Genomic DNA, 114,072 nt, shown 5'->3' with positions numbered 1-114,072 from the left:
GACACCCAACCCTCGGAGCCATCCAGGCCCCCCTCTTTTAATCATTTTTAAGTATACAATTCAGTGGCATTAATTACATTCACGATGTCATGCAACCATCACCACTATCTGTTTCCACAACTTTTTCATCACCACAAACAGAAACTCTCCAGCCCAGTCGTGGGTATTGGACATGATCGGCATTCAGCTCAGGTCTGTGTTCGGTAACCAGAAGCCACTCCTGAGGGAAGAAGAGCCCTGGGCCAAAGGCTGTCATGACTGGGATCAGGGGCCAGGCTATGAGGGGCAGGGTGGGCCGAGGCAGCCTTCTTCATGGACTTAGTCCGTACAGCAGCTGCAGGGGTGAGGGGGCAGTTCAGGCCCTGGGACAGAGTGTCCTCTGTAAATAAAGCTCCCAGGGTCCCTCCAAGCACAAACATCCAGCCCTGCTCTCAGGGTCACTGTCTGTTGAGCTGAGCCCAGCCACCACAGGGCTGGAAGAAAGCTTTCAACCACATTCCCAGCGCTGGACTTGGCTCAAGATCCCTGGAGAATAGATCACAATCCCTTTTAAAATTTAAATAATTATGTTTACTAGATTGGTTTTTTAAACTATAATTACAGGAAATTTGGAAAATACAATAAAGAAGGAAGAAAACACCACCCACAATTATGATCATCATTTATTCAGGGATTGCTGTATTTCAGGCATTATTCCATTTTATCTTAAATACAACCCTGAAGTATAAACTAACTTTATGCCCATTTTACAGTTGAGGCAACTGAGACCCTGGGAGAGAATTTAAGTACATTTGTCCCAGGTTACACAACTGAGATGATGCATCCTGGATGATACGTAGTCTGGAGCTGGGATTCAAAGTTTGCCTTGGGCCCCTTTCATCAATATATTAGGTTGATAGTATGAAGTTGACTTACCAAAATAGTAATGTCATGCAGTTCAACCTAGTATTATTCTTTTAATAGCTCTACCACCAGGTTTTTTTTTTTTAAGATTTATTTATTTATTTTTGAAAGAGAGCACATGTGCAAGCAGGAGGAGGGGCAGAGGGAGGAGAGAGAAAGAATCCTTAAGCAGACTCCCCCATGAGTGCGGAGCCTGATGCGGGGCTCGATCCCAGGACCCTGAGATCATGAGCTGAGCCGAAATCAAGAGTCAGCACTTAACCCCCTGAGCCACCTAAGTGCCCCTCTACTACCGGTCTTTATTAACTTTTTCCTAAATTTTCTTCTGGCCATTTTTATATATATTTTATATCACTGGGATCATATTTTACAATTTTATATCCTTTTTTCTTTTACTTTCTTTACATAATGCCTCTTATTGTATTGTTATAGGCGCTTCATAACATCATTTTAATAGCTACATGATAGTCCATGAGATATGTATATTTCCTTGTTGTCGGACATAGATTGTGACTGATTTTTTGCTGTTATACATAATGCTGTAATGAGTATCTTTGTGCCCAAAGTCGTTCCCCTCTTTAACGCTAGTATTTTCAAGTGCCTGCACCTCCTATAATTGCTCACTGGTTTCCTGGTCTCCCTTACTCACCTAAGCTTCATGAGGGGCAAGGTCAGGTCAGTTGTATCCTCTGTTGTATCCAAGTATCTGTCTGCTGCGTAGCAGGGATTTGAAAAATATTTGCAAGATAAACAAAGAAATGAATATGGGTAAAAAAATAATAAACAATAAAGCGAGAGGACTTGGGATCACGAAAGTGTTTTCCTTTTGAAGGGAAATAACAGGCAGGCATGTGAAACAGCGGAAAATCAAGTGGCCAGGCAAAAGAATCTGATCGAGTTTACCTATTTCTTTGTATATTCAATATTACTTTGTCTTTGATAGAAAGCAGCTAAGAGCCCAGAGGGACTGCCCACTGCAATGCTACCAAAGTGTTTGCTCCTTCACTCATTAAATATTTATGGGGGATACACTATGTGTCAGACACTGTTACGGGTACTAGGGATATATAGCTATAAACAAAGCAAAAGGGTCCTGCTTTTGTGCAGCTTACCTTCAAGTGGGAAAGACAGCAAATGAACAGAGAAACAAATATACCTATATACAATATAGTACCAGAGTGATAAATGCTGTAAAGAAACACAGAGTAAGGGGATAGAGAGGGATAGAAGATGCTATTTGGACAGAGAGGTCAAGGAGACGCTCTCTGAGGAGGTGATATTGAAGCAAAGATCTGAAGGAAGGGGTTGAGCCAATGAGGCACCTATCTGAAAAGAAGAGTGTCCTAGGAAAATGGGCCAGCAAGTGCAAAGGCCCTGGGGTGGTAACATGCTTGGGGGGTGCTTTGTCCATCTCCTTTGAGCACAGAGCTGTCCAACTCCATGCTGTTGTGCCTTGCTCAAGCTGCTTCCTCTCCTACTGCAGCCCCCTCCTCCTCTACCCCACCCTCTTGCCCAGCCCCCACTGTTCTAGCAAACTCCTGCCTCTATGCCCAAATTCAAATCTTACTTCTTACTTCTTACAGTTTGCCCTATCTCCTTTACCTATTTTCTCACAATGTTCATAATCATCACATGGTACTATGATTTTTTAAATCTATTTTGTCCCAGTTACCAGTGATTTTGTTAAAAGCAGATTGTCCTATCCGTCTTTATATTCTTGGTGACTAGCAAGTGCTGGGCTGAAAAAATGTTGATCTATTTATGTGAAATGTCCAGGACAGGCAAACCCATAAAGACAGGAAGCAGATTCCTGGTTGCCAGAGGCTGAAGGGGGGAGGGGAGGGCCAGAGAGTGACTGCTAAATGGGTACAAGGTTTCCTTTTAGGGTGTTGGAAATGTTCTGGAACTAGATAGTGGTGATGGTTGCACAACACTGTGAATGTACTAAATACCACTGAATCGTACACTTTAAAATGGTTAAAATGGGCCGCCTGGGTGGCTCAGTCAGTTGAGCATCTGACTATTGATCTCAACTCAGGTCTCAATCGCAGGGGAATAAAATGGTTAAAATGGTGATTTTTTTGTTGTTGTTATGTAAACTTTGCCACACATACCCCTAAAAAATGTTGGTTGAATTGGGTGGAGTTGAGAGCCCCTTTATTACAGCTAATCTGGCGTGTGGGGTTTGCATTCTGAATAAAATATAAGGAGTTGAAGCATCCAGTTGTGACATCTGAAGAACCAGAAAATAAGTCCCGAAGTAACACATGATAATTAGGTGTTTACATTTTATAACATTACCTGGAGCACTGTGTGACAAGTTAGCCACAGTTTACTCACAGCTACAATTGAAGGGATTAGGGTGACATCTGTTGGAAATGTGGTTTGAACGTTGGCGTGCTAACACTGTTTTAAAATTGGGCTCAAGGGCGCCTGGGTGGCTCAGTCGGTTAAGCGACTGCCTTCGGCTCAGGTCATGATCCTGGACTCCCAGGATCGAGTCCCGCATCAGGCTCCCTGCTCAGCAGGGAGTCTGCTTCTCCCTCTGACCTTCTTCCCTCTCATGCTTTCTCTCTACCATTCTCTCTCTCTCTCTCCATAAATAAATAAAAATTTTTTTTAAGATTTTATTTATTTATTTGAGAGAGAGAGAGAGAGAGCATGAGAGGGGGGAGGGTCAGAGGGAGAAGCAGACTCCCTGCCGAGCAGGGAGCCCGATGCGGGACTCGATCCCGGGACTCCAGGATCATGACCTGAGCCGAAGGCAGTCGCTTAACCAACTGAGCCACCCAGGCGCCCCTAAATAAAAATCTTTAAAAAAAAAATAAATAAAAATAAAAAAATAAAATTGGGCTCAAAAATCTAAAACTTCAATTTCCTTTAGTTATACCTAAATTAACCACATAGAGGAGTATTTTATTTTTTAAAGTTTATTTTTTTAAAGAAATCTCTACATCACACGTGAGGCTTGAACTCACCATTCTGAGATCAAGAGTCAGCAGTCTCTTCTGACTGAGCCAGTCAGGCGCCCCAAGGATTATTTTGGAAAACACGTAGGTATTATCCTCTTGAGGAAAAAAAATAGCTTCCATTGTATAACATTTTCTATTTTCCCAATGATTTATATAATTTCATTTTTTTAAATATTTTATTTATCTATTTGACAGAGAGGATGACAGTGAGAGAGGGAACACAAGCAGGGGGAGTGGGAGAGGGAGAAGCAGGCTTCCCGCTGAGCGGGGAGCCCGATGCGGGGCTCGATCCCAAGACCCTAAAATCATGACCTGAGCCGAAGGCAGACGCTTAATGACTGAGCCATCCAGGCGCCCCTAATTTCATTTTCACAACAACCTTGTAAGAGTGGTAGTTTGAACTTTATTTTGCAAAAGAGAAAACTGTTCTTACAGAAGTAAACTGAGGGCTGCCTATTTGTGGGAATCCTGGCTGTTTGAGGAGGTGATTGACTTTGACGAAAAATAAAGTAGATGATATCACTAAATAAACATTTAAACCTTATAGGATGCGGGGCGCCTGGGTGGCTCAGTTGGTTAAGCGACTGCCTTCGGCTGGGGTCATGATCCTGGAGTCCTGGGATCGAGTCCCGCATCGGGTTCCCTGCTCAGCGGGGAGTCTGCTTCTCCCTCTGACCCTCCCCCCTCTCATGCTCTCTCTCTCTCTCACATTCTCTCTCTCAAATAAATAAATAAAATCTTTTAAAAAAATCTTATATGATGCATATCTAATTCAAATGACTTGGAGAATTACTCTTCTTCTAAAGATTTTATTTATTTATTTGAGAGAGAAAACGGTGGGGGGAGGGGCAGAGAGGGAGGGAGAAGCAGGCTCCCTGCATGAATCACTAATTTTTAATGTCTTTTCCCAAACAAAATGAACTTTTTAGATGTAATGTATGTGACATTCATTAATTTTTTTTTCAACAAACACTTAATGAACCCTCAGAGTGCCAGGCAATGTGCTGGGTATTACAGGGGATATGATTATGGCCTATTTCCTCATGCGCTCTAGAGGGACTTTGGAGAGGTGCCTTGTCCTAGTTCATGCTTTTAGTATGGTGGGAATGGAACACAGGGTTAAAACACAGGATTGACTGATTCCAGAGTCTGAGCATAACCACTGGGCTCCTCTATCTCTAGGAGGGATGTTGAGACCTGAAGGATGGATTTTTGATATAATCTGGTTGGTTAGCTTCCAGATCCCGTTGGGTAAAGGTATAGGGAGTCAAATAAGGGGGAAAAGACATGTAGTCAAAAGCCAAACCAAAACAAAATGCCCTATAGTTCAAGACAGTATGTATTTTGAGAGAGAGAAGTCAAGTGCTTGGCAAAAAGGAAGATGCTCTGGTTTGGCAGACAGGGAGGCTTCACAGGGCAGGGGGCACACTTGTTGGTCCTTGTGAGGTGAGAATTCAGACCATTTTTTTGCAGAGGGGGGTGGGAATCTTAGGAACTGGCAGGCACAAAGGTACAGAGGTGAGACAGCGTGAGACGTGTGTGGGGAACTTCATGTCGCCCTGTTTTTCTCCTGAGTGGGTGTATTAAGCAGGAAGTTATCAGCTTCAAGTAACAGAATACTGATCTACAAGTGGCTGAAACAATTAGGTCAGTCTTTCTCTCACTGAACCAAAAGTCTGCAGATGGATGGTTTTAGGGATGATCCAGCAGCTGAACAATGTCGTCGAGGCCTAGGAGGTCCCCCTCTTTCTGTTCTTCACGCTCTTGGCAGCATTGCCCGTCCTGCAGCAGGAGACTGCTCCTCTCAGCCCATCAGAGCCTCAGGAAGAAAGGGGAGGGGGCCGCTTCTCTGCCCACTCTTTATCACGATATAAAATCTTTCCCTGATATGCCCCCAAACTGAATCACACCCACTCTTAATCTTAATCCTTAGCAAGGGAAATGGGATTACCATAACAGGTTCACCTTCCCTGAAGACACAGCCACTCGCCTTCAGTTAGGGACCTATCAGGAGAGGAGCGCTGTGGGTGGGGGGTGCTACAGCAGGTGCCTGGTGGAGAGCAGAGACAGGGCTAGAAGATGTAGGTGAGGCCCCACCTCAGGGCGGGAATTGGGAGATTTGGTCAGGCCTGGGGCTGTTGGCCAGGACAGGTAGGATGTGTATGAAGGGCAGGGAAGGGGTTAGGTTGATAGGCAGCTGGGAAATTGATGGGGGGAGGGGGGAGTATTTCAAGAGCCCGAGTGAGAGACATGAGACCCTCATTGGGGTAGCCACAGCAAGGGAGAGTTAAAAAAAGACATTTTGCAGTAAAGGTTGATAGAACTTCTTGTGTTTTTATTTTTTTATTTTTATTATTTTTTAAGATTTTATCTATTTATTTGACAGAGAGAGACACAGCGAGAGAGGGAACACAAGCAGGAGGAGTGGGAGAGGGAGAGGCAGGCTTCCCGCTGAGCAGGGAGCCCGATGCGGGGCTCGATCCCAGGACCCCGGGATCAGGACCTGAGCCGAAGACAGACGCTTAACAACTGAGCCACCCAGGCGCCCCTAACTTCTTGTTTTTAGGGTGGCTCAGTTGGTTGGGCGACTGCCTTCGGCTCAGGTCGTGATCCTGGAGTCCCAGGATCGAGTCCCGCATCGGGCTCCCTGCTCAGTGGGGAGTCTGCTTCTCCCTCTGACCCTCTCCCCTCTCATGCTCTCTCTCTATCTCATTCTCTCTCTCAAATAAATAAATAAAATCTTTAAAAAAAAAAAAGAATGTATGCATTGCCATGCAGTAGTGAGTCATGAAATTAATATTGACTTCGTGGTTCCAACTAACCCAGCTTTCAAAAAAAAGAAAATCTCTTAACTCCTCAAAATCCTTTCTGTCTTGGGCGCCTGGGTGGCTCAGTTGGTTAAGCAACTGCCTTCGGCTCAGGTCGTGATCCTGGAGTCCCGGGATCGAGTCCCACATTGGGCTCCCTGCTCGGCGAGGAGCCTGCTTTTCCCTCTGGCCCTCACCCCTCTCACGTACTCTCTCTCTCATTCTCACTCTCTCAAATAAATAAATAAATCTTTAAAAAAAAAATCCTTTATGTCTTTAATCTCTTTAACTTGACTTTGTCCTGTTTCCTTTTAAATCTTTCTAAACATTGCCTCTTCGTCCTTTTGGGAATCTGAATTCTCTACTCAACCCCAGTACGGGTGCTCCCAGAGTCTTCTCCTTGACTTGGTGTGGTTTTCTCACACTATCCTCTCCCTGGCTCATCCCATGCACTCTCATGGGATACAACGCCATCTCTCTACGCTGACAGCCTCCAAATCTATACCCCAGCTCAGTCCTCTCCCTTGGCTTCAGACTTACATATCTAACATCTCCACCTGATGTCCTGCAGGTTTAAAAATGGATCAGTGGGGTTTTTTTAATGAAATAAAATAGAAAATATCAAGATGCCTTATATGTAATAATGCAAGTATTTTTTAACGAAGCTTTTGTTTCACACCATACATCTATGCGTCCTGTGTCATGGCCAAAAATGTTTTAAAAACATAGAAACCAGGGGTGCCGGGGTGGCTCAGTCGGTTAAGCATCTGCCTTCAGCTCAGGTCATGATCCCAGGACCCTGGGATCGAGCCCCACATCGGGCTCCCTGCTCAGCTGCTTCTCCCTCTCCCTCTGCCCTTCCCCCTGCTCTTTCTCTCTCTTTCTCAAATGAATAGATAAAATCTTAAAACACACACACACACACATACAGAAACCAGGTAACGGGCTAGACATAATGATGAAAGGAGTGGGAGGAGCCAGGGATTTCTGCAATACAGACAAGGAAATGAGAAGGACCTGGTGTCTGGGGAAAGTTACAACTTTCATTTTGAACAGAGTCTGGTTTCCAGTAAATCATGCACCTACCGTAGCTGCCTCTTTCCTTACCATTTCCAGCTTCAGATCAAAGGATATTGAATGAATGCTCTGAGAAATGCGGGAGTTTCCCCTGAAGGTCATCAGTAATTAGCTATCAGGAAGAGGGAATGCTTTCAAGGGGGAACTAACATTTACTGAACCCTTAGTATGTGCCTGGCTCTCAGCATCCAGTTTTTAATGAGAAATCCTCTTAGCAGCTGTGTGAGGTAAGTACCATTATCTTCACTTTACAAATGAGGAAGCTGAGGTTCAGAGAGGATGAGACTGTCTAAGGTTGTGCAGTTAGCGAGTGATTTGTTGCATCTGGTGCCAGGGAACGTCATCATCTCTGAAAGCGTCAATCACCAGGGCTCCTTATGGCTCCATGTCTTAGTTTTCTAGGGCTCCTGTAACGAATTACTCTGAACTGGGCGGCTTAAAACAATAGAAATTTATTTTTCCACTGTTCTGGAGGCTAGAAGCATGAAATCACGATGTAAGCAGGGCTGGTTCCTTCTGAAGGTGAATCTGTTTCATGCCTCCCTCCTAGATCGTGATGACCCCCTGGTGATCCTTGCCTTCCTTGGCTGGTAGATGCATCACTCCCACCTCTGCCTCCATTCTCACATGGCGTTCGTATGGTCCTCTTCTTTTAAGGGCACCAGTCATATTGAGTTAGTCACCTGCCCCTACTCCAGGATGACGTCTTTTTAACTAATTACCTCTGCAATAACCCTATATCTGAATAAGATCACATTCTGAGGAACTGATGGCTAGGACTTCAACATCTTTTTTTTTTTTAAGATTTTATTTATTTATTTATTTATTTATTTATTTATTTATTTATTTATTTGACACAGAGAGAAAGAGCACAAGCAGGGGGGTAGGGACAAGTAGACTCCCCACGGAGCGGGTAGCCTGATGCTGGGCTCGATTCCAGGACCCTGGGATCATGACCTGAGCCGAAGACAGACGCCTAACCAACTGAGCCAGCCAGGTGCCCCATCCCATGAGTAATTCTTATGAACACTCAGGACTCCATACATCTCCACTGCCTCCTGGACAATATCTACAAAGACACTGCCACCTCATAAAAACACAGGCCCACCACCTTTCCCTTCAAAAGCCACCTCCCTCCTGACTTCCTTATTTTTCCACAAAACTAGCTAAAATCTCCCCACCTTCCAGAAAGAATCCTTTCCACTCTCCTTGCATCTTCCAGGTTCAATTCCTTACGGTTGCCTATCCCTTGGAAAGATACACTAGTTTCCTGACTCTCCTTGCTTCCCTGGCTCTTCACCTCCAATCCAGCCTCACACTTTTTTTTAATAAAAGTTTTTATTTATTTATTTATTTATTTATTTATTTGAGAGAGAGAGAGCCCAAGAGGGGGTAGGGTCAGAGGGAGAAGCAGACCCCCCGCTGAGCAGGGAGCCCGATGTGGGACTCGATCCCTGCACTCCGGGATCATGACCTGAGCCGAAGGCAGTCGCTTAACCAACTGAGCCACCCAGGCACCCCCAGCCTCACACTTTTATATATGGACAATTTTCTAGTAACAAACCTCTGGTCTGACCCTATTCAACTAACCTCATTATGCATTCGGGGCCCAACCAAATGTTGTGCCAGCCTCATCTCCTCCCCACCCCCCGCCACCCCCGACCCCTATCCCTTCCAAATGGAATGCTGCTCCGACTTTCCAGGCTCAGTGGCAAAGCCACCTCCTCCTACTTCGCCCTCCCCTGAACCCCTGCCTCTCCCGGTTACCTCATTCGCCTAGTAATAGGGTTATTTGTGTACCCGTCTATGCTCCCCACCAGACTCCGCTCCTTGCCCCCCAGGCAGGGCCACAACAGGACCTTATCAGTCCATGGGCCTGGAATAAACCCAGGGAGGCTCCCTGAAGGAGGAGCCTTGCACCTACAGTCCACCCAGGGGCTCGGGATCCGGGGACACCGCCTGGGCGGAAGTCCGCCCGGAGGCCGGCAGCGCAGGAGTGGCTCACGCACTGCTTAGCGGGACACACCTCCGGCCGGCCCCGGAACGCCACTCGGCCGGAACCTTTCCGCCGCCAGGCGGGGCACTTTGAGGCGAAGCACGTCCGGGCCGGAAGTGGAGGAAGATTGGACTGTGGGAACCAAGTCCTTTGCGTGGGACAATGAGCGCCTGTAGTCTCCTCGTGGCGGGAGGTAGGGTACCTGGAATACTGGGTTAATTTCCCACTTGTCCTTAGCCTCTGGTCCTGGAGTACTTTCTCCCGCAGGTCCCATGTCTAGCTGTCCGTCTTGGAGTCCCAGCTGAGCTGACGGGGCGCCTCGGAGCGACTGTGCTTCCCGGGCGAGGGGTCCGCGAGCGGCCCCTTCCCCGACAGTGTGGCGGGCGGAGGGTTGAGATGCTAACAGCCGTTTGCTCACCTCTGGCTGTGGTATTTTCCTGTGGCTGCAGTGTCCGAGTGACTTCCCATTGGTTTTGCAGAATTGTTTCTTACGTGGTGTTTTGTTTTTCTGCTTGCGGAAACAGTCATAGTAGAAATCTGGAAAAGTGTACCGGTGAAAATAAAAACCGCCCCTTACATCTACCACTCAGCCAAAACATGTCTTATAAATGTATACAATTTAATTTTATTTGGTTCCACCGCGTAAGACACAGCGAGAGAGGGAACACAAGCAGGGGCAGAGGGAGAGGGAGAAGCAGGCTCCCAGCTGAGCAGGGCTCGATTCCAGGACCCTGGGATCATGACCTTGAGCCGAAGGCAACGCTTAACCATTTGAGCCACCCAGGCGCCCCTAGTGAAAATATTCTTAACAAGAGCTATTAATTACAGAAAGATCCCTCTAAAGTTAAAAATGTCAAAAACATTAAGCAGTTGAAATCATTGTTTTAAATACATGTTTTCTTATGGGCATAAAATATCTAGGTAGTAAAACTTAGGACTTATCCACAAAAAATAGAAGACATCTCTTGTGAGTATGGTATACTAGTTCTAAGATTATGGGAAAGTCTCTGTCCTTTTGCGAAGGCTCTGGTCCAGCCACAACTAATACTAAAAAGAAGTAGGACATTCCAGCTTACATTTTGCTAAATTTTCCTTTTAGGAAGGTGGCGATGTTTCCCTGTTCCATTAAGGTCATCCTTGTTCCAGGTGCTACATAATTCCTGCTGTCGGAAAAAATCCACTGCACCTAAGAAGATTATTCCCAATACTGCTATTTGTGATGAAAATACAAAGGAGCCTGGAAACGCACTTGACAAGCTCTTCTCTTCAGAGCAGCAGGCTTCCATCTTGCATGTGTTGAATACGGCGTCTAATAAAGAACTTGAAACCTTCAGATTGCTTCGTGGAAGAAAATCTGTCAATATTATAGAGCACAGAGAGAAGTTTGGGCCATTTCAGAATTTGGAGAGTTTAATGAATGTGCCCTTGTTCCAGTACAAAACTACCATTCAAATTTGTAACTCCATCCTTTGTCCAGAGACTGGAGGGAAAAAAAGAAAGTTCCAGGACAACCGGCTCTTGAGAAAGCTCATCAAACCGGAAATAGAAAGAGGGAGACTGAAGGTATACTGTTTTTCTTAATGTCCGTTATACTACTCCCTACATATTGAGAACCCACTTTGCAAAGCACTATTTTGGGCAGCAGGACAGCTTATAGTTTAGCTGGTATGTGATCAGCACGGAAGAGTGAGATGGAGAGAGAGGAAGTGGGTAGGGAACCGTGGGCTGTACCTGTGGCGCAAAAGTTGACCAAAACCTGGATCTCAGAGAGGGAGAATGAGGCTCGTTGGAGGAGGCGGGCTTTCTAGGAAGAAAGAACAGTTGTAGAGAAATAGGTCTGTGCGAGGTTTATATAAGAGGAATTGAGGAGCTATCTGACCGTGTTTTGAGGGGTTATATTGAGAGTAATGAGAAATTAAGATGCAGAGAGGGTTATGGCCTCTCTGCATCTTAGGGAGTGACTTCAGAACGTTATGTTGGTCTTTTCAGTAGGATTTAAAGTTATTTTCTGTCCCTCCCCTTTACCCCCTTTTAAAAGGCATTCTATAAGCAAATCCTTTTCAGTGTTGTCTTAAAAAACAAATATTAGAATTACTTGGCACATCAAACGTTAAACCTTGGAGTAGGCGCTTAGGTCCTTTGTAGCAATACATGATAAAATATTCTCATTGAGTACCAATAGTAAGCACACTTTCTGGACCAGTAGTTCTCAGTTTTGGGAGAATTATGGATACTTTCTGAAAACCTGATGACAGCTAAGGACCCTCTTTTCAAGAAAAACAACCAAAAAAAAAAGCGCATTTACATAGAATATTGCATACACTTTCAGAGGACTTGTAAGTTTCATGAAGTCCATTCAGGGACTATGGACAGAACTCCTGCAGTTGATCTGGAAAATATTTGAACCAAAGTTTTCAAGGTTTGGATTTCCCTTCAGAGTTTTGGCTACAAATACTATTTATACTCTTATAGTGGAATTGCAATCTTATTTAGAGGGATAGGTTCTAAAGTCATTTTGTATGGGATGAGAAAAATTGTACTGACTTCCAAATACAGTATTATTTTTTTTTCCTCAAAAGAAAAAAAAATCATTTTGTATGGAGAAAATCATGCAGTAGTCCTTGAAAAAAATCTGTTGCCCAGGAAGTACTGTGTGCAACCTGGCTCAGTAATTCTTATGTACACTAAAGCTTGAGAATCGTTGAGCTTAAGAATCAAAAGGAGGTCTGTATTTGGGGCGCCTGGGTGGCTCAGTCATTAAGCGTCTGCCTTCGGTTCAGGTCATGATCCCAGGGTCCTGGGATCAAGTCCCACATCGGGCTCCTTGCTCAGTGAAGAGCCTGCTTCTCCCTTTCCCTCTGCTGCTCCCCCTGCTTGTGTTCTCTCTCTCTCTCTGACAAATAAATAAAAATCTTAAAAAAAAAAAGTGCTTTCTCTATAACCTGACTGCTACTGGTTATCTTTTAATAATTATTCCTGAGGGGGGCGCCTGGGTGGCTCAGTCAGTTGTGACTGCCTTCGGCTGTCATGATCCCAGAGTCCTGGGATCAGGCCCCACATCAGGCTCCTTGCTCAGCGGGGAGCCTGCTTCTTCCTCTCCCTCTGCCCCCCACTCATGCTATTTCAAATAAATAAATAATCTTTAGGGCGCCTGGGTGGCTCAGTTGGTTGAGCAACTGCCTTCGGCTCAGGTCATGATCCTGGAGTCCCGGGACTGAGTCCCGCGTCGGGCTCCCTGCTCAGCAGGGAGTCTGCTTCGCCTTCTGACCGTCTTCCCTCTCGTGCTCTCTATCTCTCATTCTCTCTCAATAAATAAAATCTTAAAAAAAAATAAGTAATCTTTAAAAAAATAATTACGGGGCACCTGGGTGGCTCAGTCGTTAAGCGTCTGCCTTTGGCTCAGGTCGTGATCCCAGGGTCCTGGGATTGAGCCCTGCATTGGGCTCCCTGCTCAGTGGGAAGCCTGCTTCTCCCTCTCCCACTCCCCCTGCTTGTGTTCCTGCTCTCGCTGTGTCTCTCCCTGTCAAATAAATAAATAAAATCTAAAAAATAAAAATAAAAATTATTCCTGCATTTCTTTAACAATTCTCAGTTCATAAAATGGAAGTGTATTTCTTTGTTTTATTTTTATTATTTTTTAAAGATTTTATTTATATGAGAGAGAGCGAGCATGAGAGGGGGGAGGGTCAGAGGGAGAAGCAGACTCCCCGCTGAGCAGGGAGCCCGATGCAGGACTCGATCCCAGGACTCCAGGATCATGACCTGAGCCAAAGGCAGTCGCTTAACCAACTCAGCCACCCAGGTGCCCCTATTTCTTTGTTTTAAAGATTTATTTATTTTTGAGAGAAAGAGCTCGGGGTAGGGGCAGAAGGAGAGAAAGTTTTAAGTAGACTCCACAGTGAGCTCCACAGGGAGCCCAACATGGGGCTTGATCTCATGACTCCGAGATCACGACGTGAGCTGAAACCAGGATGCTCAACCAACTGAACCACCCAGGCACCCCAGTATATTTCTATCACATAAACTGATTTGGCATTCTGAGTTTATAGCTTAAATTTTGTATCTGTTAAAATGTTTATACTTGTAATTAAACCAGCCTTTTTGTTGTAGGCAGTTAATAGTATCGTATCCATCGTTTTTGGAACTCGAAGAATTGCCTGGGCTCACATGGATCGTAAATTGGCGGTGCTGGACTGGCAGCAGAATGAGTGTTGCCAGTTGATGAAAGGAACATACTTATCATCTGTCTATTTACAAGAGGTAAAGCAACTGCACCTCCAAATTCCTACCTGCTAGAACTCCTTGTGTTGTTTAATCTTCTAGTCCTAAAGGGAATGTAATACAATACTACAGATGGATTTTCTTTGGGTGCTTATTACTCACACATTCCTTTTTTTTTTTTTTTTAAGATTTTATTTATTTGAGAGAGAATGAGAGAGAACATGAGAGGGGGGAGGGTCAGAGGGAGAAGCAGACTCCCCGCTGAGCAGGGAGCCCGATGTGGGACTCGATCTCGGGACTCCAGGATCATGACCTGCGCCGAAGACAGGACACGAGAGAGCACAAGCAGAGGGAGTGGCAGCAGAGGGAGAAGCAGCTCCCCTCCGAGCAGCGAGCCCAATGTGGGGCTTGATCCCAGGCCCCTGGGTTCATGACTGAGCTGAAGGCAGGTGCTTAACTGACTGAGCCACCCAGGTGCCCCTACTCACCCATTCCTATCATGTTTTCCATCACCTATGATTTTTAAAAATTGAATCTTTCTTCACTTATTTATTTTTTAAAAGATTTATTTTGAGAGAGTGAGAATGAGAGAGAGAGAGTACATGAGATGGGGGAGGGTTAGAGGGAGAAGCAGGCTCCTCGCCGAGCAGGGAGCCCGATGCGGGACTCAGTCCCGGGACTCCAGGATCATGACCTGAGCCGAAGGCAGTTGCTTAACCAACTGAGCCACCCAGGCACCCTGAATCTTTCTTCATTTAGTTCATGAAATACCTTAACGTATCAAAGGCAGATACTGAGAAAATTGGTGGTAAAGGACATTATTCTAAATGTTACAGAACTTCATCACTATATTTATAAAGCTTATTTTTCATTTTTTTGTAGAAGTTTTTATTTATTTATTTATTCATTTGAGAGAGAAAGCATGAGCAGTGGGGGAGAGGCAGAGAGGGAAGCAGGCTCCCCGCTGAGAAGGGAGTCCGATACGGGGCTCGAGCCCAGGACCCTGGGATCAAGACTTGAGCTGAAGGCAGATGCTCAACCATCTGAGCTATCCCAGTGCCCCTTATTTATTTGAGAGAGAGCGAGTGAACATAGGGGGAGAGGGAGAGAATCCTCAAGCAGACTCCCTGCTGAGCACAGAGCCGGACATGGGGCTTGATTCCAGGATCCTGAGATCATGACATGAGCTGAAGTCAAGAGTCAGGCATTTAACTGATTGAGCCACCCCCAGGTACCCCTAAGCTTATTTTTCAAAATGCTTCACTTACTGTCTCATTTGAGTCTTCAAAACCTTGTGAGATGGGTAATAATTACCATCCTGATTACACATACAAAAACTGGTATAATCAAGCATCTGACAGGATTAGTCAGTTGCAGATTGTAGGCTAGGTATTCTTTTTTTTTTTAAAGTAGCCATTGTGGAGCCCAACACAGGGCTTGAACTCAAAACTGAGGTCAAGACTTGAGCTGAGATGGAGTTAGGCACTCAACCAACTGAGCTATAGGCGCCCCTGACTGTAGGCTGGGTGTTCTAACCCTTATGCTCTACCCTAGATATTTTTAAAAGGTTAACGAACGTTTTAAGTTGTCTAATCTTAAAGTCAGTATAGATTTTAGAGATTATGAAGCCCATTTTCGAGATGAAGAAACTAGTACTTGGGGGGACTAAATGATCTGCCTTAGCTCAGCTTATTCCTGATAGAACCATGAGCAGAACTTGGCTCCTGACTCCTCTGTAAAATGCTGATTTTTCAGTTACTTCAAAACTGTCAGTAGCAGTATAAGGTAAGTTATATATTTTAAAAAAATAAAAATGGGAGAGGGGACCCAAACAAAACTTAATGAATTATTTTTGTTCACTTATTTTTTCTTTCTGTTTTTTAAAGATTTCTTCAGTCATTTCAAAGATGCCTAAAGCTGACTTCTATGTTCTGGAAAAAATTGGGCTTTCGATTCAGAACTCATCTCGGTTTCCTGTAGTGTTACATTTTCATATCATGGAAGCCATGCTGTATGCCTTATTAAACACCACCTTTGCCCAGGATGGCCAGCATCGGGTGCTGAGCATGAATCGAAATGGAGTGGGGAAGCACTTTGAACTGATGATTGGGGACACGCGGACTAGTGGAAAAGAACTGGTGAAGCAGTTCCTCTCAGAGTCTGTTCTGAAGGAAGAGCCTCGGGTAGTCTTCCCCACAGAGAAGGTCGTCCATTACAGACAGATGTTTTCATCTACTGAACAACAGAGAGCAGAAGAGTTATATGATTCATTATTACAAGCTGTTGCCTTCTATGAATTAGCAGTTTTTGACACTGAACCTTAAAATGCTTAGGTTAATATAAAGAGCTCTAAGGTTATATTAATTTATATTTATTAGCCCTAAAGCTGTAAAGCCAACTGTTTTTAACATCCATGTTTATGGAGAAGAAAACATGTTTGTATTTAAAGTCAGACTTTCCGCTGTTGAATCGTTCACACAGTAATAAGCGAAATCAATAAATATCTTAGGAGATTCTGTGCCTTTTGGGTTTAAGTGTTAAACAGTAAGATGCCCCCTAAACAGCCAAAACAAGAAACAAAGTTAGCTTCCCTGAAAAGCAAATTCCATCCTATACTAATGATTTGCATCCTTCTAATAGAGAGTAATGATTTTTCTCGGTGGTACTCATCATGGGAATAATGCTAAATATAACTGAAAACACAACTTATGAAACCCTCTTAATTCTGTAAGTAGCATGTGGTTTGATGTATTGCTCCCAAAAGGGGACTATCATCAACTTAGTCTATCAGCCCAGAACAAAGAAGCTTTCATTTCTTTTTTCACTTTGAAATATTTTACTTGGACAGATCATCTTTTTTAAAAAAGATTTATTTGAGAGAGAGAATAAGTATGCGGGGGGGGAGGGACAGAGGGAGAGGGGAGAATCCCGAGCAGACTCCACTGTGAGTACAGAGTCCGATGCAGGGCTTCACCCCAGGACCCTGAGATCATGACCTGAGAGCCAAAACCAAGAGTCAGGCCCTTAACCGACTACACCACCCTGATGCCCCTAGACAGACCATCTTTTGAGAAAAGTAGCACATAATTTTTTCACATCTCACATTTTCCAGTATTACATTTGCATTAGTTCAGGCCCTCATCATATCTTACCAGTGCTGAACCCAAAACTTTGATGTCAAAGCATTACGTCTTTCCTTTAGAGTGAAATATGCTTGTTGGAAAAACATTCAAATATGTAAAATAAGTAGAAGTCCTCTCTTCCAGAACCTCCCAACTCCCTAGGGAATCTGGGATGCAGGCTAGACTTACTGCCATTCACTTGTAAATCTCTACATTTACATATATGATTGTACACAAACATCTCCACCTTCCATATGTTGTAGGTATCCCAAACTATCCATCTCAAATAATCTTTCCTTCAAATCACCTCCTTTGTCATTGTTCTATACTTTGGTAAATAGCTTCACCAACCATCCAGTTGTTCATGCCAGATATGTGCATTATACCTCCCACATATTTCTGGAAATAGCTTTCAGTGAAAACGTGTTCATTTTAGACATTTATAGGATAAGATGCTAAGTACTGAGAAGGCCATCAGAATTTGCTTACTTTATGTCAAAAGTGAATCTAAATCTTACAGGAATTTATCACCTTTAAGAATTCATAATTTTGGGGTGCCTGGGTGGTGCACTCAGTTAAACATCTGACTCTTGGTTTCAGCTCATGATCTTGTGATCTCAGGGTCGTGAGATTGAGCCCCACTTTGGGCTCTGCACTCTGGCTCAGGGTGGAGTCTAGGTCCTTGAGATTCTCTCTCCCTCTCCTTGCCCTTCCTGCTTGTGCTCGCTCTCTCTCTCTCTAAAATAAATCTTTGGGGCACCTGGGTGGCTCAGGTGGTTAAGCGTCTGCCTTTGGCTCAAGTCATGATCCTGGGATGGAGTCCCACTTGGGCTCCCTACTCAGCTGGGAGCCTGCTTCTCCCTCTCCCTCTGCTGATGCCCCTGCTCATGTTCTCTTTCTGTCAAATAAATCTTAAAAAAAAAAAAAAATTATTTCCCCCCCCAATAATGCTAAGCCTAAAAGAAAATCTGAAATATGTCCCTATTAGGGAAGAAAATATCCCCATTGTTTCTTGATTTTTGATCTTACTAAATAAAATCCTAAAGTTATTTTTTTATTTTAAAGATTTTATTTATTTATTTGAGAGATACAGCGAGAGAGGGAGAAGCGGGCCTCCGCTGAGCAGGGGAGCCCGATGCGGGGCTCGATCCCAGGACCCTGGGATCATGACCCGAGCTGAAGGCAGACGCTTGACAACTGAGCCACCCAGGCACCCCAATTCTAAAGTTATTTTACTTTGATTATTACCAGAATTTTCTAATAAGACCAAATTAACAGGTAAGTGCTCTACAAATAGTGAACGCTAGGTATGCAATAGAAGAAAATCCATATACTTAAAAAAAAAAAAAAACCCACAGAACTTCAGATCTATTCTTTTGTACAAGGATGAAACCTGTAAGATAGAGCCTATATCCAAACCTATAAAATATCCATATTTACCCAGATGGTTACATCTGGACCACCTATTTTAAACATTGCATTAAGTCTTTTAGCTTTAACCTTTAATTAAGTCAATATACTATCAACGAAAAAGCAGACTGAACAAATAAGAGGTAAAAACATATCTTCATACATATTTGTAAAGAGGTATACATCAATATTTTCCATCTCTACAAAATTAGGATCCTTACCTTTGAGGTAAATATATAATTCACCAGATAATGTAACTGAATTCTAGGCTAATACATAATATAAACACTTGAAATAGGAAACTATTTTCAGATATTCCTGATTATATGGTTGCAAAAATGATTTTAAGTGAAATGTAGGATTTTAAAATCTTGTAATTAAAAATACATACTTTCTCCAAAAACAACCTTAAGTGGAAATGACTATGATGTAGGAAGTCCATAGTAGAATCCTCTGTTACAATTTTAATGAATAGCAGTTTGTCCAAAATAGATATATTAACATCATTAATATCTTTATGAAATAAAACATCGCTGATATAAAAATACAAGAAAAATGTACAAGGCAAATGATGTGAGTTGGCAAAATATACAAGCAGTCACATATGAATGGTTGCTAAAAAAGATTTATGAAAAAGAATTCATAATTTTGTTTTCACTTTGTCAACATTTCAATGATTCAATGGCAATATACGCTGGAGGAATACACTAAAAATAAATTTATCGGGAAGATGGTACTTTTTGTAAAATGAAATATAATTTCTTCCCTAGGAAGTTCTTCTGTATTACATAATTTTGTATTGTGTTAACTAGATTACCACCTAGATGATTCATAAATACAACTTGACAGAGTACGGATGGTTGGGTTGGAGAGAGGTGGATTAAAGGTAACAGGAAAGAGAAAAATTATGGATTAATTTAACAGTGAAACATCTTTAGAAATATAGTGAATTCTACCTTCTAGAAACAGCTTGCTCACATGCAATAATACAACAAAGCTAAGTCAAATAATACAAAAAAATTCAGAAAAAAAAATACCACATCATAAATACAGTAACTCAATTTTTTTCATTTTAAATATTTGCACACTATTAAAAAAATACAAAGTCTCTTTTAAATGTACATTAAGAGAAAAAAATTCTTCCATGAAAATCAGTATAAAAATGTATCTTGAGGAACACATAATAATCTGTACAAGGCATTGTTAATGTGAAATATTAAGGGAAGCCAGCTGCCAAAGTGTTCACAGTCTCTTTCGAAATGTTAAGATGAATACCTTCAAGATAGTGTAGGAACCTGTCAAAATTACAAGGAAAAATTCAGTTTAACCATCAGATGAGGATATTTATTAATCTTGAAATAGCTATCTACAATGTTATAGAGGCTTTACCTTCTTTTACTTTTTCCTTGTTCTTTTAGCTTCTCAGTCCTACAAATGTTCCGAAGAGTTGGCAAGTACTCAATTATACTAGCTTGTTTGTTCCCCAGGTTCAGAAGGGCTCGGCTAGAAAATACACTTTTAATGACTGCTATCCTCTTCCAGGCACTGCTGTAAATGAAAAGTAATGCATTACTTTTGATTTTTACTGCCCAAGAAAAATGCAACAATCCCCAACACAACCAGCTTCTGGTTTCTGCTTCTCCTTGCTTCTGGTCTAGACTAGATTAACTGGATTCCAGGTTGACTTCCTGTATTACTTTCAACACATCACTCCCATCTAGAAAAAATCTTTAATGGCTACCCGCTATCTGCCCCAGCAAACCCAAACCCCATTCCCTGTCATTCAAGTCTCCTAATCTCTCTCATTTTTCTTCCCAGCAATCAGGCTGGTCTCCCTGGTCTTATTAGAAGCTACATTATTAATATTGAGGGTTTACCATGATCAATAAAGCCCAGCATTTCAAATTTAGTAAAAAGAAACTAATCATTTCTTTTATCATTTATTACTGAAAAATCAAAAGTAAAAGGAAGACTTACTCTAAATTAGTTGCTGACTGACTAAAGTATATATTGCTGCGCTTCTGTGAAACATAAAGAGTAAGCTCTTTCGTTGGATCTCTTCCCAATTTCTTGCAAGAATTCAAGGTTTCCAGTGCCTTTGAAATAGTAGACGAACATTTAGTAAAGCTGAGAGCTTCTACAGCTGCCTTTAATTCTCCAGAGCTCTGAGAAGTCCATCCATCACTGGCCTCCAGACTAAACTCATCACAAAGTCCGCTTTTCACATTTGTCCAACTGAAGTCATTTTGACCAAATTCCTTTTGTTCTCCTACGTCAGTTAAAAGTGCATCTAAGAAGGACATGTTATCCATGAACTCAGTGAGAGAATTTAAACAGTGAGAAACAAGGGCAGAACATTTCTTTTCTGCTGGTGTTTTAGGAGGACAAGGAATAGATTCCATGTTAGACTCTAAACATTTGTTCAGTTTCTTTGTCTCTGGATTCCTTTCTTTGTCTCTGGCTTTGCTTTCTTCTGAATTTGAGGAGGAAGATGCAGGGGAAAGGCTAAGAAATTCATTAGAGAAGTCCAATTCAGTGTCAAATAAGTCACTATCATCTAGAGTTACCATCTTTTTCTTTTGTTTCTTTTTTTGTGGCTTTTTCAATGGCTTCTCTCCTTCAGAATGTTTCCTAGCAAGACATTTCATATTTTTTGTTGCTGCACCGGTGTCCACACTTACTGATGCACCACAAAAGTTTTCTGTTTCTGGAATGATCCTAACAGGTAGTGGTAGAATGAACTCAAGATTACTATATAAGAAATCTACATTCTGCATTCGGAATTCTGTAAGAAGCTGGATGAACTGATGCCATTCTTCCTTTGTTCTGACTTTGTGCTGAAAAACAATTTTGAGTGAAGTGTTAGAACACAGTCTGAACACTTTTCTACCTATATGAATACAGTGCCATCCTTAGTCTATCTGAAAAGTAATGAGTCACTACCCTCTCATAATTTTATTAATCTGTACTCCCTAAATTCATCAAAATGGTTCTGAGTCTGAAAAATAAACTTAGACTATTAATATTTGAAGAATTAAATTTTCTAATAGTTTATACCCCAATTCAATAGTGAGAAGCTCATTTGTTTAAAAACTACTTTTCTGAAATTGTCTTTTTGATCTGAAATCTTTCTAAATTCTAGTCTAAATCCTATAATATATGTTTATTTGTTTGCACCATTTGTCAAAGTAGTACAGTATGCTAAAATCAGAAATCTAAAGCCTATAAAAATTACAGGCAAATTTAAGTTAACCTTAAGATTCAAAAGATGGGAGTGTTAGGAATTGAAAAGGAATATGTATTTGATATCCCACACTAGATACTGAAAATACCTTTAGAAATGAAAATAAATCTTCAGATGGGGAAAAAATGTTCTTAAGGCCAAACAAGGTCTCAACACAGCCAGTGTCACATTTGGGAAGGTCTATAGGACTCCTTTTAGTATTTTTAGGTTTATTTTTGGAATCAGGGCCATCTTCAGAGCAAACAAGTTGAATGTTTCTGCTATTTCCTCCTACAAAATTAATAAAAGAAAATCTTAGCCATCTATATTTTTAATAAACTGTAGCAAACAATTATTTAAAATCTAAGATCCTTTGGCATCTTTTGGACCTATACTCCCATTTTGTTCTTCTCCACATATGTATTTAACTCATAAAAATTACAATACAAACATTATTTTTAGCATACAGGGGGTAAGAGGGTTGGTGGTGGGCTTATAAAACAATCCAAAAGAAAAAAGTGCAAAGGACTATGAACAGACAAGTCACAGAAGAAAAGCAAATATCTAATAAACTCATAAAAAGATGTGCGATTTCACTAGTGATCATGGAAATGAAAATTAAAAGAAGATACCATTCGCTTTTCACCTTTTAAATTGGCAAAAGTAAAACAACTGGTAACCTAGTTTTCTCAGAGGCATACATTTAAAAAGCCATCATACACTATTCATGGGAACATAAATCAGAACAATCATCTTTGGGAAAGAAGCCTGACAATACCTATCGGAATGTAATGTATTCTCTAGCCTTTGGCCAGCAACAATACTAGAATTCTTTCCAGCAGCAGTACTCACAGATATGCTCAATGATATGTGTATTGATATTCAATGCATAGTTTAATGACAAAATGAAGAAAACCTCAATTTCCTCTAATAAGTAATGGTTAATTATGTTACATTCATTCCCTATTATGGAATAGCATGCAGCTGTGAAAAATAGAGGGCTAGAATTGCACGTACTAACAATACATTCTCAAGTAAAAAAGAGCAAATTGATTAACAATATATATAGTATTGGTTAATTTTGCTAAATAAGTAGGTAGCAATATTTGTATATGCATAGATAAAGCTCTCACAGTGGCTAACTTTAAGAAGTGCTGAAAATCTTTTACTTTTTATTTTATATACTTCTGCAGTGTTTGAATTTCCAATGAATACGTATCTGTGTTTTTTAAGAAAGAAAGAAAATGCATATAAAATCTTCAAGAAAAGAAATAATGCTATACTTATTATCTTTTAAAGTTTCTGGTGTAGCATTTTATATCCAATAGTATGGCAATAGTTACTAATTTGTTTTTTATAAAAGGCTATTTTCCATGTCATATTTATCATATTTACTTCTAAGAAACAGTTAAAGATATAAGCTCACAATGAATTAAATATATATGTTTGCTACTTTGAAAAAGAAAAATATATTAAAATTTTGAATGATCAAAGAAAAAAAAACTTGACAGGGGATTAATATTACAGAACTTCACCTTGGTTTTATTTAAATATTTGTGTATTTCCCAGAGCAGGATCTGTAACTACAGAACTGTGACTATGGAGCATGAAAACCACAAACTATGAACTTCTTCAGGGAAGGAACCATGTCTTATTCATGTAAACACAGGACCTGGCATGGAGAAAGTCCTCAATAAATGTCTGTGACTTCAATTAGGTAACAATGACTGAAGATCAATAAGAAATAAAACATTTCTGAAATGATAAAGCTCTTATGAAAAATAGAATTATAGACTATTGAAGAAGCTAAAAGAGAACTTACAGTCATATAAAAATAATTTATATATATATGGAAAAATCACCAGTGTTTTTTAATAGGTAAAAAAAGGAAGCTAGTTGCTAAATAATATCATCCTATTTGTTTATAAGAAACTATGATTACAGGGCAACTGTGTGGCTCAGTCAGTTAAGCATCCGACTCTTGATGGTTAGAGTCGAGCCCCGTGTCGGGCTCCAGGCTCAGCACAGAGTCTGCTTGAGATTCTCTCTCCCTCTCCCTCTGCCCCTCCCGCTTGTACACATGCTCATTCTCTAAAATAAATAAAATCTTAAAAAATAAAAAAGAAACTATGCTAATAAATTTATAAGTAACAATTTGTTCTGTGTGCAGTTTAACTCTATTTACCCACATTTAATATTTATAAAATTTTCACCAACACAGTTGACATATGTATGTTTATACATATGTTTATGCTCAAAATTTTTAAAATCTTTCAGACATTTTGGTATAGCATGTACTTTAACAAAGGGTCCCACTGTAGAAATTTCTTTTATAACAGATCAACTTACGACAAAGGGATAATGGCCTTTCTTCTAAAAATCCACCTCCACTTCTAATCCAGAATTGTAAGTAAAGGATACTTTTTCTGATATCACAAGTATTTGCAGTTAACAATGTTACAAAGTCTTTCACATCAGTTCTAAAGTTCTCAGCCAAGCAGATCATCTGTAGGTAGCTGGCAACATTTAGCTGAGAAAAAGAGAAAGAGAGAAAGAAAAAAGAAACATGGTGAATTGCAGAGTTAACAGAAATACATCAGTAGTACACATCTAAAAGTAGGACAAATTTCACTAAAATTCACACTATCTTAGCTCTTGAGAATGAAACTGATCTAGAAAAATATAATAAAGGAATATACTTCCAAATTAAAAATATTTTACATATATTTATTTTAGTAACTGTATACAATCTAAAACAGCAATGAAACTTTTATGGGAGATTTTCCATGAACCCTGAAGGCAATTTTATTAAACCTTGAGACATTCCCTTAAGATTAAATAATGGTATAACTTGATGGGATACTTCACAGCCGTTAAAACTATAAATATGAATACTATAATACTGATAGTTTTTAAATATCAAGAGCTAGAAAATTGTATCAATGCATGCACAAATGCATAAATGTAAACAAACAAGAAACATTAGGGAAAAAAATGAAAAACAAAAAAAACCCATGTGATTTTTTTTTTTTAAAGACTATTTATTTGAGAGAAAGAGAGTAGAGCACACACGAGCAGGGGGGAGGGGTAGGGAGAGAGAGGGAGAAGCAGACTCTCCGCTGAGCAGGGAGCGCATTGAGGGACTTGATCCTAGGGTCGTGGGATCATGACCTGAGCCAAAGGCAGACACTTAACCGACTGAACCACCCAGGCGATCCCAGATTTTTCATTTTATTTAGTGTTCCATCAATATTGCTATAATATTTTTTGTAAAACAACAAAACATATATTATTCTCTTCCCACTGTTTATGGAAAGCTTTTTACCTTGAAAAGCTAAAACAAATAAAATTGTATTTGCATCTTGCAGATTTTACAAGACCACTAGCATTTTTACCTTAAACAAGACAATTAAAAAAAAGATTTCTCCTATTAAATCTTTGACCTCTGGGGTGCCTGGGTGGCTAAGATGGTTGAGCGTCTGCCTTCGGCCCAGTCATGATCTCAGGGTCCTGGGATCGAGCCCCGCATCAGGCTACCTGCTTGGCAGGGAGCCTGCTTCTCCCTCTCCCTCTACTGTTCCCCCTGCTTGTGCTCTCTTGATCTCTCTGTCAAATAAATAAATAAAATCTTTAAAAAAATAAAAAATAAATCTTTGACCTCATTCTATGCACATACATTACTCCTGCATACTTCTGGGACTTCTGCTTCCCATGAACTAAGAATTCTGCTTTCAATAATGAAGTACCTACTATCAGACAAATCTTGCCATCAGTAATAACGATAAACTCAATAAATCAGCTAAAATATAAAAAACAAACTATTTGATAAGAATAAACTATAAAAAAAAAAAACACTATTTGAAGGCATAAGAGAGTAACCAAAAGCAGAAGATAACTGAAGGGAAAATCAACACTTAGAAGAAAATGGCCCTGGGTGAATTCCCACCTGCCCCCCACCTCTAAATTGATTTCTGACTTAGGACAGGATGCCGCAGTGGTGGCTAAACTCAGACAGAAACTCAAAGTGTTACTGGCTTGAACAAGAGGACAGAGTTTGGGATGCTGGCAATAGCTGGAAAGTGAGAGGGGAAGTCTATGAAAGTAGGGAAAAAAATTCTTTTTTTTTTTTAGGATTTTATTTATTCATTTGAAAGAGAGAGAGTGAGGAGACAGAGAGCAAGCAGAAGCAGGGGGAATGGCAGGCAGGGGAGAAGCAGGCTCCTTGTTGAGCAGAGAGCCCAACATGGGACTCGATCCCAGGACCCTGAGATCATGACCCGAGCTGAAGGCATCTAGCTCCCCAACCGACTGAGCCACCCAGGCGTCCAGGAAACAAATTCTAGCTAAAGAAGAATGCAAACCCCTGGTTGATGCCTGAACTTCACATGTGTGGGTCTGTCTCAAAGCTGCCCAGCTAAAACTAAAAGAACTGAACAGAAACTTTAGCTGCTACATACTACAGGAGGATATTTATTCAGAGGAACAGAACCAAATCCAGAGTATCTACAACATAATAGCAAAGTACAGGATAAAACTCTAAAACTACTACACACACAAAGAAACAGAAAAAAATCACATGAAAATGGGAGACAAATCATAAGAGACTTTTTTTTTTTTTTAACCATAAGAGACTCAATCTCAGGAAACAAACTGAGGGTTGCTGGAGTGGTGGGGGTGGGAGGGATGGGGTGGATGGGTGATAGACACTGGGGAGGGTGTGTGCTATGGTGAGTGCTGTGTATTGTGTAAGACTGATATATCACAGACTTGTACCCCTGAAAAATAATACGTTATATGTTAATTAAAAAAAAGTGACGAAGATATTCGAATTAGCAGAATTTTTTTTTTAAGATTTTATTTATTTATTTGACAGAGAGAGAGAGACAGCGAGAGAGGGAATATAAGCAGGGGGAGTGGGAGAGGGAGAAGCAGGCCTCCCGCGGAGCAGGGAGCCCGATGCAGGGCTCAATCCCAGGACCCTGAGATCATGGCCTGAGCCGAAGGCAGACGCTTAACAACTGAGTCACGCAGGTGACCCAGAATTAGCAGAATTTTAAAACAGCTAGTAAAACTATGCTTAAAGAACACATGCTCATAATGAACAAATAAGAAAGCCCAGCAGAAAAACAGAAGCCATAAAAAGCAAACAGAAATTATAAAACTAAAAACCATAATATCAGAATAAAAATTTTACTAGATGGGCCTCATAGAAGAATGGAGGTGGCAGAAAAAAAGTGGCAGTAAATTTGATGATTAATCAATACAAATGATCAAATCAAAAGTATAAACAGAAAAGTTAGGGGGGAGGAGAACAGCATGCCTCAGCGACATGGGAAACAATGTAAAATGTCTAACATACTTATAAATTCCCAAAAGGTAAAGAGAAAATGGGCATAAAATAAATTTGAAAAAATAAGTTTAAAAGTGTCCCTCATTGGAGGAATGACATATATTTATGTAGATATCCAACAACCAGAAGCAGGACAGATGTGAAGAAAAATAACACCTAGGCATACCACAGGCAATTACTGAAAACTAAAGTTAGGGACGCCTTGGTGGCTCAGCTGGTTAGCGCCTGCCTTCGGCTCACGTCATGATCCCAGGGTCCTGGGATTGAGCCCTGCATCGGGCTCCCTGCTCAGTGGGATGACCGCTTCTTCCTCTACCCCTCCCCCCCACTTGTGCTCTGTCTCTCATGCTATCTCAAATAAATAAAATCTTTTAAAAAAAATGAAAGAAAAGAAAACTAAAGTTAAAGAGAATATCTTGAAGGTATCGGGAAAATAATGACATACTACACAGAAGGCAAAAAAAGAAAAGGTGACTTATAATCAGAAATACCAGGGCCCAAAAGAAAATGGAATGACATCTTTAAAGTACTGATACAGGGGCGCCTGGCTGGTTCAGTTGGTAGAGCATGCGACTTTTGATCTCTGGGTGGTGAGTTCAAACCCCATGCTGGGTGTGGAGCCTACTTACAAAAAGAAGTACTGATGGAAAAACTGAGAACCCAGATTTCTATGCTAAGGGAAAAGACTCTTTGAGAATGAAGTAAAAATAAAGACACTTTCTTTTTTTTTTTTTTTAAAGATTTTATTTATTTATTTGAGAGAGAGAGAATGAGAGATAGAAAGCACAAGAGGGAAGAGGGTCAGAGGGAGAAGCAGACTCCCCGCTGAGCAGGGAGCCCAATGTGGGACTCGATCCCGGGACTCCAGGATCATGACCTGAGCCGAAGGCAGTCGCTTAACCAACTGAGCCACCCAGGCGCCCCAAAATAAAGACATTTTCAAGTAAACGAAACCTAATATAATCCACTGCCAGCAAACTAGCTCTATAAAAATTGTTAATGAAATTCTTCAGGCTGAAGAGAAACAAAATCAAAGAAAAAGTCACATCTTCAGGAAGGAATGAAGTATATTAGAAATTATAAGTATATAGGTAAACATAAAAGTCAACTTTTTATTTTCCTAATTTCTTTCAAAGATACATGGCTGGCTAAAGCAAAAAAGCAGAGCATTATATTGGGGAGTTTATAATGTGTAAATGTAAAACATTTGAAAACTAAAGCATACAAGAGAGAGGGATGGTAAATGGACTGATATCTTCGCAAGGTTCTTAGATTCTCTATAAATTAGTATAATACTAACACTAAATACACTATGAAAAACTGGGGCGCCTGGATGGCTCAGTTGGTTGGGCTTCTACCTTTGGCTTGGGTCATGATTTTGGGGGCTTGGGATCGAGGGCTCCCTGCTCAGCAGGGAGTCTGCTTCTACCTCTGCCTCCCACCCCCCGCACTTGTGTGCACTCTCTCTCTCTCTCTCTCAAATAAAATCTTAAAAAAATATACACTATGAAAAACTAAGAATGCGTATTATTTCTAAAGAAACTACTAAAATCTATGTCCTAATCCATTTCAAACGGCCTGGAAACCACCCACTAACATCCTTCATAAACGCAGACACGAAAGTCCATAACAGTATATGAGCAAATCAAATCCAGAACTACAAAAAGACATAACACATCATGACCATATTATCTTAAGAATGCAAGACTGAGGGGCGCCTGGGTGGCTCAGTCGTTAAATGCTGCCTTTGGCTCAGGCCATGATCCCAGGGTTCTGGGATCGAGCCCCGCATCGGGCTCCCTGCTCGGCAGGAAGCCTGCTTCTCCCTCTCCCACTCACCCTGCTTGTGTTCCCTCTCTCGCTGTGTTTCTATTATCTGTTAAATAAATAAATAAAATCTTAAAAAAAAAAAAGAATGCAAGACTGATCTGATATTAAAAAAACAACTAACATCATTCGCCATATTAATAGAATTAAAAGGATAAACCATATGATTGCCTCAAAAGATTGAAAGTATCTGACAAAACTTAACACTATTCACAATAAAAACACAGCTGATGAAGAGCATCTGTGAAAATATATGGCTAATATCACACTTAATGGTAAAAGAATGCCTACTTTAGCCCCAAATTCAGAAACAAGGCAGAGATATTCACTCTTAACTCCCATTCAACAGTGTACGGAAGATACACTGGCACTATCACAAGATACCACCTTTTATAGAACTGTGACATGATTTATGAACAAAATGAAAACTTACAAGCGAAGGAGTACTGAAATTAATTTCTTCAAAGCAGCCATCAAACATTAAACTAAATGTTGGATCTATAGGAAAAAAAGCATTTTAAAAAACCATTAAGACCACTAAATTAATTTTTCCAGTTACTTTTTCTATGAAAATATTCTATATTTCATTGGTAATGAAAATATCATTTAAATTATAAATCACTAAGGAACTGAATTTCTGTCTTGACCTAAAGTAACTTTTGATCTTTTAATTAAACTATCATGTAACCTTGACTAATATGATTTATTTCAATATTTTTAGAGTATAATCATTAACAGTCAAATGAGCTGTTAATTGTGAGTCTAGTATAAATACTTTTTCCTATAGAAATCCATAGCAGAGATATGCTACTGAATATGTGCAATGAAAAATATTAGAAAACAATGTTATAATTCAGTGTTTATAATAAACAAAACAAAACAAAACTACGTGACTCTTAAAATTGAACACCGAATGCAAATTATTAGGAAGGTGGACCAATTCCAGGGTCCATCGGTGGAGTGTGTGACTCTTGATCTCAGGGTTGTGGGTTCAAGCCCACATTGGGTGTACAGATTACTTAAAAATAAAATCTTAAGAAAAAAAAAAGGAAGGTGGACCAATTCCATTAGGCTGGCTATGGCTTACTTTAACTAAAATATGCAATAATCCACATGGAAGTGTTCTCAGGCGATAAGGAATGGCTAAGTTCAATATTAAGGCCCTCCAGAAAGGTTGAGCTCCATAAAAAATTCTGACAAGTAATATTTGGTGATCTAATTATAAGTATGAGGAAGAGGCAAAGAGAAGGCTCTGTTACCACCCCTACCAAAACCCCTTTCCTGGATAGTTCATAAATCTCTTTCCCTGCATTCTAGGCTGTTGTAAGCACCCTAAGTATCTAATACTCAACACAATGATTCAAAGTAGTATCCAATATCCACACCACAGCTATTCGCAGGGTAATATAGTAATTTTATAATTACTCAAGGTTGTGAATCGATAGCAAATTTAAATAATTCTTCATTTAAAAATGATCTAGGAGCCTCCAAATTTTAGAAAAAAAGACTTAATTTACTAGCAGACTTTTAAAGGAACGTTTCTAACTAAAATGAGAAGCTTTCTCAAAATATTTTAACCAAAAGTAATTACTTGTAATATCACTGTTACTTACCACTAGTAGTAAGGATCACAGGTCTTTTAGTTGTTGCCATGAATGTTTTGATTGCATTCAAAAACCCAGCATCTTCTTCAAAAATAACATCAACCTAAGAGCCATTTATGAGAATAATACTGTATTGAGTAACAAAACATTTACTGGATAGGTTCTGTATATATACTAGATACACTATATGTCTGTTAGAGACAAAATTTATGAATTTATGAAAAAAAATTTTTTAAAGATTTTATTTATTTGACAGAGCGAGACACCGAGAGAGGGAACACAAGCAGGGAGAGTGGGAAAGGGAGAAGCAGGTTTCCCGCTGAGCAGGGAGCCCGATGCAGGGCTCGATCCCAGGACCCTGGGATCATGACCTGAGCTGAAGGCAGACGCTTAAACGACTGAGCCACCCAGGCGCCCCAATCTTTTTACTTTTAATAGTGTGAAACATTTTAGGCTTTCAGTGTGGGCTGAATTCATACTTTTCATAAATTTCATAAATTCCGGGGTACTTGGGTGGCTCAGTTGTTAAGCATCTGCCTTCAGCTCAGGTCATGATCCAAAGGTCCTGGGATCGAGCCCCGCATCAGGCTCCCTGCTCAGTGGGGAGTTTGCCTCTCCCTCTCCATCTGCCTTTCCCCGAGCTCATGCTCCCTCTCGCACACTCTCTCCCAAAAAGTCCATTTGAGATTCTCTCTCTCCCTCTGCCCCTCCCCCCACTCATGCATATACATACACACATGCTCTTTCTCTAAATAAAATCTTTTAAAAATTTTTAAAAAACTCAGATACAAGTATTCTTTTTTTTTTTCAAGATTTTATTTATTCATTCATGAGAGACAGAGGGGGAGAGAGAGAGAGAGAGAGAAGCAGAGGAAGAAGCAGGCTCCCAAGGAGCAGGAAGCCTGATGCGGGACTCAATCCCAGGACCCTGGGATCATGACCTGAGCCGAAGGCAGACGCTTAACCATCTGAGCCACCCAGGCGCCCCAGATACAAGTATTCCTGACTTTCTTGGCTATTTTATTTTATTTTATTTTTTTAAAGATTTTATTTATTTACTTGAGAGAATGAGAGAGAGAGAGCACATGAGAGGGGGGAGGGTCAGAGGGAGAAAGAGACTCCCTGCTGAGCAGGGAGCCCGAGGCAGGACTTCGATCCCGGGACTCCAGGATCATGACCTGAGCTGAAGACAGTCGCTTAACCTACTGAGCCACCCAGGCGCCCTCTTGGCTATTTTAGAATACTTTATAGTAACACATACAGAAACCTTTTGAATAAGTTCTTATTATGAGATAACATGAACATACGCCCATAAGCCTACCTCCTCAAAAAGAATGAGAGATGTTGCATTTTTCCTGTTGGGTTCCTCAGCTCCAAATTCTTTGACATTTGACTTAGTTGTGTTTGTAGATTTAGTCTGAATAATTGGTTTTTGTTCACAAGAGTTTTTTATTCCTGCATAAATAAAATATTAGTATTTTAGATAAAATCAACTTTTAATAGAACACTGGATGTTTCTGCAGGATAAACTCAAATGGAAACCCTCTATCAAAACTAAACAAGAGGTGGGGGAAAAAACTGAAACAAAATATCAAAACTCCTCTATGTAGGACCTTAAGTGTAGTTGAGGTTTAATAAAGGGCAATAGAAACTGAGGAAATATGATCATATTTTTATGTATCAGGGTCATTAGTATTAAAAACTGTCACATATATTTTGTCCGTTTAATGTCTTACCTTTATTATTTTCCGGAAGTACTACTTCTTCATTATTTTTTGGCTTGGAAGACACTTTAAAATAATTTGCCAAAGTTTTAGGTGGAAGTGTTCGCTTTGGTACGCTAGTTTGTGGTGACGGTGGAGGAAGTTTCCTTGGTGATGTAACAACTTTCTTAGGGGAGCTTAATTTTTCTGCCAAAAACAAATTTACTTAACGATAAGTATTCTAAAAGTTAAATGGATGGTAAGATTGAGTTCTCCACAGTCTACATTTCTACTCTTACCAGTTAAAAATTGATATAGAAATTTTCTTTCATTCTTACATTCAAATACTGTGTACAAATAGTACTGTATTATTACAGTTATTCATTCTATCATCAGAGAAGGTAAAACCAGTCATTTGAAAAAGATATTCTTTTCCAATGAAACATACATCCTTGAGGCAAAGAATGTTCAGAATCCCTCCATTCACTTTCTCTCCATCTGCTTGAGTTCAGAAGAGATTGGAGGAAAAGTGATAATGGTACATACTGAGCACATTATGGAATACTGTTATCCAACTTCAGTTTAGCCCTGTAGTAAATGGAAACTGCAAGCAGAAAATACGTTTTTCTAGAGATGCTGTGGAGGATAGATACAAAGTTTAAAAACAAATGGTTGATCTCTACCCTCCAGAAGTCCTATGGGCCAAGCATTTATTCCAGAGCATGTCCTTTTCTCCCCTGTAAGTGCTCTGATCCAGTCCTCAGATGTCTAAATTATTTTTTTATACCCCATTTTGACAGATCTTATCATATCCTTTGCATATTATGGGTGTTTGAAAACTTACTGAAAACTTTCAATTTGCCATTTGCAACGACATGGACAGAGCTAGAATGTATTATGCTAAGTGAAGTAAGTCAGAGAAACACAGATACCATATGATCTCACTCGTGGAATTTAAGAAACAAAACAGATGAACTATATGAGAAGGGGGAAAAGAAAAAAAGGGGAAGGAAAAAAGCCATAGGAGACTCTTAACGATAGCAAACTGAGGGTTGATGGAGGGATGTGGGTGGGGAATGGGCTAGATGGGTGATGGGGAGTAAGGAGGACACCTGAGATGAGCACGGGGTGTTGTATGTAAGTAATGAATCACTGAATTCTACTCCAGAAACCAATATTGCACTGTTATGTTAACTACCTAAAATTTAAGTGAAAAAAAAAAAAAAAGAAAATTTTGAGTTGGAAAAATTATCCTAGACATGACTATTACCTCATAAAAATAGGGACTTTTTAACACAAGGTAAAAAGCACAAAATCTTAAAAAATATTTCTTTATATTGAATAGATTTCAATTTATAAAAAACTCAACATTTTGTCCTTATTTTTCTAATTTTGACATAGTACAAGGATTGCTTGATCATGGATTGGCATCAGCCCAAAGACTGGTTTTAGAAAATATGTGCCAATTTTTACTTTTGATACTTAGTTAAGTACTTGGCTAAATTTTATTGATATATTCTTTTTAAAGGATTTTCAACAAAAGCAATCAGCTCCATGGAGAGAGAGCTACCTTCTAGGTCTGAGACATCGTAACAAGCCAGAAAGCAAAAACAAGTATCAAAGATCACTGTGGCTACATCAAAAGGACACAAGCCAATTTTAGTCGGGTTCCCACTAGTCAAAGAGCAGACGATATGAGCACAAAAAGAAAAAAGGGTTCTGCTTCTGGCCAAGACATACATTGGATTTACCCATATATCTGAAATAACACCAAAAAACTAAACATAATAGATGAAACAATGCTTTCAAGACTTCGGACACCATGCAAAAAAGAAGAGTGATAGAGAGACAAGAAACAAACAAGGTGAACCCCAGAAATTGCCTAGCTTCCTGCCTTGTGAGAGAATGTCTAGGCCACAGTGAGGAAGGGGAAGCCAGTCCAGAGGTTTCCTGAGCTGCGGAGACTGAAGAGGAGCCTGGAGATGCCAAGGCAGATAGCATTCATGGGGCAGAATAGTGAAGAGAAGAGAGCTCCATGGAGTGCTCCAGAAATCTACAGACGGTCCCTCTCAAGTCTTCAACTGAGTAGTGATCAGTAAAAGATTAGGAAAAATAATCCCTGAGGCTCACAGAGAGCTGGGAATACTTCCTCTTCCACTAGACAGAACAGCAGACTTCAGAATTCATGGGGCATTGGATAGAGTACTCAGAAGGATTTTGCCTAAGTAACAGGGCAAAATTAGTCCTAAACTAGATGCTTCTATGGCCTCGCCTAATACAAGCATAAAAGATCCAAAACAATCAAACTTACAGAAAAAATTGGGCATGGTAACACAGAAGATATAAAAAGGACCCAAGTCCAGCTTCTAGAAATGAAAACTACAATGTGTGAAATACAAAATACATGGATGGCACAGACAGCATACTGCGTATTGCAGAAAATAAGATTTGTGAATTTGAGTAGTTAGAAACTATCCAAGATGAAACACAGAGAGGAACAAGAAGATTGCAAACCTGAACAATCATCAAGCTGAGACAACTTAGCATTATCCACAACAGAATGTGGTATGGAAACAACCTGAGTGCCCATTCATGAATAGATCCAGGTGTGGTATCTATACACAATGGAATACTACTCAGCCCTAAGAAAGGACATCCTGCCATTTGTAACAGCAAGGATTGACCCGGAGCGCATTAGACTAAGTGAGGTAAGTCAGAGAAAAGCAAGTACTGCATAACCTTACTTATACGTGGAATCTAAAAGAGCCAAACTCATAAAAACAGAGAGTAGAATGGTAGTTACCAGAGGATGAGGTCGGGGGGTAGGACAGATGTTGTTTAAGGGTACAGACTTGCAATGAGAAATAAATCCTGGAGACCTAATACATACTATAGTAAATACAGACAATATTCTCTTGTAATCACCAAACTTCCTGAGACTATACCTTAATTATTCCAACCACTACAAATAAATAATTATGTAATGTGATAGAGGTGCTAATATAAACACAATTGCAAACATATTACAATACATAAATCTATAAAATTAACATTTATAAATATATACAATGTTAAGGTCAAATATATTTTAGTTAAGAGGAAAAAAAACTGGGGCGCCTGGGGGGCTTAGTCATTAAGCGTCTGCCTTCAGCTCAGGTCATGATCCCAGGGTCCTGGGCTTGAGCCCCGTATTGGGCTCCCTGCTCAGTGGGAGGCCTGCCTCTCCCTCTCCCACTCCCCCTGCTTGTGTTCCCTCTCTCACTGTCTCTCTGTGTCAAATAAATAAATAAAATCTTAAAAAAAGAGAGAGAAAAAAACTGCTTGGAATTTTCCAAATTTGATGAAAATATAAACCCATCTGTACAAGAAGCTCAACAAACCCAACCACATGAAACATGAAGAAAACTACACCAACGCACATCAAAGTCACAGTTGCTCACAACTAATGACAAAGAGAAAATTTTAAAAGCAGCAAAGAATAATGAACACAAGGGACTAAACACATATATACACAAATCCATGAGTTCATCATAATACTAAAAAAAAAGTAAACTACCCCAAAACTCATTGGACAACCTCGGAGATTACTAGGGCACCATTACTCTATGAACTGAAAAATAAATAGAAAGAATGAAGCATTTCTCGTGCCTTTCCTGTACAAACTATATGTCAAAGTATCCAGACACTTGATGAGGAGAACTGCTTGTGAGAATTTTAACTAATAAATTCAGAAAGGCTAAGTGAATTACAAAATCCCCATTTTTTTTTAACCCTTAATGAAATAATCTACTAGATAAAGATCATTCATGGCTACGAAATACTGTTAGTTCAAAGAGTGATGGGGGAACTTTATAATGGATGGATCAGCCTGGAAACAACTGAACTCACCAATCCATGTTAATATCATAAACGTATCTTCGGCTCTGACACCATACAAAGTACACAGCCTTGCCTATGCATGTATGACAGCCCCGAAACAGAACCTGAATCTAACTGCCCGTTTACAAGTAAATAGGGAAGAGGAATATATTAACTGATACCATAAAGATACAATCAGCCAAATCCAAAATGTGAGAAATTTTATGAAAAATGACCCAAACAAATGGGTCAACAAATAAATGATATGAAAAGGATGAGGGAATTATTAGGGAGACTGAAAGAAATTCAAGACATTAATCAAATGTAAGATGTAAACCTTGTTTGGATCCGAATTTGCACAAAGCATTTGAAACAACAGAAAGCCAAAAGAGGAGTATGTATTAGATGAAATTAAGGTTAATTTCATTAGGCATAATTATGATACTGTGGTTATGCTTGTTAAAAAGTCCGATTATCCAGGGTCGCCTGGGTGGCTCAGTCTTGGTTAAGCATCTGCCTTTGGCTCAGGTCATGATCCCAGGGTCCTGGGATCGAGCCCCGCATCGGGGTCCCCGCTCAGCTGAGGAGTCTGCTTCTCCCTCTCCCTCTCCTCGTGTGCTCTCTCACTCACTCTCTCTCAAATAAATAAATCTTTTTTTTTTTTTTAAGATTTTATTTATTTATTTGACAGAGAGACACAGCGAGAGAGGGAACACAAGCAGGGGGAGTGGGAGAGGGAGAAGCAGGCTTCCCGCTGAGCAGGGAGCCCGATGCGGGGCTCGATCCCAGGACCCTGGGATCATACCTGAGCCGAAGGCAGACGCTTAACGACTGAGCCACCCAGGTGCCCGATAAATAAAATCTTTAAAAAAAACTAAAAAAGTCCTTATCAAGAGTGCCCGGCTAGCTCAGTCAGAGGAGTGTGTGACTTCTGATCATGGGGTTGTGAATTTGAGCCCCATGTTCAGTGTAGCGATTACTTAAAAATAAAATCTTAATACACGAATAAGTAAATAAATAAAGTCCTTATCAGTTAGAGATACCTATGAAGTACATATGGGTAAAATTATATGATGGTCTTGAGATTTGTTTTAAAACTGTACAGGAAAAAATTAAAAAGGCGTGTGTGTGTATAGGAAAAGATAAAAAAATGAATGGCAAAATGCTGATTATTATAATTCTTTTTGTAGATTTTTTTTCAATGATGTTATGACCTAAGGAAAATAATTTACTTACTTGGTGACTTGCCTAGGTTGTAACTATTAAAAAAACAAGGTTTTTGAGAGTTTACACCTTGCTTGTCCACTTGATGGGACTGAGTAGCTTCCTTCAGTTGAGATAGAATTTGTCTACCACTGCGCTGAGAAGACGCATTGACTTCAAATATCTAAAAGAAGAATATATGAAAGCAAGGCAGAACAGTTGGTTTTCCTTTAATTCAAGTGTAACTACTACATTAACATTCTCCCACTGTAGCTCTTACTAACCTTGAATCCAAGCTCCTGAGCACAAGCATACACTGCCGCCGTTTTTCCCACTCCTGTTGGCCCTGTTATAAGAACAGTATTGCAAAGGCGAGTCTCTTCTTCATCGTCTGAACTGCCTTTAAAATCTATGCTGTCCGACAGACCTGAAAAATTATTCAAATGCACATTACCATTTGCTAATTGCTCAGGCAGCAATTCTACCTCACGAAACCCAATGATCAAACCTTACAAACCTCTTGCAAGTAAATGCTGGAAATTTAATTTACAGAAACTAGAAAATCAAATATAAAATACCAGTTAAGAAATTTTATATAGGGGCGCCTGGGTGGCTCAGTCGTTAAGCGTCTGCCTTCGGCTCAGATCATGATCCCAGGGTCCTGGGATCAAGTCCCGCATCGGGCTCCCTGCTCGGCGGGAAGCCTGCTTCTCCCTCTCCCACTCCCCCTGCTTGTGTTCCCTCTCTCACTGTGTCTCTCTCTGTCAAATAAATAAATAAAGTATTTAAAATAAAAAAAAAAGAAATTTTATATAACTATTTAGCTAATCTAACTCAAAACGTCCAGTGAAATGGAGAAAATAACTCAAAATACCTTCCTGCTTCTCATCTTTTTTTCCCTTCAAGTTTTGTCTTTCTTCCAATTCAGCTCTCCTCTTCCAGTCTTTCAACCAACTGCCATAAGAAAATGTATGTTAATGAAAATAATTCACAGAATAGAGATATATCACTTTGAATCAACTAAATAGTAAACTGTATTTACATGGGCATGAATATTTTTAAATGAAGTAACTTTTACCAAAACACACAAGAGCAACGTTATTCACTGCAACACTATTCATATTAGCTTCCAAATGGAAAAACCTAAAAGTACCTCAGTAGGAGAAAAGATACACACAGTACAGTGACCTAAGAAACCAGTACGGAGCAACTACAAAGAACTGAGGAGGGGCGCCTGCGTGGCTCAGTCATTAAGCGACTGCCTTCAGCTCAGGTCATGATCCCAGGGTCCTGGGATCGAGCCCCGCATCGGGCTCCCTGCTCAGCGGGAAGCCTGCTTCTCCCTCTCCCACTCCCCCTGCTTGTGTTCCCTCTCTCGCTGTGTCTCTCTCTCTGTCAATTAAATAAAATCTTAAAAAAAAGAACCAAGGAGACCCCATGATGAAAGATGTCTAATACACAGTGCTAAGTGTAAGTAGAAAGATGAAGTCCTAGTTTGGAGCTAGACTGCCCAAGCTGGAGTTCTAGCTCCCCGGCTTTAGAGCTGTGTGACTCTGGACAAATAATTCAACCTCTTAGGCCCATTCCTCATCTGTAAGATAAGGACAAGAGTATATTATAGTTTTGAGGATTAAATGAGCTAAGAACAATGCAAATACTTAGAACAGTGCTAGGCTCAAAGTGTTAACTATTATCATGGGTCCCTATTTCTTTGTGAAATCCTTTGGACCAGATGAGTTTAGAATTCAAAAATTTTCAGATATTAGAAAAGTAATTTGGTACATATACCACATATAACACAACACCTCTAATGGGGTCTGTGGCGTTACATCCACAATCACTTAATATTTCTATTTTTAAAAAATGTATATACTCCTAAGTGGGACCCATAAATTTGTAATATATAATAAAGTTAATAACTTTCGGTTTTCAGAACTTCTTGGATGTGGGAATCATAGACAAGGGATTATGGACCTGAATTAGTAGTAATATGATCCTATTTGTTAGGCAGAAGGGAGCTAATATATGTATAAAATTTTTTCTGTAAGGTTTTACAAGAAACCTTTAATAGTTGTTACCTCTGGAAAGTAGAAATGGGAGAAAAGAGGGATATTTACTTTTCACATTTTTCTTTTTTTAAGATTTTACCATGTATTACTTTATAATTTCTAGATTTTTAGTATAAATAAAACAAAGCAGTAAAACTAGATCCATAAACAATTTCTCAATTTTTTTTACAAGTTTTACCAACCTATGTAACTTTTTTATAGCTAGCTCATTGCCTATGAGTTCACTGGAGTTCTGAGGTTGATACTTTTCTGTCCAAAGCATGTCTTCAGTTCCAGAATCTAAAGCAAAAAATTTATATTAAAACATTTGTCCGTGACATAAGAATATATTCTGAGACATCTATAGTATTGTTCCATGTAAACAATGAGTATTTATACAAGTATTTATATCTACAAAATGCCAAAGGGTCAATTTCAAAACTTTACTTTTAAAATTCTTTTTAATTTTTAGTATTTTTAATTGAGAGAGGGAGCCGGGGGAGAGAGAGCATGAGTCGGGGGAGGGGCAGAGGAACAAGCAGACTCCCTGCTGACTGAGGAGCCCAACCCTGGACTTGATCCCAGGACCCTGACTGAGATCATGACCTGAGCTGAAGTCAGACGCTTAACTGCCTGAGCCACCCAGGTGGCCCACATTTAGTATTTTTCATATCAAAAACCTTTCCCCTTAAAAGCTAACCACCACTACAGTGCCTGGGTGACTTAGGTAAGCGTCCAATTCTTGATCTCAGTTCAGGTGTTGATCTCAGGGTTTGAGTTCAAGCCTTGTTGGGCTCCACGCTGGGCATGGAGCCTACTTTAAAAAGGGGGGGAGGGGTGCCTGGGTGGCTCAGTCGTTAAGCGTCTGCCTTCGGCTTGGGTCATGATCTCGGGGCCCTGGTATTGGGCCCCACGTTGGGCTCCCTGCTCTGCAGGAAGCCTGCGTCTGCCTCTCCCATTCCTCCTGCTTGTGTTCCCTCTCTCGCTGTGTCTCTCTCTGTCAAATAAATAAATAAAATCTAAGGGGAAAATAAATTAATTAATTAAAAAAGGGGGGCGCCTGGGTGGCTCAGGTGGTTAAGGAACCAACTCTTGATTTTGGCTCAGGTCATGATATCAGGGTCATGAATTCAGGGTAGCAAGATCAAGCCCCATGTCTGGCTCCACACTTAGGAGTCTGCTCCTCTCCCTCTCCTTCTGTCACCCCCCCACCCCCGCACCCCGGCATGCTTTCTCTCTCAAATAAATAAATAAATCTTAAAAATAAATAAATAAATAAAAGGCTAACCACCATAAAGTCTCATGACAGTAAGGTTTAAAAATACACATTTAGGGACGCCTGGTGGCTCAGTCGGTGTCTCCCTTCAGCTCAGGTAATGATCCCAGGGTCTTGGGATCGAGCCCGGCAGCAGGCTCCCTGCTCAGCGGGGAGCCTGCTTCTCTCTCTGCCTGCTGCTCCCCCTGCTCGTGCTCTCGAGCACACGCACTCTCTCTCTGTGACAAATAAGTAGATAAATAAATAAATATCTTAAAAAAAAAGTACACATTTAGAGGTGCTTGGCTGGCTCAATTGGTACAGCATGCGACTCTTGATCTTGGGGTCGTGAGTTCAAACTCCACACTGGGGTAGAGATTACTTAAAAAAAATTTAAGTATATTAAAAAATAAATAAAAGTACACATTTAAAATTTTAATAATCACTAAAAAAATGAAATATGAAAAATGATTTATACTATAACAAATAATCTAAAGAGCAAAGGCAGCATAATTTTAGTGCAACTTCCTTTGATCCCCTGAAATAAAACATTAAACTGTCCTATTAAGTCAGCCTGGGTAAACGGACATATGCTACACTCCCATTTGAGAAGGCTGAATGTTGTAAAGATGCCAGTTCACTCCAAATTAATCTATACATTAATGCAAAATCAAAACCCCAATGGGATTTGTGGTAGGAGGATCTACAGTTCATTCAGCAGTGTAGCTACATGAACATAGTTTAAAAAAACAATAGAAGACTTGCTGTAGAGTATCAAAACATACTCTAAAGCTATGAATTAATTAATTCAACAGAATACTTTGAAAAAGCTAGATAACCCAAATAGGAACATGTCAGAGACATGTGAAACAGATATAAAATAAATTGTATAATTCCAGGTTTTTACAAAAGCACACGTATTTACAGAAGCACAGTAAAATCAAAGACCAAACACCAATCTGTTAAATGTGGTATTCTTTAAGGCTGTAATTAGTAAGGCTTCCACTTGTTTTACACACATATATTGCTTGAATGTTGCGATGAGCGATGAACATATATTAAAGAGAAGAGAAAATGAGAGGTTAAATAAACAAGTGTTCTAGGACCAGAAGAAGAAGATCTAATTTACCAGGAAAAGGAGATCTTTCTGAGGGAGACTCTTTGTCATCATCTATTATGAGAACATCAGGATCTTCAACTGCTTCTGTTTCTACTTTACATGTTGTACTCAAGGCAGTTTGTTTCTTCCTGGATGTTTTAGAAAGAAGGCCTTTACAAGAGTCTAGCTTTATCCCAGTGGAGTTGTTTCTTTTGTCAAGCTCTTCTGGTTTCCCACTTATCTTTTTTGGACTTTGTGAATACTCGTTTGGTTTCTTTCTTTTTGACTTAGGAATTTCCGTTTCCACTCGTTTCCTTTTGCTTTCTTTTTGGTTGACACTGGGCTCTCGTTGTGGACTTTCTATTTCAGAAATTACAGAAATGCATGTGCTTACTAATCAACGAAAACCAAATTTTAATATCCAACCATCTTAATGTCACTTCAAAATATCCAATACTCTTACTACTACAAAATGAAGAAGAATCAAATGTGGCACACTGAAAGCAAGCAGGCTACCTTGTTATTTAGATTGCCTTTTATACAAGCTATGTAAATTCAAATGATCTCATCTAAGGCTTTCCTTAAATGAACTATTAATATTTTAACATAGTTAAAGCTGTCTTTGGGCTCGCATCTGTGGAAAACGGCAGGGGCCAACACTGCACTGAACAAGATGCTTTACTTCAGTTGAACAAATTTCCCTGCCAACCATAAGCAATATTCTCTGTGGACTTGCAAGAGTCAATGACCAAGACTTAATGCTTTCAAAAGCAAAATGTTAATGTAAATGATAATACTTATCACTAGCCTTGTTTATGATGACACTCAGAAAGCACCTGGTGCTCACTTCGTTTTTTTAGAAGCAAAGAAAAATATTTCCTCAAAGAAAATTCAGGATTTGACCACCTAATTTCCTCCAGCAAAAGATTTCTTACTTCTTCAGTCAAATCTTTCCTTCTTTCCACAAACTGCAATAAAGAATAAAATGCTCAGTAACAGACATTGTCTATTTTTTTAAAGATTTTTATTTTTTTTAAAGTAATCTCAGGCGCCTGGGTGGCTCAGTCAGTTAAGTGTCTGCCTTTAGCTCAGGTCAAGATCTCAGGGTCCTGGGATCGAGTCCTGCATCGGACTCCCTGCTCAGCGGGAAGCCTGCTTCTCCCTCTCCCACTTCCCCTGCTTCTGTTCCGTCTCTTGTGTCTCTCTGTCAAATAAATAAAATCGTTAAAAAAAAAAAAAAGATCTCAGGGTCCTGGAATTGAGCCTGGCATCGGGCTCCCTGCTCAGGGGAGGCGTCTGCTTCTCCCTCTGCCCCTCCCCCCACTTGCTCTCTGTCTGTCTCAAATAAATAAAATATTAATAAGTAAATAAATAATAATCTCTGCACCCAATATGGGGCTCAAACTCATAACCCTGAGATCAAGAGTCTCTTGCTCCACTGACTGAGCCAGGTAGGTGCCCCCTACACTGTCTATTAATATTAGTCACAACTACTTTCTGACTATAATAAGTCAGTATTAATGCAGGAGAAGCTTTAGTGACTAAATACAACCTTGACAATGAAGCTGCATTTGCATACTTTTGAAGGACTTAGTTCATATTTTTTTTGTTCCATCTTTCAACTTACACATTTATTACATTAGAATGCTAACTTATACAATATCTAAATGTGCTATTAATCTAGTGTTCTTTTGAAATTGGCTACCATTAATTTTTTGGGGGGCTACCATTAATTCTTAAAGCATTTCTAAAGCTCTAGGAATATTTAAGAGATGTCTACCCCAATTGGGATTTATTTTTTAAAACTGGATTCTAGGGAAAAAAATGAACTTCAGACCATAATAGATTTCCATATGTTTTTCCCTTTTGAAAGAGGTGAAGGAAACACCCTGCAATGGATGAGCTCTACAGTACTTACCCCAACAGCAGACTTAGTACTTTTAGAATTTGAATTCAATGTTGAAAATTCACCAAGAGCAAGAACACATTTTGAGAGATCTAGTACTTTAGTATTCAGTTCTTTAAGTTTGGTTAAGAGAGAGCAAGTAGGTGGTTTCAAATGCCACAAACGGGATCCTAAAGAAAAATAGAAAACAAGTATCTTAATTACTTGCGTTCACATACATCAAATGCCAAATATGCAAACATGAAAAGACTTGACAACTACATAGTTAAACACAAAGATTCCAGAACTCAGTGAGCACACAGCAAACCCATTCTTCCTGCAAACAAATACAATAAAAATTACTGAGCCTTCTGTTCCAACTGTTTAAAATAACCAAGCAACAGCAAACTTTCTTTTCTTTTTCTTTCTTTCTTTTTTAAAAGATTTTATTTATTTATTTGACAGAAAGAGAGCACAAGCAGGGGGAGCAGCAGACTCCCCGCTAAGCAGGGAGCCTGACATGGGGCTCAATCCCAGGACCCTGAGATCACGACCTGAGCCGAAGGCAGACGCTTAACTGACTGAGCCACCCAGGTGCCCTCTTTTCTTTTTAAATCAACCTTGCTACTCAGGGTAAAAATTTCAGGGGCAGTTGGCATCCTGCTTTAAAATTTAAACTTTGAAGTCAGACCTGGGTTCAAATCCAGACTGTGCCACTTGCTAGCTAGGTGAGCATGGGCAAGGTCCTAAACCTTAGTTTCTTCTTCTCTACAATGGGGCTGGCAACAGTCAAGATCCTAGAGTTGTTATGGAGATTAAATTAGTCACGTATACAGTGCTCAGCAGAATGCCAGATACTAGTAAACCAATGTGCAGTAACTCTTTTAAGGTTCTAAAACAGATTCCCTCTGTGCTTGCCTCATCTCCTCATCTACAAATACATATGCTAAGTTTTACAGTAGCACTCTGGTGAAAAAGTGTTTATTAATATCAGGGAAGAAAAACAGAACTAATTTCTATAGTTGAATATACTATTAAAAAATGCTGTAGGGGCGCCTGGGTGGCTCAGTCGTTGAGCGTCTGCCTTCGGCTCAGGTCATGATCCCAGAGTTCTGGGATTGAGCCCTGCATCGGGTTCCCTGCTCTGTGGGAGGCCTGCTTCTCCCTCTCCCACTCCCCCTGCTTGTGTTCCCTCTCTCGCTGTGTCTCTGTCAAATAAATAAATAAAAATCTTTAAAAAAAGTTGCTGTATAAAACTAAACTGGTGAAAATAACAAGAAAGATTTCATCAACTGACTGGCCAATGGCTGAGTTAGGGAAAAAAGGGAAAGTAAAATATCATTAGAAAGACTGGCTAGGAATTTGCCTGTATAAATGGGAGTATGAGAGGCATCTGGGTGGCTCAGTCGGTTGAGCATCTGATTTCAGCTCAGGTCATGATCTCGGGATCTTGGGATCGAGCCCTGTGTCGGGCCCCCCATTCAGCGGGGAGTCTGCTTGTCCCTCTTCCCCTGCTCATGCTCTTTCTTTCTCTCTCATAAATAAATAAATAAACCTAAATGGGAGGCTGAAGAAAACTCAAAAACTACCAAGGTCAGGGGCACCTGGGTGACTCAGTTGTAAAGCGTTAAGCGTCTGCCTTCAGCTTGGGTCATGGTCCCAGGATCCTGGGATCAAGCCCTGCAACGGGCTCCCTGCTTGGTGGGGGGCCTGCTTCTCCCTCTCCCACTCCCCCTGCTTGTGTTCCCTCTCTCGCTGTGTCTCTGTCAAATAAATAAATAAAAATCTTTAAAAAAAGATGCTGTATAAAACTAAACTGGTGAAAATAACAAGAAAGATTTCATCAACTGACTGGCCAATGGCTGAGTTAGGGAAAAAAGGGAAAGTAAAATATCATTAGAAAGACTGGCTAGGAATTTGCCTGTATAAATGGGAGTATGAGAGGCATCTGGGTGGCTCAGTCGGTTGAGCATCTGATTTCAGCTCAGGTCATGATCTCGGGATCTTGGGATCGAGCCCTGTGTCGGGCCCCCCATTCAGCGGGGAGTCTGCTTGTCCCTCTTCCCCTGCTCATGCTCTTTCTTTCTCTCTCATAAATAAATAAATAAATAAACCTAAATGGGAGGCTGAAGAAAACTCAAAAACTACCAAGGTCAGGGGCACCTGGGTGACTCAGTTGTAAAGCGTTAAGCGTCTGCCTTCAGCTCGGGTCATGGTCCCAGGATCCTGGGATCAAGCCCTGCAACGGGCTCCCTGCTTGGTGGGGGGCCTGCTTCTCCCTCTCCCACTCCCCCTGCTTGTGTTCCCTCTCTCGCTGTGTCTCTGTCAAATAAATAAATAAAATCTTCAAAAACAACAAACAAAAAACTACCAAGGTCAGAAACACAAAATGAAAAGAGAACACAGAATATATTTCGTGAGTAGAGGGAGTGCATTAAACCAAACCACAACGCCAGCTAAGAAGAATACAAGGGCTTTTGTGCTGGCCAAAAAAACAAAACAAAACAAAACCAAAAACAGACACCTCTAGGCAGGGACAATGATGAGAAAGATATAAAGCTTTATACACTTTTGGTAATTAAAAACTAGATAAGTAAAATAAGATTGTGGTTGCTACAGCATTTGAATCCAAATAGAAGCATATTCTGATCAAGCTAAGACCACTGTGCAAGCAGCTCACCCTTGTGCCTGGTGCATGTGAGGAAAGGGTGAAGTGGAGCGTGCAGCACTGCGACTTGTTACCTATTCCAGCAGATATTTATATGGTTTGAGAGAGGAAAAGCTGTTCTGGAAAGGAGGCAAACAGATTGCTCTTGAACATTCAACAGCCCATTGGAAAGAACAGAGCTGCAGCTCCTCTGAGAAAGTCTTAGCGATGATCTGTTCACACACAGGCTACGTGTGTGAAGAGCACTGCCTTCCATTTAGAACACAGTGCCTCTCTGGAGAACAACATCCACTGGGGTCCCCCCCACGTGCCTGTTCTCCACCAGCACAAGGGGTGCACAGCAGCTGAGGGCTGAGGATGCTGCTGGCTCTCTTGCCCCGACCCCCCCCATTCGGGAAAGTGGGTCCAAGAATGAAACACATCCTTCGAATTCCCACTTAAATCCCCTTAAGAATTATCTTTAAACCTTAGCCTCATTTTAAGTCAACTTACGGTTTCACGTTACTTCCAACATTTAAAAATATTTCATTATGACAAACGCACCATCATCTTTTTGTCGTACGTGGACGACTCTCTGGAAACCAGCACTCACTGCACTGTACGCATCTAACGCAGCAGCTTTCTTTGCAATCTGTCGTTTCAGCAAATCCGGCAACCCACTCATTAGAAAGTCACGCTTTGCTTTAAACTGCACATCATAATCCTGAGACTTTTCGGATGTATCTTGACTTTCAAGAAAATGATGTGAAAGAAGAAAGCTAAGGTTATACACACTTAAAAAAAATAAACTATAAAACACTTCTAATTGAATTTGAAAAAAATCAGCTACCTGAGATGTTAGCTGGTCAAATTCATTTTTTGCTTATCATAAAAACAAGTCTATCAGTTGTAAGAAATTAAGTAAAAATAAGTATATATAGAAAAATGATTTGAAGGACATCCACCAAAGTGTTAACAGAGACTATCTTTGAGTGGTGAGTTTTTGCCCTTATGTCTTTTGTCTTCTTTAAGAAACAAGCATTTATATTATAATCAGAAAACAAAGTAAGTGTTGTATTTCAAAAAGTTAATGCAAGAATTTCTAATGTGATACTGTTTCCCAAATAATAGCAAGAACATTACGGCCCTTACTACTGATGCCTCAGTTTTACCTGGCTTATCTTCATATTGCTAATCATAAGAGTCTTGACTTCAGTGGGAGGGAGGTGAGGGGGTAGGGGAGGATGGGATGCTGGAGTAGTGGAGGGGGGAAGAGTGTGGTCTCACAGCTTATTTGCCCCTCCTAGCCTGTCATATACACAGTGAGGATTGTCATATTCTCTACAAACAGAAATTTGGGTTGGTAATTAAAAAGAGGCTACAAAAACTTCCATTTCTTGTTTCCTTTTCTATTTGAGAGAAATGAGGGAAAGATGAGATCTAAAGCCCGAGTGAAGGAATTAATCTTAGAAAAGAGGTGGTGTACCTTTTTTACTGTTAATTGGAAGGAAGGAGGAAAAGATGGGTGAAGCTGTAGCTAAACGAGTATGTGCCTGGGGTGCCCGGCTGGCTCAGTTGGTAGAGCATGTAACTCTTGATCTTGGGGTTGTAAGTTTGAGCCCCATGTTGGCTGTAGAGATTACTTAAAAATAAAATCTTAGAAAAAAAACAGTATGTGCCTATAGCAGAAGGTAAACTTTAGGGTAGTAATGTAAAATATATACATATTATATATATGTTATACAATATATGTTATATACAATTATAAATAGTTTGGGAGCATGTGTGCGCGCGTGTGTGTGTATGTGTGTATTTCCTAGCTTTATCCGCTAAGAAGGCCTAGAAGCATTGATACCTCAGGAGCAATGAGTAAAATAAGCACCTAGATCTTGTTTTCTAAATACCATCCTCCACTAAAAGGAACCAGGGCTCTGTGGAGAAAAGGCTATTTTACAAAGCTGGGACAGGGCAAATCAAAGATGAACCTGGAACATCTTCCTGTTTCAGAAAGTAAGGAATGCTGAATAAATGACGGGGATGTGTCAAAGGGGCACAGAAACCAAGCTTTTTAGCCAGAAAGCCTCCCACTGGCTAAATGAGAAACAATCTGAGTATCAAAATAAAAATTAATGGATTAAAATTCCATAAAAAATAGGAAATAATGAATAAATGAATAAATAAGTAAATGAGATATGTAGAAGCACTTTCTCATAGCAGCCAACAAATAGAAAAAGAACAGATAATCAGCAACAGCTAATCACCATTTGACAATGATCATAGTGTGGTTAATCCAGGTGTAAGCCATCAATGTTAATGCTAATAACTGGAAGTCTGCTGAAGAACAAGATATTGGCATTATCTTAGAATGCCTTCCCCCAAATATGAATCAGTTTCAAAGAGAAAGGGTGAATCTAAGGTGGAGAAATACAGCAGATGTCAACAGTCCAGCTGCTCAAGGTCGGCATCACTAGTGATGAGAGGGGTTAAGGTCACATACACCACTTTATGTGATGTACTGAGAAGAGCAGAGCACTGTTTCTGTGGTAATCCTGACAAGAATGTAGAACCATAGTCTCATAATGAGGAAACATCAGACAGACCCAGGTTGAGAGTCATCCTACAACACACACAGTCTGCACACGTCAATAAAAATGGTCAAGGAAATGGGAAATCTTGGTGAAGGGGATACGGAGTTCTTTGTAGTATTCTGGCAACTTTTCTTAAAGTTACTTCAACATAAATTATTTTTTAAATTCTTTCATTGCACACCAATTTAGGAACATAAGAATAATTCTAAGAAACTTAAGTAGTCCAAAACCAGCAAATTTCTTCCTTCAAACAATTCTACTGGCTAAAGCAAATGCATATAAGATGAAATGCTAGACTGTGGGATCTATAGGTTAAAAAAAGAAATCAATTGTATTTCTATATACTAGAAATCAACAATTAGAAAATAATACCATTTACAATAATATTAAATACATGAAATACTTAGAGATAAATTTAACACAACATGTATAAAACCTCTACATTGAGAACCACAGAAATTAAAAACTCAAATAGAAATATATACCATGTTCTTGGATCAGAAGACTTAATATTATTAAGATATCAATTCTCTCACAATTTAATACAATCATTAGCAAAATCCCAGCAGAATTCTACATGAAGTTCCTAACATCTTTATTCACAATAGCTTAAAACTGGAAACAACCCAAATGTCCACCAACAGGAGAAGAGACGGACAAAGGTGGTGTATCCATACAGTGGAATACTACTCAGCAAAAATATAACAATGAACTACCGATATATAGTTGACCCTTGAACGTGGGAGTTATGGGTGCCGACCCCCTGTGCAGTCAAAGATGCATGTATAATGTTTGACTCCCCCAAAATTTACCTACTAATAATAGCTTACTGTGGACCAGAAGCCTTCCTGACTCACATTAACCACTGATTAACACATAGTCTATGTTGTGTGTATTATATGCTATATTCTTTACAATAAAGTAAGCTAGTGACAAAAATAGTAAAAAAGTCCTAAAGAAAATATATTTTTACAGCACCATAATGTAAAACATACATGTAAGGGGGCCTGTGCCATTCAAGCCATGTGGTTCGTTCAAGAGTCGACTGTATTTGAGGATGAATAAATCTCAAAATCAGCACGCTGAATGAAAGAGGCCAGGTTAAAAAAAGGGTACATATGATTTCACCAATAAAGAATTCTAGAAAATGCAAATTAACATAAAGAAAAAGAGATTGGCACTTGTCTGGGCCGGGACTAGGAGGAGGACTGCTGGAGGGCATGAGGAGTCTTTCGGAGGGCAAAGGAAATAAATCCGTATCTGTATGGTGGGGTGGTGCGTTCACTACATATCCAACTGACAAAGCTCATCAAGCTACGTGCTTTCAATGAAGGTGACTATATGTAAATTATACCTCAATGAGGTTTAAAAATTTAACTAATCGATTAAAAATAATAATAAAAGGTAGGGGCGCCTGGGTGGCTCAGTCGTTAAGCGTCTGCCTTCGGCTCAGGTCATGAACCCAGGGTCCTGGGATTGAGCCCCACATCGGGGTCCCTCCTCGGCGGGAGCCTGCTTCTCCCTCTCCCACTCCCCCTGCTTGTGTTCCTGCTCTCGCTATCTCTCTCTGTCAAATAAATAAATAAAATCTTTAAAAATAATAATAAAGGGGGCGCCTGGGTGGCTCAGTCGTTAAGTGTCTGCCTTTGGCTCAGGTCATGATCCCAGGGTCCTGGGATCGAGCCCCGTATCAGGCTCCCTGCTCTGCGGGAGGTCTGCTTCTCCCTCTCCCACTCCCCCTGCTTGTGTTCCCTCTCTCGCTGTGTCTCTCTCTCTGTCAAATAAATAAATAAAATCTTTAAAAAAAATAAATAAAAATAAAAAATAAAATAAAAATAATAGTAAGGTGAAAGAATAAAAAATATACCACTGTAAACCTATACAGAATGGCTAAAATTAAAAAGTCTGATAATGCCAAATGTTAGAGACTGGAACTCTCATACACTGCCCGTGGGAATGTAAAATGGAACACCACTTGGGAAAACAGCTCGGCAGATTCTTATAACGTTAAACATACACCCACCCAGTGACAGAGCAATTCCATTTCTAGGTATTTACTCAAGAGAAATGAGAACACTGTTTACACAAGTGTATGCAATGTTCACAGCAGCCTAATTAATAATAGCCAAATACTGGAAACAACCCAAATGACCATCAATAAAAGAATGGATAAACGAACTGTGGTATATTCATATAAGGAATATTATTCAGCAATAAAAAAGAACCGACTACTGATACATTACCCTGACTGAAAGAAGCCAGAGACAAAAGTGTATCTCCTGTATGATTTCATTTCTATGAAATTCTAGGAAAGGTGAACCAATCTATATCAACAGAAAACAGATCAGAAATTGCATGGGAGTTGGAGGCAGGGATTAACTGCAAAGAGGCACAAAGGAACTTTTTTGAGTGTGATGAAAATGCTTTCTCTTTATTGTTGTGGCGATTACACAGATGTGTGCATTTGTTAAACCTCAAACTGTTTACTTGACATTGTATGAATATGATTGTATGTACATTAACCTGAATAAAGGTGATTTTTTAAAAAAGTGTGTGTCCTGAACAAAAGCAATTAGATATAAAAGAATACATATATAAAGTTTACACGAAGTTCTGAAACAGACAAAACTAATCCATGGTGACAGAAATCAAACTAATCAATGACGATGAAATCAGGATAGTGGTAACCTTTTGTTGTGGTAGGATGGGAATAACAGAAAAAGAGTAACCTTTCAGGAGTAAAATAAATAGGTTAAATCTTGATTTAATGTACTTTTGAAAACCGTTATGCTGAAGAATGATGCATTTAACAAAGCCAATGAACAAACAAAACAGAAACGGACTGATGACACAGGAAACAAAGTGTTGGCTACCAGAGTGGGGAAGGGGAGGGGGCAGACAAAATAGGGGAAGGGGATTAACAGGTACAAACTTTGAGTCATAAACCAGTTAAGTCACGGGGATGAAATGTACAGCACAGGAAGTACAGTCATCGACTGCAGCAACTTTCTGTACAGTGACAGATGGTAACTTATGGGGATCTTTTTGTAACATATAAAAGTATTGAATCACTATTACGTATGTCTCAAACTAACAGGATATTGTATGTCAATTATACTTCAATACAAAAAAGATTTGTGCATTTAACAGTATGTAATTATACCTCAATAAAAGTGGAAGAGGAAAAAATAACCTGAACCATGAGGTCCCTAAACCTGGTCTTCTGCCATCATGCCATCCACTTGCACAGGGATACCAGAACTTGAGTGTCATCCTCACACCTTCCTCTCTCCTACCCCCAGCCCCCAGATCTAATTAATCATTATGGATTTTGATCTAGCAAACTGATCCAGCAGTCAGAATAAACTTTCCAAAATTCCAAATGTTTATGTCCATACCTGTGTTTAAAACCCTCTGACTGCTTCTTATTGCCCTTAGCATAATGACAAAATTCTTGCACATGGTCCAAAGGTGCTACGTGGGCTGGCATCCACCTCTCCAGCTTAATCCTACATTTCTCTCGCCTCTGCTCTCTGTGCTCAAGTCACACTGGCATTCTTTCAACTTTCTCTATTTGCCATGCTCCTTCCAGCTACAGGGACAATGCAGACTGTTCCCTCTGGTTAGAACACTGTTCCACCCCAATGAACTCCTGCTCATCCTTCAGTTGAGGTGACATTTCCTCAGCAAAGCCTTGTTTGACCAGACCAAATCCACTTAATATAAACTTTAGTAGAACTTGGTACCTCTCCTTAATACAACTGCAATTTTTCATTTGTTGGCCCAGTTAATGTTTAATCATAGATTATCTTTCCTCTAGAGTATAAGCCTCATGAGGACAGGGAATGTGTCTTGTTTTGTTCCCATAATATTCCCAGTGCCAAATACATTGCCTGGTACATAGTAGGTATTTAAAGATTTTATTTTATTCATTTTTTTTTTAATGTAATCTCCACCCCCAGTGTGGGGCTCAAACTCATGACCTCGAGATCAAGAGTTGCACGCTCCTCCAACTGAGCCAGCCAGGTGCTCCATAGCAAGTATTTAAATATTTACTGAATAAGTTCATAATCAGTTCTTCAGTGATTTTGGTTTATTTCTCCACGGTTTCATCTAGAGATGGGCCACAAAGTGTCTGATCTTCAAATTGCAGTTGTAGCACTGTCAATATTGTCATCTTTAAAAGTGCATTTATTAAAGCCTCAAATGATAACGTACATGCTTTCTCATCAAAGTAAAGGAAAAAATACAAAAAACATTCTGTAAGATACTTCGGCATTTAAAAATTTGTATTGGACTGACCTGCTTTCATCAAAACCAAGAATAGGATCAGCTGTTTTTTGAGCCTTTCTGGTAAGAAATAAAGGAGCAACTTTCATTTTCCCTTAGAAAAATAAATACTTAGGTTAGTGTCAATGTTTATAATCTCTACTTACCTCCGGTTACTTTCAAATTATATCTCTACCTTCTTAAACTTAAAAAAAATTAACCCTTTTAATTTTTTTAACCTTTAAAAAAACTAACTTTTTAATTCAAAAAATTTCTATATAATGATCTGGTCTCCTAATGTCATTATCAGAATCTCCTGGCAACTTTTTTTTTAAACTATAGATTCTCACAACCCACCTCCAGAGATTCTTAGTCAATATGCCTAGGGAAGGGCCTAAAGATTTAAGAAATTTTTTAATTTACTCTGGTGATTTTGATGATCCATCAGGTTTGGGAACCTCTAAACTTAACAGGCTAAATAGATAGGTAGAAACGAAATAACCTGAATGTACTCAATTACCTTTATAAAACTCTTCACTACCTTTTAACTTTACTTATTAAAATAGAAATACTTAATATAATTAAAAGTGTACACTGTAGAAGACAAGGAATTAAAATGACAGCATTCAGAGCAATATAATCCCTCTAAAACATTCTAATGTTCATCATAAACATTATCAAATTTGATTACCAGGTACATTTTTAGGAGTCTTGTTTAGTTTTTTTCCTAGCACATCATTCAGACACTGAAGTTTCTTCTGATTTTTCTCAGGATGCTTTGAAGAAGTACGATTTGAATCGATTATTAGTACAGAGTCCTAAGACAGAACAATAAAAATATTTTAAAAATATGTCATGCAATTGATGTTTTAAAATAGCAAAAGGATTATGATGCTAGAAGCCACAAGTAAGATGACACTAGCAGGTCCAAAGCTCTCTCCATCAGACACCACCTCACCAATACAGAAAACATATAGTGACAATAGCCTACACTACATCATACAAGTTCACATATCAAAGAGTGGATTTATTATGACCATGGGTCTTCTTCTTTTTTTTTTTTACGATTTTATTTATTTATTCAAGAGAGAGAGAATGAGAGATAGAGAGCACGAGAGGGAAGAGGGTCAGAGGGAGAAGCAGACTCCCTGCCAAGCAGGGAGCCCGATGTGGGACTCGATCCCGGGACTCCAGGATCATGACCTGAGCTGAAGGCAGTCGCTTAACCAACTGAGCCACCCAGGCGCCCCATGGGTCTTCTTTTTTAAAGAAGCAACTAACAGACTTTATTCCAGACAAAAGAATCAATATGACCAAACTATAAAAATTTTAGCTATACTCTTTGAAAGCTATACATCCTATAAATGTATTAGATGAAGTCTGATACGTTTCCATGTGGTCAGCATACATTTACTGAGCATCTCTTATATGCCAGGCAATATAGCAGGCACTGAAAGTACACAGTCAGATGAAACAAGAGTTGGCTTCAAGGTTACACCAAGGCTTAGGGGACAGAAGGAGAGCTAGTCTATAAGTAGGTAGTTCTGAAACAGTATGGTGAGAGCAGTATTGACCAAAATACAAAAAACTGTATAAGTCTACTTGCCTTGAAGGCATCAGTAAAGCTTTCAAGTGGAGGCATTATTCCTAATAGCCAAAAAGCAGAAACAACCCAAATGTCCATCAAGAGGTAATGGGTCAATAAAATGTGATATATATCCATACAATGGGGTATTATTTGGCAATAAAAAGAAATGAAATATTGATGCTACAACATGGGATGAAGCTTGAGAACATTATGATGGGTGAAGCCAGACACAAAGGACCATATCTTGTATGTATGATACCATTTATATGAAATGTTCAGAATAGGCAAATCTATAGAGACAGGAAGTAGATTAGTGGTTGGCTACGGCTGGGGGAGGAGAGATTAGGAAGTGACAGCCAAGGGGAATGGGGGTTCTTTTTGGGGTAATGAAATGTTCTAAAATTGTGGTGATGGATGCACAACTCTGTGACTATATTAAAAGCCATGAATTGTACACTTTAAATAGTGAATTGTATGGTATGTGACTTGTATCTCTATAATAAAGCTGGTTTTAAAAAAAGAGGAATTGTTAGCATTTAGCAGGACTTAATGTTTGAGTAGGAATTCTTCAGGTAAAAGAGAGTACTTGGAATATGCATTTCAAGCTGAGACTACAAACTGGAAAAAGTAAAAACTGCACCACTTGGGGAGAAATAAATAATTTAGTGTGACTAGAGCAAATAGTGTATGAGGAAGGTGGTTGTTTTGAGGAAAGGGAAGAGCTAATTCGGCCTATAAAGGATCTCAGATGACTTAATAAGGATTCAGACTGTATTATTCTACAGGCAAAAGAACCAAAAGATTCTAAAACAGAACTGAAAACATTCTTTCTACCACCTCAAGGGTATCTTACAGTTCTACCCTATAACTTTATAATGGTTTCCTTCTCCCACTCCAAGCACCAGAATAGGACAGAACTCATACCAATAAATATTTCTAATACTTACTTCTGTTTCTGACAATTGCTTCCTTTCAGGAGGTGTCTGATGTCTAGATGAACGTCTCAAGGGTGTCACTATTTCTTCAGTAGCTTTTGACCTACTAATGTGTAAAGCTTTTGCTTTTTCAATCAATTGTTTTGCTTTAGATACATTTTTGGAAGCACTGCTTGCCTAAACAAAAAAATATGAAATATTAATTTAGGTCAGTGGCAAACATTTTATATTTAATAATAAAAAAATTAGAAAAGGTAAAACTTTGGAGACAGTAAAAAAGGTCAGTGGTTGCCAGGAGTTAAGTGGGGAGGAAGGGATGAACAGGCACAGCATAGAGCATTTTTAAGGCAGTGATATCGTACTATATGGATGATACTATAATGGTGGATACATGCCATGATACATCTAAACCCACAGAATATACAAGACCAAGAGTGAACCCTAATGTAAACAATAGACTCTGGGTGATAATGATCTGCCAATGCAGGTTCATCAATTGTAACAAATGTATTACTCTGGTATTGATAATGTGGGAGGCTACGCAGTGTGGGGGCAGGAGGTATATGGGAAATCTTGGTATCTCCCACTTAGTTTTGCTGTGAAGCTAAAACTGTTTTTTTTTTTTAAAGATTTTCTTTATTTGACAGAGAGAGACACAGCGAGAGAGGGAACACAAGCAGGGGGAGTGGGAGAGGGAGAAGCAGGCTTCCCGCCAGCAGGGAGCCCGATGTAGGGCTCGATCCCAGGACCCTGGGATCATGACCTGAGCCGAAGGCAGATGCTTAACGACTAAGCCACCCAGGCGCCCCAAGCTAAAACTGTTCTAAAAAATAAAGTTCAGGGGCGCCTGGGTGGCTCAGTAGGTTAAGCGTCTGACTCTTGATTTCAGCTCAGGTCATGATCTCAGGGTCGAGATAGAGCCCCAAGTCAGGCTTTGCATTCAGCTCAGTCTGCTTGTCCCTCTCCCTCTGCCCTTCCTCCTGCTCAAGCTCGCTCACTCTCTCTCAAATACATAAATAAAATCTTTAAAAAAAAAATAAAGTGGGTTACCTCTAGAGAGTAGAAGATGAAAAGTTTTCACTTTTAATTTTATGCATTTCTGGTTTTTTTAACCAATGTTTGCTGTTTTTTAAAAAGCACTGAAAAGCATAGGCCTGGGTATCCAAAATATGTGTAAGGGGTTAGGAAAACAAAGATTTGCTTCTGTACAGTAGAGCAACAGATGTGTTGTTCTGCTAGCAAACTTTTGGGCAGGTTAATGAAATCTTATAAATTCTTACAAAATAATTGACCTAAATTTAAATTAACAACTCAATTATTGAAAGAAACTGTTACACAAAAAGATATGTTTTAGTGAAGGTGTGGGAAAAAAACATACACATACACATTTTGGCAAGTAATTCTGCTGTTACTTGAAAACCATTTTTTTCTAATAGTGGTTTGTTTAAAAAGATTTTATTTATTTATTTATTTGAGAGAGTGGAAGTGAGGCGGGTGGGGGAGAGGGAGATGGAGAGAGAATTTCGAGCAGACTTCATGTTTAGCACAGAGCCCCACCAGGGCTTAATCTCTCAACCCTATGATCGTGACCTGAGCTAAAACCAAGAGTTGGACGCTTAACTGACTGAGCCACCCAGGTGCCCTAGTTATTTTTTCCTGATAAAAATTTTAAAAAGTTCATGTTTATAAAAAAACAAAACAGAAAAATAAACTAAAACCAACCATAATCCTATCACCTTGAAAACAGTCATTTCCAACACCCTACTTTCTGACCTAGTCACCCATCCTCCTAGCCTTACTTGATTACTCCTGACTACATCAGAAACCTCTCTTGATAGCACTCTTTACTTTCTCCCTGTTTATCAGCCTCTACTCCACCCCACGCAGCTTGGATCCCACTGTACACCACTTCAACTACTCTTAAAAATGTTCTCACCTCCTTTGGCTCCACTGTTCCTTCAAAACAGGGTTAAATATTTATGAGATTAATGGTAAGTATCAAGCATAGTACCTGGAATGTGATATGCAGTCAAAAAACAGGATAGCTGTTAAATAACAACAAAAGAGATGCCAATCTTCTGTCACAGTGGTACTCACCCAAGGATTATGTCACAGCCACGTTGGGAGCTTTTCAACATACACATACCTGTACCTACTCACCCTGGAGAGAATTCAATTCCCTCACAGTGGAGAAAAGCAGATTAGTTTGTAAAAGCAGCTAAATTATTCTTACATATCATCCTACCTCTCCCTTTAGGGTAGTGGTTTTCAATAGTGCAGGGTGAGGGGGTGGATTTCTTTCCCTCCCAGGGATATTTGTTATATGTGGAGACATTTTTGGTTATCATAACCAGGGGAGCTGGAGAGCTACTGGCATTTCCATGGGTAGAGGCCCAGGTTATTGCTAAACATCCTACAATACACAATCAGTTCCCTATAACAAAGAATTATCCAGCCCAAAATGTCAACAGTACCAGGGTTTTTAGACCTGTACCAGAGTTACACACCCCACTTTTTAGCCTCTGATCTACAGAAATAAACCAAAAATTCAATCATGACCTATAAGCAGCCTTAAGGAAAATGATTAGAATGTAACTCTTACCAAAAAAACTTTTTTTTCCCTCTTTTAAAGATTTTGTTTATTTTAGAGAGAGAGAGGGCGCATATGTGCAAGCACGGGGAGGTGCAAAGGGAAAGGGACAAGCGGACTCAGGGCTAAGAGTGGAGCCTGACACAGGGCTCAATCTCACAATACTGAGATCATGACCTGAGCTGAAACCAAGGGTCGAACACTTAACTGACTGAGCCACCCAGGTGTCCCCAAGAAAACTTTTTCTAAGTGAATTATGCTGTCCTTATCAATTGCTTCCATCTCACTGTAAGGTATGTTGACTGCTTAATAAACTAATCAGAGGAATAGAATAATAGTAACAGTATATGGCTGTAGTTAACATAACCAATCTATAAAATATGTGTATCTTCTTTTGGCATACTACTTCTTAAAGTAGTTGTTGTTTTAGGAAACAGAATACCACTTACACAACACCCTAATATTTCAATTACCTTTCTAGTCTGAGAAGTAAAATCTCCATCAGTTGCTTCAGATTTCTCACATCTTTTCTTAGATTTTTTCTTAGATTTCTTAGGAGTACTAATTCTGGTGAATTTCATTCTGAAAAAAAGACATTCAGAAGCATTTCCATGATTATGTGTAAGAATTTCAATTAAATATAGAAAAGAATCAACTAGGGCTCCAATTTCTGGACAGTTCTTTTTTTAAAGATTTTATTTATTTATTTGACAGAGACAGCGAGAGCAGGAACACAAGCAGGGGGAGTGGGAGAGGGAGAAGCAGGCCTCCCGCCGAGCAGGGAGCCCCACGTGGGACTCGATCCCAGAACTCTGGGATCATGACCTGAGCCGAAGGCAGCCGCTTAAAGACTGAGCCACCCAGGCGCCTTGGACAGTTCTTAAAAAAAAAGTACTCCCAGTTAGATTCAAACTACTGATCCAAAGTAAGCCAAACTCAAAGCTAAACTCTCAGAAAATATAAAATGTTTCCTTTTAGAAATCATAAGCTTTACAGAAAATTACCTCCTAAGATCACTCTTCCATTGGCCAAAACCAGCATGCAAGTATATACCTCATATATATAGCTCCATTTACCCAAGAAATAAAACTCTTACTTATTTTTAATCTGTTTGTTAGATGAACAGAATTCATTTTTTTTTTTTAAGATTTTATTTATTTGACAGAGAGAGAGCACAAGCAGGGGGAGCGGCAGAGGAAGAGGGAGAAGCAGACTCCCCACTGAGTGGGAAGCCCGATGTGGGGCTTGATCCCAGGACCCCAGGATCTCGACCAGAGCCGAAGGCAGAGGCTTAACCCACTGAGCCACCCAAGCGCCCCTAAAATTCATATTTGAAAAATATTTCTCCAGGGAATTAATAACCCTGGTAAGAGTTTGAACTCATCTAAAATACATCTAGAATTCTTCTAAAATCATGCCTGGCTTTAAATTAAACGTGGGAAATAAACAGCATTTTGAAACTGTTTTTTTATAAATCAGCTGTGTTCTAGAAAAAATAACACTCTCCAATGCTTGAACTATTTTCCTTCCCAGCTAATAATATACGCAGAATACTCAGAGCTTCAGAACAAAAACAAAACCTTACCTAATAGGGCTCTCTGAATCAGAAGGTACTGTTATTAATTCTGCTGTATATAAACTGTGCTTTTCTAGTAAGTTGGCTGCTTTTGGAGTGGAAGCCTTTGCTGGACTACCATCTTCAGAATCAGTACCGTTAAGGACTATTGTAGTAGGTGTGTTGCTGGTTCTTACAGATCTTCTGGTTGGCTTGGGTGTGGAAACATTTATCAAACTGTATTCAGTTTCAGCTTTAGAATGTATAACCTTATCCTTAACTGGTATGCTGGTCTTTCTTGAAGACTTTTTGTTACACCGAGAGGAAATCTTTAGAAGGTCATCATTTGCTAAATCTTTACAAATAAGACTTTCACTGTAAAATAATGTGTTTTTGAAAACTTCTGTTTTCTTTTGTCTTAAACTCATTCTAAGTCTATTTTGATTCTGTTTATCTCCAAAGGAAAAAGTTGCTGCTTTCTTTTGAATATTTCCCCGTCTATTTTCACCTGGAGTAATACCAGTACCTAACATTTTCTTATCCTTTTTCTTCAGCTTTTTACTTTTCTCGTTAGGAAAACTTCCTTTCTCAGTGTGTGACGGTGAACTGCCATCATTTGAAACCACCTGAATGTTAGGATTTTCCATGATTTTTTTAGAATTATTGTGTCTTCCTTCCTCGTTTAAAGATTTTTCATTGAGCTCTTTCTGCTTCTCAGAAAACTTTCTGACTCCATTTTTAAGTGCATCGGATGCCGGCTGCCTAAATGCTTTCATAAACTGCTGTCTTTCTTCTAGGGTGCATTTCGGTTTCACGGCCTCAGCATTTCCAGCTTCCAGCACTGCCAATTCTAACTCTTCCTCCTGTATGACAACGTTAGATTTTCTTTTCTGAACAGTCTGCTCATTCTCAGGATCAGACAGACTATTTTCCATTTCCAACTGCTTCTGTTTCAAGAAAATGGAGGGTATTTTCCTTGTCTTTCTGGGGGGAATAGGGTGAACTTGCGCAAGAACAGTAACTGTCTTATAGCGTACATGTTGGGAAATTTCACAGGTTCCTGGGTCACTTATACAACCACTTTTGACCATATCTTCAACAGTTTCAGAGGGAATACAAATTGACATTGTAGAGTCTGGTATGTGTTCTGCTTTATTTTCCTTGTGACTTTTTAAAAATTCCTCATAGGAGACTGTAATTGTACTATCATTTAAGTGGGCTGTTTTAGTTATATCACCTCTGGAATCATTTGCAGTACTCTCGATCTCATTAGTTAGGGAAGGCGTTATCTGTTTCCTATCTTTACCATCTTTCTGATGGAGATTTAGCTCCTCAGCCCATGGTATGCTTTCAGATAGATCTATTATATCCCTGTGCTTCCTTTTTCTCATTTTTCTGCAATCATTTTTTGTGATCCTTTGTTTAGGATTCACTTTCTTAGAGCTTTTTATGGAGGTCATAGTGCTTGAGTGTTTTTTATCTTGAATACTTTCTGCAAGTACCTCCACATGTTTCTTGCAGAGTAACAAAGAAGTACTACTTTCTATAAAATCATTATTTAGACTAGTGTCTTCTTTGCTACCAACACTACTAATTTTAATTAGAGATTCATTTTCAGTTTTAACACTATTTAGTCGATGAGATAAATTAACTCTCTTTCCTCTCTTCTTAAACTCTAGATTTGAGAACACTTCCAAAGGTGTTTTACAGTCTTTGCCACCGTCAGCAGGCAATGGTGCAGATGACTTTATCTTGCACTCTTTTGCTGACTGTGTCTTTTCATTTGTGGGGGAAGTCTTTCTAAAATAATCCAGAATATTACTGGATTTTGGTGGAGAGAAAACAGTGTCTCCAGTTTTCCCTATTGGTGATAAATATTTTGTAATTGTTTTGCAGGAAGATCTGTCATCATCTTTCCTTCGCCTTTTGCATGCCTATCAATTTAAGAAAAAAAAAAGCAGTTATTTCAAACAAAATGATCCAAAACATAAATTGTAAACACAGATCTAATATTTTACCTAACTGGATAAAAAAAGGAAGGCTCCCTTAGGTAATGAACCTGATATATTAGAAAAAAGAGCTTTTTTTGCTTTTTTAAAAAATTTGTCAGAGAGAGAGCACAAGCAGGGGGAGCGGCAGGCAGAGAGAGACTCCCCGCTGAGCAAGAAGCCCAACAAGGGGCTCCATCCCAGGAACCTGGGATCATGACCTGAGCCAAAGGCAGACGCTTAACCGACTAAGCCACCCAGGCACCCTGAAGAAAGAGCTTTAAAATTAAATCTACATTCAAATCTCAACATCACATCAGGCCATACACTTATAATTTGTGTATTTTACTTTATATATACTTAAATAAAAAGTTTCAAGGCCACTATACTTATGTACAAATCGTGTTCATTTCTGTTGGCCTCTGTTTACTCTATAACCTTTGAATAGTACCACCCACCCCACAAAATTTGTAACGAACACATTGCATAAAAATATGTGAAGTCAAATGCATGGTGGGGACTCTACAAATATTAATTCCATTCCCTTTTTCCTTTTTTAGTTAAAAACAAATTATTCTTGGGGCGCCTGGGTGGCTCAGTCAGGTAAGCATCCATCTCTTGATTTCAGCTCAGGTCATGATTTCAGGGTCATGGGATCAAGCCCCTGGTCGTTGGGTTCTGTGCTTTTTTTGCTTTTTTAAAAAAGCAGAGATTCTCTCTCTCCTTCTCCTTCAGTCCTTCCCCCTCCTGAACTCTCTCCTTCTCTCTAAAATAAACAAATAAATCTTTAAAAAAAATCGTTCTATTTCTAAGAAACAGACACATAGTGAACAAACCTATGATCCTCAAATTCACTAATCAAGTAAAAATTATGGTGAAGGACACTTACCACAAATTAAAAAAAAAAACTTACCAGTGTTTTGTTATTAAAAGTTACTGCCTGCCTCCTATGTTATTACCCTCACATATCAAGTTGACTATAATACTATAAAGTTATATTTCTGTTGGTCATAAATTAGTAACTTACATAATAGAAAAAATTATTAGCTACAAAAAGCTCCATCAATCTTTTCTGTCATTTTAACTTCCCTTGGTTCATTTGTTAAAATAAACTTTCCAGAATGACAAGGAAATTTTTAGAAAAAGGTAAGTAATGAGGGGTGTCTGGTTGGCTCAGTCAGTAAAGCATGCGACTCTTGGTCTCAGGGTTGTGGGTTCCAGCCCCAAGTTGAGTGTAGAGCTTACTTAAAAATAAAATCTCAAAAAAAAAAAAGATAAGTAATGAATGGGGGAAATATGCTTCTAGAAAATTAAAAGGATCACAAAGCTATCATCATTAAAAACAAAGTACGGGGGGGGGAGAAGATAGCAGGAGGGGAAGAATGAAGGGGAGTAAGTCGGAGGGGGAGATGAACCATTAAGAGACGATGGATTCTGAAGAAAAAAGAAAAAGAAGAAGATAGCAGGAGAGGAAGAATGAAGGGGAGTAAGTTAGAGGGGGAGACGAACCAGGAGAGATGATGGACTCTGAAAAACAAACTGAGGTTTCTAGAGGGGAGGAGGGTAGGGGCATGGGTTAGCCTGGTGATGGGTATTAAAGAGGGCACATTCTGCACGGAGCACTGGGTGTTATGGACAAACAATGAATCATGGAGCACTACACCAAAACAAATGATGTAATATATGGTGATTAACATAACAATAAAAAATTAAAAACAAAAAACAAAAACAAAAAAAAGAGACGATGGATTCTGAAAAACAAACTAAGGGTTCTAGAGGGGATGGAGGTGGGAGGATGGGTTAGCCTGGTGATGGGTACTAAAGAGGGCACGTTCTGCATGGAGCACTGGGTGTTATGTGCAAACAATGAATCATGGAACACTACATCAAAAATTAATGATGTAATACATGGTGATTAACATAACAATAAAAATTTAAAAAACATATATATATAAAAACAAAACAAAGTACTGGGGGCACCTGGCTGGCTCAGTCAGTGGAGCTTGTGACTCTTGATCTTGGGGTTGTGAGTTCGAGCCCCACACTGGGTGTAGAGATTACTTAAAAAAAAAAAAAAGCATAGTACTGATACATGAATAAGGTAGCCAACGTAATGGAATGGATTAGAAAACCAGAAAAAGAAATAAGTAAATATTTAAGAACTTGGTATATGAGGGGCGCCTGGGTGGCTCAGTTGGTTAAGCGACTGCCTTCGGCTCGGGTCATGATCCTGGAGTCCCAGGATCGAGTCCCACGTCGGGCTCCCTGCTCGGCGGGGAGTCTGCTTCTCCCTCTGACTCTCCTCCCTTTCATGCTGTCTCTCATTCTCTCTCTCTCAAATAAATAAATAAAATCTTTAAAAAAAAAAAAGAACTTGGTATATGAGAACAGTAGCATTCAAGTTAGTGAGCAAATAAGTAATTAATAAATGGTATTGGGACAAATTTCTAACCAGTTGGATAAATATGAGGCAAAATTAATTACAAATTAAAATTTTATATGTTAAAATGAAACAGTAAAAGCATTAGAAGAAAATGCTAATGAGCTGTTAGTATTATCATTACCCTGAGATGGTATCAAAAGTATGATACTATGGGCTCTGGAGTCAGGCAGATTTAAGTTCAAGTGCTGGCTCTGACATCTACTAGTACGGCGCCCTAAGCATATTACTTTTAACTTTAAAAAAATTGTTTTTTAAAGTAGGCTCCACACTGTGGAGCCCAATGCAGGGCTTAAACTCACAACCCTGAGATCAAGACCTGACATGAGATCTAGAGCCGGGCGCTTAACCAACTAAGCCACCCAGGTGCCCACTTTTAACTTTCTAATTTACTTTTTCTTTTCTTTTTAAAGATCTTATTTATTTATTTGACACAGAGAGTCTAAGGAGGGGGAGCAGCAGGCAGAGGGAGAGGGAGAAGCTGGCTCTCCAATGAGCAGGGAGCCCGATGTGGGTCCTGATTCCGGGACCCTGAGATCATGACCTGACCCGAAGGCAGATGCTTACCCGACTGAGCCACCCAGGCACCCTTCTAATTTACTTTTTCTAACTTAATTTACTTTTAATTACTTTTTTTTTAAAAGATTTTATTTGAGAGAGAGAGAGAGAGAGAAAATGAGTGCGGGGGAGGGTGCAGGGAGAAGTAGAGGCAGAGGGAGAAGCAGGCTCCCCACTGAGCAGGGAGCCCGATGTGGGGCTCTATCCCAGGACCCCAGGATCATGACCTGAGCTGAGGACAGACACCTAACAGACTGAGCCACCCAGGCACCCCACTTTAATTATTTTTTTACTTTCTTCTGTCATCCGTATGGATACAGATAATGATACCTCAGCACAGGGTTGATATTAAGCAAAATAATGTATACAAGGCCCTTACCCTTGCAATACTAAAAGGAAAGTATCATTACTATGAAATAAGGTAAGCAGAGCACCAAAAGCAGAAACTCTAAGGTAAAGCTTGATAAACTGACTGTACAAAAATCAAGAACTGTCTAATTCAACTACCAAAAGTCCTTCTTCACACCCAAGAAAGCTGAGCAACTGCCTTGATTTAGAAAACAAATATCAGCATAACAACTATTAGCAAGTAGACAAAAGTTATTCAATTCTAAAAAATAAGAGAGAGTCCCAGTTCTATAAGTGAACGTACATCTTGGCTCACTTCAAGGACACGAGTATGTGTATTTCAGTTAGAACGCTAGCTTGAGATGAAAAGGTGTAAAAATATAGCAACCATCACTTTTGAGATGCTACTCCATTAGTTCAGGGCATTAAAGTATCTTTGTAAGGACTGCTCAGTGCATTTCACTGAAACTTGGTGAATACATAAGAATAACAGCATTCCGGGGCGCCTGGGTGGCTCAGTTGGTTAAGCGACTGCCTTCGGCTCAGGTCATGATCCTGGAGTCCTGGGATCGAGTCCCGCATCGGGCTCCCTGCTCAGCAGGGAGTCTGCTTCTCCTTCTGACCCTCTCCCCTCTCGTGCTCTCTATCTCTCATTCTCTCTCTCTCAAATAAATAAATAAAATCTTTAAAAAAAAAAAAAAAAAAGAATAACAGCATTCCATGCTACTAACTGCAGTATCTTAAGCCCTAGAGCCATGAGAAACAGATTTTTTTTTAAGATTTTATTTATTTATTTGACACACAGAGAGAGACAGCGAGAGCAGGAACACAAGCAGGGGGAGTGGGAGAGAGAGGAGCAGGCTTCCCGCCGAGGAGGGAGCCTGATATGGGGGCTCGATCCCAGGACCCTGGGATCATGACCTGAGCCGAAGGCAGACGCTTAACGAATGAGCCACCCAGGCGCCCTGAGAAACTGATTTTTTAAATAAAATTACTTTGTTTCATTCCTGTAGTGACAATCTAAGCGGTAGTCCTAGAACAGGTAGGTGGACAGAGTAGTTGAACTTAAAGTCTTTTCAAGCTAAAGTTCTGACTCCTTACGATGAACCCACACTTGATCCTGGGATCCTCTGTGACACTTCACAAGTCCAAAACATCAGGTTCCACCAACATTTGTATCTGGGAACTGGTCGAGGTATCTTTTCAATCCTGACTTTCCTGGCCCGCAAACATCTCACAATCTCAATGTTTGTTAGTACCTATCACGACTTTAGGAAGCGACACACTCCAGCAATTGTTGCACACAATGTCACAGGCGGGGCCTCAGGAGGTCCCTCCTTTCCCCTCCTAGAGCCAAAATCGGAATTACCTTTTACCCACCTCGTACAGAGATACACTAGCTTACCTCAATCTCGTAGTCCTTCACCGGAGGGGGAGCAGCTGCCGCCGCCATGGCCAGGACCCCCACCATGCTCCCGGCTTCCCGGAATACCGGCTCCTAGGGCGTTGTGCGGCCGGGCCCCGCCGGCCTGGAGGCCATGGAGGCGGCCGGCTCCCGCCGAAGGAGCAGCCGGGCCGCGGGGTCCGTCTCCGACTCCCCCGCGCCCACCGGGACGGAACGGTTGCGGACGCTGGGCCCAGCTCAGCCGAGTCGGACGCGGGAAGAGGCGGTAAGAAAGCGCGGGCAGTGAGGACTCTGGGACGCGGCCGGCGAGCGCGGGGTGCCCTCGATGCGGGCGCCCCAGGCTGAGCGCCGGGGACTGCTACCCCGGCCGGGAAAGCAGGCCCAACGCAGATCGGACCCGCGGGCTTCGGAGAGAGTTCTTGTCAATTGGGTTTTCGCGCCGTCCGGAGCGCAGGGGGCGGAGCTTACGATTGCTTCGGGACGCTGCGCGGACGGTGAACAGAGAGGGTCAAAATAATTCTCGGGCGAAACTGAAGGAGGCGGGATTGGTCTCGCCGTGGGATTTCAAACTAGCGGGAATTTTGGAGATTCGAACGTCTCACGCCCAGTTTCACGGATGAGGACATGACTAAAGCCGGTTGGTCGCAGAATTAAAACTCTAGATTTTGATGCCCCAGGCTAACCCTTTTTCAAAACTGGAAATTTGAAAAATACAGGAAAGGAAGTAATTGATTACATTTCTCCCAGACGGAATGTTATTTTGGCAAGCGTCCTACCTTGAAATACGCTCTGCCGGGATCCGAGATTGCGACTTTTAACCCTTAATTGAGCTAAAGAGGCATTTCTTCCCATGGACTTCGTCCTCGCGGGCAACTAGGAGCCCATCATGGCCTCAGCTGGTTGGAGTGCTCAGCTGTCGCAGGGTACCAGTATTTTGCTGGTTTGTAGTGATGATAATCTCATACGTCATTTGCATTGCTTTCGTGGATTGGTTTGGCTTTGACTTTTTTTTTTACATCAGTTGCAGTGACATATAGAGTATGTTTATTTTGTTTGAGTGCATAGTTTTGACTGCATGGTATTAAGTGCAAAGTAGGGCAAGTAAAAGGATATATCAAATAATAAGGGAAGCCACCTTGTTACGTCGGGTTATGCATACTCTTTTCAACTACTGACGTAATTGTGTCCATCTTTATACCATAAAGATGGTATTGCTGTTGTTTTGACAGCATAAAGGGTACAAATTTCTCCGATGAAACTGGAGGTAATTATTTTTTCTTTTAAAATTATTAGCCCCGGATAAGATTTTTCAGGGAGACTGCACTACCTTCAGTCTTCTATATATTGTTTTGTTGTTCTGTTTTTTTATTATTATTACTCACCGTAGAGTAAGAACATTGCCCAAGGAGATGGATGAGGAAGAGGACAAGGCAGAGAAATAAAAGAGAAAATTACAGAGAAAACTGAAAGTCCCCTTGACTTTGACCCCCAAATTCAGTGTCTTCCTCTTGGCCCCAGTAGTGGCCATTATTACTTATTTGGTGGGTAGCACTGCAAACATATATACTTTTTTTTTTTTTTTTAAAGATTTTATTTATTTATTTGAGAGAGAGAGAGAGCACGAAAGGGAAGAGGGTCAGAGGGAGAAGCAGACTCCCCGCTGAGCAGGGAGCCCGATGCGGGACTCGATCCCGGGACTCCAGGATCATGACCTGAGCCGAAGGCAGTCGCTTAACCAACTGAGCCACCCAGGCGCCCAAACATATATACTTTTATATGGATACATATATGTATCCATAGAAAAATCTTTAATGTTTTTAATTATAGAAAAGGTAACACTGTAAATATCACTCAGCCTCCTGCTTTTTTCATTCATTATTGTTTTCAAGAGCTATCCATGATACACGTAGATCTGATTCATTCCTCTTCATTCCTCAGCATTCCATCCACCTAGACACATTTTATTTATCCATTTCCTTCATGTTGTCTCCAATTTTCTGTTTCAGTGCATAGGTGAACACTTTTCTATGTCTCCTTGAACATGTGTAATGTTTCTCCAGAAGACACACCTAGAAGTGGAATTGCTGGGTTATCAGGGTATGTATCTCTAGTGCTTTTTATTCTTCTCAGTTACTAAGCATTTAAACTGCACTGGTTTGTTAAGCATTTGCACTGAGTTCATTTTTAAATATGTAGTTAGTATTTTACACAACTCTTCTTTAGGAGTTAATGACATTTATAAGTTTTAAATTAAATGAGCTCTCACATTTGTATAGCAATTTAGCATTTATGATGTGTCCATGGGGTGTTTTATTATCTTCCCCATCTGGCTAACCCCTACTTTTATTGATTGATTGATTGATTGATTGATTGATTCCTTTTTAAAAAAGGGGGTTGGGGGAGAGGAGCAGAGGGAGAGGGATAAGCAGACTCCATACTGAGTGCGGAGCCCATCGGGCTCAATCCCAGGACTCTGAGATCATGATCTGAGGTGAAATCAAGAATCTGAGGCTTAACTGACTGAGCCACCCAGGCGCCCCACCCCTTTTCAAAAATTAACTTTTATATTTATCAAAGTAATGCCTGTATTTGGTTAATAAATATCAAAGAGCATTACAAAACTTACTATCAGAAAAGAGCTAGAGCACCTGGGTGGCTCAGTCAGTGAAGCATCCGACATGATCTCAGCTCAGGTCATGATCTTAGGGTTGTGAGACTGAGCCCCATATCAAGCTCCACATTCAGTGGGGAGTCTGCTTGATATTCTCACCCTCTCCTTCTGCCTCTGCCCTGCCCCCTGTTTGTGCTTGCTCGCTCTCTCTCTCCCTAAAATAAATCAATAAATCTTAAAAAAAAAAAAAAGAGCTGATTTCTTTTTTTTCTTTTTAAGTAGGCTTGGGATGCCTGGGTGGCTCAGTCAGTTAAGTGTCTGCCTTCGGCTCAGGTCATGATCCCAGGATCCTCGGATCAAGCCCTGAAGTGGGCTCCTTGCTCGGCAGGGACCTGCTTCTCCCTCTGCCTGCCACTCCCCCTGCTTGTGCTGTCTCTCCGACAAATTTTCAAAAAAATTAAAAATAAAAATAAATTAAGTAGGCTCTATGCTCAGTGTGGGGCTGGAACTCACCATCCTGAGGTCGAGAGTTACACAATCTTGGGACACCTGGGTGGCTCAGTTGGTTAAGCGTCTGCCTTTGGCTCAGGTCATGATCCCAGGGTCCTGGGATCGAGCCCCGAATCGGGCTCCTTCCTCAGCAGAGAGCCTGCTTCTCCCTCTCTCTCTGCCTGCCACTCCCTCTGCTTGTACCCTCTCTCTCTCTCTCAAATAAATAAATTTTTTAAAAAAGGAAAAAAAAAGAGTCACATGATCTACTGACTAAGCCAGTCAGGTGCCCCAAAAAAGAGCAGATTTCTATGTCATACCCTAGTATAATTTCCCAGAGGCAGCCACTTTCAAAACTCTTCTAGCGCTATAAATATCTCCTTATTTTTTTAAAGGATTTTTTTTAAAGATTTTATTTATTTATTTGACACAGAGAGACAGCTAGAGAGGGAACACAAGCAGGGGGAGCAGGAGAGGGAAAAGCAGGCTTCCCGCTGAGCAGGGAGCCCAATGCGGGGCTCGATCCCAGGACCCTGGGATCATGACCTGAGCCGAAGGCAGATGCTTAACGACTGAGCCACCCAGGTGCCCCTAAAGGATTTTTATTTATTTATTTGAGAAAGAGAGAGAGAGAGAGTGCTCACGCACAAGCAGGGGGAGAGGCAGAATGAAAGAAAGAGAAACTGGAGCAGACTCCACGATGAGAGTGGAGCCTGATGTGGGGTTTGATCCCAGGACCCTGACATCATGACCAGAGCTGAAATCAAGAGCCAGCTGCTTAATCAACTGAGCCACCCAGGCGCCCATCTCCTTATTTTTAAATAGAGCAATATGTTTATACAGCTATTTCTTGATTTAACAATTTTAAACAGTATTCATTAATGTCCTTTTATGTTGGTTAAGGACTTATTTTTAAATAGAGCAATAAGTTTATACAGCTATTTCTTGATTTAACAATTTTAAACAGTTATTCATTAATGTCCTTTTATGTTGGTTAAGGACTTCATTCTCTTATAACACCACCCTCCACGCTTTCTCTCTTCCCACCTTCCCAGTATAGTTATATTATAAAGAATTGTATACCTGTACACAAATGTTCATAGCAGCTTTATTTGTAATAGTAAAAAACTGGGAACAGCCCATCAGAAAGCAAATGAATAGACACATTGTGATACATCCATATTATGGAATACTACTCAGCAATAAAAAAGAAATGAACTATTAATACATGAAACATGGATGAATCTCAAAATCCTTATACTGAGTAAAATAAGCCAGATGAAAAAAAGAGTACACATTGTATGATTAAATTTATTTAAAATTAGAGAAAATGAATCTCTAAAGACAGAAAGCAGATCAGTCCTTACTTGAATTCAGGGGTTGAAGGAGGGGTGGATTATATGGAAACTCTGGGAAGTGAGGGAAATGTTTATCTTGGTGAGGGTTCCACAGGTATCTACTTAGGAAAAAGTTCATCAAACTGTATACTTGGCAGTTTATTGCAAATCAGTTACACTCAATAAAGCTGTTTTTAAAGATTGTTAAAGCTAATTGAAGGTTTTCAGCATGGGTAACTCATTAGTGGGATGCTGTCCCTACTATAGGTATGATCAGATGAGCTGGCTTTTTTTTTTTTTTAAGATTTTATTTATTTATTTGAGAGAGAGGGAGAGAGAGAGAGAGAACAAGAGAGCACAAGAGCACAAGCAGAGGGGAGGGGCAGAGGGAGAAGCAGACTCCCTGTGGAGGAGGGAGCCTGACGCAGGACTTGATTCCAGGACCCTGGGATCATGACCTGAGCCAAAGGTCGACACTTAACCAACTGAGCCACCCAGGCGCCCCTAAATTCCTGTTTTTGATGGTGCATTGTGGGTTCATAGAAAAATGTACTAAAGGAATCTGGCAACTTACTCTCAAATGGTTTATTGAGGGGAAAATTTTTTTTGCATTTTATTTGCGATTTTTCTGTTGACATCTGAGATTTCTGTAAAATTGAGTTCTCAAAATTAAAAATATATGGCATTAATTAAAATGTTACAAGTTACAGTCAAGATTAGAATTATCTCCTAATTGGGGCGCCTGGGTGGCTCAGTTGGTTAAGCATCTGCCTTTGGCTCAGGTCATGATCCCAGGGTCCTGGGATGGAGTCCAGCACTGAACTCCCTGCTCAGTGGGGAGCCTGCTTCTCCCTCTGCCTGCCCTTCCCCCTGCTTGTGCTCACTCTCTCTCTCTGAAAAATAAATAAAATCTTTTAAAAATGTTTATTAGAATTATCTCTTAATTATTTTTGATTGGACAGTAGTATTTCTTTGTATGAGTCCCTATTCAAAAACGAGGTACTAAGACTTACTTAGTTGTAGCCAGTTGATTCTAAAGAATGTGTTAATGGCTTTAAGTGTACAAACAGGGGAGTGAAGAAACTAAAGAAAATAAATTGTCTGTATGTGCCTAATACAGTTAGGAGCTTTCTGAGAAGAAGCTGGAGAGAGGGGAGAGGAAGCCTTGGCTGACCAGATAACCAAAGTATTCTGGACTGAATCCATGTTTGCCAAACAACTCTGGTTATGACCTAATTTTCCAGCTGTTGTAATCTTCGGAGCAATTATATTCTTATTGTAAATAAATAACTTAGCAAGTTGCTTTATTTGTTTCTTGTCTTATTAGCACGAGGAGTCTGACCCTGAATCTGCTCACCTCTGGGTAAACTCGAAAAGTCAATCCTAGACCAGTGTGACGCGAAGGAGATAAAAATGTGTAAAGCTCTGCCTGCTGGCCTGCTGGCTTCTATCACTGCCACCTCTAGATCAATCATCCGGTTACTGACCAGAGTATTTACTTTGCTCTAAAGCTGAAAATAAAACATCCCAAAATTTTAAGCCTGGGAGGGGTGGTTTCACAAGATCTTCTTCAGTTTTCTTTGTATTATTTTTCTGTATAATGTGACTATATTAAATACATTATTTCCTGCCTCCCATCAGGTCAAGGAAATAAAGCTGAATGAAACCAAAATTAGTGTCTTGGCCTTGTGGACATTTTCCTTTTAATTTTTTTTCTAAGTTTATTTATTATTATTTTTTATTTTATTTATTTATTTTTTTAAAGATTTTATTCATTTGACAGAGAGAGAGAGACAGCTAGAGAGGGAACACAAGCAGGGAGAGCGGGAGAGGGAGAAGCAGGCTTCCCGTGGAGCAGGGAGCCCGATGCGGGGCTCAATCCCAGGACCCTGGGATCATGACCTGAGCCGAAGGCAGACGCTTAACGACTGAGCCACCCAGGCGCCCCTATTATTATTTTTTAAAGATTTTATTTATTTATTTGACACAGAGAGAGACACAGCGAGAGAGGGAACACAAGCAGGGGGAGTGGGAGAGGGAGAGGCAGGCTTCCCCCAGAGCAGGGAGCCCAATGCGGGGCTCGATCCCAGGACCCTGAGATCATGGCCTGAGACAAAATCAGGAGCGGGAGGCTTAACCAACTGAACCACTCAGGCACCCCAGTTTGTTTGTTTGTTTGTTTAACTAATCTCTACACCCAACATGGGGCTCCAACTCATGACCCTGAGATCAAGTATCACAGGCTCCTCTGACTGAGCCAGCCAGGCGCCTCCAATTTTTCTTTCTTTCTTTTTCATATAGTAAAGTTTTCCAGGGTGGGATCCAATTCTATTCAATTAGCTTTAGAAAGCACACAGAACATACTGTGTTCAAGATCATTTAGTATATTCAGGGGCGCCTGGGTGGCCCAGTTGGTTAAAGGACCGCCTTCGACTCAGGTCATGATCCTGGAGCCCTGGGATCAAGGTCGGGCTCCCTGCTCAGCGGGGAGTCTGCTTCTCCCTCTGACCCTCCCCCCTCCCGTGTGCTCTCTCTCTCTCTCATTCTCTCTCAAATAAATAAATAAAATCTTAAAAGAACATTTAGTAAATCATTTTTTCACTGACTCAATCTGTGCCTAAACCCTCCTATTTCCTTGCACCATTTGACTATCTTTTCCTCTGCTTTACTGTAAAAACCTCTGTAAAGGTCAACATCCTAATTCAAGCCTCTATCATATCATAGCCGGACTCATGCCCATGGTCGTTCCTTATTTACCACTCCATCCAGCTATCCTATGTATTTTCATTTCACTGAACAAATATTTATTGAGAATTTACTATTGCCAACCCCTACTTTATTTTTAAGATTTTATTTATTTATTTGAGAGAGAGAGTGTGTGTGTGTGGGTAGTGGGAGGAGCAGAGGGAGAGGGACAAGCAGACTCCGTGCTGGGCATGGAGCCCATGTGGGGCTTGATCACACCTGAGATCATGACCTGAGTGGAAACCAAGAGTCGGATGCTTAATTGACTGAGCCACCCAGGCACCCGTTCCCCTACTTTATCTTTAGACACACCAAAGTGTCATGCCTATCATTTGTCTTCCTAAAACATTGCTTTGCAAATGTCACTGCACTTGCAAAAACCTTTAATGTCTACTCATTAAAGTCAAAACTTCTTAACCTCAACTCCATGGCCCTTATTCTTCCTCAACTTCATCTCTCAGAATATTATTCAGTTCCACCATTCCTATTTCCAAGACCTATCCGTTTCCTTAGTTTTGGCCTACCTAGGGTGCATTTCCACAGCCCTTTTGTTTAGTTAATACCTAGATTTATTCTAGAGGTATTTGTTGAGTATTTACTAAGTGCCCAGCTACCTTACCTTCAAGATAAAGCTAATTTCCCATTTTCTCCAGTTGGGCTTCCCTTTTCTAAATTTCTCCAGGTCCAAGTGTCATTTACTTAGCACAAAACAGGGTGGTCGAGAGAGCTTTATTCTGGCCCAGGAAAACTGCAATCTAGCTTTTATTACAGACTGGTTGTGTAACCTTTAGCAAAACATGTTTCATCTGTTTCCTGGCAGAGGCTACTTTCAGCTCTAACATCCTTGGCCAGGGGTCAGGAAATTACCACCCAAGCCAAATCTGACCCACTACCTATTTTTTTTTTTAAGATTTTATTTATTATAGAGAGAGAGAGAGCAAGAGAGACAGCACAAGTAGCGGGAGGGACAGAGGAAGTGAGAGAGGGAATCTCAAACGGACTCCCACCGAGCGCCCCTTGCAGGGCTCCATCTAATGATCATTACCTGAGCTGAAATCAAGAGTCTGGCGCTTGCTTAGCCAACAAAGCCACCCAGGCGCCCCAGACGCACTACCTATTTTTGAATGGCCCTTCAGGGAAGAACGATTTTTATTTTCACTTATTTATTTCTTTTAGAGAAGGAGAGAGCGCGCGCGCGCAGAGGAGGAAAGAGGCAGAGGAAAAGGGAGAGAGAAAATCTTAAGCAGGCTCCACGCTCAGCCCAAGGCGGACACCGGCCTGGATCTCACCTCCTTGAGATCGTGACCTGAGCGAAATCAAGAGTCAACCGCTTAACTGACTGGGCCATCCAGGCACCCAGATTTTTTATTTTTAAATAGCTTTAAAAGGATGCAAAGACATTTTGTAACAGGTGAAAATTATCTGTAAACATAAGGTTTTATTTGCACACGGTCACGCCCATTTACCTCCGACTTTGCAACTGAGACTTGATGGCCCACCAACCTCCCAAGTTTTACTACTTGCCCCTTACAGAGAAAGCTTGCTAACACCCATCTTGGACTTCTGCCTAGATTGCTGTACCTACCGCAGGTCATTGTCCTGGCTCCCTCATTAGACTGCGAGCTTCTGAGTGGTGTACTCTCGTCTGACCCTCTGAGCGCGGTGCCTGCTTCACAGTAACCTTTTAAAACGCCTGCCGCAGCGGGGACGCTCCTTTGCTAGGGAGGTGGGACAGTGACGATTTAAGAGCCATCTGGGTTGAAATACCGACAACTTGAGAAAGTTGATTCCCCTCTCTGCCCGTTTCCTCCTCCGTGAAATGGAGGCGCAAGGGAGGCTGGTAGTGAGGCCCAAATGAGCCAAGATGGGGGAAGCACTCCGCAAGGGGAAGTTACTAATCTTTCCCCGACCCCACGCGTCTCTGAAAGAAGCACTGAGGTCAGGCGCTGCTTGGGAACCGGGACACGGCCGCGTGGACATGGGGGCGGCCGGCGCTGGGATCGGGAGGCGGGTCGTGCCGGGAGCCGGTGCGGCTGTCAATCAAGTCGGCCGTGGGGGCGGGGCGGGGCGGTGCTTCCGCCTGCGCGTGGTCGAGCCGGGCCGCTCGCCGGCGCCCGGGACTGTGGGGAAACCGCGCCCGCAGCCGCCGGCCGCGCGGCCGGACGAGGGGGCGATGGAGCTGGAGCCCGAGCTGCTGCTGCAGGAGGCCCGGGAGAACGTGGAGGCGGCGCAGAGCTACCGGCGGGAGCTGGGCCAGAGGCTGCAGGGTTTGCGGGAGGCGCGGAGGCAGGTCGGAGGGCCGCTCCCGGAGGGGCGCTGAGGGCCCCGTGGAGGGCGCGGGGTGCCCGGCGGGTGGGTGGAGGGCTCCGAGGGCTGCGAGGGGCGGGAGAAGGGAGGAGGCTCTGAAGGTGCAGGGAGACCCAGCAGGGTCTGGGAACTAAGGTGGGTGCTGGCTGGCGGGGGTGGAGGGGTCTTAAGGCGAAGAGACAAGTTTGGGGGATCGAGGGAGAGTGTGAGGGGGCGTTCCCTAAACTGTGTGGGGCGGTGATGGGGATAGGGGTGGAGGTCGGGGAGAGCGAGCGAGCAGAGCAAAAACCCGAGGGCGTCGTCACAGAGGGTACTGAGGACTGGGGAGAGTTGGGGGAGGTGGAGATTCTTTGGGAAAACCTGCCTTGGGGATGGAGACTGATTTTAGAGAGCCTGAATGGGATATTGGAAGGGGGGGACTAAAGAGACAGAGACAGGGTAATTGAGAAGCAGTAGAGTTAACACTAAATGAATGGGATTAATGCCTGAGAGTAGTATTTAATATCTCATGTAATCTTGAATGCATTAAAAAATACCATTTAACATAACCCTATTCTAGATGGTTTAGAATTTTTAAAGTGGAGTTGTGTTGGAAGGGCAAAAGAAGGAAATTGAAATACTTGAGGGATAGAATACAAAAGTGTAAGGAAATGGAAAAAGATTTAAAGAAAGGAGTGCTGAAAGGAAAAGCTAACTATACTTTCAAGTGACAGCATTATCTGTTCTATGGGGACATGGTTATCAAAGATATAGGAACACCCTGGAACATATACAGAAAAAAGATATAACCCACTGCCAATGTGTAGTGGGACAGATAATCCTCAAGCAACTATTAACACAGGATCTTCATAAATGCTTTTGGAGTGAGTTTGCTTCCATCTGAGTGGAATCATTTGAGTGAGTGGGATTTTTCTATATCACACTTAATCTATTTTTTTTTTTTTAGATTTTATTTTTATGTAATCTCTATACCCAGTGTAGGGTTGGAACTCACAACACCGAGATCAAGAGTTGCAGGCTCTTCCAACTGAGCCAGCCAAGCACCCACACTTGATAGTAATCTATGTTGTCATTCTAGTAACTCCCATGCTGCACAGAATCTGAAAATGTACAACTGGTAGAATAGTGCTGTGAAAACGGTACCTTTGGATATTTTCATCATTAAGGATACTTGGCACGCTCTGGGTTTTCTATATTTTGAAAACCTTGTAGAGCTCCTGTAGGCCAGGCATTATTCTGTAGTCTAGTAGCAAAACTGGGAGCAAAATCTAGATATGGTTATCCAGTTTGATGAATGCTTTTCATGGCCTTCCAATGCATTCATCTTGATTTCCATTTGAAAACCTCTGCATTATTCCTTCTGTTTTGAAATAGAGGTTCTAAATCTAGGACATTGTTTCGAAAGAGATTAAACTATCTCTTATTATATGATTAATGTTTCAGCCAGTTAAGATATCTTCCATATGAGCAGGTTTATTTAACTGCATCTGCAACTAAGAAACAATAAAGTTGACACTAAATGAATGAGTTTAGCACCTGAGAGTAGTACTTACTAATTTCTTGTGTTAATTTTGAATTCACTTAACAAATTTAGTATGATCGCATTCTGAATGGCTTAGAATTCAGTTTCCAGACCTGTATTTTAAATTTTATATCCAATAATGTAAATACAGGACATACTTTCCTATAAGTTAGTGTAGTTCATTATGGGTTTTTGTTTTGCTTTTGAGGCCCATTGTCTCAGGCTTGAGACAGAAAACACCAAGAGAACATCCATCACAGTTAGGTCCCTGATGACATTGCCTTCTGATTAGACTAATAGTGTAGTTCTCTTTTGTGAACTGGATTGTGTTTTGTGCCAGTTACAAGGCATCTCTCCTCAAAGCTAATTCTAGTGGATTTTGTACATTTGGGTTTGTAGAATAAGTCCTCTGTCAGCTTGGATTCGAAGGAAGGTCCATGTTACAAGAATGTTATCAAAATAAGCAGCTGCTTTTGTTTGGTGGTTAGGATATTTTTAGGGTTCCAGTCATTTTCAGAATAACTACTATTTGGCTTTTCAGTCAAAGATTTTGCATGGGGGAAGGATGAGCAGAGAGGAGAGATGCTCCCCTTTGTGTATATTTTTTACTTGCTGATTTTATTTCCTTTTGGCATATGATTTTTTTATTGATACATAATTTAGATACCATAAAATTCATGCCTTAAAATGTGCAATTCAGCATTTTTTAGTATGTTCTTTTTTTAAAGATTTTATTTATTTATTTGACAGAGAGAGACACAGTGAGAGAGGGGACACAGCAGGGGGAGTGGGAGAGGGAGAAGCAGGCTTCCCCTGAGCAGGGAGTCCGATGCAGGGCTCGATCCCAGGACTCTGGGGTTATGACCTGAGCCGAAGGCAGACGCTTAACTAACAACTGAGCCACCCCGGCGCCCCATTTTTTAGTATATTCACAAAGTTGTGCAACCATCACTACTACCTAATTCCAGAACATTTTCATCACTCCAAAAAGAAATCCCATACTGACAACCACTAAACTACTTTCTCTATTTGGATTTGCCTATTCTGGACATTTTGTATAAATAGAATCATACAATATGTGGTCCCTTGTGACTGGCTTCTTCAACTTAGCATGTTTTCAAGGTTCATCCATGTGGTAGCATGTATCAGTACTTTAATTCTTTTTGTGGCTGAATAGTATTTGTTGCATGGATATACCACATTTAATTTATACATTCATCAGTTGATAGATACTTGGATTACTTTCACTTTTTGGCTCTTATGAATAATGTTGCTGTGAACATTCATTTACAAGTTTTTATGTGGCTATGTTGTCAGTTCTTTTAGTGTATACTTAGGAATTGCTGGGTTGTATGGAAACTCTATTTAACTCTTTCGAGCACTTGGCATCCTTTTAGTCTTTGCTTTTGTTTCTTACGCTTTAAAAGTCTCTCACGAAATTTGTCTCATGTTAAGAAACCATGCCTATGAAAGAAGAGTAAAAATACTTTGTTATTCTGTCAAAAACAACTGCCATCGTGTGGCAGTTTCTCTTCTTGTGGTTAAGTTTAGGCCCTACCCTCTGTCTTTACAGAAAAGGAAGTGCTGTGCAGGAATGCATGGGTAGTCTTTAACTCTTACTGTTTAAGTAAGTTAAAGGCTAGAGAGATATGTTCATTGTCTTCAGGAAATCAGATCATGTTTACAGCCAGCCTGGCCTAAATGTTGTTGAAATCATTAAGAATACCTCTCTCTAGTTCCCTGGAATCCTTGGTACTAAGATGTAAATACCAAAGAAATTAACACCCACTCTCCTTAAATACTCATTTGTTCATTCACCTAGTAAATATTTATTGGGTGGGTCAGAGATGCTTCTAGGTCTTAGAAATACCATGGTGAGGGAAATAGACTAGTGCTCTCATGGATTTACTCTTCCCTTTGTTGGTGGGTCATTGGACTATTGCTCTTAAAAACAAAACAAATAGGAAAAACCTAAATTCTTGTGTCCTCATTTTTAGATTTCACTTCCATTGTGTTTTCATTACTTGTTTATTTGTACGGGGTTGGCTTTCCTGTTCGTTGTAAGTAGAGATAGCTGATCGAGATGTCACATGGTGATGTCAGCTAGCCAGTCAGGTGCGCCTCACAGGGTGATATTGCCTGGGTGATATTGCCATTGTCTGGGGCCTAATCCTTAAGTTTTGCAGGTCCAGAAACTGCATCTTTGTACATTATCAAAGGGGGATTAGTTTGAGGCACTGGAGGTGCCTACAATGAGAAATACCAATGTTCTACAATGAGAAATACCAACTGTTCTGTATACGGTTACAATTCATGCTAGAAAATGAACGTGTTGGCCTTCATGTGCCTTTTAAATGTGATTCGGTGTCTCTCAGGGCATTGATGAGAGCAAGCAAGTCTCTGCTCTTTCAGAGTAAAGGGCCAGATCCTGTTACCTAATTAAGATACTATTTGGTGAGGAGCCTGCCTAGCTCTGGCCAGTGGTATCCCTTTGATCCTCGCTACCACAAATGTGATCCATCACCTGAGAGCTTGTGAAGAATGCAAGAATCAGACCAGACCTACTAAATCATAATCTGCACTTGAACAGGATTGTCAGGTGTGCTGTGTATGCACATTGAAAATTGAGGCACACTGTCTTAGAGTATACCATTACCAATTTGTCAGTTCTCTACTGATTTCTGTAGTTTAATCTAACCATAAGTGTGTTGTTATAAATTGCCATTGTTTATCCTCAAGATTGAAACCTGGCTGGCTCAGTTGGTAGAGCTTGCGATCTTAATGTTGGGGTCATGAGTTTAAGCCCTGCATTGGGCATAGAGCCTCCTTTATTTATTTATTTTTTTCAGAGCCTCCTTTAAACAAAACAAAATGTCATTTGAAATATCATAGGTTTGTTACGTAATTATACAGTGATATACAAGTGAATAATTGACATAAGCTAGCACTTGTTCTAGCATGTCTTAACATCTGTAATATGACCCTTTGTCTTTATAATATTTTTTTCAATTTTTAATAGTTGATTTCAGACAATTTTTTGAAGATTCAACTAGCAGTCTTGATATTCTTTTTTTTTTTTTTAGATTTTATTTATTTATTTGACAGAGAGAGACACAGTGAGAGAGGGAACACAAGCAGGGGGAGTGGGAGAGGGAGAAGCAGGCTTCCTGTGGAGCGGGGAGCCCGATGCAGGGCTCGACCCCAGGACCCTGAGATCATGACCTGAGCCGAAGGCAGACGCTTAACGACTGAGCCACCCAGGCGCCCCAGCAGTCTTGATATTCTTAATATACAATACCATGTCTTCTATAGATCATTATTCCCACGGGGTTTGAAAACACATAGCATACTAGTTAAAGACTGGGACAGATCTAGAATTCAGCAGGGGAAAAAAATTATTTCAGAAAACCAGGGCAGGAAGTCTTAGTAGCTCAGCAAAGAAAAGAATGCTATTATTGCTTCTTTTATCTCCCACTTCCCCTTCTGTTACCCATTTTCAAAACAGTCCAAAAATCTGTCTGAAAATGATGTTACTGTAGTAGTACTTATCATAGTGTACTAAGGAAAGGTTAAATCTAGAGCTGGGAAAAACCAAGAACAGATGAAATAATTTTAAAATAACCTATAATTCTACTACTTACTGACAACCACTGTTAACATTTTGGTGTATCCTTCTAGACATATTATTTTGCAAAATTCAGGGACTACTATATATGCAACTTCATATCCATTTTTTTTCTTTTGGTTAGTATTATATGGAGCATTTAGCAACTGATGGAGCATTTGTTGGTGGTAAGCTGAGATGTATTGACTTAGGTATGCCGAAATACTAGAAGCAATGCTGTAGAAGCAAAACTAGATAATCAACAGCCAAGGGTGGGGAGAAAAAGCTGAACACATATTTGTGTGCAGAAGACCACATGTTTACATTGGCTTTTGAGCCATCTTTTCTCAAATAAGTCTTTTCACGAACATCTTTAAACATGGCACTCTGAAAGCTGCTTATTGAGTCCAACACTCACTTGAAATAGAAAAGGATATAGATGAGAATTAAAACATGTATTCTGAATCAATAATGTTAAAATCCATGATGTTAGTTAAAAAGTGTGTGAATGTCACAGAGGTGCCCAGGTTTTCTCTGTGTAGGTATTTTTTTCAATGTAATTGTAGTATAGGTATGATTCTGATAGAGAAAGGGGCGCCTGGGTGGCTCTCTCGGTTAAGCCTCCAACTCTTGGTTTCCGCTCAGGTCATGATCTCAGGACTGTGAGGTCCAGCCCCGTGTAGGGCTCTGTGCTCGGCATGGAGTCTGATAGAGATTCTCTCCCTCTCCTTCCCCCTTGCTCCCCCCCCTCTAGTTCTCTCTAATAAAAATAAATCTTAAAAAAATTTTGATGGAGAAAAACTATTATCACTATAAATCTCATAAATAATGTGGCTAATTTATGATCTAAAAAGCCAAACGGACCACTTATGTTTTCTGTTATTTTACTTTGTTAGCATTTGCTCCTATTAGCCATGAGATCTTGAGAAACTTCCCTTTTTTTGATCCTCACTTGCCTTATCTGTACAGAGAGGATAAGGGTAGTACCTGCTTTGCTTGGCCAATGTGGGAATTAAGATGAGGAATATATGTAAAATCCTTAGCGCCATGCCTGGGACATACAAAGTGCTGAATAAATATTACCCATAATAATAATACCAATAAATATTGTTACTCAGGGTGACATCTCCTCGCCTGCTTCTCCAAATGGTAACTTATTCTTTAAATGTCTTTCCCAGCAGAATGCCCTTTTTGAGCTCAGATGGCAATTTGTGGCTGTCCCACTTATGTAAGAACTTAATATATTTTATTATAGTTATGTGTGCATTCAACTAGCTCCTTTACCAGAATGACAGTTTTTTTTTTAGGTCAGGCCCATGCTTTATTCATCTTTATAACCCCAGCTCCTGGCACATACTAGATCTCAATAAATACTGAATAAGTGCCTTTATGAATGTTGTGGGTGTAATTTTGCAGACATTCTTTTTAGATTGTCCATGGTCTTGATTATATGTACCCTATTCATTAATGCAGATAATCAAGAATTAAACTTTTGTTTTATCATATGGTTTGGTTATTTGTTGCTACATAATAAACTGTACCAAAGTGTAACGGCTTAAAAAGCAATCTTATTTGCTTACTATGCTAGGGATCGACTGGGACTTGGTTGGGCAGTTCTTCAGATTTTGCTGGCAACACTCATGTAATTGCAGTCAGATGGCAGCCAAGGCTGGCATGTTCAAGAAAGAACGTTCACTTACCTGTTTGGAGACTTAGTGGCTGCAGGACTCCATTGGAATGCTGGCATGGCTGGACCTGGATGCCAGTCTTCTTCCCTTCCTCCCACCCTTCCCACTCATCTACCCCTTCCACTCTCCAGAAAGGTAGCCAGATGTCTTACATGGTGGATCAGGACCCTCAAAAGTGCAAGAGCGGCGGTTGCCAGGCTGCTAGACCTGGAGCTGGCACAACCTCCATTCCACTCTGAGCGATGCACTTAAGCCTGCAAGTGCTCATCACAGCCCCACTGTTTTCTCGGGGAGAGGACTGCACAATGATAGAGTATTGGGATGTGTGCTTCGTGGTTCACTGGGGGCCACTAATGTAACAGACTGCCAAATCATAGAAAAAGGATTTTCTTTCTGAATGTTTTCAAATAGGCATTAAAAAAAAAAAGGCAAGGCAAGATGGAAATGTGGCAGCACTTATGAGTCCATAAGAAGAGTCATACAATTCAAATTCTCTGTCACTTTACTAGCTTTCTGATGTGGGCATGTTTATCTCTCTGACTCCAGCATGTTACTCATCTACAGATGCTTTCTTCATAGGGTTGTGGTAGCATTTAAATGAGACCATGCGTGTAAGTAGCTGGCACACAGTAGGTGTTCAGTAGATGATAGCTGTTGCTGTATTATTGCCATCATCATCATCATCTTATTTTTAGTGACTAATGTCTTCGTGTCAGGGTGAAGACAAGTACCTAATGTAGTATATGTCACATGAACTGAGAAGAAATATTTTGGTTAGCTTTTTCAAGTTCACTTGACTATTTTTTATATTTACTTTGTCTTTTATTTTTGATTATTATGTTCTTGTTAGCTAAGTGTTTAAAAGGCGAAAGATTTTTGTGATCTGAAGAGAAACCAGAGTGTAGCTAAGTGTTTAAAGCCAATGTCTAATTTTAAAATAGTTCTGGGGTGCCTGGCTGGCTCAGGGGGTGGAACATATGACTCTTGATCTCAGGATTGTGAATTTGAGCCCCAAATGTTGGGTGTTGGGTGTAGAGATTACTTAAAAATAAAATTGTGAAAATAAAATGAAATCGTTTTAGTTTCCTGTTACCAAATGGGAAAATAAATTCTTAAACTTGGAGAATAAAAATTATTTTCTTCTATGAAATCATAAAAATGCATGTTTTAGAGGAGATAGAGGAGATTCTGGTTACTTAATTTTCTAAAATACGCTGTTATATTTATTGTATTATATTGATATAGCAACTGTATATTGCCACTGAAGACCACAGATGTTTTAAGTCAAATTCTACATAGGTTTTTATGAGTTTGTTAGTAGCTAAACTCCGGAGGAAAGTATGTCAGTCAATGTTGTCTTGGAGGGTTATGAAGTATATATTTACTAGGCTTTTGCAAGCCTTAGTCTTGATGTGTAAACTTGATGACTTTTTGCCATTTTGTGAACTCATCCTCATGTTAAAACTTCAAAATACAGTTGCTTAGGGATTAGATTAAATTGCAGTAAAGGTAACTTGTTTTTTTTTAAAGATTTATTTATTAGAGAGAGCGGGCATGCATGCGAGCGAGTGTGCATGCATGCATGTGCTCAGGGGGAGGGGCCAAGGGAGAGGGAGAGAGAGTCCCAAACAGACAGCACAAAATGGGGAGCCTGATGTAGGACTCGATCCCATCACCCTGAGATCATGACCTGAGCCTAAATAAGAGTCAGATGCTCAACCGACTGTGCCACCTAGGTGCCCCAGTAAATAAGTTTTAATGGTCCATTACAGTAGAGGCTTTAGTGGAAAATTGGTTTGAATATTATTAATCAGCATAAACAGTGTATATGACGGTTTCCTTTTTAAAAGACCTTGAGTTGTGTATCATTTGTATTCTACTTAAATCTACTGTTACTATATGTAGCAGTTGTTTTGCCCTAGAATGGCTAGATAGCATTTGGGGCTGTGTGGTTGTCTACCACATGATTCTTGATGCAAGGATAAGAAATACAAGTTACAGCAGGAAGTGTTTGCAGTCAGTACATAATTTCTAGGTTTTCCTGGGAACTCCTGAAAATGGGAAAAGTGGAAAGGCCATGGTCTTTGGAGTCAGACTGTTTCTGGCACTGTGAAGCCTTGGGAAAGTTATTTGACTTCTTCAAGCTTCACCCTCTTCAATGTAGACAGTAGAGACCCACCTCTCAGAGTCACTGTGAAGTTAATGAGCTGACAGGGCACACATGGACCATGGTACCACATCAAATAAGAAGAAACCACTCAGCAGTGAAGTCCGCCCGAGGTTTAGTTTCATCAAGCAAAGCAAATGAAACAGCAGTGGTTGGTATTCTATGAACGAAAGGGACTACGTTTATAATGGAAGTGTAGGAGGTGCATTTGGAAATGGAGTCTCCCCTGCCCAGTCCTCTCACTGCTTTATGTTCACATACTTCCTCTTTTTCTTTCCTCTGAGGTTCTGAAACAAAAACAAAACATAGTTGAGCTCTGAAACTGTTGGAGCTTTTGAATTCTTTCTAAAGAGGAAATTGACTTTACCTAACCAATGCACTTCCTGTATGTGCCGTATCCGTTAAAGAGTGAGACAGGACTTCATTGGTATACTTCTCAACTGCAGAATTTCCTCTTGGTGGTGGGGGTGTGAACTGTATTACAGTGCCTCAACATGTCTTCATTTATTTTGGTATCTGTAAGGTCTATCGTAGTTCACCTGGGGATCTTGTTTAAAATGTAGGTTCTGATTCGGTAGTTCTGGGTGGGGCCTAACAGTCTGCATTTCTAACAATATCCCAGGTGATGTATCAAAATCATAAAGCATGTAGGGGCGCCTGGGTGGCTCAGTTGTTAAGCGTCTGCCTTCAGCTCAGGTCATGATCCCAGGGTTCTAGGATCGAGCCCCGCATTGGGCTCCCTGCTCAGCGGGAAGCCTGCTTCCCCCCACTCCCACTCCCCCTGCTTGTGTTCCCTCTCTTGCTGTGTCTGTCTCTGTCAAATAAATAAATAAAATCTTTAAAAAAAATCATAAGGCATGCTCTCCCTGGTTCTTTAAAAAGGTCTTAAACATGTACATGATTAACTTCATTTTTCTTCAACAACATTTATTTGCCAGGTGCTATATGTATGTTAGGGCCTGAGTCTTAAGGACCCCACAGGTAAGTAACGAGCCTGAAAGTTTTGAGTATGGCCCCCTCCCTTTTCTTTTTGAATTTTGGTTTTGGTTTATTTCATAGAAGCTCCCTAGTACAGAGACTACTTAACAATTAAACTTATATTAGGGTCTCTCTGTTTCTTTTTTTTTTTTTAAGATTTTATTTATTTATTTGACAGAGAGAGACACAGTGAGAGAAGGAACACAAGCAGGGGGAGTGGGAGAGGGAGAAGCAGGCTTTCCGTGGAGCAGCGAGCCCAATGCGGGGCTCGATCCTAGTACCCCAGGATCATGACCTGAGCGAAAGGCAGATGCCCAACGACTGAGCCACCCAGACGCCCCGAGTCTCTCTGTTTCTTTCTGATTTAAGGTATTCCTCCATTTACTGCACACACACTATTGTAAGTTACATTACTGTCAAAAGGAGAAAAAATTATTTCCATAATCCATTTCAGCCAATTAAACTGTTCCCTTTTTTTTCCCTGTATTTTTTTGTACTCCTTGAGCATTGACATCTTTTGTTTTTACATGGTTGTGAACATTTCTGGATTCTGCTTTTTAAATTTAGTATTAGAGAATAGATGGAAAACTTTCTAAATTTCTCTGTTAACTGTGGAAATCCTGTGCTTTGTGTATTTTCTTGGACTTCAAACACTCTTGGAAAGATAAAGTTAGCAAAAGGGTTAGAGTAGTAAATGTAATAATGTCATTATGAAACTAATTTAATATCTGCAAAGTAAAGTATGTGTTTGCTTTGATTCAGCTATTTGGCTTTTAGAATTTTCCTGTTAAGTGAGAGTGAATTGTGTGTTGTATCTTTAAAAAAAAAAAAAGAAAAGAAAAGAAAGAGTTGTATCTGTGTAGACAACTGGTTTGTTTTCAAAATAAGTGTGAGCTGTAAAGATTTCCCTGTCCTATCTCCCAGAACAGCAGCTCTTAATCTGAGCTCTGTGGACCTGACGGCAGTGTTTCTCAAAGTGTGGGCTGCAGAATCACGGGTGTGCTTTTGAAACTTGAGAACTCCATCCATACACTCCAGCCCTCCTTGAAGGTTCTGGATCAGTATGTCTGGGATGGAGCCCTGCAATCTAAATTATATCAGGCAGCCTACATGATTCTTCTGCAAACCAAGTTTCAGAATTACTGCTGCAGGCAAGCCATGGTTGAGATTTGAGGGAACTTGTAAGCTCTGAAATTGAATTAATTTCTTTAGGGTATGGATTATTCATTTTATTGGAAAGAGAGGGTCTGTGAACCTTTCATTGAGATTTGCAAAGAGGAACATAACTCAAAAAAGATTATTGTCCCAGAGGTGTGTTTTCATGAACATTTCTCTGCCTTCTATGAGCCTCTTTGAATTTTAAATAAATTCTTAGCTTTCTCCTAGTATAATGAGGGCATTTTATCCATTCGGTGATATATTTTTCTTTTTTTTTAGTATCATGGCTTTCTTTTATTTATAATTTATTTATTTATTTTAGAGGGAACCGTGGAGGAGTGGAGGGAGGAGGGGCGGGGGAGAGGGAGGAGGAGAGACTCCACACTGAGCGTGAGTATGACATGGGGATCCATCTCACAACCCTGAGATCATGACCGGATCTGAAACCAAGAGTCAGACGCTCAACTGACTGAGCCACCCAGGCGCCCCTATACTATGGCTTTCTGATTTACCATTTATTTACTACTTTTCAGTAAAATGAATTTTAATCCCCTCCTAATTTAAATTTTTTTGTGCTGAAACATACTGTTTCCAAGAACAACTTTGTGCAGATAATGATACTAATATTTTTTTATTGGGAGCTACAATGTGCCAGTTATTTTACCAAGCGTAATACACATTATTTAATCCTATTAACAGCAACTCCATGAAGTAAGCATGATATTCATTTGACATATAAGGAAATTGAGGTGTGGAGTGCTTAATTAACATGATCAAATTGACTTAGTTTGTGAATGGTGGAACCAGGGTTTGAGCCCATTCTGTCTTACCTGAAGGCCAGTACTATGCATTTCTGCAAGTTTGTGCAAATGAATCACGTTCAATTTGTCAACAAATGGAAGATGATCATTGTGTAGTGCCTTGGGATTATGGGTCATGCCTGTGGATTAGCCTTTTCTAAAGATTCTGATTCTGTGTTTTTATGTTCTTCCTTTTCAGATCAAAGAGAGTGCATCACAGACAAGAGATGTTCTCAAACAGCATTTTAATGATTTAAAGGGAACCCTTGGGAAGCTCCTGGATGAGCGATTGGTGACCCTTTTGCAAGAGGTGGACACGATTGAACAGGAAACCATTAAACCTCTAGATGACTGCCAGAAGCTCATAGAGCATGGAGTTAATACTGCAGAGGACTTAGTCCAAGAAGGTGGGAGTCCAGGGCGCTGTGAAGTGGGGCACATTCAGATTGGCCCTTTGCTGATTTCTCAGGGTGCCAGCAGGCTTCTTGCCATCTGTGGGGTGCTTAGACTGTTCCTGCTTCAGGATAGTTTGTAATATAGGATGACAGATACACAGTGAGGTATCCCACGGTGAGTGAGTGCAGTTGAAGTGTTAATTATGATCATTTACAAAATGAGGCGTAAGTGGTTTTTCTCAAATGGTTTTATGATAGTATCTTATTTACTGTTAACACTGTGACTTTAAAGTCCTTTTGAGTCTGTTCAGATATTTTTCAGTGTTCGTAGAATTTAATTCCATTGCTAGTTTTAGAAGGTTAAAAATTATGATTGGTGTTTACTCCTGAAATCATAGCGATTATATACCTATCTGCAGCCAATTACTGTGCTTAAAGCATGCCCACATCTTGGCTTGCTATCTTCCTGTCTTCATGTCCACCTTCCTTCTTTCACATAGATCGTTGTCAAGAACACTAAATCAAAAGGTAATGGTTCTGCCCTTTGGGGTTCACAGCGCAGAGAGAGGCATATGTGCCGAGAGAGAGCTAAGACTTCAGAGAAGGGAAAGCGCTTAGCTGTGGGAGAGTGTAGGATAGCTTTCTGTGGGAGGAGTTCCACGGAGGCTCAAAAGAATTCATTAAGCGGACAAAGGAAGAAAAGAAGTAACAGCACGATTGGAAGCAGAAGTAACATCATGAGTGAAGTGAATGGCATATCAGGGGTCTATTGAAGTATTTTAGGCAGTGGAGTTACACAGTCAGATTTGCATTTGAAAAAAAATGATGCTGGGGCGCCTGGGTGGCTCAGGTCATGATCCCAGAGTCCTGGGATCGAGCCCCATATTGGGCTCTCTTCTCAGCGGGAAGCCTGCTTCTCCCTCTCCCACGCCCCCTGCTTGTGTTCCCTCTCTCGCTGTGTGTCTCTCTCTGTCAAATAAATAAATAAATAAATCTTGAAAAAAAAAAAAAAGACTTTTCAGAGAGAAAAGTATTGACGATTTTACCTATCAATGAGTGTTGATTATTGGTGATTGCCTGGAGATAGGTTGGAGAATAAAGGGAAGGATTTAGGATGACCAAAACCAGCCAGATTTTGGATGACCAGGTTGGAATGTGCTGTTTACTGGCGTAGGAAATAAAGGAGAAGGGTGGGCTTCAGTGGGCAGTCAGGCATTCAGTTTGGGGCATTTGAGTTCGAGGTGCTGTGGATGCCCAGAAGGTAGTTGGGCATGTGGCATGTGGCTTAGGAGAGAGATCAGTGTGGCAAGATGGCAAGTGATGGTGTGTACATCAAGTCTGAATCCATGGGAGTAAGTAAATCTTCCAAAGCTAGTGTATAATATGAGAAGAGAGGGTGGCAGAGGATGCCAGCATTGAAAGGACAACTGAAAAAGGAGCCAGAGACTGAATACCATCCATCCTGTACTGAGTGCTGTGAGTGGCATGGGATGAAGAGGGTGCATGGCTTACAAGGCTGTCACTCTAACTGGAAATTCATCCCCTTTTAGTCCCATTTAGAATGTGGCACTGCTGTTATCTTTGCATGCTAATGACATTTTGTCTCATCTTCAGGGAGAACTGCTTATTTGTCACTGACCGTAACAGTGCCTTTGAGAGAATTATTTTTAGGGGGGCCACAGGGTGTTTTCCCCGAGAGACTTTGCATTTGGAAACAAACCCAGAAGCAGTTCACAGGGCAGGAGTGTACACCCATCACCCTAAGGACTGAGAAATGTTTTTATTTTAGAAAATAAATCCTTTGAGGCACAAACTTGTTTGTTACAGCATCTGATGCTTAAATGTTTTTATACTTCAGAGATATTTTGAATTTCAGTCTCTTTCCTCCCTCCCAAGGGATAAAAACTCATTTATGGAATTTTGAGGACTTGGAGGCAGTGTTCCATATGTCCTGTTTTCCTTTTGGTGATGGAGAATGTCATGTGGTCCCAAAAAATTTAAGTCACTCCAGGGCACATTCAGATGGAAAAGAGTTCTGGTAGTGTTTCTTTGGGGGTGTGGAAGGACATAGAAGTTGGTCTTTTTTTTTTTTTTTAATGTCTTTAGGTACCTTTTCCTTTTTCTGTGGAATAATTTCTAATATGTGATACTCTTTTAGGAAAACAGCTGTATCATTTGACTTTATAAGACCCCTTGCCCATGGGGTGCCTGGGTGGCTCAGTCAATAAAAGCGTCTGCCTTAGGCTCAAGTCATGATCCCAGGGTCCTGGGATCGAGCCCCGCATTGGGCTCCCTGCTCAGCGGGGAGTCTGCCTCTGCCTCTCCCCTTCCCCCCTATTTTCTGTCTGTCTCAAAGAAATTAAAAAAAAAAAAGACCCTGTGCCCTATTTTTCTATCAGGGTAACTCCTGTTGGAGTTTTATAAATAAAGATTCTGTAGGAGCGATGGAAAAAAGGACCCGGATCTTCTCCTTTGTATAAAATTGGTCGACAAACCAGATTTCTTTGTGTAGAGCAGAATCTTTCATCTCTGGTAAAATGTTACCATTATGTACCCCTTTTTTTTTGTGAGCTTCACCTTAGAGTCACTTCTAAAGTAGTTTCTACCTTTACTTTTTGGGAACTTGACTGTGGAATCACTTAAGAATTATTTGCGAGAAAACCAGAGACTCACCTAGACATGGACTATAGTGATTACTTTATAATGTGACTGTTTTTTGCTGTATTTATTCTCTCATTCTTGATTGTAGGGGAGATTGCCATTCTTGGTGGCGTAGGAGAACAGAATGAAAAACTGTGGAACTTTACCAAAAAGGCCTCACACATTCAGTTGGACAGGTAAAGGAGTTAGTGCCGTTCAGGCTTAGTTTTACACATTTAAACTGCCTGCTTTTTTTCCCCCCCTTATTAAAGATTCTGAGTAAATGAGATAGAGAATATATATTTCAAGATTCACTGCTCAATACCAGTATTAGTGGTATGAAACAGTAACGATTGTAATTTTTGGCATAGTATTACTGTAGATTTTCTTCAATTCTAATGTGTAAGAGAATTACTAAATTTTAGAAATCTGAACATACTGAAACTGATTTTTTGGTATAAACTTGACAGTGGTGATCCTAGCAATTTTCTCTTTTCTTGCTTATATTTATTTGGGAAGAGAATCTGTCTTCCAAAGCCCCTACTGCCATTAGCATTATTTCCTGAGGGCTTCAGCATCTTTATGTCGTATGTGACTGATCTAAACTATGATTCATAATTTTAATCCTCAGTTAAGAGCCTCATAAACACATAAGCTTTGTTTCCTCAGCTTACCAGAAGTGCCTTTACTGGTTGATGTGCCTTGTTTGTCTGCTCAGTTGGATGACTCAATTCTGAACATAGTGAAAGACCACATTTTCAAGCATGGAATGGTAGCATCTCGCCCACCAGTTCAGATCGAAGAGCTAATAGAGAAACCGGGAGGCATCATTGTTCGATGGTGTAAGGTGCGTAATTAAGACTTGTAGACGTGGGCGCCTGGGTGGCTCAGTTGGTTAAGCGACTGCCTTCGGCTCAGGTCGTGATCCCAGGGTCCTGGGATCGAGCCCCGCATCGGGCTCCCTGCTCAGTGGGGAGCCTGCTTCTCCCTCTCCCTCTGTTCCTCCACCTGCTTGTGCTCTCTCTCTCTCACTCTCTCACTCTCTCAAATAAATAAAAATCTTAAAAAAAAAATCCTAAAATGGTGGTTTTGTCACATTCTCAGCATGCTGGGAATTTTCTGTATTAAATCATGTTATGTATATGAGTTACCATATTGTAGATAGAAACCATGTCCAAATGAATCATAAGTGTCTTGGCTGTTGACAAATACATCATTCAGAATGGGTGCTCAGCTTCTGGAAATGATTGATTTTTCTTAAATGGATTTTTTTTTAAGATTGTATTTATTTATTTGAGAGAGAGCATGAGCAGGGGGAGGCGCAGAGGGAGAAAGACAAGCACTCCCCACTGAGCAGAGAGCCCAACACAACTCTTGATCCCAGGACCCTGAGATCATGACCTGAGCCTAAGGCAGACATTTAACCAACTGAGCCACCCAGGTGCCCCTAAATGGATTTCTTTTTAAAGATTTATTTATTTACTTGAGAGAGAGAAGAGGGGAGAGGGGCAGAAGGAGAGGGAGAGAGAAACTCAAGCAGACTCCCTGCCAAGCGTGGAACCCAACATGGGGCTGGATCTCACCACCTTGAGATCAGACCTGAGCTGAAATCGAGAGTCGGAATGGAAGCTTAACCAACTGAGCCACCCAGGTACCCCTTAAGTGGATTTTTTTTGCTGAGGCCTTCTTACAGAAGAAAAAAGTAGGGATTTTTTTGTTGGTTCAAAACAAAGACTCTTATTCCATTTTTATTCTTTTCCCTGTCAGTGGATCTAGAGTTTCCATTTTTTTTTGCTATAAACATTAGTATTCATGTTCCTTGGTGTACATGTGTAAGAATTTTTCCTCAAGTATATACCCAGTAAAATTATAAGGTCCTAGAGTATTGGATCTATACTCTAATAGAAATACCAAATTTTGGGGGCGCCTGGGTGGCTCAGTCGTTAAGCGTCTGCCTTCGGCTCAGGTCATGATCCCAGGGTCCTGGGATCGAGCCCCACATCGGGGTCCCTGCTTGGCGGGAAGCCTGCTTCTCCCTCTCCCACTCCCCCTGCTTGTGTTCCCTCTCTCGCTGTGTCTCTCTCTATCAAATAAATAAATAAAATCTTAAAAAAAAAATTCTCCACTCAAAAAAAGAAATACCAAATTATTTTCAGTGTGATTGTACCAGCGTTTCCTTCTACGAGCAGTGTTCCCGGTACTCTGCATCCTGACCAAAACTTGGTATTGTCACACATTACATTTTTGCCAGTATGGTATCTCATTCTGGTTTCAAATTGCATTGTCTATATTACAAATTTGGTTAAATACTTTTATGTATTTTTGGTTACGTATATTTCTAATTCCATGCTTATTTGTGCCTTTTGTTCATTCTCTTATTGGGTGGTTTCTCCCCTATTAAGTTTTAAAGGAGTCCTTTATATATTCTGGATATTAATTATCTTGGTTTTGTGAATGATGTAGTTGTGGGATTCTTTTTTTTGTTTTTTAAAGATTTTACATATTTATTTGGCAGGGAGAGAGCAAGAGAGGGAACACAAGCAGGGGGGAGTGGGAGAGGGAGAAGCAGGCTTCCCGCTGAGCAGGGAGCCCGATGTGGGGCTCGATCCCAGGACCCTGGGATCGTGACCTGAGCCGAAGGCAGACACTTAACAGCTGAGCCATGCAGGCACCCCAGTTGTGGGATTCTTATCTTTGAATTTCCAATATTTTATCTTTGGCATTATGGTATAGAAAACATGCCATTTCAGAATGCTTGGGTGGCTCAGTCAGTTGAGTGGCCAGCTCTTGATTTTGGCTTAGGTTGTGATCTCAGGGTCCTGGGATCGTGCCCCACATCAGGCTCCACACTCAGCGGGGACTCTTTTTGGGGATTTTCTCTCTGTCCCTCTCCCTCCTCCCCTCCCTGCTTGTGCTCGCTCCTCTCTTTTAGAATGAATAAATAAATCTTTTAAAAAAAAAGAAAGAAAAAGAGAACATGCCATTTCTTCAAAGGAAGCAGAGTTCTGCAAATCAGACTGGGAGGTATATAACACATGGTTCAATAAAGGGCAGTAATGATGACATATTTCCTATGACCTTCCTGAGAGTAGCCCAAATTCAGCACGTGGGCTTCTGTGCTCGGCCCCAGAATTCTTAAGCCATGATGCTGAGAGAAACTGTTCCCTGATTTTTTTTTTTTTAAGATTTTATTTTTTGATAGAGAGCGAGACAGCAAGAGAGCGAACACAAGCAGGGGGAGTTGTTCCCTGATTTTTATCTAACACAAAGCCTTTCTCCTTAGGTGGATGATGACTTTACAGCCCAGGATTACAGGCTCCAGTTCCGCAAATGCACTTCAAATCATTTTGAGGACGTATACGTAGGCTCTGAAACTGAGTTCATAGTGTTGCACATAGACCCCAATGTTGATTATCAGTTCAGAGTCTGCGCCCGAGGAGATGGCCGACAGGAGTGGAGTCCTTGGAGCGTCCCCCAAATGGGTCACTCCACGTTGGTGCCTCATGGTATGCTGTTGCCTTCTCACTCCCGAAGCATAACGATGTCTCAGGACGCTGGTGCCTGTGCTCAAGATCACACACTGACAGCCAGGTTTTCTGTTGGTAAAACCTGCGTTGGTGAGAACAACATGGAACATGTTCTGTTCAAATTACTTTGCGTGAATTTTGAGACATTTTCATCGGTTCTTATCTCGAGTCCAAAAATAGTGCTAGGCTGGGTTATTAGCATCCCCTAAATCCAAAGATTTTAAGTGTTGCGACAAGATACTGATTTTCAAAAAAAAAATGGGTACTGATTTTCCAAACCTTCAATTACTTTCTGGATGGAGGTCTTATGATTTGAAATTGGTCTGTCCTATATTACTATTTTAAAATATTCAGACTCATTTGTTAATTAGTTGTTAATCAGGTTGGAATAAGCTCAATTATGCTTCACCCTGATTTCATTAGATAGGAGATAACACTCATTGATCTTCCGTCTATTCCTGCCAGAATTCTGCAGGAATAGACTAACACATTTTTTGTGATTTTTTAGGATTAACCAGGATACCTGTCACTGAATCTCTTCTTTTATGGGGCTTGTCCGTGACCCCTAAGAGTAGCTGCTTCTGCTTCCAAGTTTTATTTAATGTATCTGTGTTGAAGATATACCTCAAAAGGTTTTAATAATTTTCGGTATCTTTGCTTTCTAAAAAGAGTGGACAGCTGGCTTTGAGGGGTACAGCCTGAGTAGTCGAAGAAATATAGCCCTCCGGAATGATTCTGAATCCTCGGGTGTGCTCTACTCCAGTGCTCCAACTTATTTCTGTGGGCAGACATTGACATTCAGGCAAGTAGATCTTACAGTATGTTTGTCATGCCTTAGGCAGTAAAGTGACGTGCATAGAACATATATGAGCTTTGGATTGAAAGTAGACCTGAGTTTATTTCATCATTTATAAGCGTTACTTTGGGGAGAGGTCCTCATTTCTTTTTGCTTTGGTTTTCTCAGATGTGTTCATAGAGCTAATATGAAAATGAACTGAGATAAAGTATATAAGATGTCTTGCTTATGCCTGATACATAGCACGTACTTATGTTTATGTCTCTTTTCTTCTCGGGAGATAGAGGTAAGTAGACTACCTCTCAAAAGTCAGTCATAAAAAATCAGAGGCCAATAATTTTTTTCCTTTGTGAATCAATATGAGCAGGTGTCTGTGAGAGAGAACCTGTCAGTGTAAACGTACTGAGAATTACATATATAATGTATATAATTCTCTATGAAATATATGTGTACATACATATATATATGTATGTAATTCTCTGTAAAATAAAACTGAAAGCAAGCTCTCCTACCACCAATCAGTTTTCTATTTCTTTATCCATTTCTTCCTGTATTAGAATAATTTCCTTGTTTTCATGTTCTGAGATGGTCCTATTTCTGAATAGCTCTTCCTAGAAAGCAAAGCCCAGTTTTGTTTTTTTTCTGTTTTGTTTTGTTTTAAAGATTTTATTTATTTGAGAGAGAGAGAGGAAGAGCACAGAGGGAGAGTGAGAGGGAGAAGCAGACTCCCCACGGAGCAGGGAGCCTGATGTGGGACTCAATCCCAGGACCCCGAGATCATGACCTGAGCTGAAGGCAGACGCTTACCCTACTGAGCCACTCAGGCGCCCACAAAGCCCAGTTTTGATGTGGAAAATCAGGGAAACAAACTCTCCTCTAATTTTCAGGTTTTGAGATCATGAGGTTTTATGGTGAATGCTTGCTCCAAGTTCCTGTTGTTGTTCTCATCTCAGTCCCTTGTCATATGAAGCATGAGAGTAACTGAAAGCTTTATGTAAGCTAACGTGACCGTGTTCTCCACCAGCCAAGTCATTTGAACTGTCAACAATTCTCAGAATGCACTAGTTTACACTTTGTCTCATTTTTGACATCTCCTCTCACCCCTTACGTTATGAAGAATGACTCAATGACCAGAAAAATACCAACAAAGAAAGGGAGAAATAAAGAGTCTAGTTACCTGAAGTCCACTTAGTTATTCCCCAAAGGGGAATTCATGAGTTCTGTATGCTAACAAATGCTTTTTCTGCTTATGTCCTTTGTTTATATACTGTCGTTAGTGAATCTCCTGAGAACAGTGTGCTCCCGTGTAATGATAGGGCTTCCTGAGTTGATATATTCAGGTCAGATATCTCAGACAGTAAGAATAGTAATCATAGTAATAATAATTGCAGTTAATAATTAAATAGCATTTACTATGCAGGAGGTACTGTTTTAAGCACTTATATCAACACATTTGATTCTTACAATAGCCCAATGAAATAGGTGTAATTACCCATTTTAGGGATGAGGATACTGAGGCGCACAGAAGTTAAGTCACTTACCCAAAGTCACATAACTGGTAAATGGCAAAGCTAGTCTGTATCTTTTCATTTTGTCTTCTTCATGGGAGCGTAAATGTGATTCTAGTTAGTGTTGGAATCTACAGTTTCTCTACATCAGTATCCTTAGCTCTTTTCCTTTTCCCTCCTCTATGACCTGCCCCCCCCACCGGTTATGGTGACCCGATGCTGTCCTGCTTTTAAATCCTTCCTCTGTGAACATGGGAAGGTCTGATGGATGGCATACTTAGGTTTGTTTTTTTTTATGTTATTCAACAAATATTTAAGACATTGGAAATTACCCAAATTGATGTAAATCCACTTACTATCCGTGGACTGTGGCCTGACATTTAGTAGGCCTCAGTAAACCTTTAGTTCTTCCTCCTCTCCCAGAGATGTCTGGCTGGGCCCCACTTGGCGGGGCGATTAACAGAAACTTCATTCGACTCACTATTATTGTAGCCAGACCTTTGCATTTTTGTCATTTTTCTTTTGAACGTGGAATGAAAATGTCTTCTCTCCCTGTTGGAAGTAATTGCAGGCATCAGCAATGAATTCAGAAGGTTGGGGGGTGGGGGGCGGCCTGTATGGGGGAGGGGGCAGATGGGTCTACTTGAGTAAATGTAAACTTTATTCAGTTTTTGGGGATGTCTGAAGGCCTCACACTTAGAAGGAAGATTATGCTCCTGAAGGCAGTGCCCAGTCTATTCCTGCTGAAGTTGCTGGAATGGGTAGAGCTGTGGAAATCAAGTAACCTGTTACTGGCAGGCTCTATCAGTCTCTAGAGCCCAGTCTCATTTGGTAGCCAGATCTGTTAAGCAACCCCCTCCTGCTAGGCCTCTCCTTGATTTTCTGTCTGAACATTCCTACTTTCCCTTTCCTTGCTTCCAAGATTTCCTGATTTTACCATTTTTTTTAACCATACTTCTATTTTCTCTTCTCTACCACCTCCTTTCTTTAAAACAGCATCCTTTCAAACAGCCTGCTTTAATCCTCATAGCCTAGGAGGTTATTGTCTTCCTTTTACAGAGGAAGAAAAAGAAGCACAGGGACCATGGGACCTGCCAGTATTCGAATCCTGCCAGCCTAGCTCTGAAAGTCTGTGCTCTTAACCCTGTGCTGCCTGCCTCCCACAGGTCACCCGCGGTGGTAAATCAAAGGCCAACAGGCTATTTTTTATTAATAAACTTTTTCTTTAAAAGAATATAAAAAATTAATGTTACAGTTAAACAGTTATTGATTGCTGTGTAACAAACCACCCCAAAACTTAGATGTTTAAAACAATAGTCATTTATTTGGCTCGGGAAACTGCAGTTTGGGGTGCCTGGGTGGCTCAGTCATTAAGCGTCTGCCTTCGGCTGAGGGCATGGTCCCAGGGTCCTGGGATCGAGCCCCACATCAGGCTCCCTGCTCTGCGGGAAGCCTGCTTCTCCCTCTCCCACTCCCCCTGCTTGTGTTCCTGCTCTCGCTGTCTCTCTCTCTCTGTCAAATAAATAAATAAATAAATAAAATCTTTAAGGAAAAAAAAAAGAAACTGTAGTTTGCAGAGCTTGGCAAGGACAGCTCATCTCTGCTTCTGTGTTAGTAGCTGGAGTGGATCTACTTTCAAGATGGCCCACTTACATGGCTGGCAAATGGATTCTGGTTCTGGGTGTCTCTCGGTGGAGGCATCTCTATGGGTTGCTTGGGCTTCCTCACAGCGTGGTGGCTGGGTTCCAAAATTGAGCATCCGAAGAGATAGGAAGTGGAAGCTGCAGAAGCTGCCAGTTTTTTAAGGCTTGGGCCTAGAAAATGACATAATATCACTTCTACCACATTCTACCCTTCATTCAGAGCCTAGATCCCAGAGAAAGGACATAGACCCCACTTTTTGATGGCAGAAGTGTCAAAGAATTGGGGGGTTTTATTTTAGAAATGCTATGGTTGATAGCTGTTAGAAAGGGGTCACTTGGTTTAATGCTCACCTTTGTTAAGTGTTAGCATGACCTTTTCTGAATATGTTTAAGCTTGAGGAGATCTTTCTTTTTCTGTACAAGACTGGTCTCTGTCATTACCAGGTATATCTTCAATTCTGTTAGCTCCTCATATTAAAAAAAAATCTTACTAATTAATTATTCCTGGGAAGATTAGGAATAGTGCATAGTCCCTACTAGGATTAAGAAGTTAATTTGTTTTGGGATACCTGTCTTGCTCAGTCAAAGGAGCATGCAATTCTTGATCCCAGGGTCATGAGTTCGAGCCCCACTTTCGGTATAGAGATTACATCAATAAATAAACTTAAAAAAAAAAGTTAACTCAGGGTCTTTGAAATCTTGTTGGTTTCTCCTTACATTAAGACAGAATGCATTGTCCTGGGGAGAATCCAGCTTTGCTGGGTTTTACTTTTTGCCGAAGTGGGCCCCTCTAGAAATAGGATATGTAGTCCTTTAGGTTAGAGTTTGGCTCTTGTGACAGACCTAGGGAATGCCAGACAGAAGAGTTTTCCCCACAGACTCTTGATTATATAGACTTGGGTGAGGTAAGACAGCTGGTTTCCTAAGTAGATCTCCTTTCAGATTCTATACCCTAGCTTTTAGTTGGTCTGTGGATGGAGGGTTCCATGGTATCGTGAAGGTGTATCTGCTTTGAAGTGGTCACATATAACAGTTCTTCCAAATAATCTAAGGAATGTTTCTTAGGCCTTTTTCCCATCCATACTCTATCTGTCTTAAACTACTTTTTTTTAAATGTAAGTACAGATCTGATCAACTCCAGTCTCATTACGCTAATCATTTCATTCAACCTTTACTCCATTCAGATGGTATCTATAGTATTTGTTACTGCCAGGAATGTGAAGTTTAAGAAAAAGAAAAAAAAAACAAAAACAGAATTTTTGACTCAATATAGAGTAGGACATTTATAAATTAGTATAAGAAAGATCCAGGGACAGCGCGTGGGTGGCTCAGTGGATTGACTGTAGATTTCAGCTCAGGTCATGATCTCAGGGTCATGAGATGGAGCCCCGAGTCAGGCTCGGAGCTCAGCGTAGAATCTGCTTGTCCCTCTCCCTCTGTTCCTTAGCCCACTCGCCTGTTCTCTCTCTCTCTCACACACAAATAAGTGAATAAATAAAATCGTAAAAAAAAAAGAAACATCCAGATGCTCTGTGATATGGAGGAAGGAAAAGTTACTTCTATTTTATTATTATTTTTAAAAGATTTTATTTGAGAGAGAGAGAGCATGAGAGAGGGGGGTAAAGGGAGAAGTAGACCCCCTGCTGAGCAGGGAGCCCGATGCGGGGCTTGATCCCAGGACCCTGGGATCATGGCCTGAGCCGAAGGCAGACGCTTAACCAACTGAGCCACCCAGGCATCTCTGAATCTGGATATATTTTAAAGGACGGACTGACAGGATTTACTGGTGGATTTTTTGTGGCAAGTCAAGTATGACTGCAGGGTTTTTGGTGTAAGTAACAGTTGGAACAGAATGGTCATTTACTGAGGTCTGTAAGACTGTAGGAGGAGCATATTTCTGGGTGAATAAGCTGTTTGTTCTTTCACAAATTAAATTTGAGTCCCTTGTTAGACCTACAAATGAAGATGTGGAGTAGACTTGCATACACAAATCTGGAGTTCAGTGGAGAGAGCCAAGCTGGAGATATTAATTTGAGAGTTTTTAGATGGAAACATTTAGATTAAATGAATATCTAGGATTGTGATTTCTGGGTCATACTGTGTTTGTTTATCTGTCTAAGGAACTGTCAAACTGTGTTCCAGAGTGGCTGTGCCATTTTACATTCCCCCCAGCATGTATGAGATTTTCAGCTGTTCTTCATTCCTGCTCACATCTAGTATTGTCAGTTGTTTAGTTTTCGCTTTTTTAAAAATTTATTTTATTTTTAAAAGTAGTCTTTGCACCCAACGTGGGGCTTGAACTCACGACCCTCAGATTAAGAGTCACATGCTCCACCAACGGAGCCAGCCAGGCCCCCTTGTTTTTGCTTTTATTTTTTATTTATTTATTTTTTAAAGATTTTATTTATTTATTTGACAGAGAGAGACACAGTGAGAGAGGGAACACAAGCAGGGGGAGTGGGAGAGGGAGAAGCAGGCTTCCTGCTGAGCAGGGAGCCTGATGCGGGGCTCGATCCCAGGACCCTGGGATCATGACCTGAGCTGAAGGCGGATGCCTAACGACTGATCCACCCAGGCGCCCCTTGTTTTTGCTTTGAATTTCAGCTATTCTATATACGTGTAGTTGTACCTTACCGTGGTTTTAATTTTCTTTTTAATAGCCAAAGATAGTATCTTTTTCTGGGCTCACTTATGGGCCATTTGTATGTCTTCGTTGGTGAAGTGTCTTTTCAAATCTATTGCCTATTTAAAGCAATTTTTTTATTATTGAAATTTAATTAATATAAGTCTGTTGTTAAGTGTGTGTTTTGAGGGCGCCTGGGTGGCTCAGATGGTTAAGCAGACGCTTAACCTTCAGCTCAGGTCATGATCCCAGGGTCCTGGGATCAAGTCCCGCATCGGGCTCCCTGCTCCTTGGGAGCCTGCTTCTCCCTCTGCCTCTCTCTCTCTCTCTCTCTCTCTTTCTCTCTCTGTCTCTCATGAATAAATAAATAAAATCTTTAAAAAAAAAAAAAAAGTATGTGTTTTGAAAGTGTTTTGTTTTTTTACCAGGGCTTGTCTTTTCATTTTCTTAGCAGTGTTTTTTGTAGAGTTGTTAATTTTGATGAAATACAATTTATCCATTCATCCAGTGCTTTTGGTGTTGTATCTAAGAAATCTTTGCCCTAATGCAAGGTCACGAGATTTTTTCCTATGTTTTCTTCTAGATGCTTTATGTTTTTAAATTTTACATTCAGATCTATAAGCCATTTTGAGTTTTTATTTTATTTATTTATTTTTTTAAAGATTTTATTTATTTATTTAACTGACAGAGGGAGACAGACAGCTAGAGAAAGAACACAAGCAGGGGGAGTGGGAGAGGGAGAAGCAGGCTTCCCCCGGAGCAGGAAGCCCAATGTGGGGCTTGATCCCAGGACCCTGGGATCATGACCTGAGCTGAAGGCAGACGCTTAACGACTGAGCCACCCAGGCGCCCCTTGAGTTACTTTTAGTATAACATGTGAAGTATGGGTTAAATAGGGTTTCGTTTAGGATCTGGTCCAATAGGCCTGCACTATTTGTTGAAAAGACTGTCCTCTCTCCATTGAATTGCCTTTTCACCTTTGTCAAAAATCAATTGACCGTATCTGTGGGGATCTGTTTCTGGACTCTATTTCATTGCTCTGTGTGTTTCTCCTTTCCCAGAACTGTAATCTTGACTGTAGCTTTATAGTAAATCTTGATATCAAGTAGTAGGATTCTTCCCACTTACTCTCTTTTTGTTTTAGTTATCCTAGTTCCTCTTTCTTTCTATTTAACTTTAGATTCAGCTTGTCCATTTCTAAGAAAAGTTTTTTTACTGGGATTTTGACTGAGATTGACTTGAAGCTATAGATCAATTTGGGAATAATTGGTATTTTAATATTTTGATTGTTCCAATCTGTGGATGTAGTATATTTCTTAATTTAGTTTTTAAAAAAATGTCTCTCGTCATTGTTTTGTCATTTCTCTTTCTCTTGTCTCATTACACTAGCTAAGAAGTATGATTCTGAATAACAGTGTTGAAAGCTGACATGCTTATTCCACATCTTAGCAGGAAAGCATTCAGTCTTTCACATTAAGTATGATGCTAGCTGTAGGTTTTGTTTGTTTGTTTGTTTTATTTTCTTAAGGGTTTTACTTTTAAGTAATCTCTGCACCCAGTGTGGGCCTTGAACTTATAATCCTGAGATCAAACATCACATTCTCTACTGACTGAGCCAACCAGGCGCCCTAGCTGTAGGTTTTTTGTAGATACCTTCTATCAGGTTAGGAAAGTGCCCTTCTAGGGGCGCTTGGGTGGCTCAGTGGTTCAGCATCTGCCTTCGGCTCAGGTCATGATCCCGGAGTCCCTGGATCAAGCCCCACATCGGGCTCCCTGCTCAACGGGGAGTCTGTTTCTCCCTCTCCCTCTGCTCCTCCCCCGACTTGTGCACTCTCTCACTCTCTCTCTCAAATAAAATTTAAAAAGAAAGAAGGGACGTTCCCTTCTAATTGTGCTTTGCTGAGAGTTTTATCCATAAGTGAATGTTTAATTTTGTCTCATTATTTTTATACATCTGTTAACATAATCATACTGTTTTTCTTCTGTTAATATGGTGAATTACAGTGATAGATTTTTGAACACTGAACCAGCTTTGCATTCCCCAGAGAACCTCCACTTTGTCGTATATTATCTTTATATATATTGCTAAATTTGGTTTTTAATATTTTGTGGGGGATTTTTATATCTCTACATGAGAGAGATATTTATCTTTTTTCTTATGATGTTTTCAGTTTTGGTTTTGACCAGCCTTACAAAGTGAGGCAGGAAATGTTTCTTCCTCTTTTGTTTCCAGAACTGTTGGTGTAAATTTAGTATTATTTCTTCCTTAAATATTTGGTAGAATTCACCAATCAATTTGCCATCCTAGAATTTTCTTTGTTGGAAGATTTCCAATTTCTGTAGTAGATAGAGGACAATTCAAGTTATCAGGTTTGTTTTGAGAGAGGATAACAGCTATTTTAGGATTTGTATAGTAAGCAATATATTTCTGTTTCAGATATATTTCAGAAATCCTCCTTTCCAATGACTTGACAAGGCAGCCCTTCTTTCTCTTATTCCTGACATGTCAAGATGTGCCATGACCTCTTTGTTGATATATGGCTCATTCTCTATTCTCTGGGCTAGTGTTCCTATTAGTGACACACAGACTAACTGGCTGTGTTTCTGGAAGCACTTTGCAGTCTTCCCAGCCGTGTGAGGGTACTGATGTCACTGCATCCTTGTCAGTATTAAGTATTGCTGTTTTTAATCAATATGTAGCTGCTAGGCTAAAATAAAAATTTCATTTTATTTCTTTTTTTTAAAGATTTTATTTATTTATTTGACAGAGAGAGACACAGCAAGAGAGGGAACACAAGCAGGGGGAGTGGGAGAGGGAGAAGCAGGCTTCCCGCCGAGCAGGGAGCCCGATGTAGGGCTCGATCCCAGGACCCTGGGACCATGACCTCAGCCGAAGGCAGGCGCTCAACGACTGAGCCACCCAGGCACCCCTCATTTTATTTCTTATATTTATCATAAAGTTGGACTTTTTCATATATTTATTAGCTAAGCAACTGAATTTTTGGATTTTGCTCCAAGCATTTGTTGCAAAGAAAAACATTAGAGATTGTGTAAGAAAGAGGATGTGTCACTTAAATACAATCAAAGTTAGCTGAAGTGCAGAGTAATGGGGATAACAGATTAGCCCTCTTATTGCCATCGAAATTGCTCCTGTTTTGGGCCATGTTCTCTCTCATAACAGTTTACCTTTGAGAAAAATTATTACCCAGGACGTTCTACTCCTTTACTGTGTGCAGTGGATGTATTTCTAGTAACTTGTCCATAAATTAATTTTTTATTAATTGTATTTCAGTCGTACACGCATTAGAGGAAGTCACTGTACCCTACCATAAATTATTTTGGATAGCATTTTTCTTTTTTATATAGTTTCTTAAAAACTGGTTTTAGGGCGCCTGGGTGGCTCAGTTGGTTAAGCGACTGCCTTCGGCTCAGGTCATGATCCTGGAGTCCCGGGATCGAGTCCCGCATCGGGCTCCCTGCTCAGCAGGGAGTCTGCTTCTCCCTCTGACCCTCTCCCCTCTCGTGCTCTCTATCTCTCATTCTCTCTCTCTCAAATAAATAAATAAAATCTTTAAAAAAAAAAAAAAAACAACTGGTTTTATGTGAGAGAACAACTACAGTAGTGTCTGAGTATATACTGTCCTGACTACTTGTCTTACAACTTAAAAATTCAGTGATTTTAAACCTCCATTCTATTTCTTAGTGAACTATGAAAATAATTCTGTCTCATTTATTAGCGATTTACTTTCCTGGTTCATTCCATGTTCAGAGCAACTTTTGTAAACTTTTTATGTCATGCTTATCTTTATTATATGCTGTTTTGGTGAAAGATGCTTTTAGAAATTATTTTGTAATTTATTCAGATTAGGAGTTTTTTTCTTTTTTCTCGCTGCATTGAGGGCCTTTTCTATTTTACTGCTATTTCTTCATTTATTTGAGAGATAGCAGGGGGAGGGACAGAGGGGAAGGGAGAGGGATAAGCAGACTCCCCACTGAGTGCAGAGCCCAACACGGGGCTTGATCTTATGACCCTGAGCTCATGACCTGAGCTGAAATCAATCAAGAGTCTGACACTTAACCGACTGAACGACCCAGATGCCCCCACTGATAGTCCTATGTGAGTTTCCTTGTACATGATGAGTCACTTTTCTAGTGCTGCTTTAAAAAGTCTCAGTCTTTGAGTTTGGACAATTTGATTATAATGTGTTTCAGTGTGATTTCTTGGGTTTATCCTAGTTGGTGTCCATTAGGCTTTTTGAATCTAGATGTCCATTTCCTGCTCCATATTTGGGAAGTTTTCAGCCATTATTTCCTTAAATGAACATTCTGCCCCTTTCTCTCTTCTCCATAAGTCTCTTAGACTTTCTTCATCTTTTTTCATTCTGTTTTCTTTTGTCCTTGTTGTTGGATAATTTCAAATGACCTCTCTTCTAATTTGATGTTTCTCTCTTCTGCTTGATTGTGTGATGTTGCACTTCTCTTGTGAATTTTTCAGTTATTATTGTATTCTTCAGCTCCAAAACACTGTCTAGGTTTTTTTTTTTTTCATCTCTTTGTTGGTATTCTCCTTTTACTCATGTCTTATATTTTTGACCTTGTAGAGCATCTTTATGCTTGTTTCAAATTGTTTGTCAGATAATTCATGTCTCCGTTTCATTAGGATAATTTTTAAAAAGATTTATTTATTTGAGAGAGAGAGCGCACGTGAGCTCGAGTTGGGAGAGGGAGGGGGAAGAATCACCAGTAGACTCCGTGGTGAGTGTAGAGCTTGATCTCACAACCCCGAGATAATGACCTGAACTGAAATCAAGAGTTGGACGCTCAACCAACTGAGCCACCCAGGTGCCCCCATTAGGGTAGTTTTTCGAAATCTATTTTAGTTTTTTGTTTGTCCCATGTTTTCCTGTTTCTCCAAATGTGTTGTAAGTTTGTGTTGGGATCTTTACATATGAGAAAATAGCCACCTCTCCCAGTTTTTATGACCTAGTTTTGTGCAGGAAAAGACCCTCGCAAATGAACTCAGCTAGAGATGCTGTGAACCTCTGAAATCTTTTTTGGGAGGATGAGACTTCCTTGGGCTTGTGTGTGCAATTTCTCAGCTAGAGAGCTTTGTGGGTCTTTCAGGAGGTCCTAATCTCTTGCTCCCTCTGGTGCCTGTTTGTGGCACTGCCTGTTTTCTGATGTTAACGGCAGCAAGCAGCCCTGTTCTCTCTTGTACTCAGTGGCCACCAGGCATCCAGAGTTTGCCAGCTCCCCATCAGTGCCCACATCAAGTGAGACAGGTACCATACCCTTTAGCAGCCCTGTAAAAACCTGGTGCAGAAGCACATTCCGTTCTCTTTTCCTCTGAGAGAGAGAAGCCTCAACTTATGCACCTGCTCCCAGTCACACCAAGTTGTACTGGCTCTTGGATGCCACCCCTCCCATTTCTTTGGTCTTAGCAGCATTCAGGCAACCATACTATGGTTGTTCTGTCAGTGCTGTAAAGAGGCACAACAGATACCAGTCCTTCAGGCAGCCTTCCAAAGAGTTGGACGTTGGATGCACGCTCCACTCCTCTCTCTTTCCCCGTCCCAAGGGAAGAGTCCAAAGCCAGGGTGTTCTTACCAGGCACTGATCTGTGGAGCTTGGGAGAGGCCCTGACTTGGGGAAGTGAAATTTCTCTTCTCATCCATTTCAGTGCAGCTGTTTTCAGCTTGTACTCCCTGGAGGTATGAAAGCTTCTTAACTGGATTCTGGAAACCTCATAAAGGTATTTTGGTCTGTATATCATTGTTAAAGCACTGTTTCTGTGGTAGAAGCAGGACTGGGACTTATGAATCTGCCATCTTGCTGACATCACTCTCCTCTTCCCCGTACATCTTAAGACCGCTGGTTTAGGGGCGCCTGGGTGGCTCAGCCGGTTAAGCGTCTGTCTGCCTTTGGCTCAGGCCATGAGCCCGGGGTCCTGGGATCAAGTCCCGCATCGGGCTTCCTGCTCCTTGGGGAGCCTGCTTCTCCCTCTGCCACTCCCCCTGCTTGTGCTCTCTCTCTCTCTGATAAATAAATTAAAAATCTTAAAAAAAAAATACTGCTGGTTTAGAAGTGAAAGGACTTCAGAAACCCGCCCACATATTTATTTTGATCCTGCCTGTTTGGCACTTTGTAACAAAAGACATTTTGAGGCCAAACCAAGTATAAATACATCTTCCCTTGGTACAGCTACATTCTGTTCCTTGCTAATTTTTCTTTTTCTGTCCTTCAAAGTCTGGATTTCTGGAACGGAGGGAGAGATTCATCTGGTGGTAGAGATATAGGTTGACTTTATATGTAAGTTTCCTATTTCTAGAGTGCATGATGATGTATTTTGAGACTAAAACACAAAAAGAAATGCTTAAACCTTCCACATATGAAGTTCTCCAAGCAAAATATGTTAATAACTATATTATCTATTTTTTTAAAGATTATAATGTCTATTTTTAAAGGCTTTAAATACTTGATAAACAGTAAGCAAACCACTGCATAGACTCTCACGTTGAAGGTTTAGGTGATGGCAGGAACAATCACATTTCTTATAATGGCAAGTGTGACAAGTTTTTTCCGTGTCTAGAACCAGAACCTAAAATGGGAATGCATTGTCATAGCTGTAAATAGTTCACATAGAGCCTATAGTCCGAATGCCTGAATTCCTATCATGGGTCGAGCACTCAGCCAGGCAATCAGGGTCAGGTTATTTAGCCTCTTTTTAATCTTTTTTTTTCTCATGTATAAAATGGTTACAGTAATCATAGCACCTACCTTATGGGTTGTTAGGTGAATTCAATGAGATGATTGATATAGATAGATATAAAATTTTTAGTTCAGTGCCTGGAATTTAGGAAGTGCGGAATCATTTTTAGCTATTATTAAGAGCAGTTATGATGAGATTGCTCTTTTTAACCTTAGTAACTGTTAGATATCATGTTAAAAAAAAAAAGATTAAGGACCTTTCTACATCATTTACAGAGTTGAAACTGTGGGACAGCCAGACAGAAGAGACAGTATAGGAGTGTGTGCAGAAAAACAGAATGGATTCGACTCTCTGCAGCGTGATCAAGCAGTGTGCATCAGTACAAATGGTAAGAGATACGTAACTGCTGTTTCTTTGAAATACGTGAATTAGTGTAGTAAGATCCGAATCTGTCCCAACATCACACATTTGTAGCAGGAAATGAGAAAGTTTAAGTCTTTATGACATATCTGTATGGCGACTGTGTACCAGGCATTATTCTATTCCCTTTACAAATAATAAATCATTTAATCCTTTTAGCAGCTTGTTGAGGTGGGAAGTAGTATTAACACCCATTTTATAGATGATGAAAACCGAGCCACAGGGAGGTTGAGTGACTGGCTTAAACTCCCATAGCTTAGAGGTGATTGAGTTGGGATTTGCACCAGGCAGTCTATCCCTGGTTTCCGTGTGCGTAGGTCATCTAAATTCAACATCGGTTGGTGAACCGAGGAGAGTTTACTTAATTTTTTATATTTCCCTAGCATTCTTTGGCCCCTTACTCTACAGTAATCACACTTTTATATATATTTTTAGATTTTATTTTTAATTTTATTTTTTTAAAGATTTTATTTATTTATTTGAGAGAGAGAGAATGAGAAGGGAGGCGGGAGAGGCAGAGGAAGAGGGAGAAGCAGACTCCTTTCTGAGCAGGATCCCAGCATGGGGCTTGATCCCAGGACCCAGAGATTATGACCTAAGCCGAAGGCAGACACTTAATCAACAAAGCCACCCAGGCACCCCTACAGTAATCACACTTTTAAAATCCCCTCTCAATTGGGCGCCTGGGTGGCTCAGTTGGTTAAGCGACTGCCTTCAGCTCAGGTCATGATCCTGGAGTCCCCCGATTGAGTCCCGCATCGGGCTCCCCTGCTCAGCAGGGAGTCTGCTTCTCCCTCTGACCCTCTTCCCTCTCGTGCTCTCTATCTCTCATTCTCTCCCTCTCAAATAAATAAATAAAATCTTTAAAAAAAAAAAAAGATGTGTTAATATGTTGTGGTATGGGTCAAGCAGTAGATAGAACAACATTCTTGTTTATCTCATGTGCAACAATGTTGCTGTTCCACAGGATATAATCTTGTAATGGAGTCAAATTTCTTTTGATGCCATCCCTGTGGGAAACTCAGTCTCCATTCTAAAAGAGTAGAACCCTGGACCAGAACTCTAAAATGTGATTAAAGCTTTAACTTTTTCTCCTGCCTTGGGGCTGGAAGTTAATTAGCATATTGGAATGCATTCTCTTTGACTAGTTGGCATAACATAATGTTTTCTTGATCTGAGTTGGGAAATTACCTGTGTTATCAGTAATCTAGAATCCATTTCGGTTCTTCATTGTTGCTCACATGTGAATGACTCTTTACCTTAACGTTTTAGGTGCAGTTTTTGTAAATGGAAAAGAAATGACTAATCAGTTGCCAGCAGTTACTTCTGGGTCCACTGTCACATTTGACATTGAAGCTGTGACTCTAGGATCCACCAATAATAACGAAGGAGGAAACTTCAAGCTTCGAGTAACTATTAGCTCAAATAACAGAGAAGTGGTTTTTGATTGGTTACTTGAGCAATCTTGTGGTTCTCTTTATTTTGGTTGCTCATTTTTCTATCCTGGATGGAAAGTGTTGGTATTCTAGATTTTTGGATGATTGGCTTTGGTTTTGCGGGGTTTTAAACGTAGCTGTCCTCAGCTCAGTTTAGTTGTAATTGGTTAAAAAAAACTGTTAGATTCATCTCTCAGTTAAGCCATTGGAAATGGAAATTGTTTACTGGATTTTTTGGAATATTTTAGCAATAAGAGATTTGACTGTTGTGGACAAAACTGTAGTGCAGTCAGTCTTGAAGCGTAGTATTAGTTGAAATATCAGCATCACGATAAAAATGAAATTGGCTTTTAACGTATGAGGAGATACAGAAAGTCCTATACCCTTCCACTGTGTACTTCTTGAAAAGTTGATTATTAGAACAGAAAAGCTTAATGTAACATTATCTTATTAAATTTCTATTTTTTAAGGATCCCAGGCCATGTAAAACTTTAGGATCAAACAGTAGGAATAGACCAGCTAGAAGCCGGAGTTCTGTAACATACATTCAGTTGTGTGCTCTCCACATGAGTGGTGAATATACTCTCCATATTCAGGTATTTGTAAGCAGTATTGAATTTTATCTCATGTTCAGTAATCTTTAAAGTCCCAAAAACGTGATGATATTTGCATTCTTAAAAATTACTGAGCAAATGTCTACACTAGGCAGAGTATTTTCTTTTTTTTTTCTGTGCAGTTCGATTCATGATAGACTAGAGGATTTTTACAGGGTAAAACTACTCATGAAAGTAGTATGTACAGCAGTAGCTGTTCACATATATGTAATATACACACGTGCATAGCCAGCCTCAGCGATGTGTATGTTACTGCTCACAGGGCATGAGCTACAGTCCAGTTTAATAAACGGTCTTTTAGTGGACCAAACAAATATAAGGTAAATACTTGACCTATTTTTTGAAAAACTTAAATTTGTTTAAGATATTTATTTGAAGGACTTACTTAGTGTTTAAAAATGATTATCTTAACTTGCTATACCAGCCTACAGATTTTTTTTTAATGTGAATTTTTTTCCTTCATTTTTAACAGTAGAAATGTGGAAAAGCAAGTTTGATATTTTTCTAAGATAATTTATTTGGGGATCAAGTTCCCTGTTAGACAATCATGACCTTTTCCCCTTGCGTTTTTATGTATAAGTAAGCCGTCTTTCATTTGTTTAGTGATTGTTAAGATGTGCTAGAATGTAGATGCCTCGTCCAGCTGTCTGAAACAAAATAAAAAACTAAAAGTTAAATGTGTGTATTTTTTCTTCTGTGAGATTTGATGAATCCAATTTTAATTTTTTTTAAACATATATTTTTTTATTTTTATTTTTTTTTTAAGATCTTATTTATTTATTCATGAGAGACAGAGAGAGTGAGAGAGGCAGAGGGAGAAGCAGGCTCCCAAGGAGCAAGGAACCCGATGCGGGACTCGATCCCAGGACTCTGGGATCATGACCTGAGCCGAAGGCAGACACTTAACCATCTGAGCCACCCAGGTGCCCCCAATTTTAATTTTTTAAGTAGAGGGAGGAAAGGATTTTTTGTGTCTTTGGTTTGTTTTTGTTTTTCTTTTTTCTTTAAAGATTTTATTCATTTATTTGAGAGAGAACACAGACTGGGGGAGGGGCAGAGGGAGAGGGAGAGGGAGCAGCAGACTCCCCACTGAGCGCAGAACCTGACATGGGGCTCAATCCCAGAACCCTGAGATCGTGACCTTAAGTCAGATGCTTAACCAACGGAGCCACCCAGGCGCCCCTTTGTCTCCAGTCATTTTAATACAAACATCATTGTAACTTGTGACAAGTTACTTATACTTTCTTATATTCCGTGTATGTGATACTGAGCACAGTGCCTGACACATAACACGTGTACGGTAAATGTTGGGGTGAATGAATGTGGTTGAATTATTTTCTCTAGAACATCTTCATCTTGTTCCCTTCATTTGTCAAATATTTATTGAACATCTTTTTTTCTTATCCTCCATAGGAGAGTCACATCTTAAATTTATACCTATAGAATCTGCCTTTTCACAGAAATGACTAAACCTACCCTAATTCTAGATCGGCGTGGATTGTAATATTTTGACCTCTGAAGCTAATTTAAATATTGCTTTCTTTTCTTTTTAAAGATTTTATTTTTAAGCAATCTCTACACCCAACATGGGGCTCAGACCCACAACCCCCGAGATCACGAGTCTCATGCTCCACTGACTGAGCCAGCCAGGCACCCCTGCTTTTATTCCCCTTAAACTGTGAATTTAACATTTTGTTCAAACCCAACTCATTCTGTTTAAACAGATAAAGGAGCCCAGTGGGGCGCGTGGGTGGCTCAGTCGTTAAGCATCTGCCTTCGGCTCAGGTCATGATCCCAGGGTCCTGGGATTGAGCCCCACATCGGGCTCCCCAGTCTGCGGGAAGCCTGCTTCTCCCTCTCCCACTCCCCCTGCTTGTGTTCCCTCTCTCGCTGTGTCTCTCTCTATCAAATAAATAAATAAAATTAAAAAAAAATAAAAATAAAGGAGCCCAGTATTCCAAACCTGTTTGTGTGCTTGGAGGGACGAGAGAGTTTGGGTGATGATAATTATAACAACTATAAGAATTGATATTTATTGAGCCCCTACTATGTGCTGGGCACCATGCTAAATTTTCAAAATACATTTATTATCTCATTTAATCCACATAATGCTATTTACTATGCTGTTATTACTGTTATTCCACTTTACAGACAAAACCTAGGCTCAAGAGATGTGAACTAATTTGTCCAAGGTCAGGACTAGTAACTAGTCTAGTCAGGATCCTAGCTCAGACCTGATCCACTCTGGAGCCCCTGCTCGTAACTGTTGTGCTCTCAGGAAGAGTGGACACTAAGGAGAAAGTCTCGGGTAGATAAGAACCAAGGGATCAAGGGTAGCACTGGAGTAGCTGGAGTAGCACTGGAGATCCTGGAGTAGCACTGAGAAAGGAAGGGCTGACCGTCTCTGGCTGAAGATCTCAGGGAGCAAAGTCAATCTTAAAAGGGTAGTGGAGATTTGTGAAGCCCAGAACTGGCATCTGAAACAAAAGGGAAAACACTTGTAGTCCTGTTGGAGGTAAGAATAGCATGTGTCACGGCCATGGGACTGGTATGTGAGGCCGCAGTGAAGGGCTGAGGGGTACAGAGAAGTCGCATGTGGTGTCTTTGTTTTGAAACTAACAAACCCATTTCCAGAGAGACTAGGCCATTTTCACATGCCCACCCACCAGCAACATATTCTCTGAAATCCTCCCAGGATTAGTTGTCACTGCTTTTTATTTTAGCCATTCTGATAAATGGGTGGTGATCTCTCAGTGTTTTCAGTCTGCATTCCCCTGATGGCTAATGAGGTCGAGCATCTCCTCACGTGCTTATTTGCCATCTTTAAATTCTCTTTGGTAAAATGTCTCTTACCCATTTTTCTATTTGGATTGCTTATTTACTGTTAAGTTTTAAAAGTTCTTTAGACTTTTAGCTGCCAGTGCCTTGTTGGACGTATGGTCTGCAAATGCCTTGTCTCCAGCTTGTCTTCTCATCCTTGGACCAGGGTCTTTTCCAGAGTAAAAGTTCCTAATGTTGATGAAATTGAGTTTATTAATTTTTCCTTTTATGGATTGTGCTTGTGGTGTCAAGTCAGAGGACTCTTTACCTAGCCCTAAATCCCAAAGAGTCTTTCCTGTGTTTTTTCCTACAAGTTTTATAGCTTCACATATTACATTTAAGTCTGTGATCCATTTTGATTTTATTTTCTTATAAGGTTAAGTTTCATTTGGGAATGTATCTGTTCATACAGATGTTAGGTCACTTCAGTGTAGTTTGTGGCAAAGGCTGTCTTTCCTCCATTGAATTGCTGTCAAAATTTGTTGGACATATTTGTGTGAGTCTATTTCTAGGTTCTCTGTTTGTTCCTTTGATCAGTGAGTCTGTCCCTCTGTCGTACCACAGATTACTGTAGCTATATGAGGTTTTAAAATCCGGTAGGCTGATTTCTCTTTTATTCATCCTCTAAGAAATTGTTTTAGTGGGGCGCCTGGCTGACTCAGTTGATAGAGCATCCAACTCTTGATCTTGGGGTTGTGAGTTTGAGTCTCATGAGTGTAGAGATTAAAAACTAATACCTACCTACATACATACATAAATGCATAGTAAAAAAAAAAAAGGTTGTTTTAGCTATTCCGGTTTCTTCACTTTCTCATGTAGATTTTAGAATAATGTTGTTTTTATCTATAAAAAGTCTTTCTGGGATTTCAATAGGAATTGTGTTAAACCTATCAATTTGGGAAGAGTTAACATCCTTACCATGTTGAGTCTTCCAATCCATGAACATAGTGTCTCTCCATCTATTTCGGTCTTTGATTTCTTTTATCTGCATTTTTTTTAAAGATTTTTATTTATTTATTTGACAGAGAGAGACACAGTGAAAGAGGGAACACAAGCAGGGG

General features: G+C 40.3%; 3 protein-coding genes and 1 long non-coding RNA gene across 6 annotated transcripts; 3 read left to right on the top strand and 1 right to left on the bottom strand.

Moving 5' to 3' along the window:
- Positions 1–9,854: 9,854 nt before the first annotated feature.
- On the top strand, positions 9,855–16,496 carry TEFM (transcription elongation factor, mitochondrial). Its single transcript, XM_027626148.2, has 4 exons — positions 9,855–9,948; positions 10,855–11,318; positions 13,866–14,015; positions 15,863–16,496. Exons 1-4 carry the CDS (start codon positions 9,918–9,920, stop codon positions 16,298–16,300), a joined length of 1,083 nt encoding a protein of 360 aa, XP_027481949.1. The 5' UTR covers positions 9,855–9,917; the 3' UTR covers positions 16,301–16,496.
- Positions 16,497–18,340: 1,844 nt separating this feature from the next.
- ATAD5 (ATPase family AAA domain containing 5) lies at positions 18,341–66,608 on the bottom strand. 3 transcript variants are annotated; one of them, XM_027567653.2, is made up of 23 exons: positions 66,475–66,608; positions 59,766–61,669; positions 58,654–58,762; positions 55,603–55,767; positions 53,759–53,885; positions 53,101–53,182; positions 46,775–46,959; positions 43,597–43,754; positions 42,487–42,646; positions 41,709–42,038; positions 39,528–39,624; positions 38,151–38,230; positions 37,561–37,703; positions 37,310–37,460; positions 32,249–32,422; positions 31,834–31,967; positions 30,522–30,615; positions 29,342–29,406; positions 24,081–24,261; positions 21,841–22,022; positions 20,486–21,345; positions 19,898–20,056; positions 18,341–19,803 (listed from the first exon to the last, which is right to left on the bottom strand). In XM_027567653.2, exons 1-23 carry the CDS (start codon positions 66,538–66,540, stop codon positions 19,725–19,727), a joined length of 5,685 nt encoding a protein of 1,894 aa, XP_027423454.1. In that variant the 5' UTR covers positions 66,541–66,608; the 3' UTR covers positions 18,341–19,724. The 3 variants fall into 3 exon arrangements, with proteins under 3 accessions (XP_027423454.1, XP_027423455.1, XP_027423456.1); XM_027567654.2 differs by having other exon boundaries at positions 19,898–20,053; XM_027567655.2 differs by lacking the exon at positions 32,249–32,422.
- Positions 66,609–66,973: 365 nt separating this feature from the next.
- On the top strand, positions 66,974–72,604 carry LOC113907909. The gene is made up of 3 exons (XR_003515315.2): positions 66,974–67,111; positions 68,481–68,571; positions 72,239–72,604. It is a non-coding gene; the product is annotated as an uncharacterized LOC113907909 (long non-coding RNA).
- Positions 72,605–75,730: 3,126 nt separating this feature from the next.
- Positions 75,731–110,868, top strand: CRLF3 (cytokine receptor like factor 3). The gene is made up of 8 exons (XM_027626597.2): positions 75,731–75,946; positions 88,080–88,287; positions 91,025–91,112; positions 91,585–91,762; positions 94,199–94,421; positions 95,112–95,244; positions 107,997–108,109; positions 109,414–110,868. Exons 1-8 carry the CDS (start codon positions 75,830–75,832, stop codon positions 109,668–109,670), a joined length of 1,317 nt encoding a protein of 438 aa, XP_027482398.1. The 5' UTR covers positions 75,731–75,829; the 3' UTR covers positions 109,671–110,868.
- The last annotated feature ends 3,204 nt before the right edge of the window (positions 110,869–114,072 follow it).

The sequence above is a fragment of the Zalophus californianus genome, chromosome 16 (assembly GCF_009762305.2).
Source record: "Zalophus californianus isolate mZalCal1 chromosome 16, mZalCal1.pri.v2, whole genome shotgun sequence".
Lineage (NCBI taxonomy): Eukaryota > Metazoa > Chordata > Mammalia > Carnivora > Otariidae > Zalophus > Zalophus californianus.
Note: the sequence above shows the minus strand (reverse complement) of the source record. Positions and strands in the feature narration are given on the sequence as shown.

Bases quoted from the DNA above. Each gene is read 5' to 3' on its own strand.
- TEFM (XM_027626148.2), top strand. From the start codon at position 9,918: ATGAGCGCCTGTAGTCTCCTCGTGGCGGGAG. The intron at 11,319-13,865 runs GTATACTGTTTT...TTTTTGTTGTAG, and splicing joins TAGAAAGAGGGAGACTGAAG to GCAGTTAATAGTATCGTATC. The intron at 14,016-15,862 runs GTAAAGCAACTG...TGTTTTTTAAAG, and splicing joins CATCTGTCTATTTACAAGAG to ATTTCTTCAGTCATTTCAAA.
- ATAD5 (XM_027567653.2), bottom strand. From the start codon at position 66,540: ATGGTGGGGGTCCTGGCCATGGCGGCGGCAGCTGCTCCCCCTCCGGTG. The intron at 38,231-39,527 runs GTTGGTAAAACT...TTCTTATGGCAG, and splicing joins GCTATAAAAAAGTTACATAG to TTGGTTGAAAGACTGGAAGA. The intron at 20,057-20,485 runs GTAAGTCTTCCT...TTTCATTTACAG, and splicing joins CAGTCAGCAACTAATTTAGA to CAGTGCCTGGAAGAGGATAG.
- CRLF3 (XM_027626597.2), top strand. From the start codon at position 75,830: ATGGAGCTGGAGCCCGAGCTGCTGCTGCAGGAGGCCCGGGAGAACGTG. The intron at 91,763-94,198 runs GTGCGTAATTAA...CTTTCTCCTTAG, and splicing joins TCATTGTTCGATGGTGTAAG to GTGGATGATGACTTTACAGC. The intron at 95,245-107,996 runs GCAAGTAGATCT...CATCATTTACAG, and splicing joins GGGCAGACATTGACATTCAG to AGTTGAAACTGTGGGACAGC.